Source organism: Mustelus asterias, chromosome 3 (genome assembly GCF_964213995.1).
Source record: "Mustelus asterias chromosome 3, sMusAst1.hap1.1, whole genome shotgun sequence".
NCBI classification, from domain to species: domain Eukaryota; kingdom Metazoa; phylum Chordata; class Chondrichthyes; order Carcharhiniformes; family Triakidae; genus Mustelus; species Mustelus asterias.
Genome location: NC_135803.1, coordinates 83,435,888 through 83,580,066, shown reverse-complemented (window position 1 = coordinate 83,580,066; position 144,179 = coordinate 83,435,888). Strand labels below are relative to the sequence as shown.

Genomic DNA, 144,179 nt, shown 5'->3' with positions numbered 1-144,179 from the left:
TTGAATGAAATGTAAGAGTTGTCTGGAAGGGGACTGGGCCGTCATTTCAATGTTGTGATCATTTCAGTAAGAAGTCTCACAACACCAGGTTAAAGTCCAGCAGGTTTATTTGGTAGCAAAAGCCACTAGCTTTCGGAGCGCTGCTCCTTAATCAGGTAAGTGGGATTTCTGTTCACAAACAGGGCATATAAAGACACAAACTCAATTTACAAAATAATAGTTGGAATGCGAGTCTTTACAGGTAATCAAGTCTTAAAGGTACAGACAATGTGAGTGGAGAGAGCGTTAAGCACAGGTTAAAGAGATGTGTATTGTCTCCAGACAGGACAGTTAGTGAGATTCTGCAAGCCCAGGCAAGTCGTGGGGGTTACAGATAGTGTGACATGAATCCAAGATCCCAGTTGAGGCCGTCCTCATGTGTGCGGAACTTGGCTATCAGTCTCTGCTCAGCGACTCTGCGCTGTCGTGTGTCGTGAAGGCCGCCTTGGCTTACCCAAAGATCAGAGGCCGAATGCCCGTGACCGCTGAAGTGTTCCCCAACAGGAAGAGAACGCTCTTGCTTGGTGATTGTCGAGCGGTGTTCATACATCCATTGTCATGGTGTCTGCATGTTCTCCCCAATGTACCATGCCTCGGGACATCCTTTCCTGCAGCGTATCAAATAGACAACGTTGGCCGAGTTGCAAGTGTATGTACTGTGCACCTGGTGGATGGTGTTCTCACGTGAGATGATGGCATCTGTGTCGATGATCCGGCTCGTCTTGCAGAGGTTGCTGTGGCAGGGTTGTGTGGTGTCGTGGTCACTGTTCTCCTGAAGGCTGGGTAGTTTGCTGCAGACAATGGTCTGTTTGAGGTTGTGCGGTTGTTTGAAGGCAAGAAGTGGTGGTGTGGGGATGGCCTTGGCGAGATGTTCGTCTTCATCAATGACATGTTGAAGGCTCCGGAGAAGATGTCGTAGGTTCTCCGCTCCGGGGAAGTACTGGACGACGAAGGGTACTCTGTCCGCCGTGTCCCGTGTTTGTCTTCTGAGGAGGTCGGTGCGGTTTTTCGCTGTGGTGCGTTGGAACTGTCGATCGATGAATCGAGCGCCATATCCTGTTCTTATGAGGGCATCTTTCAGCGTCTGGAGGTGTCTGTTGTGATCCTCCTCATCCGAGCAGATCCTGTGTACACAGGAGGAGGAAATCTGAGCACTTGGAGGAATCTCACGCAGACACAGGGAGAATGCCTTGCTATGACCAACACACTGAAACTACACATGCTTGCTTTTGTAACCATTTTGTGGCAAACTCGCTGTCATGAGGCTTCATACTCAAAATCCTGTCGGTGTATGTGTGATGTAGACAGAGGACAGTGTACACAGGATCTGCTCATATGAGGAGGATCGCAACAGACACCTCCAGGGGACAGGGGTTCAAATCCCATTAGGGTGGAATTTAAATGCAATTAATAATTCTGGAATATAGTAGTTGTGAGCATGAAACTACCATCAATTGTTGTAAAAACCCATTTGAATGCACTTCTCCCTCTCTCCAGTTCTAAAGATTCATGTGGACTCAAAATGTTAACTATTTCTCTCTTCACAGATGCTTCCAGACCTGGTAAGCTTTTCCAGCATTTCCTGCCTCACCGGAGTGTTACTAAACAAAATTTGACACAATCCACATAATCAGATAGACCATTTGAAGAAAGCTTGGTCAAAGAGGTAGATTTTGAGGAGTGTCTTAAAGGAGGAAATAGAGGTAGAGAGATAGAGAGGTGCAGGGAAGGTATTCCAGAATTTAGGGCCTAGGAACATGAAGGGGGCCTAGGGCCTAGGAACACTCACCAATGGTGGAGCAACTAAAATTGGGGAAGATTGCAGAGATCTCAGTGGATTGTGGGGCTGGAGGAGATGACAGAGATAAATGTAATGTTTATTTATTAGTCACAAATAGGCTCACATTAACACTGCAATGAAGTTACTGTGAAAATCCCCTAGTCGCTTCAGTCCGGCGCCTGTTCGGGTACACTGAGGGAGAATTTAGCATGGCTAGTGCACAAAACCAGCATGTCTTTCGGACTGTGGCAGGAAACTGGAGCACCCACGGAGAGACATGGGGAGAATGTACAGACTCCACACAGATAGTGACCCAAGTCGGGAATCAAACCTGGATCCTGTGGTTAGCAGCTGTGCTAACCACTGTGCCACCGTGCCACCCATAATATGGAGGAATTTGAAAAAAAAATGAGAATTTAAAATTAAGGTGTTTCCAAACTTGGAGCCAATGTGAGTTAGTGAGCACAGGCGTGATGTGTGAACAGGGCTTGATGTGAAATTGGTTGGGGGCAGCAGCATCTGTTTATGTATTGTGGAAGCAAGTCTAGAGATAGCAAAGGCCTGGCTAAGGGTTTCAGCCCCAGTTAATTTGAAGCAACGATGGAGTTCAGATGTGGAATAAACAGTCTTGATAATAGGCCAGATACATGGACGGAGTTCTTCGCAGGGGTACTTTGCTAGGACGTCCTGGGTCATGAACAGCCTTTATAAATGTAAATCCTTCTATGTTTACGTCAAGATCAAAGCTCGGTCATTTTGATATTCTTTGTGCAGCATTGCATTTTATTTATTTAGATCTGTAAAGTCTAAACAGGGCTGAACGATGTCTAATCTCAGAATGATCGGTCGTTTTATAAATAGGACTGAAATAGTTTCTGGGAAAAACAAAAATCTCCATTGCTATGGAGCTCCGCTTAAAGAAAAACATTTTTCAATTTTTTTCAACTTCTTATGGAATTCAAGCACTTTCAAAAATCTTGGCAATCGACACTGTAAAGGAAAGCTTGCACTTGAATTACATTTATGGAATGTTATTATCTTGAAGTTATCTCCATTTTGTGTGAAAGTTCAAGGTATTTTAAATAAACATGGTCTCAGAAGACCGACGCACCACCAGCAAGTAATTTTTCCTGAATTCATTTCATTTTTTCCTCCAGAGTTTCTTTCAGGTGGCTGCACCAGTGAGTGAGCCAAAGACCACCAGAGAGTTTGGATACAGTGTGCCAATTCTCTGCTCAGTTCACAGTAGAAATTTTCACTGCAGTCTGCTGTCAAAACTTGTCGACTAAAGACAAGGGTTGTATGCTCCCTATGAATGTCTGGCTAAATCCTGCATTTATATAGCATCTTTCACAAGCTCAGGGTGTTTGTATAGCCACTGATATATTTTTGATATGTAGTCACTGCTGTAATATAAAAACAGTAAGTAGTCTAACAACACCAGGTTAAAGTCCAACAGGTTTATTTGGTAGCACGAGCTTTTGGAGCACTGCCCCTTCATCAGGTGAGTGTAGGATTTGTTTCACAAACAGGGCATATATAGACACAAACTCAATTACAAGATAATGGTCCAACCAATGGTCATCAATGGGATCTTCCTGTCCTACCAAAGTCAATGGCTATTTGCCTTGCTCGCCGTCCACACCGCCTGGGAACCCGCCGTGGGGAAATCATCTTCAACAGGACCGGATGATCCCGCTGATGGAAAGGATAGGAAAATGTTGCTATTTGTTACTACAAGTTCCATAAGCAGCATTGTGATAATGACCTGATCATCTGCTGGAGAGATGTCGATCGGGGGATAAATATTGAATATGATCTGGGGAAGAACTCCCCTCCCTTCTTCGGATAATGGCCACATGATCTTTTATTTCCACCTAAGAGAGCAGCTGGGGACTTGGTTTCATACTTCATACAAAAGAGAGGAGAGAGGGGATGGAGGGGGAGGGGAGGAGGTGGGGAGGAGAGGTGGGAGGGGATGAGGGAGAGAAGGGGCAATGGATGGGGAACAGGGACAGAGGGGAGGGAGGAGGGAAGGGAGGGAGGAGGGAGGGAGGGGAGGGCAGGTGAAGAATGAAAGAATTCATAGTCTTGGAAATAAATCTGTCTTCAGGTGAAAACTGGTGTCAATTCTTTCCTCAATATACAGTTAATGGAATTAACATTGGAGATTAATCTCCAGTCTCTTTGTTTGTTATTTCAATTTCTCTTTCCTTCTGTTTATCTGATGTGACATTCTTAACTGGATTTTCTTCAGTTCATGTGTGGTGGTAATCATTCCCCAATCCTTCAAGAAAAGCAAAATACTGCGGATGCTGGAAATCTGAAACGAAAACAGAAAAAAGAGTTAATGTTTCAGAGTTAATTTTCTATAGAAGTATCATTTGGATCTGAAATATTGGGGGCAATTCTCCCATTGTGACCTGCAAATTTTCTGGCGGGTCTGGTCTGGAGAATCGCGTGTCGGCCATTTCGCGGGATTCGCGCATGCTTTCCTGATGCATGTGCGTCTCCCAGAGCCAGGAAATAGGCGCAGTTGGGACTGCGCTGGAAACCGGCGGGAAGAGAGGTAAGTGATTTTTAATCTGTTTTAAATATACTTTAAATATAGTTCACATGTCATTACTGGGTCCAACATGGAACTTGCCGGGCCCGATACCATCTCCCACCCTGCCAGGAGTACTTTATTCCGGCGGGGTTTACAGTAGCTCCCCACATTCGGGGAACACTCAAGCGGGACACCCTGCTGGAGTGAAGGGGGGCAATCAGGGCCCCCCAGGGAGTCGGACGGCAGGGATTGGTGCCCCCTGGACATGGGCACCCTGGCAGTGCCAGCCTGTGCCCCCTGGCACTGCCCAAAGGGCAACGTGCCCATGCCGAGCATGGGGCAGTACTAAGGGGGCGGGGCCTAGGGGGCGATTGGTGGGGGTGGGGGGTCCCTCTGCCGCTTTGCATGGGGATCGGTCTGGGCTGGAGAGAGGCCAGCAATTGGGGGGGGTCTGCCTTGGGGGGGGGGGGGGGGGTTGGTCTGCTGGGGGGGGTTTAAGTGGGGGGGGGTCTGAGGTGGTGGGGCGGGGGTGGGGGGATTGCCACTACTGGGAGGGGTGGGCTGGACATCGGGGCACTCCAGGACGGGGGGGGTTTCGGGGCTGACCAGGGAATTGTTGTGGGGGCTGCGATCATGCCGTAGCGGGGGGACGGGGGGGCTGGACGGGCAGCACTGTGGTGGAACTGGGCTGGCCAGTGACTGAGCTGGCCAGCAAACTGGGAGACTGACAGGTCGGGGCCACTGTGCATGTGCAGAGTTCCAGAGCTGTCAGCCTCTGGCGCGAATAGGCTCCGCCTCCCCGGGTTTTTAATGATATTCACGATTGTGACCTCTGCATTGCACAGAGTGCAGAGATTCGGGTCTGCAGCTGCACTGGAAAAACAGTCATGATCTAGATCAGTTTTCTCGCCAATTCAGCACTTTTGGGAGAATCACCCCCTTTAACTCTGTTTCTCTCTGCACAGAGAGTTTAAACTCCTGCTGAGTTTATCTGGTGTTTTCTGCTTTTTTATCCCGATCCTTGTTAAGGAGATATTGAGTTACTTTTTTTGTTCACTCTGGTCCTTGATAATTTGTAGAGGATGCCACACCATTTCTTTCTCTCTGCTTGCAACATGTCGCACAAACTATCATGGAGGCAAAAGGACCAAGACCATGGCACTGTTTATTGATTATTGTGGGACCATTCGGGCATCCACATGTGCGCGTACATACATACACACAAGCTATTGTCCAAAGCAAAATGTGAACCATTAAATGGCTTTATTCTGTTTTCTTCTTAAGCAGTCCCTCAGGATTGAGGAGGATTTGCTTTCACTCTGGTTCAATGGGTTCTGAGATGTCTGTTAAGTTCTGTGTGTGAGCTGCAGACACACCCATATGCAGTTAGGGTAGGTGTGCTTCACTGGTTGGTTAGATTGGTTGTTTGAAGGTGTGTGCACTCTCTCTGATCAGAGAATTTCCCACACCCCCTCCCTCGCCACAGAAATTGTAGGAAGTTGAGGGGGACCATGCAAAAGTTCATTGACCTCGGGGGAATTTTCTGGTTTTGGGGTGAGCGAGGCCAAAAAATCCCACCCATAGAACCCTTACAGTGCAGAAGGAAGCCATTCGGCCCATTGTTTCTGTACGGTTTCTCTGACAGAGCATCTTACCGAGGTCCACATCCCACCCGATCTCCGTAACCCCACGCATTTACCTCACTAATTCCCATAACCTACATATCTTGGGATACTAAGGGGCAATTTAGCATGACCAATCTACCATACCTGTACATCTTTGAACTGTGGGAGGAAACCCATGCAGACACGGGGAGAAAGTGCAAACTCCACACATGTGGAGTACCTCAACTTCACATCTGTACCTTCCTGCCAAAGTCTTTTGATGTGTTTTGTGCCTTCCCCATTTTGGTTGGTTACAAGCCAGGCTCTCCCTATGAGTTAGCAGCGATGTTTGATCTTTTCAGTAATGCTTTGACATTAAGGGGCAATTTAGCATGGCCAATCAACCTAACCAGCACATCTTTGGTGACCCTACATTAATCAGTGATGGACTCAGGCTAACCATTGAAAAATTCATACTAACCAGTGCTAAACCCACATTAACCATTAATATCTTCTACAACACTACAACATCATAACATTGAAAGATATGGGACAAGTGCTGAAAAATGGGGTTCGCACGACTTTAGTGGCAGTCGTTGTCGGTGTAGACTTGATGGGTCGAAGGGCCTTCGCTGTGCTATATGACTCTATGACTGGTTTGTGATCCACCCATTGACTTATTCTAGACAGCCTTGACGTGTGCTCCCCTCCCACTCTCTCCTTCAAGCACCTCAGCAACTGTAACTTTGCCTGAAGTTTGCTGGAATTGCTGTTCGTGTTAGTGGGTTTTCTGGAGATGCAAGTAGAAGTAGCTCCAAGGAAACAAATGGACTGGGTCTTCTGAGCAGTGGCAATGATTGTCAAATTCCCCTGACACAATGCTGCTACTCATTTCATTCAAAACCTTCCAAGCCTGGCTTCCAGTGTAGCATCCCTCAGGGAATTCCATCGGAGCAGTGTAGAGTTAGGGAAAGACAGTTCACACCCTTTTATTTTATTTCTTTATTAATTTGTGGGACATGGGCGTCGCTGGCTGGGCCAGCAGTTATTGCCCAGCCGTAGCTGCCCGTGGAGGGCAGTTGAGAGTCAACCACATTGCTGTGGCTCTGGAGTCACATGTAGGCCAGACCAGATAAGAATGTCAGATTTCCTTCCCTCAAGGACATTAGTGAGCCAGATGGGTTTTTCCGACAATCGACAATGGTTTCATGATCATCAGTAATTATCCAGTGTTAGCCTAGAGGCGGCATGGTGGCACATTGGTTAGCACTGCTGCCTCACAGCGCCAGGGACCCGGGTTCAATTCCAACTTCAGATGACTGGGTTTACTCTGCGTGCTTCAGTTTCTTCCCACAGTCCAAAGATATGTGGGTTAGGTTGATTGGCCATGCTAGATTGCCCCTTAGTGTCCCAAGATGTGTAGTTTAGGGGGACTAGCAGGGTAAATACGTGGGGTTACGGGGATAGGGGCTGGGTGGGATTGTTGTCAGTGCAGGCTCGATGGGCCAAATGGCCTCCTTCTGCACAGTAGGGATTCTATGATTTTAGTAGATTCTTAATTCCAGATATTTTTTATTGAATTCAAATTCCACTATCTGCCATGGTGGGATTCGAACTTGGGGTGCCCAGAACATTAATTGAGTTTCTGGGTTAATAGTCTAGCGATAACAGCACTAGGCCATCGCCTCCCCTTTATATAGTAATTGGGGGTAGTCGAGTAGTTGGGGCGTCGTCAGGTGAACTGGTGGTAGTCGGATTGGGTTGGGAGTGTAGTGGGGTCGGGGTGGTCAAGGGGTTGATGGTGGTTGGAGGGTCACGGGAGGTGATTGTTGGGGAGGTCAGTTCTATCATTACCCAGGTATTAGTTTAGGTTTTAATGTGCATAACAATTCCTGGTTAACTATCCAGCTAAATACCGTGGAGTTTCTGACTCTTAACTCAGGGTTGGAGATATTCATGGAGAGTCCCAGGGAGCAGGAAAATTGACCATTGCAAGTGAAACTTCCAACAATCTGGAGACCGGAATATTTAGCCCATTATTGATAAACCAGGCTGACACAGCACTGTCAGAGGCACCACCTTTAGGATGAGATGTTAAACTTGTTGTTTTTTTAAAGTTTACTTATTAGTGTCATAAGTAGGCTTACTTTAACACGGCAATGAAGTTACTATGAAAATCCCCTTGTTGCCACACTCTGGCGCCTGTTCGGGTAGAGTGAGGAAGAGTTTAGCATGGTCCAGCATGGTTCAGGTTGTTGTTTCAGGTTGATGTAAAAGCGCTATTGTATTAATCAACAACAACTTATATTTATATCGTGCATTTCACATAATAAACCATCCCAACATGTTTCACAGAATTCGAAAAACAATGACACCAAACCACTTACAAAGATATTAGATCAGATAAGCAAAGGTTTGACAAAGAGGTAGGATATAAGGAGTGTATGAAAAGAGGAGCTTGGAGCAACTGAAGCAAGACCAGCAGTAATGGTGCAATTAAAATCAAGAGTTCACACAAGGCCAGAGATGTTGGAGAGTAGATACCTTGGAGAGTTGTGGGGCTGGAGTATATTGCAGAGGAAGGGAGGGTCGAGGCATCGAGAGATTTGAAACAAGGATGAGAATTTTAAAATCAAGCTGTTGCTTGACCATGAGCCAATGGAGGTCAGCAAGCACAGTTGGTGATCAGGGAATGGGACTTTTGTGAGTTAGTGCACAGGCAGCTGAGTTTTGGATGAGCTCAAGTTTTCCTGAAGGTAGAATGTGACAGATCAGCCAGGAGTGTATTGGAATAGAGGTGTCTATCATTTATAGATTGTATCTATAATAGAGAATAGAGGTTGCAATCGAGGCTAGCGGTATTAAAGGCACAAAGGAGGTTTTCACCAATTAGTCAGCCGAGGTGAGGTGAAGTCAGACAATGTTACAGGGATGAAAATAGAGGCGCTTAGTGATGACATCAATACGAACTCATCTCAGGATCAAATGTGATGCAAAGATTGCAACCAAACTGCCTTAATCCCAGACTGTTCCCAGGGAGTGGGAGAGAGTTGGTAAGTAGGGAATGCAGTTTGAAGTGGAGAGAGTTTGAGGGAATTTCAGCTTATCCAGTACTGGATGTTAGATAAGCAGTCTGATACTTAGAGAGAGTGGCGGAGTGGAGAATGTGGTGGTGAGGTGTAGCTGAGCGTCATCAGTATCCATGTGAACACTAATGCTGTGCATTCAGATGATGTAACTGAGGGGCAGCAGGTAGATGCGAAGGGCCGCAGATTGATCCTTGGGGGACACCAGAGGTAACAGTGCAGGAGCAGAAAATGGCATAATTGCAGATGATTCTCGGGCTATGATTAGAAAGATAAGAATGGAAGCAGGTGAGAACAGTCGCATCCAGCTAGATGCCATTGGAGAGGTGTCGGAGGAGGACAGTGTGGTCACTTTGTCCAAGGAGGATCGTGTGGTCAGTGCGTCTGAGGAAGACAGTGTAGTCACTGTGTCGGAGGATGGTGTGGTCACCGTGTCGGCGGAGGACGGTGTGGTCACTGTGTCGGAGGAGCACAGTGTGGTCACCGTGTCCAGGGAGGACGGTGTAGTCATTGTGTCTGAGGAGGACGGTATGGTCACTGTGTCCAAGGAGGATGGCACGGTCACTGTGGGAGCAGGGTGGTGTGCTCACTGTGGGAGCAGGGCGGTGTGGTCACTGTGGGAGCAGGATGGTGTGGTCACTGTGGGGGCAGGGCGGTGTGGTCACTGTGGGAGCAGGGCAGTGTGGTCACTGTGGGAGCAGGGCGGTGTGGTCACTGTGGGAGCAGGGCGGTGTGGTCACTGTGGGAGCAGGGCGGTGTGGTCACTGTGGGAGCAGGGTGGTGTGGTCGCTGTGGGAGCAGGGCGGTGTGGTCACTGTGGGAGCAGGGCGGTGTGGTCACTGTGTCCGAGGAGGATGGTGTGGTCACTGTGGGAGCAGGGCGGTGTGGTCACTGTGGGAGCAGGGCGGTGTGGTCACGGTGGGAGCAGGGCGGTGTGGTCACTGTGGGAGCAGGGCGGTGTGGTCACTGTGTCAGAGGAGGATGGTGTGGTCACTGTGGGAGCAGGGCGGTGTGGTCACTGTGTCAGAGGAGGATGGTGTGGTCACTGTGGGAGCAGGGCGGTGTGGTCACTGTGGGAGCAGGGCGGTGTGGTCACTGTGTCAGAGGAGGATGGTGTGGTCACTGTGGGAGCAGGGCGGTGTGGTCACTGTGGGAGCAGGGCGGTGTGGTCACTGTGTCCGAGGAGGATGGTGTGGTCACTGTGGGAGCAGGGCGGTGTGGTCACTGTGGGAGCAGGGTGGTGTGGTCACTGTGGGAGCAGGGCGGTGTGGTCACTGTGTCCGAGGAGGATGGTGTGGTCACTGTGGGAGCAGGGCGGTGTGGTCACTGTGGGAGCAGGGCGGTGTGGTCACTGTGTCAGAGGAGGATGGTGTGGTCACTGTGGGAGCAGGGCGGTGTGGTCACTGTGGGAGCAGGGCGGTGTGGTCACTGTGGGAGCAGGGCGGTGTGGTCACTGTGTCCGAGGAGGATGGTGTGGTCACTGTGGGGGCAGGGCGGTGTGGTCACTGTGGGAGCAGGGCAGTGTGGTCACTGTGGGAGCAGGGCGGTGTGGTCACTGTGTCAGAGGAGGATGGTGTGGTCACTGTGGGAGCAGGGCGGTGTGGTCACTGTGGGAGCAGGGCGGTGTGGTCACTGTGTCAGAGGAGGATGGTGTGGTCACTGTGGGAGCAGGGCGGTGTGGTCACTGTGGGAGCAGGCTGGTGTGGTCACTGTATGGCAGGAGGATGGTGTGGTCACTGTGGGGGCAGGGCGGTGTGGTCACTGTGGGAGCAGGGCGGTGTGGTCACTGTGGGAGCAGGGCGGTGTGGTCACTGTGGGAGCAGGGCGGTGTGGTCACTGTGTCAGAGGAGGATGGTGTGGTCACTGTGGGAGCAGGGCGGTGTGGTCACTGTGGGAGCAGGGCGGTGTGGTCACTGTGTCAGAGGAGGATGGTGTGGTCACTGTGGGAGCAGGGCGGTGTGGTCACTGTGGGAGCAGGGTGGTGTGGTCACTGTATGGCAGGAGGATGGTGTGGTCACTGTGGGGGCAGGGCGGTGTGGTCACTGTGGGAGCAGGGCGGTGTGGTCACTGTGGGAGCAGGGCGGTGTGGTCACTGTGGGAGCAGGGCGGTGTGGTCACTGTGGGAGCAGGGCAGTGTGGTCACTGTGGGAGCAGGGCGGTGTGGTCACTGTGGGAGCAGGGCGGTGTGGTCACTGTGGGAGCAGGGCAGTGTGGTCACTGTGGGAGCAGGGCAGTGTGGTCACTGTGGGAGCAGGGCGGTGTGGTCACTGTGGGAGCAGGGCGGTGTGGTCACTGTGTCAGAGGAGGATGGTGTGGTCACTGTGTCAGAGGAGGACGGTGTGGTCACTGTGGGAGCAGGGTGGTGTGGTCACTGTGGGAGCAGGGCAGTGTGGTCACTGTGGGAGCAGGGCGGTGTGGTCACTGTGGGGGCAGGGCGGTGTGGTCACTGTGGGAGCAGGGCGGTGTGGTCACTGTGTCAGAGGAGGATGGTGTGGTCACTGTGGGAGCAGGGCGGTGTGGTCACTGTATGGCAGGAGGATGGTGTGGTCACTGTGGGGGCAGGGCGGTGTGGTCACTGTGGGAGCAGGGCGGTGTGGTCACTGTGGGAGCAGGGCGGTGTGGTCACTGTGGGGGCAGGGCGGTGTGGTCACTGTGGGAGCAGGGCGGTGTGGTCACTGTGGGAGCAGGGCAGTGTGGTCACTGTGGGAGCAGGGCAGTGTGGTCACTGTGGGAGCAGGGCGGTGTGGTCACTGTGGGAGCAGGGCAGTGTGGTCACTGTGGGAGCAGGGCAGTGTGGTCACTGTGGGAGCAGGGCGGTGTGGTCACTGTGGGAGCAGGGCGGTGTGGTCACTGTGGGAGCAGGGCGGTGTGGTCACTGTGGGAGCAGGGCGGTGTGGTCACTGTGTCAGAGGAGGATGGTGTGGTCACTGTGGGAGCAGGGCGGTGTGGTCACTGTGGGAGCAGGGCGGTGTGGTCACTGTGTCAGAGGAGGATGGTGTGGTCACTGTGGGAGCAGGGCGGTGTGGTCACTGTGGGAGCAGGGCGGTGTAGTCACTGTGGGAGCAGGGCAGTGTGGTCACTGTGGGAGCAGGGCGGTGTGGTCACTGTGGGAGCAGGGCGGTGTGGTCACTGTGTCAGAGGAGGATGGTGTGGTCACTGTGGGAGCAGGGCGGTGTGGTCACTGTGGGAGCAGGGCGGTGTAGTCACTGTGGGAGCAGGGCGGTGTGGTCACTGTGTCAGAGGAGGATGGTGTGGTCACTGTGGGAGCAGGGCGGTGTGGTCACTGTGGGAGCAGGGCGGTGTGGTCACTGTGGGAGCAGGGTGGTGTGGTCACTGTGGGAGCAGGGCGGTGTGGTCACTGTGGGAGCAGGGCAGTGTGGTCACTGTGGGAGCAGGGCGGTGTGGTCACTGTGGGAGCAGGGCGGTGTGGTCACTGTGTCAGAGGAGGATGGTGTGGTCACTGTGTCGAAGGCTGAGGAGGCAAAATTTACCTTTTCACAGTCAAACAGGATTTCATTGGTGACTGCCATGTTTTCTGGTTCCGTGGCAAGGGTGGAAACCTAATTGGAGGGATTTAAACTTGATCATAGAATCATAGAATCCCTACAGTACAGAAAGCGGCCATTTGGCCCATCGAGTCTGCACTGATCACAATCCCACCCAGGCCCTATCCCCTTATCCCTACACATTTACCCGCTAATCCCTCTAACCTATGCATCTCAGGACACTAAGGGGCAATTTTAGCACGGCCAATCAATCTAACCCGTGCCAATGTTGTGGGAAAGGTACAAGTGGGTTTAGAGAGGGGGCAACACCTGAAGGAGATGAAAGGGATGTTGAAGATGAAGCAGTACTTTGCAAGGATTGTGGGGGTCAAGGATTGGCTTTTTTGAGGAGAGGGTAATGATGGCAGATTTAAAGGAGAGGGATAACACCTGAAGATAGAAGTATTTCCAATAACAGCTGACATGGTGGCCAGGAGAGGAAATTGGATGGCCAGTTTCATTGGCGTGGGGTCGAGCAGGAAGGTCTCACAGGCAAGATGTGGGGAAAAATGATGGCAGATAGAAGAGAAACTAGAGAAAGGTGCAATTTCGATGCTATGGCTGAGGGACTGTTGGAGGAAGATGGTTCTGGAGAGCTAGACAAAGGAAGAGAAGCAGCAGTTGGGATGGTCTTGATCATCGTGAGAGAAATTCATTAACTCCAACAGTCATGAGGAGTCATCAGAAGTAACTCAGAGACTGAAGCACCTGGGCAGCCTGAGGATGTGAAAAGTCAAAAGGGGTAGTTATCTTCATGGAATTCCGCTTGACAAGCAAAATAAAGTATATTTATTAGTCACAAGTAAGGCTTGCATTAACACTTCAATGCAAGGAGCATCCGGAACAAGGTAGATGAACTTGGGGCATGGATTGGTACTTGGGACTACGATGTTGTGGCCATTACGGAGACGTGGGTAGAACAAGGACAGGAATGGTTGTTGGACGTTCCGGGGTATAGGTGTTTCAGTAAGTGTAGGGAAGCTGGTAAAAGAGGTGGAGGAGTAGCATTGTTAATCAGGAAAGTTTAACGGCTGCGGAAAGGCACTTCGATGGGGATCTGTACACTGAGGTAATATGGGCTGAGGTTAGAAATAGGAAAGGAGCGGTCACGTTGTTAGGAGTTTACTATAGGCCCCCAAATAGTAATAGAGATGTGGAGGAAGAAATTGCTAAGCAGATTATGGATATGTGTGGGGGTCACAGGGTAGTTGTCATAGGGGACTTTAACTTTCCAAATATTGATTGGAACCTTTGTAGTTCAAATAGTTCGGATGGGGCACTTTTTGTGCAGTGTGTGCAGGAGGGTTTCCTGACACAATATGTGGATAGGCCGACAAGAGGTGAGGCCACATTGGATTTGGTACTGGGAAATGAACCGGGCCAAGTGTTAGATTTGGTTGTGGGAGAGCACTTTGGAGATAGTGACCACAATTCGGTGTCTTTTGTGATTGCAATGGAGAGGGATAGGGCCGTACGGCAGGGCAAGGTTTACAATTGGGGGAGAGGTAATTATGATGCGATTAGGCAAGAATTAGGGGGCATAAATTGGGAACAGAAACTGTCAGGGAAAGGCACGAATGAAAAGTGGAACTTTTTCAAGGAACAAATACTGGGTGTCCTTGATAGGTATGTCCCTGTCAGGCAGGGAGGAAATGGCCGAGTGAGGGAACCATGGTTCACGAAAGAGGTGGAATGTCTTGTGAAAAGGAAGAGGGAAGCTTATGTAGGGATGAGGAAACAAGGTTCAGATGGCTCGATTGAGGGTTACAAGTTAGCAAGGAACGAGCTGAAAAAGGGGCTTAGGAGAGCTAGGAGGGGACATGAGAAGTCCTTGGCGGGTCGGATCAAGGAAAACCCCAGGGCTTTTTACTCTTATGTGAGGAATAAAAGAATGACCAGGGTGAGGTTAGGGCCGGTCAAGGACAGTAGTGGGAACTTGTGTATGGAGTCAGTAGAGATAGGCGAGGTGATGAATGAATACTTTTCTTCAGTGTTCACCAAGGAGAGGGGCCATGTTTTTGAGGAAGAGAAGATGTTAGGCTGGCTAACAGGCTAATAGGCTGGAGGAAATAGATGTCCGGAGGGAGGATGTCCTGGCAGTTTTGAATAAACTGAAGGTCAATAAGTCCCTTGGGCCTGATGAAATATATCCTAGGATTCTTTGGGAGGCAAGGGATGAGATTGCAGAGCCTTTGGCTTTGATCTTTGGGTCCTCACTGTCCACGGGGATGGTGCCAGAGGACTGGAGACTGGCGAATGTTGTTCCTCTGTTTAAGAAAGGGAATAGACATGACCCTGGTAATTATAGGCCTTTAATCCTACTTCGGTGGTTGGTAAATTGATGGAAAAGGTCCTTAGGGATGGGATTTACGACCATTTAGAAAGATGCGGATTAATCCGGGATAGTCAGCACGGATTCGTGAATGGCAAGTCGTGCCTCACAAATTTGATAGAATTTTTTGAGGAGGTAACTAAGTGTGTTGATGAAGGTAGGGCAGTTGATGTCACATACATGGATTTTAGTAAGGCGTTTGATAAGGTCCCCCATGGTCGGCTTATGATGAAAGTGAGGAGGTGTGGGATTGAGGGAAAGTTGGCCGATTGGATAGGTAACTGGCTGTCTGATCGAAGACAGAGGGTGGTGGTGGATGGAAAATTTTCGGATTGGAGGCAGGTTGCTAGCGGAGTGCCACAGGGATCAGTGCTTGGTCCTCTGCTCTTTGTGATTTTTATTAATGACTTAGAGGAGGGGGCTGAAGGGTGGATCAGTAAATTTGCTGATGACACCAAGATTGGTGGAGTAGTGGATGAGGTGGAGGGCTGTTGTAGGCTGCAAAGAGACACAGATAGGATGCAAAGCTGGGCTGAAAAATGACAAATGGAGTTTAACCCTGATAAATGTGAGGTGATTCATTTTGGTAGGACTAATTTAAATGTGGATTACAGGGTCAAAGGTAGGGTTCTGAAGACTGTGGAGGAACAGAGAGATCTTGGGGTCCATATCCACAGATCTCTAAAGGTTGCCACTCAAGTGGATAGAGCTGTGAAGAAGGCCTATAGTGTGTTAGCTTTTATTAACAGGGGGTTGGAGTTTAAGAGCCGTGGGGTTATGCTGCAACTGTACAGGACCTTGGTGAGACCACATTTGGAATATTGTGTGCAGTTCTGGTCACCTCACTATAAGAAGGATGTGGAAGCGCTGGAAAGAGTGCAGAGGGTTGGTCTTATGAGAAAAGGTTGAGGGAGCTCGGGCTGTTCTCTCCCTTGTTCTGCCCCCTTGTAATAGCTCCATCCACCCGAGGAAATAGTCTTTGAACGTTCACTCGATCTATCCCCTTCATCATTTTATAAACCTCTATTAAGTCTCCCCTCAGCCTCCTCCACTCCAGAGAGAACAGCCCTAGCTCCCGCAACCTTTCCTCATAAGACCTACCCTCCAAACCAGGCAGCATCCTGGTAAATCTCCTCTGCACTCTTTCCAGCGCTTCCACATCCTTCCTATAGTGAGGTGATCAGAACTGCACACAATACTCCAAATGTGGTCTCACCAAGGTCCTGTACAGTTGCAGCATAACCCCACGGCTCTTAAACTCCAACCCCCTGTTAATAAAAGCTAACACACTATAGGCCTTCTTCACAGCTCTATCCACTTGAGTGGCAACCTTTAGAGATCTGTGGATATGAACCCCAAGATCTCTCTGTTCCTCCACAGTCTTCAGAACCCTACCTTTGACCCTGTAATCCACATTTAAATTAGTCCTTTGCCCATTCTCTCCCCTCCTGACACGGCGCGGGCAGTATCGGGACCTCCACTTCATCCTCTTACTCCCGTGTATAGCTTGCCTGAGTCCAGGAGATTGTCGCCACCTCGAGGCTTGCCTGAGTCCAGGAGATTGTCGCCACCTCGAGGTCCACCCGTCCGTGAGGAACTGGAGGAGTCACTGGACACCACCTTGGAGAGAGGGTGACCAAGGTCACCAGAACCGGCGCTACCGCCAGTGCTGCGGAGGTCGCAGAGACGGTGCGGACCTCCGATACGACTGAACTTGTGAATATATGGACAGTTCGTACTGTTTTTTTTTTGCCCCACCGGCCTTCATTTTTAAAGGAGGGGTGAATGTGGTGAACCATAGATGGTTATCACTATGGGTACTGAACCATAGATGGTTATCACTATGGGTACTTGTACATATGTTACTCTTGTTACTGTTGGGGTTAGGGTTGGGGTGTTCCACCTGTTGGTATTGTTCTCTGGTACACTCCGGTTGGCTCCGCCTACCTATAGGAGTATAAAGGTCACTGCACTTCCTAGTGACCCTTTAGTCTGGGATTGTATTGTTAAGCAGTATGCTCTATTCTTAGAACATAGAACATAGAAAGCCACAGCACAAACAGGCCCTTCGGCCCACAAGTTGCGCCGATCACATCCCCACCTCTAGGCCTATCTATAGCCCTCAATCCCATTAAATCCCATGTACTCATCCAGAAGTCTCTTAAAAGACCCCAACGAGTTTGCCTCCACCACCACCGACGTCAGCCGATTCCACTCACCCACCACCCTCTGAGTGAAAAACTTACCCCTGACATCTCCTCTGTACCTACCCCCCAGCACCTTAAACCTGTGTTCTCTCGTAGCAACCATTTCAGCCCTTGGAAATAGCCTCTGAGAGTCTACCCTATCCAGACCTCTCAACATCTTGTAAACCTCTATCAGGTCACCTCTCATCCTTCGTCTCTCCAGGGAGAAGAGACCAAGCTCCCTCAACCTATCCTCATAAGGCATGCCCCCCAATCCAGGCAACATCCTTGTAAATCTCCTCTGCACCCTTTCAATGGCTTCAACATCTTTCCTGTAATGAGGTGACCAGAACTGCGCGCAGTACTCCAAGTGGGGTCTAACCAGGGTCCTATAAAGCTGCAGCATTATCTCCCGACTCCTAAACTCAATCCCTCGATTAATGAAGGCCAGTACGCCGTACGCCTTCTTGACCGCATCCTCCACCTGCGAGGCCGATTTAAGAGTCCTATGGACCCGGACCTCAAGGTCCTTCTGATCCTCTACACTGCTAAGAATGGTACCCTTCATATTATACTGCTGCTTCATCCCATTGGATCTGCCAAAATGGATCACCACACACTTATCCGGGTTGAAGTCCATCTGCCACTTCTCCGCCCAGTCTTGCATTCTATCTATGTCTCGCTGCAACTTCTGACATCCCTCCAAACTATCCACAACACCACCTACCTTGGTATCGTCAGCAAACTTACCAACCCATCCCTCCACTTCCTCATCCAGGTCATTTATGAAAATGACAAACAGCAAGGGTCCCAGAACAGATCCCTGGGGCACTCCACTGGTCACTGACCTCCATGCAGAGAAAGACCCCTCCACAGCCACTCTCTGCCTTCTGCAGGCAAGCCAGTTCTGGATCTTGTTGCTAATAAAAGCCTTTATTTCCCGGGTACGATCCAGCCTCCCGAGTGAATTAATCGCGCATCAGGGTGGAGCACCTTTCATAATGTGTGGGGGGGTAGAGCGCCGTTCATGTATGTGGGTGGGGGGTTGGGGTAGTTGTCTTCATGGAGTTCCGCTTGACAAGCAAAATAAAGTATATTTATTAGTCACAAGTGAGGCTTGCATTAACACTGCAATGAAGTTACTGTGAAATTCCCCCAGTCGCCATAGTCTGGCACCTATTCAGGTCAATGCATCTAATTGGTACGTCTTTCAGAATGTGGGAGGAAACTGGAGCACACGGAGAAAAGCCACGCAGACACGGGGAGAACTTGCAAACTCCACTCGGACAGTGACCCAAGCCGGGAATCAAACCCAGGTCCCTGGCACTGTGAAGCAGCAGTGCTACTGTGCTGCCCATATCTCTCAAACCTCACTCATTTCAATCTAAAAATGGAGCACAATTTCATGTAATTCACTGCTACTCTTCCATGTTTATCTTGTGTATTGTTTATCGGATATTAATTATATATAAATTAACTGTCATCACTGCCTGCATAAGTGAAAGTTATTTAAAAACAGCGGTAGCTGCGAAGGGCTGTCACACCTTTGTGACCAGTTCCTTAGTCCCAGTGTGGAAATTGATAAGTCCCATGACTTCCCCAATGTACTCTGGTTGCTATGCAGTTATTTTCGATAACTGGCCCTACACCTGCTCAAGTGTTGAAGTATATGTGAAGACAGTCACAGTATCTTCAGGTCAAGTCATTCAGCACCATCGTGTGGTACTGTGAAATAATGCACCTAAATATAATTTTCCTAGATTCGCTGGAGGCTATTATTTACATTGATATCAAAGTGAAAGCAGTGTCAAGCTATTACTCATATTGAAAGAATGCAAACACAACAAGGCGACTGCCCACCCTGCCAGTTCAACACCATTAAGTGTCCACTTAAGGACCTCAATTGGCAGCAGTTTGGGAACGCTGTGCATGAGCCTTCCTGTCCAAGACTTAGGTTAGAGACCGGAAGGTGTAGGATTCCTACTCCACACCCTCTAACTTGATGAAATTCCTCTCCTGCCACCGAGCATGCCTCATAGACAGGTATTGAACTTCATTGTTTGGAAGAATGAAGATTGCAACTTCTAGAGATGCACCATAGAAAGCAATCTTTCTGGTTGCATCACAGCTTGGTTTGGCTCCTGCTCTGCCCAAGACTGCAAGAAACTTCAAAGGGTCGTGAACGAAGCCCAGTCTATCACTCAAACCAGCCTCCCATCCATTGACTCCGTCTACAGTTCCCGCTGCCTCAGAAAAGCAGCCAGCATAATCAAGGACCCCACACACCACGGACATTCTCTCTTCCACCTTCTTCCGTCGGGAAAAAGATACCAAAGTCTGAGATCACGTACCAACCGACTCAAAAACAGCTTCTTTCCTGCTGTCTGGACCTATCTCGCATTAAGTTGATCTTTCTCTATACCCTAGCTATGACTGTCACACTATATTCTGCACTGTCTCCTTTCCTTCCCTATAGTTTGCAAGAAACAATTCTTTTCACTGTATACTAATACATGTGACAATAATAAATCAAATTAAAATCAAAATTGACAATGGTGAAGTTTAATACCCGTCTATGAGGCATGTTCGGTTGCGGGAGAGGAATTTAATCAAGTTAGAAGGTGTAGGGCAGGAATCCTACACCTTCCCACCTCTAAACTGATTAAGTCTGGGGCAGGTAGGCTCATGCGCAGCGTTCCCAAACTGCTGCCAATTGAGGTCCTTAAAGTGGATAATTCATGGTGTTCAACTGGCAGGGCGGGTCGTCGCCTTGTCGGGTTTGCTTGCTGGTTCCCAGAGTACAGTTACCAACTTGTGATGAATGTACTCCGGGCAGTTTCATCACATGACTCGCCCCCACATTCCAGGCATTAGTCATCCAACACATTCTTCCTTGTGACATACTGCCTTCTTACTCCAATCGGAAAATAAAAAGACTCTATCAAAAAGACCACTATTCACTGTCAACCAAATAGTCTTTTTCAATATTCTTGCAACTGGTAGAGATAAATGAGTAATAGAGGTTTACAACATGTAAACAGACCCTTCAGCCCAACTTGTCCATGCCGCCCTTTTTTTTAAACCACTAAGCTAGTCCCAATTGCCCCCATTTGGCCCATATCCTTCTATACGGCGGTAGATGTGGTTTATATATCCTTCTATACGGCGGTAGATGTGATTTATCTGGATTTTAGCAAGGCGTTCGATAAGGTCCCCCATGCAAGGCTTCTAGAAAAAGTGAGAGGGCATGGGACCCAAGGGGCTGCTGCCTGGTGGATCCAGAACTGGCTTGCCCAAAGGAGGCAGAGAGTGGGTATAGATGGGTCTTTTTCTAAATGGAGGTCGGTGTGCCCCAGGGATCTGTTCTGGGACCCTTACTGCTTGTCATTTTCATAAATGACCTGGATGAGGAAGCGGAGGGATGGGTTGGTAAGTTTGCTGACGACACGAAGGTTGGTGGGGTTGTGGATAGTCCGGAGGGACGTCAGAAGTTACAGAGGGACATAGATAGGATGCAAGATTGGGCGGAGAAGTGGCAGATGGACTTCAACCCAGATAAATGCGTTGTGGTCCATTTTGGTAGGACAAATGGGATGAAGGAGTACAATATAAAGGGAAAGACTCTTCATCCTGTAGAGGATCAGAAGGACCTTGGGGTCCGGGTCCATAGGACTCTAAAATCGGCCCCGCAGGTGGAGGAGGTGGTTAAGAAGGCGTAAGGTGTGCTGGCCTTTATCAACCGAGGGATTGAGTTTAGGAGTCCGGGGATAATGATGCAGCTATATAAGACCCTCGTCAGACCCCACTTGGAGTACTGTGCTCAGTTCTGGTCGCCTCACTATAGGAAGGATGTGGAAAAGATTGAAAGGGTGCAGAGGAGATTTACAAGGATGTTGCCTGGATTGAGTGGCATGCCTTATGAGGATAGGCTGAGGGAGCTCGGTCTTTTCTCCTTGGAGAGACGAAGGATGAGAGGAGACCTAATAGAAGTATATAAGATGTTGAGAGGCATAGATCGGGTGGACTCTCAGAGGCTTTTTCCCAGGGTGGAAATGTCTGCTACGAGAGGACACAGGTTTAAGGTGCTGGGGGGTAGGTACAGGGGAGATGTTAGGGGTACGTTTTTCACACAGAGGGTGGTGGGCGAGTGGAATCGGCTGCCGTCAGTGGTGGTGGAGGCGAACTCAATAGGGTCTTTTAAGAGACTCCTGGATGAGTACATGAAGCTTAATAGGATGGAGGGTTATAGGTAGGTCTGGAAGGTAGGGATGTGTTCGGCACAACTTGTGGGCCGAAGGGCCTGTTTGTGCTGTAGTTTTTCTATGTTTCTATACCCATCTTACTCATATAACTGTCTAAATGCTTTTCAAAAGACAAAATTGTACCCGCCTCTAGTACTACCTCTGGCAACTTGTTCCAGTCACTCACCACCCTCTGTGTGAAAAAATTGTCCCTCTGGACCCTTTTGTATCTCTCCCCTCTCACCTTAAACCTATGCCCTCTAGTTTTAGACTCCCCTACCTTTGGGAAAAGATGTTGACTATCTAGCTGATCTATGCCCCTCATTATTTTATAGACCTCTATAAGATCATCCCTCAGCCTCCTACGCTCCAGGGGAAAAAGTCCCAGTCTATCCAGCCTATCTCCTTATAACTCAAGTCATCAAGTCCCGTAGCATCCTAGTAAATCTTTGCTGCACTCTTTCTTGCTGAAGAATATCCTTTCTATTGTTCATGGCAATATTGCTATTATAGCTGATATTATTAATTTAATATTACTGTGATTACTGATATTGCTCATGGTAATCTTACTGTTATTAATAATATTGCTAATGTAATATTACCATTATTATTGATAATGCTCATGGTAATATTACCATTATTACTGATATTGCTAATGTATTATTACTGGTATTCCTAATATTGCTCATGGTAATATTACCATTATTTCTAATATTGCTAATGTAATATTACATTTAACCAAAGAATCCCTACAGTACAGAAGGAGGCCATTTGGCCCATCGAGTCTGTGCTGACCACAATCCTACCCAGGCCCAATTCCCTTAACCCCACACATTTACCCTGCTAATCCCCATGACACTAGGGTCAATTTAGCATGGCCATTCAACCTAACCCGCACATCTTTGGATTGTGGGAAGAAACCGGAGCACACGGAGGAAACCCACGCAGACACGGGGAGAACATGCAAACTCCACACAGTGACCCGAGGTGGGAATTGAACCTGGAACCCTAGCGCTGTGAGGCAGCAGTGCTAACCACTGTACCACCGTGCCACCCAAATTATTATTACTATTACTTATATTGCTCATGATAATATTACCATTATTACTGATATTGCTAATGTATTGTTATTGTTGTAACTGATGCATGTAAAAATGGTACAGCAATTATCATGGGGAATTTTAATCTACATATCAATTGGTCAAACCAGGTTGGTCAAGGCAGCCTTGAGAAGGAGTTCATAGAATATCCACGATAGCTTCCTTGAACAGTATGTAATGGAACCGACAAGGGAATAAGCTATCCTAAATCTGATCCTGTGTAGTGAGACGGGAATAATTAATGATCTTGCAGTTAGGGATCCTCTTGGAAGGAGCGATCACAGTATGGTTGAATTTAAAATAGAGATGGAGCATGAGAAGGTAAAATCCAATACCAGTGTCTTGTGCTTAAACAAAGGACTCTATAAAGGGATGAGGGAGGAGTTGGCTAAGGTCGACTGGGAGCAAAGACTTTATGGTGGAACAATTGAGAAACAGTGGAGGGTTTTCAAAGCGATCTTTCATAGTGCTCAGCAAAAGTATATACCAGTGATAAGGAAGGACTGTAGAAGAGATAATCAGTCATGGATATCTAAGAAAATAAAGGAGGGTATCAAATTGAAAGAAAATGCATACAAAGTGGCAAAGATTAGTGAGAACCTAGAGGATTGGGAAATCTTTAAAGGTCAGCAGAAAGCCACGAAAAAAGCTATAAAGAAAGGTAAAATGGATTACGAGAGTAAACTAGCTCAGAATATAAAAACAGATAGCAGAAGTTTCTACAAATATATAAAAAAAAGAGTGGCTAAAGTAAACATTGGTCCTTTCGAGGACAAGAAGGAGGATGTAATAACTGGAAATGAGAAAATGGCTGAGGCATTGAACAGGTATTTTGTGTCGGTCTTCACAGTGGAAAACACAAATAACATGCCAAAAATTGATGACAGGAAGGCTATGGCAGGTGAGAACCTAGAAACTACCATTATCACGAAAGAGGTAGTGTTGGGCAAGTTAATGGGGCTAAAGGTAGACAAGTCTCCTGGTCCTGATGGAATGCATCCCAGGGTACTAAAAGAGATGGCGGGAGAAATAGCAAATGCACTAGTGGTAATTTACCAAAATTCACTGGACTCTGGGGTGGTTCCTGCAGATTGGAAAACAGCAAATGTGACGCTACTGTTTAAAAAAGGAGGTAGACAAAAGGCAGGTAACTATAGGCCGGTTGGCTTAACTTCTGTAGTAGGGAAAATGCTTGAATCTATCATCAAGGAAGAAATAGCAAATCATCTGGATATAAATTGTCCCATTGGTAAGATGCAGCATGGGTTCATGAAGGGCAGGTCATGTTTGACTAATTTGGTGGAATTCTTTGAGAACATTACATGTGCAGTGGACAATGGGGAACCTGTGGATGTAGAGTATCTGGATCTCCAGAAGGCATTTGATAAGGTGCCGCACCAAAGACTGCTACATAAGATAAAGGTGCACAGTGTTACGGGTAATGTATTAGCATGGATAGAGGATTGGTTAACTAACAGAAAGCAAAGACTGGTGGTAAAGGGGTGTTTTTCTGGTTGGCGATCAGTGACTAGTGGTGTGCCTCAGGGATCAATGTTGAGACCGCAATTGTTTACGATTTACATAGATGATTTGGAGTTGGGGACCAAGTGTAGTGTGTCAAAATTCGCAGATGACACTAAGATGGGTGAAAGAGCAAATTGTGCAGAGGACACTGAAAGTCTGCAAAGGGATATAGATAATCTAAGTGAGTGAGCGAGGGTCTGGCAGATGGAGTACAAGGTTGGTAAATGTGAGGTCATCCATTTTGGTAGGAATAACAGCAAAATGGACTATTACTTAAATAGTAAAAAATTTCAGCATGCTGCTGTGCAGAGGGACCTGGGTGTCCTTATGCAGGAATCTCAAGGAGTTGGTTTGCAGGTGTAGCAGGTAATTAAGGCGGCAAATGGAATTTTGTCCTCATTGCCAGCGGGATGGAGTTTAAAAACAGCAAGATTATGTTGCAGCTGTATAAGGTGCTGGTGAGGCCACACCTGGAGTACTGTGTACAGTTTTGGTCTCCTTACTTGAGAAAGGATATACTGGCACTGGAGGGGGTGCAGAGGAGATTCACTAGGTTGATTCCGGAGTTGAGAGGGTTAGCTTATGAGGAGGGACTGAGTAGACTGAAGCTATACTCATTGGAATTCAGAAGAATGAGGGGAGATCTTATAGAAACATATAAGATTATGGAGGGAATAGATAAGATAGAAGCAGGGAAGTTGTTTCCACTAACGGGTGAAACTAGAACTAGGGGGCATGGCCTCAAAATAAGGGGAAGCAGATTTAGGACTGAGTTGAGGAAGAACTTCTTCACACAAAGGGTTATGAAACTGTGGAATTCCCTGCCCAGTTAAGCAGTTGAGGCTACCTCATTGAATGTTTTTAAGGCAAGGATAAATTTTTGAACAGTAAAGGAATTGAGGGTTATGGTGAGCGGGTGGGTAAGTGGAGCTGAGTCTACGAAAAGATCAGCCATGATCTTATTGAATGGCGGAGCAGGCTCAAGGGGCCGGATGGCCTACTCCTGTGCCTGGTTCTTATGTTCTTATATTGCTCATGGTAATTTCATCATTATTACTGATATTACTAATGTAATACCTTGATTACTGATATTGTTCATGGTAATACTGTTATTACTGTAAGAAAAGGGAGAACCAGCCGTGGATAACGAAGGAAATAAAGGAGACTATTAAAATAAAAACAGCTGCGTACAGAGTGGCCAAAAATAGTGGAGAAACAAGTGATTGGGAAAAATTTAAGAAACAACAAAGAGAGACTAAGAAAGCGATAAAGAAAGGAAGGATAGACTATGAAGCTAGGCTAGCAATTAATATAAAAAATGATAGTAAAAGTTTTTATAAATATATAAAAAGGAATAGAGTGGCTAGAGTGAATGTTGGACCCTTGGAGGACGAGAGGGGGGAGTTAATAGTGGGAAATGAGGATATGGCTGAGTCTTTAAATAAGTTTTTTGTGTCGGTCTTCACGGTGGAGGACACAAATAGTTTGCCAAATATTAACGATAGAGGGTTGGCAACAGGAGAAATACTTAATACAATTAATGTTACCAGAGAGGCAGTGCTGGGTAGACTAATGGGACTGAAGGTGGACAAGTCCCCGGGTCCGGATGGAATGCATCCCAGGGTATTGAAAGAAATGTCAGAGGTAATAGTGGATGCGTTAGTGATTATTTATCAAAACTCGTTGCATTCTGGGGTAGTGCCGGTTGATTGGAAAACGGCTAATGTTACGCCGCTGTTTAAAAAAGGAAGGAGACAAAAGGCGGGTAACTATAGGCCGGTCAGCTTAACGTCTGTAGTAGGGAAAATGCTGGAATCCATTATTAAAGAGGAGATAGCAGGGCATCTGCATAGAAATGGTTCGATCAATCAGACGCAGAATGGATTCATGAGGGGAAAGTCGTGCTTGACGAACATGTTGGATTTTTATGAAGATGTGACTAGGGCGGTTGATGGAGGAGAACCGGTGGATGCGGTGTTTTTGGATTTCCAAAAGGCGTTTGATAAGGTGCCCCATAAAAGGCTGCTGAAGAAGATTAGGGCACACGGAGTTGGGGGTAGTGTGTTAAAGTGGATTGGGGACTGGCTATCCGACAGGAAGCAAAGAGTCGGAATAAATGGGTGTTTTTCCGGTTGGAGGAAGGTAACTAGTGGCGTGCCGCAGGGATCGGTACTCGGGCCGCAACTGTTTACCATTTATATAGATGATCTGGAGGAGGGGGCGGAGTGTAGGGTAACGAAGTTTGCAGACGACACAAAGATAAGTGGAAAAGTGAATCGTGTGGAGGACGGAGAAGATCTGCAGAGAGATTTGGACAGGCTGAGTGTGTGGGCGAGGATATGGCAAATGGAGCATAACATTGATAAATGCGAGGTTATACACTTTGGAGGAAATAATAACAAATGGGATTACTATCTCAATGGAAACAAATTAAAACATGCTACCGTGCAAAGGGACCTGGGGGTCCTTGTGCATGAGACGCAAAAGCCCAGTCTGCAGGTACAACAGGTGATCAAGAAGGCAAATGGGATGTTGGCCTATATCGCGAGGGGGATAGAATATAAAAGCAGGGATGTCTTGATGCACCTGTACAGGGCATTGGTGAGGCCGCAGCTGGAATACTGTGTGCAGTATTGGTCCCCTTATATGAGGAAGGATATATTGGCATTGGAGGGAGTGCAGAGAAGGTTCACCAGGTTGATACCGGAGATGAGGGGTTTGGATTATGAGGAGAGGCTGAGGAGATTGGGTTTGTACTCGTTGGAGTTTAGAAGGATGAGGGGGGATCTTATGGAGACTTATAAGATAATGCGGGGGCTGGATAGGGTGGAGGCGGAGAGATTCTTTCCACTTAGTAAGGAAGTTAAAACTAGAGGACACAGCCTCAAAATAAAGGGGGGTCGGTTTACATAGAAACATAGAAACCCTACAGTGCAGAAGGAGGCCATTCGGCCCATCGAGTCTGCACCGACCACAATCCCACCCAGGCCCTACCCCCAGATATTTACCCACTAATCCCTCTAACCTACGCTTCCCAGGACACTAAGGGGCAATTCTAGCATGGCCAATCAACCTAACCTGCACATCTTTGGACTGTGGGAGGAAACCGGAGCACCCGGAGGAAACCCACGCAGACACGAGGAGAATGTGCAAACTCCACACAGACAGTGACCCGAGCCGGGAATCGAACCCGGGACCCTGGAGCTGTGAAGCAGCAGTGCTAACCACTGTGCTACCGTGCACAGAGTTGAGGAGGAACTTCTTCTCCCAGAGGGTGGTGAATCTCTGGAATTCTCTGCCCACTGAGGTGGTGGAGGCTACCTCGCTGAATATGTTTAAAGCGCGGATGGATGGATTCCTGATCGGTAAGGGAATTAAGGGTTATGGGGATCAGGCGGGTAAGTGGTACTGATCCACGTCAGATCAGCCATGATCTTATTGAATGGCGGGGCAGGCTCGAGGGGCTAGATGGCCTACTCCTGCTCCTATTTCTTATGTTCTTATGTTCTACTGATACTGCTCATGGTAATTTTGCTATTGTTACTCATGGTAATATTACCATTATTGCTGATATTGCTAATGTAATATTACATTTATTACTGATATTACTCATAGTAATATCAGTTATTTCTGATATTGTTAATGTAATATTACCATTATTACTGTTATGCTAATGTAATATTATTGTTATTACTGATAATTCTCAAGGCAATATTACTGTTACTGATATTGCTAATGTAATGTTACTGTTATTACTGATATTGCTAATGTAATATCACAGTTATTATGACATTGCTCTTGGTAATATTACTGTTATTACTAGGGCGGCGCGGTGGCACAGTGCTTAGCACTGCTGCCTCACAGTGTCAGGGAGCTGGATTCAATTCCGGCCTTGGATGACTGTCTGTGTGGACGTTACACGTTCTCCTCGTGTCTGCGTGAGTTTCCTCTCGTTGCTCAGGTTTCCTCTGGCTGCTCCAGTTTCCTCCCATGGTTCACAGATGTGCACGTTAGGTTGATTGGCCATGTTAAATTGCCCCTTAGTGTGAGGGGAATTAGTGGGGTAAATATGTGAGGTTACGAAGATAAGGCCAGGGTGGGATTGTTGTCGGTGCGGGCTCGATGGGCCGAATGGCCTCCTCCTGCACTGTAGGGATTCTATGATTACTTATGGTAATATTACCATTATTACTGATATTGCTCATGGCAATATTACTGTTGTTACTGATATTTTGGTTTTCAGACAATCATTGCATAAACAACAACAACTTACATTTATATAGCACCTTTAATGTAGTAATGACTCCAAGATGTTTCACAGGAGGGTTAACAGACAGAATTTGACTCTAGGCTACAGTTTAGGACAGATGGCAAAAATATTTTTTGAAATGGAAACTTTAAGGAACAGCATATAAATGGAGAGAGAACAAATTAGTGTATTATCAATAGGTTGTTTAATCTCATAGAAATCATAGAAACCCTACAGTGCAGAAGGAGACCATTCGGCCCATCGAGTCTGCATCGACCACAATCCCACCCCACATATTTTACCCACTAATCCCTCTAACCTACGCATCCCAGGACTCTAAGGGGCAATTTTTAACCTGGCCAATCAACCTAACCCGCACATCTTTGGACTGTGGGAGGAAACCGGAGCACCTGGAGGAAACCCACGCAGACACGAGGAGAATGTGCAAACTCCACACAATCTCTGTTTGATTATGTTTATTTTAAATGAGTTGAGGGTTTCTGCCCCTGTTACCCCTTCAGGCCGTGAGTTTAAGGTCCCCAAAACCCTCTGGACAGAAACATTTTTCCTCATCTCCCTTGAATCTTTCCACCAATCATTTTAAATCTATGCCCACTGGTCACTGACCACTCTGCTAAAATAACTATGCCTTTCCCATCTACTCTATCTAAGCCCCTCACAATTTTGTATGACTCATTTATGGGTGGCACAGAGGCACAATAGTTAGCACTGCCTCACAGTGCCAGGGACTGAGTTCAATTCTGGTCTTGGGTAAGTTTGCCTGTGTGGAGTTTGCACATTATCCCCGTGTCTGTGTGGGTTTCCTCCGGGTGCTCTGGTTTCCTCCCACAATCCAAAGATGCGTAGGTTAGGTGGATTGGCCATGTTAAATTGCCCCTTGGTGTCCCAAGATGTGTAGGTTAGAGGGATTAGCGAGGTAAATACGTGAGGTTACAGAGATAGGGCCTAAGTAAGATTTAAAAAAAGGTCGGTCGGTGAAGACTCGATGGGTTGAACGGCCTCCTTATGTACTGGAGGGGTTCTCAGGTTCAAGTAAATCTCCCCTCAGCCTCCTCTGTTCCAAGGAGAACAGCCTCAGCCTATCCAATCTTTCCTCATGGCTGCAATTTTCCAATCCTGGCCACATCCTCGTAAATCTTCTCTGTACCCTCTCTAATGCAATTACATCCTTTCTGTAATGAGATGACCAGAACTCAAGTCGTGGCCAAACGAATGTTTTATGTAATCCCAGCATAACCTCCCTACTCTTAAATCCATGAGGTGTGCAGGTCATCAAAGAATACAATTCCATTGGTTCAGTACGGGAAAGGGGGGCAGGGGGAGTCTCTTCCTATCAGTGAGGTATGTCATGTATATAACTCCACATGGTAAAGCAGCAGGTAATTTAAGGTTAAACCTTACAAATACAAACCTGGGGAAAAGAAGTTGCTCATTGAAATGTGCACAAGGACCACAAAAAACACACTTGGAAGAGAGACCATTCCGGTGTCAGACTTTGTTTCGGCCACAACTGGAGTATTGTGTCTAGCTCCAGTCACCACGCTTTGGGAAGAATGTGAGTGTCTGTGAGAGACTGCAGAGGAGATGAACCAAAATGGTTCCCAGAGCTGAGTGCGGGGTGGGTGCTTTATCTACAAGATTAGATAAAGGTTAGAAACTGGGGTTGTTCTCCTTGGAGTCAATTTGATTTGATTTATTATTGTCACATACAGTGAAAAGTATTGTTTCTTGCGCACTATCCAAAGCATACCGTTCATAGAGAAGAAAACGAGAGAGTGCAGAATGTAGTGTTACAGTCGTAGCTAGAGTGTAGAGAAAGATCAATTTAATGCGAGGTAGGTCCATTCAAAAGTCTGATTGCAGCAGGGAAGACACTGTTCTTGAGTCGTTTGGTACATGACCTCACACTTTTGTATCTTTTTCCCAAATGGAAGAAGGTGAAAGAGAGAATATCCGGGGTGCGCTGGGTCCTTAATTATGCTGACTGCTTTGCCGAGGCAGTGGGAAGTGTAGACAGAGTCAATGGATGGGAGGCTGGTTTGCGTGATGGATTGGGCTACATTCACGAATTTTGTAGTTTCTTGCGGTTTTGGACAGAGCAGGAGCCATACCAAGCTGTGATACAACCAGAAATAATGCTTTCTATGGTGTATCTGTAAAAGTTGGTGAGAGTCGTAGTTGACATGCCAAATTTCTTTAGTCTTTTGAGAAAGTGAGCTTTCTTAACTATAATGTCGGCATGGGGGGAATCAGGACACATTGTTGGTGATCTGGACACCTAAAAACTTGAAGCTCTTGAACCTTTCTACTTCGTCCCTGTTGATGTAGACAGGCATCTTCTCCACTACGTTTCCTGAAGTCGATCTCAATCTCCTTCGTTTTGGAGACATTGAGGGAGAGATTATTGTTGCCGCACCAGTTCACCAGGTTCTCTATCTCATTCCTGTACTCTGTCTCATCATTTTTTGAGATCCGCCCTGCTACAGTGGGGTCATCAGCAAACTTGAAAATCGAGTAAAGGAGATTGAGGGGAGATTTGATAGAAGTGAACATGATTATTATAGGATTTGATATGGTAGACAAGGGAACCCTGTTTCTGTTGACTGATGGTACAAGGCTTGGGGAAACAGATTGAAGGTAGATACAGAAGAGATACAGGAGAAAAGGGAGACAACGCATTTTACCTCGTGAATGGTATGCCCTTGAACCCATGGTCATGAGGATGGTGGAATTAGAAAAACAGTCAGTGATTTGGACTCCTCCGGAAGGCCGCTGCCCTCAACTTGACATGTATGCCCAAACCTGCAGAAGGTGCGTCAATGCCAGATTCATCAGTCGCACTCACAAGACAGCCCCGAACGTCACCCAAGCACAACGCAACGCTATCCGCACTCTCAAGGCCAACTGCAACATTGTCATCAAACCAGCAGACAAAGGAGGGGCCACCGTCACACTGAACAGAACGGATTAATGCAAAGAAGTGTACCAACAACTGAGCAGCGAGGAACACTACAGGCAATTATCCGCAGATCTGACCAAAGAACACACCCGTCAACTCAACAGACTGATCAAGACCTTTGATCTGGACCTTCAGAGCACCCTCCGTACTCTCATCCCACGTACTCCTCGTGTTGGAGATCTCTACTGCCTCCCGAAGATACACAAGGCCAACACACCCGGCCGTCCCATCGTATCAGGCAATGGGACCCTGTGTGACAATGTCTTTGGCTACATTGAGGGCATCCTGAAACCCATCGTACAAAGAACCCCCAGCTTCTGTCACGACACTATGGACTTCTTACAGAAACTCAGCACTCATGGAGCAGTTGAACCAGGAACACTCCTCGTCACAGTGGATGTCTTGGCACTCTACACCAGCATCCCCACGACAACGGCATTGCTGCAACTGCTTCAGTACTCAACGCCGACAACTGCCAATCTCCAGACGCAATTCTACAACTCATTCGCTTCATCCTGGACCACAATGTCTTCACCTTCAACACCAGTTCTAAATCCAGACACATGGAACAGCCATGGGCACCAAATTCACATCTCAATTTGCCAACATCTTCATGCACAGGTTCAAACAAGACTTCTTCACCACACAGGACCTTCAACCAATGCTATACACTCGATACATCGATGACATTTTGTTCCTTTGGACTCATGGCGAACAATCACTGAAACAACTATATGATGACATCAATAAGTTCCATCCCACCATCAGACTCAGCATGGACTACTCTCCAGAATCGGTTGCATTCTTGGACACACGCATCTCCATCAAAGACAGTCACCTCAGCACTTCATTGTACCGCAAGCCCACAGATAATCTCACAATGCTCCACTTCTCCAGCTTCCACCCTAAACATGTTAAAGAAGCCATCCCCTACGGACACAGGATCTGCTCAGATGAGGAGGATAACAACAGACACCTACAGTCGCTGAAAGACGCCCTCATAAGAATAGGATATGGTGCTCGATCGACAGTTTCGACGTGCCACAGTGAAAAACCGCACAGACCTCCTCGGAAGACAAACATGGGACACGGCGGACACAGTACCCTTCGTCGTCCAGTCCTACCCCGGAATGGAGAAGCTACGACATCTTTTCCGGAGCCTTCAACATGTCATCGATGAAGACGAACATCTTGCCAAGGCCATCCCACACCCCCACTACTTGTCTTCAAACAACCACGGAACCTCAAACAGAGCATTGTACGCAGCAAACTAACCAGCTTTCAGTGATCACGACACCACACAATCCTGCCACAGCAACCTCTGCAAGACGTGCCCGATCATTGACATGGATGCCATCATCTCACGTGAGAACATCATCCACCAGCTACATGGTACATACTTTTGTGACTCGGCCAACATTGTCTAGCTGATGCGCTGCAGGAAAGGAAGTCCCGAGGCATGGTACGTTGGCGAGAGCATGCAGATGCTACGACAACGGATGAATGGACACCGCTCGACAATCACCAGGCAGGAGTGTTCCCATTCTGTAGGGGAATACTTTAGCAGTCAAGGGCATTCAGCCTCTGATCTTCGCATAAGCGTTCTCCAAGGCGGCCTTCACGACACACAACAACGCAGAATCGCTGAACAGAGACTGATAGCCAAGTTCCGCACACATGAGGACGGCCTCAACCGGAAACTTGGGTTCATGTCACACTATCTGTAACCCCCACGACTTGCCTGGGTTTGCAAAATCTCACTAACTGTTCTGGCTGGAGACAATTCACACCTCTTTAACCTGTGCTTGGCCCTCTCTCCACTCACATTGTCTGCACCTGTAAAGACTTGATTACCTGTTAAGACTCGCATTCCAACCATTATCTTGTAATTGAGTTTGTGTCTGTATATGCCCTGTTTGTGAACTGAACTCTTCACTCACCTGATGAAGGGGCAATGCTCCGAAAGCTTGTGCTACCAAATAAACCTGTTGGACTTCAACCTAGTGTTGTGAGACTACTTACGATTTCAAAAGGATATTGGATGTGCACTTGAGGGAAATAAACTTTCAGAACTCCAGGGATCGAATGGGTGAATGGGGCTGAGTGTAAGAATGGGTGGATTGCTCTGGGGGGAACTCACAGAGACTCAGTTGTCCAAATAGTCTCTTGCAATTAATGACTCTATGACCCTTAAGTTGGAAGTCTTTCATAGAATCCCTACAGTGCAGAAGAGGCCATTCAGCCCATTGAGTCTGCACCGACTCTCTGACAGAGTATCTTATCCAGGCCCTCTCCTCCGCTCTAAGACCATAACCCCACACATTTCCCATGGCTAATTCATCTAACCTCGACATCTTTTGACACTAAGGTGCAATTTAGCATGGCCAATCCACCTAATCTGCGCACCTTTGGAGTGTGGGAGGAAACTGGAGCACCCAGAGAAGATAGGCAGAGAGGATTATTGAAGAGGATTCTTTGAGACAGGATTTACTCCCACTTAGAAATAACTGGACATACTAGCGAGAGGCAACATGATTTTGTGAAGGGGAGGTCATGGCTCACTAACTTGATCGAGTTTTTTGAGGAAGTTAGACAGTTACATGGGTAAGATGGGTATAGAGGGATATGGGCCAAATGCAGGCAATTGGGATTATCTTAGGGGTTTAAAAAAAAGGGCGGCATGGACAAGTTGGGCTGAAGGGCCTGATTCCATGCTGTAAACCTCTATGACTCTAAGTGATGAAGATGATTGATGAGATAGGGCAGAGAATGTTGTCTACATGGAATTCAGTAAGGCCTTTGACAAGGCCCCTCATGGCAGACTGGTGCAGAAGGTGAAGTTGCAGGGGATCAGAAGTGAGCTGGCAAGGTGGATAAAGAACTGGCTCGGTCATAGAAGTGGAGATGCCGGCGTTGGACTGGGGTAAACACAGTAAGAAGTCTCACAACACCAGGTTAAAGTCCAACAGATTTATTTGGTAGCAAAAGCCACTAGCTTTCGGAGCACTGCTCCTTCGTCAGGTAAGTGGGAGTTCTGTTCACAAACAGGGCATATAAAGACACAAACTCAATTTACAAAATAATGGTTGGAATGCGAGTCTTTACAGGTAATCAAGTCTTAAAGGTACAGACAATGTTTAATAGAGAGAGCGTAAAGCACAGGTTAAAGAGATGTGTATTGTCTCCAGACAGGACAGTTAGTGAGATTCAAAATCTGGGTGGTGGTAGGGGGACGGGAGGCCCCTCCGTCCCCCCACCACCATCCTAACAGACACATCGAGGAGGCATAAGTGCCAAGACATGGGAAGACAAGGAGCCACCCTTCAACCCACAACCTACCCACCAATATCCCTATCAGGAAACCCCCAGGACCTTTTTCCCCCACCTTTTTCCCCCAGTAGCCCACGTGCTCCCCCCCACCGAAAAAAAGAGTCTAACTGAGCTACCGATACAAAATCTCCCCAGCCAGGAAACCCCCAAAGAAAACTCTCCAACACACACTTTGACATCCACCCCATAAACACATAAATCCCCAACCTAACAGCCTCCTCCTCCTAACACACACCACCTCAACAACCACCTCCTCCCAACCACCTAAAATGTGGCACAACCAGACCATCACCCTATTTTCCTCTTCACCCCACCCCCACAACCCCTGCTTTTTTCCCCCCCACATGAGGGTAACACCCCATTCATCACCCCGCACAAGAAAAACTAACAGGAGCAATGATATATTTAAAAAAAGGAAAAGGTCCAGGAGACAAGAAGACAACAAGCCAAACTATAAGGGCAAGGCATCACAGGGGGCAACAAGGGTTGATCATGAGCCGAAAGAAAAGTGATAGAGCACAAAGAAAAGGAGACTTGTCCTCTCTCTATCCGACTGCTAAAAGCTAAGTACAAGCTGTTTTAAAGTGATTTTTACACAATCCTGAGTGCTGCTTGCTGTTTATTCTCATCAGTATGCACTGGATCATTGATCAATTTGGTTTTTGAATTGTGCAGACAGAAATTGAGTGGCTGCAACTCCCAGCAAGAGGATCAAACCCATGTGAGGTTGGCAGCATGGAAAGCAGTCTGCATCTTATATACACACTGCTCTAATACAGGCTGCTTGAGGTGCTGGAACTTGTGACAGCAGAAACTCTGCAGAAGTAAGAGTGGAATATCACAACAAGCCAGAAAGCTTCTCCGCTGTAACACTGGAGGCCTTGGTCTAAAAGGTAAAAATAAGTTGCCAGGGGATCAGCAGGCCCTCCAGACAGACAGCGAGAAGGCAGTAGAAGCAGGTAGCCATCATGTTCAAGGCCAGCAGAGGTCCCAAGGACCTAGATGCAGTGTAGGAAAAAGTTTAATGATCTCGCACGAGTGGTCAAGATCAGTGAATGAATTTTTAAATGCATATTCTTAAAAATGAACCATTAGTTTCACACACTGCTCTAATCACTGTGCCCCCTTCATTCAAAAACCAAAGATATCCATCATCCAGGACTCAAACCTCACATTCATAGATTTACTTCACCCTCACACAGTTAGCCTCACACCCACATCTCACAGCTTGCACACACTGCCAGCTATTCAACTATGACAGGAACATTATTTAAACAAATAGTTTTGACATGTTTCCCTCTATTGCATGATGGTCCATAACAGGAGGCATGGCAACTAGCCAGCAGGGAACAGGCAGGACTGCACGTCCGCATCCTCAAAGAGTTCATCGTCATTGGAGTGGCCACGACTGAAGCCATGACCAGTGGCAGAACTGCAATGATTGGGGGTGATTATGTACTCAAACCTAACCCTTCTTCATTCTCCCTGTGTTGGCGTGGAATTCCTCTGGGTGCACCGGTTTCCTCCCACAGTCCAAAGATGTGCGGGTTAGGTGGATTAGCCTTACTAAAATTGACCCTTAGTGTCAGGTGAATTAGCCAGGTAAATACGTGGGGTTACAAGTATAAGGTCTGGGTAGGATTGTTGTCAGTGCAGACTCAATGGGCCAAATGGCCTCCTTTTGCACCATAGGGATTCTGTGATTCTTTTCACATCACACTTCCTCATAACCTACAGTCTGCTCTGAGCTTCCATATGATCAAACTATTGCATCGGCAGTAAGTGTAAGAGGAGCAAGAGCTTGATGAAGTAACACTGTCAATTGACACACAGTAGAAGCAAATAGCTCAAATACTTTGATGGCATGAACTCAGAGCGCAAAACAGAGATAGGATACTCCCGTGATGAGTCACTGGTTATGAATGGTGTCCATGCTAAGCTATTGCAGAAAATACGGACGCATGGGATTGAGGGTGATTTAGTGGTTTGGATCAGGAATTGGCGAGCTGTAAGAAAACAGAGGGTGGTGGTTGATGGGAAATATTCATCCTGGAGTTCAGTTACTAGTGGTGTACAGCAAGGATCTGTTTTGGGGCCACTGCTGTTTGTCATTTTTATAAATGACCTGGATGAGTGCGTAGAAGGCTGGGTTTGTAAATTTGCGGATGACACTAAAGTCGGTGGAGTTGTAGACAGTGCGGAGGGAAGTGGCAGGTTACAGAGGGACATAGATAAGCCGCAGAGCTGGGCTGAGAGGTGGCAAATGGAGTTTAATGCAGAAAAGTGTGAGGTGATTCACTTTGGAAGGAGTAACAGGAATACAGAGTACTGGGCAATTGGTAAGATACTTGGTAGTGTGGATGAACAGAGGGATCTGGGTGTCCATGTGCATAGATCCCTGAAAGTTGGCACCCAGGTTGATAGGGTTGTTAAGAAGGCGTACGGTGTGTTAGCTTTTATTGGTAGAGGGATTGAGTTTCGGAGCCATGAGGTCATGCTGCAACTGTACAAAACTCTGGTGCGGCCACATTTGGAGTATTGCGTGTAGTTCTGGTCGCCGCATTATAGGAAAGATGTGGAAGTGTTGGAAAGGGTGCAGAGGAGATTTACCAGGATGTTGCCTGGTATGGTGGGAAGATCGTATGAGGAAAGGCTGAGGGACTTGAGGTTGTTTTCGTTAGAGAGAAGAAGGTTAAGAGGTGACTTAATAGAGGCATACAAGATGATCAGAGGATTAGATAGGGTGGATAGTGAGAGCCTTTTTCCTCAGATGGTGATGGCTAACACAAGGGGACATCGCTTTAAATTGAGGGGTGAGAGATATGGGACAGATGTTAGAGGTAGGTTCTTTACTCAGAGAGTAGTAAGGGCATGGAATGCCCTGCCTGCAGCAGTAGTGGACTCGTCAACATTAAGAGCATTCAAATGGTTATTGGATAAACATATGGATGATATTGGAATAGTGTAGATTAGATGGGCTTTAGATTGGTTTCACTGGTCAGCGCAACATCGAGGGCCGAAGGGCCTGTACTGCGCTGTAAAGTTCTATGTTCTATGTTCAGTCTGGGCTGAAGATAAGGAGTAAAGCAAGTGCCAGTGTCTGAGACTGTGAGGTCACTTGAGTTCTGCTTTGTAGGAATCAGATAAGGACTTTTATAAATCATAGAATCCCTACAGTGCAGAAGAGGCCATTCAGCCCATCAAGTCTGAAACCAACTTTCTGATAAGAGTATCTTAGTAAGAAGTTTAACAACACCAGGTTAAAGTCCAACAGGTTTATTTGGTAGCAAAAGCCACACAAGCCTTCGAGGCTCTAAGCCCCTTCTTCAGGTGAGCTTTTGCTTTTGGTAGCTTTTGCTACCAAATAAACCTGTTGGACTTTAACCTGGTGTTGTTAAACTTCTTACTGTGTTTACCCCAGTCCAACGCCGGCATCTCCACATCAAGAGTATCTTACCCAGGCCCTCTCCCCCGCCCTATCCTCATAACCCTACACATTTACTATGGCAAATTCATGTAACCGACACATGCTAAAACACTTAAGGGGCAGTTTAACATGGCCAATCCACCCAACCTGCACAACTTTGGACTGTGGGAGGAAACCAGAGCACCTGGAGGAAACCCACACAGGCACGGGAAGAATGTGAAAACTCCACAGTCACCCTAAGCCTCAAGTGAAACCAGGTCCCTGGCACTGTGAGACAGCAGTGCTAACCACTGTGCCAAAAGTGGCTGGTGAGCATGTAAAAAGAAACCATCATCCGAGAGGACATTCTGTACCCTTGCTGCCTTTGTGTTGAAGAAACACTGATTCATTAGTTAAGAGGAGCAGTAGGTGATAATCAACAGAAGGTTTCCTTACCTTGTGTGTGTGACTTGATGCCATGAGATGCCATGGAATCCAGAATCAATGTTGAGGACTCCCAGGGCCACTCCCTCCTGACTGTATACCACTATGTAGGTACGTCTTTGTTGTTTCTGACACCTCGATCAATGTGAGTGGTTGGGTTTTTTATTTGCCTAAATCTTTCGGTCTCCAGGTCTTGGGAATCCCTTAGAAGTCCCCATATGCTGACTCTGTGGGAATTGTCTGGGAAGTTTGAATTCTGATGCTCAATTCCCCCGCACCGTGGGACCCTTTAAAAAGTCTCAAACTCTGAGTTAGAGTCAGAGTGAAAGGGTTAATAATCACACAAGTTTAAAAATCACATAAGCAGCAATGAGAGAAAAAAGGTCTTTATAAAAGTCTTTACAGATAAGCACCAAGGCATTGTCTGAGAGAATTCATTAAATCAGACATCTGGAACTGGAAGAAAGGAGTAATATCCACAGACACAGACAATAGCTGGGACATCAATGATAACTTGTAAGAATTATGAATTGGATCAGCTAACATGATTACGTCTTCACGCTGATTGGATATCATAATTAAGCAAGCATGAGACGATTGTGATTGGTTTTAATATCTGTACCTTATGATGTAACCTTAATCAATAGTGGATAGAGAAAACTCATACCTTGGCTGGTATATGCTAATTACTTGTAATCAAATTTGAAACTATAACTGCTTGTGTTTCCTGAATTCTGGGCTCTGGCTACTTACTGGCACTGACCTGTGACTTTCCAGGGACTTCGCTATATGCTTGCATTAATACAACTATTTACGAGAACTCTGTGACTTGGTCTGGTTACTTGAAGGATAAAGTTATGATCAATTAAAAGGCTGACATCAAAGCCCGCAACACAGAAGCTTTGGACAGTTCCAACTTATCGACCTGGATAGTTACTTAGGAAATATTATTTAGAAAAATCCTAGTCTAATTCCTGCGTATCTATATACCACCCAGCCCCGCCCTCAACATCCCCCTGATCCAGCAAGACCCAATCTCACCATCTGCATTCCCCCTGACTCTCCCTCCCAGTCCCCATTCTGGAGAAAATTCATATTGGAGTTGAAATGTTAACTCTGTTTCTCTCTCCACGCATGCTGCCAGACCTGCTGAGTTTCTCCAGCATTTTCTGTTTTTATTCCTGAGTTCTATGTAGACATTCAAAATCAGAGTATATAGGGTGATACCATTACTATTGGTGGGAGGATTGAAAACCAATGGGCAAAGATTTTAATGTGATTGACAAAAGAAGCAATGGCAACATGAGGACAAACTTTCACCCAGCGAGCGGTTAGGATCAGGAATGTGCTGTCTGAGTGTGTGGTGGACATGATGTGGAGATGCCAGCATTGGACTGGGGTAAGAACAGTAAGAAGTCTCATAACACCAGGTTAAAGTCCAACAGGTTTATTTGGCAGCACAAGCTTTCGGAGCGCTGCTCCTTCATCAGGTAAGACTTCATCAGACTTACCTGATGAAGGAGCAGCGCTCCGAAAGCTTGTGCTGCCAAATAAACCTGTTGGACTTTAACCTGGTGTTGTGAGACTTCTTACTGTGTGGTGGAGGCAGGGTTGATGGGAGCTTTCAAAAGAGACTTAGATCATTATTTGAAGAGGAAGAATGTTCAGTGCTACAGGGAGAAGACAGGGGAATGGAATAAGGTGAATTGTTCCTTCAGAGAGACAGCATAGAAATGATGAGCCAAATGGCCTCCTGCTGCAACCATTCTATGATTAAGGGATGATATCAGGAAGTATTTTTCCTTCAAAATGTAGTAGAAAAAAATGGAACACTCTCCCTCAAAATGCTGTTGCAGTTATTTGAAAATGTCAAAACTGAGGCTGATAAATTTTTAATGTTAAATATTATGGAAACTGAGGCTGGAAGATGGAGTTAAGATAATCAACCTTCGTAGAAATAGAAACCCTACAGTGCAGAAGGAGGCCATTCAGCCCATCGAGTCTGCACCGACCACAATCCCACCCAGGCCCTACCCCTACATATTTACCCGCTAATCCCTCTAACCTACGCATCTCAGGATTCTAAGGGGCAATTTTTAACCTGGCCAATCAACCTAACCCACGCATCTTTGGACTGTGGGAGGAAACCGGAGCACCCGGAGGAAACCCACGCAGACACGAGGAGAATGTGCAAACTCCACACAGGCAGTGACCCGAGCCGGGAATCGAACCCGGGACCCTGGAGCTGTGAAGCAGCAGTGCTAACCACTGCGCTACCGTACCTTGACTGTGTTAAATGGTGGAAGAGTGTTGAGGGTCCTTATCCTGTTCCTATTCCTATGTATAGTACTATCCACACATTTAAGAATGTTCTTTTCTCTATCCACAATATCAGAATATCACCATTAACACCTGAAGAAGGAGCGACATTCTGAAAGCTTGTGCTACCAAATAAACCTGTTGGACTTTAACCTGGTGTTGTGAGACTTCTTACTGTGCTCCATTATGTGGCCAGATATTGAATATCAACACCAGAGCTTGAGATTTCACAATGTTAATCATATGCTTCTGAAGTGGCTGGGGGATACCTAGAGACTGCTGAACAGTAAACAATGAATACAACCTTGTTCAAAAGAGGGGAGCTTTATTAAAATAAATCAAATTGCTACATAATTAAACTCAAGATAAAAATAATCAAAATACAGCTTCAGCTGAAACCAATCTCCCCAAACCCATGACAAGAAGGAGATCCTGTTGAGCAATCCTGTCTATATGAAATGGAGAATGATTAAAAGTATCACTGCCAAACATGCACAAAATGATGGTGTGGTACCGTGGTTCCTTTAAGGGGATGATCCCAGAGGGCCACATGATCAGGTCAGCCCCTATGGAGAGGCTACATTGGAAGCTGAGCCAATCGGGTGTAAGACCCCGCAACCTGGGTCAGAGAGGAACCTCAATTGGAGCCAGGGAGGAGGAGAGTGGATCTATACTGTAGTTTTGTAGACCATCACTTGTACATATATAAATATTGTTGGTAATATACCAGTTTTAACTTGAAGCCATAACTTGAAGCCGGCTTCAAAGTTATTTGATTTGATTTATTATTGTCATATATATTAGTATCCAGTGAAAAGTATTATTTCTTGCAAGCTATACAAAGCATACCGTTCAGAGAGAAGGGAACGAAAGAGTGCAGAATGTAGTGTTACAGTCATAGCTAGAGTGTAAAGAAAGATCAACTTAATGTAAGGTAGGTCCATACAAAAGTTTGAGTGCAGCAGGGAAGAAGCTGTTCTCGAGTTGGTTGGGATGTGACCTCACACTTTTGTATCTTTTTCCCGACGGAAGAAGATGGAAGACAGAATGTCCGGGTTGCATGGGGTCCTTAGTTATGCTGGCTGCTTTGCGAAGATAGCGGAAGTGGAGACACTGTCAGTGGATGGGAGACTGGTTTGCATGATGGATTGGGCTACATTCACGACTTTTGTAGTTTCTTGTGGTCTTGGACAGAGCAGGAGCTGTGCCAAGCTGTGATACAACCAGAAAGGATGCTTTCTATGGTGTGTCTGTAAAAGTTGGAGAGAGTTGTAGCTGATATGCCAAATTTCCTTAGTCTTCTGAGAAAGTAGAGGCATTGGTGGGCTTTCTTAACTATAGTGTCAGCATGGAGAGACCAGGACAGATTGTTGGTGATCTGGACACCTAAAAACCTGAAGCTCTCGACCCTTTCTACTTTGTCCACGTTGATGTAGACAGGGGTATGTTCTCCACTACGCTTCCTGAAGTCGATGACAATCTCCTTCCTTTTGTTGACATTGAGGAAGAGATTGTCACTGCATCAGTTCACCAAATTCTCCATCTCATTTCTGTACTCTGTCTCGTCATTGAACAAAGAACAAAGAACAATACAGCACAGGAACAGGCCCTTCGGCCCTCCAAGCCCGCGCCGCTCCCTGGTCCAAACTAGACCATTCTTTTGTATCCCTCCATTCCCACTCCGTTCATGTGGCTATCTAGATAAGTCTTAAACGTTCCCAGTGTGTCCGCCTCCACCACCCTGTCTGGCAGCGCATTCCAAGCCCCCACCACCCTCTGTGTAAAATACATCCTTCTGATATCAGTGTTAAACCTATCCCCCCTCACCTTGAACCTATGACCCCTCGTGAGCGTCACCACCGACCTGGGAAAAAGCTTCCCTCCTTTCACCCTGTCTATGCCTTTCATAATTTTATACACCTCTATTAGGTCACCCCTCATTCTCCGTCTTTCCAGTGAGAACAACCCCAGTTTACCCAATCTCTCCTCATAACTAAGCCCTTCCATACCAGGCAACATCCTGGTAAACCTCCTCTACATTCTCTCTAAAGCCTCCACGTCCTTCTGGTAGTGTGGCGACCTGAACTGGGTGCAGTATTCCAAATGCGGCCGAACCAACGTTCTATATAACTGCAACATCAGACCCCAACTTTTATACTCTATGCCCCGTCCTATAAAGGCAAGCATGCCATATGCCTTATTCACTACCTTCTCCACCTGTGATGTCACCTTCAAGGATCTGTGGACTTGCACACCCAGGTCCCTCTGCGTATCTACACCCTTTACGGTTCTGCCATTTATCATATAGCTCCCCCCTACGTTAGTTCTACCAAAATGCATCACTTCGCATTTATCTGGATTGAACTCCATCTACCATTTCTTTGCCCAAATTTCCAGCCTATCTATATCCTTCTGTAGCTTCTGACAATGTTCCTCACTATCTGCAAGTCCAGCCATTTTCGTGTCATCCGCAAACTTACAGATCACCCCAGTTACACCTTCTTCCAGATCGTTTATATAAATCACAAACAGCAGAGGTCCCAATACAGAGCCCTGCGGAACACACAGGCATCCAGCTGGAAAAAGACCCTTCCACTACCACCCTCTGTCTTTTGTTTGAGAGCTGACCCACTACATTGGTGTCGTCAGCAAACTTGAAAATCGAGATGGAGGGGAATTTGGCCAGTCATAGATGTATATGGAGTAAAGTACAGGGCTGAGAACACAGCCTTGTGGGGCACTGGTGCTGAGGATGATCGTGGAGGAGGTGTTGTTGCCTATCCTTAGTGATCGTGGTCTGTGGGTTAGGAGGTTCAGGATCGAGTTGCAAAGGGAGGTGCTGAGGCCCAGGCCATGGAGTTTTGAATGTTGACATAGAATTCAAGGAAACTTGGTATTGTGGTTGTCATGTCATGTTTCAGGTCAGGACGTCTCGACAAGTGTGTGGTGGGGTGGGGGGGGGGGGGGCTGTTGCTCAGCATGGTGTCTGATGTCCGATTTGCAGCATGGACTGGAGTCTCAGCACTGACCTCGGGTTTTGGGGATGCTGCTGGGTCCTAGTGCACGCAACACTCTTCCAGGTGGGGGTGTGCTGGAAGCCCTTTGAAATGGCAGTGCCTGAGGACTTTTCAAGCAACAGTGTCTGTGGTCACTACTGCATGAATTCTGGGTATGTGTTTCTTGGGGAAGGATGGGGGGAGTGCTGTGTTGCTGGTAGGCCTGTGGGGAGAATGGGGGGGGGGCTGTCTTGTTGAGGAACCTGTTGGGGGGGGGGGGTGGGCAGGCTGTGTTGCTGGGGGGCCTATAGATGGAGATGGGGGGGTCTGTGTTGCTGGGGGGCCCTATGGGAGGGGGCTGTGCTGCTGGGGGGCCTGTGGAGGGGGATGGTCAGAATGGGCAGTGTGTGTTGCTGGGCTAGGGGCAATCAACGTTCCTTAACCTCTCCATCTGTCTCTCCCCTTCTCCAAATCGCACTCCCCCACCCGCCCCCCCGCCCTTCAGATTGACGAGATGGCTTTTGCGATGCAACTGATCGATCTTCCTGTTCATTTGGTTGCTGCTGGAGCTGAGGAGGAGGAGCAGGAGGATGAATTGTGGGCAGAGAAGGCCCAGGCCTTACCACTCACAGGAGTAGAGGGAGACAGCCACCAGAGGCAGGACCTGGCCACCATTCATCCAGAAGTGGGGCGCAGGAGAAGGAGGAAGTGGAGAGCCCGGCAGTCCCGCACACAAGTGTCGCTTGAACAAATGTTGGACACCATGTGCCGCCGATGGCTTCGATTCCGAAGAGAGACAGTGCAACACCTGTGCCATTTGTTGCAGGGCCTGGCACCTCAGGGCAGGGGGGCGGGGGGCACCCACTCCCGGTAGCTATCAAATTGACGGCCAATTTATACTTTTATGCCCACTGGCTCCTTCCTGACCCTCAGTGGAGATGTATGTGGCATTTCCCAGTCAGCTGTCCACACCTGTGTCAAGGAGGTCACGGCTCCCTGTATGCCCGCAGTGGCCAGTCTATCAAATTTGACATGGACCACACCCAGCAGGAAGCCCAGGCTGCAGGATTCGCAGCCATTGCGGGGATACCTAATGTGCAGGGGGCTACAGACTGCACCCAGGTCACCCTTAAGGCCCCGCTTCAAAATCCACGACGATTCATCAATTGAAAGGGGTTCCACTCCCTAAATGTGCAATTGGTGTGTGACCACAAGATGAGCATCTTGCACATCTGTGCCAGACACCGTGGCAGCGTGCATGACAGTTTTATTCTGAGGAGCTCAGACATACCGGAGGCTTTTGAGGAGGAGCCCAGGGTGCAGGGATGGCTCGTTGGTGATATGGGATACCTGCTTCGGACTTGGCTGATGACGCCTGTGCGAAGGCCTGTGACTGAGACGGAGACCTGAGACTGATGCAAAGTCCTGGTATGAGGCCCATGTTGCCACCCGCTCGAGAGTGAAGAGGTGCACAGGGCTCCTGAAAATGCGGGTGGACCGCTCTGGCGGGGCCCTACAATAAGAAGTCTCACAACACCAGGTTAAAGTCCAACAGGTTTATTTGGCAGCACAAGCTTTCGAAGCACTGCCCCTTCATCAGGTGAGTGATGAAGTCGGGGCCCTACAATACAGCCCCCTGATTTCTTTCCGCATTGTGGTGGTGTGCTGTGCCCTTCACAACCTGGCGCAGCAGAGCGGAGACCTTTTGGAGGAGGAGAAGGACATGGAGGCTGAGCAGCCGAGCTTTGCTGGGGAGGAGTCCGCCCAGCAGGAGGAGGAGGAAGAAGAGAAGGACAACGCCGAGCGACACCACCGAGGCGCTAGAGGGCTGGCAGCAAGGATCAGGCATGCGACAGCAGCGAGGGAGGCCCTGATCACCAGGAGCTTTGCTCATTAAGGTCCTGTGTTTCTGCACATGGGTTCCATTCCACCCCCTCCCCCCAAAGTCCTACTATCGCCTGCAACATTGTAACACCAGAGTTGTGGGCCTGGGTACGCTGTGTTAGCGAGTTTCTTTGGCAGGCAGGAGGGTGATGACAACTTGCAAAGCGCTATTATGATGATGCCTTGGTGCAAATTAGTCTGACTCCTACCTGAGCTTCGCATGCATGCTGTACCTGGGCCCATGTCTGTGTAGTGGGGGGGAAGGGATCTGTAAACCACCATACAGGGCCCCGGGGCGGATGGGGAATCGCTAGTGAGTTCTGGGGAACCAATGGCTTCATTTTCTCAGTGACACAGCATTGAGGGACCTCCTCAACGGGCATCAACATGAAGGATCCCTCTGGCGACCATCAGGGTAACAGCATTCCTGTTCCAGGCAAATCTGAGACAAATTAGTCACTGGTGGGTAGTGAAAAAACATTTATTGTTTACAATAAAAGTGCTAAATATAAGTGCTAACATGTGGACAGAAAACATTATGGTGCTTAAAAATCTATCTAACTAGTGCAACCCTTCACCCGTGCCATCTTAGTGCAACTACAACTTCCTATCCTCATGTAGCCTACCACTACGCCTTGGTGTCTCCCCAGAATGTACATCAGACGTGGAGGGGGCCAGCTGCCTACTTCGCTCCAAGGCCTGTGATGCGCTTGGCCGGCGTCCTCTGGAGGACCTGGACCTTGAGGACCCTGGCCGGCTTCCAGGTGTCTGGGATGTATCGATCACACCCTCTTCATCCCACTGCCCCTGAGATGCCCTGGTGTCAGGAAGGGGATAGTAAGAAGCTGTAGCCACAGCCACGGTCTCCTGGCTGGAAGGCCCCAGCATGGGCTTGAGCCCTTCCTCCTCTGTTGGGGTTCCTGTGGGCCCCTAGGTCACTCTATGATACAGCAGTGCTTCTGCAGTGAGTTCCAGAAGTTCCGGCGTCATCTGGCCCTGCCAGTCCTGGAGGACCATCTGCATTCTACCCATGATGGTCAAGCCCTCTGTGGGCTGATTCAGATCACCACCTGTGTCATTGGCTGCCTGTCAATGGCAGCAGCAAGTGCCATCTGAGACTGGGCCACGCTCTGCAGCCCCTCAGCCATGACCCTCGATGACTGCTGTAGCCCGCTATGTCTCAGCGCTGTACCGCTGGGTCTCATGCAAACTCTCGAGCCTCTCAGCCAGGGCCGCAGAATCTCAAGAAGCCTGTTCAGTCCCTCAGCTGTGGCCCGCTGTGACTCAGCCACGGCCATCTGGGACTCAGCTGTGGTCTGCTGGACCTTGCCACTCGTGCTGAGGATTTTCTGCCCCAGGCTTTCCACCGTGGACACCACCCTTGCAGTGTTGGTCTGGTAACCATGCAAGACAAGTAATAGCTAGCCCGCCTGAAAGCTTTGCAATTCCTCCCAACAGCCTCATAGTCCAGTGTGGCCATCAGCCCCTCCTGCATTCCCTGGCTCTGTTGCAGAATCTCAAGCAGCTGAGGGAGAAGTGATCTCGGAGGCCCAGCATGTAGTCTGGGACCAGCTGAGACCTCACCTCTGGCAGGCCCCCCCTGCCAGGGGCCTCAGACGTTCCCTCCCCTACCTGATGTACATTATCAGATGTGTTGTGCTCACCAGAGAGTGACCCAGAAGCCTCACCACTAACTGGACCCACCGATGTGGGAGTATCTGGGATGGTAAGTTCTGAGGTGGAAGCTGGCGCCATAAAGGTGCCACCCTTGGAGGTCTCTTCATCCGCTTCCTCCGTGGAGTCTTCGGAGCCGTCAGTCACAGGATGGACGGGGGCTGCAGTAGGGGCCTCAATTCCAGATGGCCCTGCTGCGTCCGGATCTGCTCCTGCAACACAGGACACAAGGTTAAGTGCAAGGGAGGGAGAGGAATCTGGGATGCCAGAAAGTTGCTTGACAACTTTTGAATATAGGATCCTATTGAATACAGGAGTTGGGACATTTTGTTGAAGTTGTACAAGACATTGGTAAGGCCACACTTGGAATACCGTGTGCAGTTCTGGTCACCCTGTTATAGAAAGGCTATTATTAAACTAGAAAGAGTGCAGAAAAGATTTACTAGGATGCTACTGGGACTTGATGGTTTGAGTTATAAGGAGAGGCTGGATAGATTGGGACTTTTTTCTCTGGAGCGTCGGAGACTGAGGGGTGATCTTATAGAGGTCTATAAAATAATGAGGGGCACAGATCAGCTTAGATAGTCAATATCTTTTCTCAAAGGTAGGGGAGTCTAAAACTAGAGGGCATAGGTTAAAGGTGAGAGGGAAGAGATACAAAAGTGTCCAGAGGGGCAATTTCTTCACACAGAGGTTGGTGAGTGTCTGGAACAAGCTGCCAGAGGCAGTAGTAGATGCGGGTACAATTTTGTCTTTTAAAAAGCATTTAGATAGTTACATGGGTAAGATGTGTATAGAGGGACATGGGCCAAATGCGGGCAATTGGGATTAATTAGGGGTTTAAAAAAAAGGACGGCATGGACAAGTTGGGCCGAAGGGCCTGTTTCTATGCCACAAACCTCTATGACTCTATTTCTCCATTGAGCATAAAACAAAGCACAAAGAAAATTACATCACAGGAACAGGCCCTTCAGCCCTCCAACCCTGCAACAACCATGCTGCCCCTCTGAATTGTAACCCCCTACCCTTCCGGGGACCATATCCCTCTATTACCATCCCATTCATGTATTCGTCAGGACGCCCCTTAAAAATCACTATTGTATCTGCTTCCATGACCTCCCCGGGCAGCGACTTCCAGGCATCCACCACCCTCTGTATAAATAAACATGCCTCATTCATCTGCTTTAAATCTTGCACCTTAAACCTATGCCCCCTAATAATTGACTCAAATTGAGTGGAGGATTGACAGATGCTCACTTCTCAACTCCAACCCGGCTATGCTGTTGCTAACAGCTCGGATGTCCCCTTCTCTGGACAGCTCCAGCACCCAGTCCTCAAAGGGGATGAGGACCCCCTGTTTTCGCCCTCTCTCAAGTGTAATGCCAGGCAAGGTGGTGGAGGCGGACACACTGGGAACATTTAAGACTTATCTAGACAGCCATATGAACGGAGTGGGAATGGAGGGATACAAAAGAATGGTCTAGTTTGGACCAGGGAGCGGCGCGGGCTTGGAGGGCCGAAGGGCCTGTTCCTGTGCTGTATTGTTCTTTGTTTGTTCTTTGTAATGGGCATTTTTCTCCTGTGGGGACAGAAGGAGCCATGAAAGAAATGATGGCGTGACTCCTGCAGAGTATGAGGGGGTGGCCCTTAGTGGGCAAGCACAGTGATATTCTTGGAGAGGGGGAGGAGGGGGTGCTTGGGCAGGGGCTGGAAGCATGCAGGGTGCAGGGGGTGGTGGCATCTGGGGGTGATTTGGGGGAAGATGCTAGATGGGTTTAAGCACTCAGCCTTGCTGCCTGGATGAGGTCATTGACCCTTTTGCGACTGATTCACTGTTCCAGCAGCCAGTGCCATGGCACCAACCAAAGCGGCAACTGCCTCCCAGGCCGCTTTGCTGTCACCTCCTCTGGGTCTGCGTCCTGCTGGAAGAGAAGAGGATGCCCCGCTTTGCCTCTACAGCATCTAGCAACCTGCTGAGGTCCACCTCTGTGAATCTGGGCGCTGACTTCTTTGTCATTTTTTCCTGCACTGCCTGCCTACCTGTCCATTCTTGGGGTTTTTATGGAGCTGCCCCTTGTTAGGGCAGATCAGCTGCAGGCAGTTTGGGAGAGCATTCCAGCAAGTTAAATGCAGTTTGCTTGTTAGCATTGAGGGAAGGTAAGAGAGCACTTGCAGGTGTGCTGACAGGGGGTGGGGTATTCTGTGCCTCTCTGATGATGGAGGGCAAGGGAGAGGGAAGTGTCATACAGCCATCGGAGTCAGGGGGAGATGGGGGCCATGTGTAAGTGGGTCCAGAGTAGGGGGGGCTGCTATCACTCTGCCTGCGATCGGAGGGGGTGGCCGCTGCCACTCTGCCTGCGATCAGTGCGGGGGGGGACACACGATTGGTCTGGGTGGCGGGGAGGGGGGATAAGGGGGTCAATAATGTTGAGGGTGGGTCTAATGTCCGTGGGAGCCAGGGGGAGGCATTATCCGGCCCACGAGGGATCTAGCAGGGGAGCTGCATTTTTTTTGCGTATGCCTAGTTGGAGGCTCTGATCAGAGGTACAGGGTTTTGAGTGTGTTAAGCCCTGCCCACAGGCTACTGCAGCGAGAATCGGACTCGCTCAACATTTTACAGGCAGCGTGCGTATGGGGGAGGGGGGCGCTGGTGGTGGGGTGGCTAAAAACACGCCCAAAAGACGGATCTGAAACTCAGTTTCAAGTCAGCCCAGGACTTAGACAAAAAATGGTAAAATACCGCCCAAACTGTCATGGTAGAAGGCTATTCCAAGTAACTGGAGGCCGGTGTCCAGTGGCATTCCATAAGGTTCAATGCTGGGTCTTTTATTGTTTGTTATATCGATGATAATGTGGGGGAATAATAAGCAAGTTTGTAGATGACAGTTAGGGACCAGACCGGAAACTCCAAGGTACATTATGAAGTTAGCCTAGACTCTAATTTTAATATTTGATTGTGGCATTGGGGTGAGCATAAAGTGTTTCACTCCAGGTATGATTCAAGTAACCCAGTAGGAAGCTTTTATCAAAACAAACCATTTGTAGCAAAAAGAATCAGCGGAACTTTTACCAATTAAAATACACAAACATGACAAAGTATAATTCTTAACAACTAGTAATCTCTATGGTTGCAATTTATAGCCTTCTTCAGAATTAAGTCATCACAAAAAAACAAGTATGCTCACGTGGTGCTAGATTTCCAGCCTTTTAACACTTCTGGACAGAGATCCAGACAGAGGTTTCCAGAGAAGGATAGATATCCTCAAAAAGCAACTCTGAGAAACAAACGCTCTCATACAGCAGAATCTCAGAGACAGAGACTTATCTCCTCGCAGATTCCAATCTCCAACTTCGGAGGGGGAAAAAGAGGGACACTGCTCTCTCTCTCTCAACTCCAAACAGCATCTAACAAGCAACTAACCTTAAATTCACTGTGTAAATCGAACTTCACCCGTGGTCACTATTAACCTAGATACTGAGCTAGTCCATAGTTAGTATTAACCCAGCTACTGAGCTAGTCCATGGTCAGTATTAACTCAGCTACTGAGCTAGTCCATGGTCAATATTAACCCAGATACTGAGTAGTCTATAGTCAGTATTAATCCAGTTACTGTGCTTGTCCATGTCCAGTATTAACCCAGTTAATGAGGTAGTCCACGGTCAGTATTAACTCGGTTACTGAGCTAGTTCATGCTCATTAACTCAGTTAGTGAGCCAGTCCATGGTCAGTATTAACCCAGTTACTGAGCTAGTCCATGATCATTATGAATCCAGTTACTGAGCCAGTCCATAGTCAGTATTAACCCAGTTACTGAGCTAGTCCATGGTCAGTATTAACCCAGTTACTGAGCCAGTCCATAGTCAGTATTAACCCAGTTACTGAGCTAGTCCATGGTCAGTATTAACCCAGTTACTGAGCTAGTCCATAGTCAGTATTAACCCAGTTACTGAGCTAGTCCATGGTCAGTATTAACCCAGTTACTGAGCTAGTCCATAGTCAGTATTAACCCAGTTACAGAGCTAGTCCATGGTCAGTATTAACCCAGTTACTGAGCTAGTCTATGGTCAGTATTAACACAGTTAGTGAGCCAGTCCCTAGTCAGTATTAACCCAGTAAGGGTTAAAGTCCAACAGGGTTATTTGGTAGCATGAACTTTCAGAGTACTGCTCCTTCATGAGGTGAGCAGGTAACTGAAGGAGCAGCGCTCCGAAAGCTCGTGCTACCAAATAAACCTGTTGAACTTTAAGCTGGTGTTGTGAGACTTCTTACTGTACCTACCCCAGGCCAACGCCGGCATTTCCACATCAGTACTAACCCAGATATTGAGCTAGTCCATGGTCAGTATTAACCCAGTTACTGAGCTAGTCTTTGGTCAGTATTAACCCAGATACTGAGTTAGTCTATAGTCAGTATTAATCCAGTTACTGTGCTTGTCCATTTTCAGTATTAACGCAGTTACTGAGGTAGTCCATGGTCAGTATTAGCCCAGTTACTGAGCTAGTTCATGCTCATTAACTCAGTTAGTGAGCCAGACCATGGTCAGTATTAGCCCAGTTACTGAGCTAGTTCATGCTCATTAACTCAGTTACTGAGCCAGTCCATGGTCATTATTAACCCAGTTACTGAGCTAGTCCATGCTCATTATTAACCCAAGTTACTGAGCTAGTCCATGGTCAGTATTAACCCAGTTACTGAGCTAGTCCATGGTCATTATTAACCCAGTTACTGAGCTAGTCCATGGTCATTATTAACCCAAGTTACTGAGCTAGTCCATGGTCAGTATTAACCCAGTTACTGAGCTAGTCCATGGTCATTATTAACCCAGTTACTGAGCTTGTCCATGCTCATTATTAACCCAGTTACTGAGCTAGTCCATGGTCATTATTAACCCAGTTACTGAGCTTGTCCATGCTCATTATTAACCCAGTTACTGAGCTAGTCCATGGTCAGTATTAACCCAGTTACTGAGCTAGTCCATGCTCATTATTAACCCAGTTACTGAGCTAGTCCATGGTCAGTATTAACCCAGTTACTGAGCCAGTCCATGGTCAGTATTAACCCAGTTACTGAGCTAGTCCATGATCATAATGAATCCAGTTACTGAGCTAGTCCATGGTCAGTATTAACACAGTTGCTGAGCTAGTCCATAGTCACTATTAACCCAGTTACTGAGCTAGTCCATAGTCAGTATTAACCCAGTTACTGAGCTAATCCATGGTCAGTATTAACCCAGTTACAGAGCTAGTCCATGGTCACTATTAACCCAGATACTGAGCTAGTCAATGCTCGTTATTATGCCAGTTGCCGAGCTAGTCCATGGTCACTATTAACCCAGTTACTGAGCTAGTCCATGCTCATTATTAACCCAGTTACTGAGCCAGTCCATGCTCATTATGAACCCAGTTACTGAGCTAGTCCATGCTCATTATTAACCCAGTTACTGAGCCAGTCCATGCTCATTATGAACCCAGTTACTGAGCTAGTCCAGTTAGTGAGCCAGTCCATAGTCAGTTTTAACCCAGTAAGAAGACTCACAACACCATGTTAAAGTCCAACAGGGTTATATTGTAGCACGAACTTTCAGAGTACTGCTCCTTCATGAGGTGAGCAGATAACTGAAGGAGCAGCGCTCCGAAAGCTCGTGCTACCAAATAAACCTGTTGGACTTTAAGCTGGTGTTGTGAGACTTCTTACTGTACCTACCCCAGGCCAACGCCGGCATTTCCACATCAGTACTAACCCAGATATTGAGCTAGTCCGTGGTCAGTATTAACCCAGTTACTGAGCTAGTCTTTGGTCAGTATTAACCCAGATACTGAGTAGTCTATAGTCAGTATTAATCCAGTTACTGTGCTTGTCCATGTTCAGTATTAACCCAGTTACTGAGGTAGTCCACGGTCAGTATTAACCCAGTTACTGAGCCAGTTCACGCTCATTAACTCAGTTAGTGAGCCAGTCCATGGTCAGTATTAACCCAGTTACTGAGCTAGTCCATGATCATAATGAATCCAGTTACTGAGCTAGTCCATGGTCAGTATTAACCCAGATACTGAGCTAGTCAATGCTTGTTATTATGCCAGTTGCCGAGCTAGGCCATGGTCACTATTAACCCAGTTACTGAGCTAGTCCATGGTCATTATTAATCCAGTTACTGAGCTAGTCCATGCTCATTATGAACCCAGTTATGGAGCTAGTCCATGCTCATTATTAACCCAAGTTACTGAGCTAGTCCATGCTCGCTATTAACACAATTACTGAGCTAGTCCATGGTCAGTATTAACACAGTTAGTGAGCCAGTCCATGGTCAGTATTAACCCAGTAAGAAATCTCACAACACCAGGTTAAAGTCCAACAGGTTTATCTGGTAGCACGAGCTTTCGGAGCGCTGCTCCTTCATCAGGTGAGTGCAGGATTTGTTTCACAAACAGGGCATATATAGACACAAACTCAATTACAAGATAATGGTTGGAATGCGAGTCTTAACAGTAATCAAGTCTTTACAGGTGCAGACAATGCTAGTGGAGAGAGGCTTAAGCACAGGTTAAAGAGGTGTGAATTGTCCCGAGCCAGGACAGTTAGTGAGATTTTGCAAGCCCAGGCAAGTCGTGGAGTTACAGATAGTGTGACATGAACCCAAGATTCCGGTTGAGGCTGTCCTCATGTGTGCGGAACTTGGCTATCAGTTTCTGCTCGGTGATTCTGCGTTGTCGTGTATCTTGAAGGCCGCTTTGGAGAACGCTTACCCAAAGGTCAGAAGCCGAATGCCCTTGACTGCTGAAGTGTTCCCCGACAGGAAGGGAACACTCCTGCCTGGTGATTGTCGAGCGGTGTCCATTCATCCGTTGTTGTAGTGTCTGCATGGTCTCGCCAATGTACCATGCCTCGGGACATCCTTTCCTGCAGCGTATTGACTCATCGATCGACAGTTCCGACGCGCCACAGCGAGAAACCACACCGACCTCCTCAGAAGAAAAACACAGGACACAGCGGACAGTATATCCTTTGTCATCCAGTACTTCTCTGGAGCGGAGAAGCTACGACATCTTCTCCGGAGCCTTCAATATGTCATTGATGAAGGCGAACATCTTGCCGGGGCCATCCCCACACTCCCACTTCTTGCCTTCAAACAATCGCGCAACCTCAAACAGACCATTGTCCGCGGCAAACTACCCAGCCTTCAGGAGAACAGTGACCAAGACACCACACAACCCTGCCACAGCAACCTCTGCAAGACGTGCTGGATCATCGACACGGATGCCATCATCTCACGTGAGAACACCATCTACCAGGTACACGGTACATACTCTTGCGACTCGGCCAACATTGTCTCACCTGATGAAGGAGCAGCGCTCCGAAAGCTCGTGCAATCCAGATAAAGCTGTTGGACTTTAACCTGGTGTTGTGAGACTATTTACTGTACCTACCCTATTCCAACTGCGGCAACTCCACATCATTATTAACCTAGTTACTGAGCTAGTCCGTGGTCGGTATTAACCCAGATTTAGTTTTCCCTCCCTGGCATTGGAGCGACTGCAGAAGAACCGGTTTTGCTCCACAGCGTCACATCTGGCTAGTGCTGGTTATGATGTGGAGATGCCGGCGTTGAATTGGGGTAAACACAGTAAGAAGTAAGCACTTCTTCCTAGTGCTGGTTGCCCAGCCCGTGCCTGCCGTGACCGCGGCTGCGCCCTCTGTGCGGCTGCGGCCTCTGTGCGGCTGCGCAGTGTTGACCTGACGTCACTGATGCGGCACATGACGTGGTTGTATTGAGTTGGCGCGGAGGGGAAGGGGACTACAACTCCCAGGAGGCTGTGCAGTGTGATGTGCGCGGGCGCAGTGAAGCCTGTTCGGCTGGTGCCAGTGGCGGCGATTCTGAGGTAACCGAGAGCGCGATTGTCGGGGGACTGCATTACTGGCATCCCGCCATAAATGTCGGGTTCCGTTATTTGCTCGTTTGATGTCTGGGAGTCAGTGGGAAAACAGTGTTTGTTGCCCAAGTTGAGCTGGTGATGGTTAGGCACATTCAATGAGAAGAGGCCATTCGGCCCTGGAGCCTCTTCTATCATTCAGTAAGGTCATGCCTCATCTGGTTGTGACCTCAGATGCATATTTCCATCTGTCCCCCAAAACCCTGCACTTCTTGCTAGTCTATAATCTAACACCTTTGAATATATTCAGTGACGCAGTCTCCACAGCTGTCTGGGGAAGAGGATCCAACAGACGAATGACCCAGGGGATTTTCACAGTAAATTCATCGCAGTGTTAGTGTAAGTCTACTTGTGAGGCTAATAAATAATCTTTAATCTCTCAGAGCCAAGATTCCTCCTTGACTCCATCTTTCATGGAGAGACATTATTCTTGAACTGTGCCCCTGAGTTCCAGATTCCTCCACGAGGGGCAGACTTTTAGCATCTACCCTCTCAAAATCTTATGTGCTTCAATAAGATCTCCTCCCATTCTTCTTAAACTCCAATGAGTAAAGGTGCAACCGGCTCAAACTTTCTTTACAAGAAAAACACCTTCACCCCATAAGTGGAATTCTCTTTCCCAGAGAGCTGTGGAGACTGGGTCACTGAATATATTCAAGGGTGTTATATTATAGACTAGCAAGAAGTGCAGGGTTTTGGGGGACAGGTGGAAATGTGCTGGAAATACCCAGCAGGCCTGGCAGCGTTCCGTGGAGTGAGAAATGGACTTGACATTTTGAGTCAAATATGACTTTCTTCTTTTAAACTGTGCAGAGTACTCAAGCTGCAGTTCTGCCAATATCAAGATGTCCCCTACTTTTATACATCACCTCTCCCCACTTTGCAATAGATATCACCTGTAAATTTGGTTACAATAGTCAGTCCCTTCATCCAAGACATGAATATAGATCGTGAATAACAGAAGCCTGCGGTACACCACTAGTTATAGTTTGCCAACCTGAAAATTACTCATTTACCTCGATTTGGTTTCCTGTTCGTTAGCTAGTTCTCTATCTATGCCATTATATCACCTCCAACATCATGAGCTCCTATGTTGTAGTCTTTCAGGAGGAACCCTTTCAAAATTTCTTTTGCCTGCGTTTGGTCCATATCCCTCTAAACCTCTTCCATCTATTTACCTGTCCAAATGTGTTTTGAATGTTGTAATTACACTCTACCACCTCTTCTTGCAGCTCATTCACACACCACTCTCTGTGGGAAAAAGTTGCCCCTCATATTCCTTTTAAACCTTTACCCTCTCACCTTAAATCAGTGCCCTCTAGTTTTTGGACTTCCCTACTCTGGGGAAAAGACCTTGGCTATTCACCGTATCTATGCCCCTCATGATTTTATAAACTGCTATAAGGTCACCCTCATACTCCAACAATCCAGGGAAAGAAGTCCCAACCTATCCAACTTCTCCTTATAATTCAACCCTTTCAGTCCTGGTAACATCCTTGTAAATCTTTTTTGCACCCTTTCCAGTTTAATATCCTTCCTCTTGCAGGTCGACCAGAGTTGCACTCCAAATGCTCCTGTGACAAGCCCTTTGGGATAGAGTCATAGAGGTTTACAGCATGGAAACAGGCCCTTCGGCCCAACTTGTCCATGCCGCCCTTATTTTTTTTAAAAACCCCTAAACTAATCCCAATTGCCCACATTTGGCCCATAACCCTCTATACCCATCGTACCCATGTAACTATCTAAATGCTTTTTAAAAGATAAAATTGTACCCGCCTCTACTACTACCTCTGGCAGCTTGTTCCAGACACTCACCACCCTCTGTGTGAAACAATTGCCCCTCTGGACACTTTTGTATCTCTCCCCCCTCACCTTAAACCTATGCCCTCTAGTTTTAGACTCCCCTACCTTTGGGAAAAGCTATTGACTATCTACCTTGTCTATGCCCTTCATTATTTTATAGACCTTTATAAGGTCACCCCTCAGCCTCCTACGCTCCAGAGAAAAAAGTCCCAGTCTATCCAGCCTCTCTTTATAACTCAATCCATCAAGTCCCGGCAGCATCCTAATAAATCTTTTCTGCACTCTTTCTAGTTTAATAATATCCTTTCTATAATAGGGTGACCAGAATTGCACACAGTATTCCAAGTGTGGCCTTACCAATGTCTTGTACAACTTCAACAAGACGTCCCAACTCCTTCTATGTTCTGACCGATGAAACCAAGCATGCTGAATGCCTTCTTCACCACTCTGTCCACCTGTGACTCCACTTTCAAGGAGCTATGAACATGTACCCCGAGATCTCTTTGTTCTATAACTCTCCCCAACGCCCTACCATTAACTGAGTAAGTCCTGCCCTGGTTCAATCTACCAAAATGCATTCCCTCGCACTTGTCTAAATTAAACACCATCTGCCATTCGTCAGTCCACTGGCCCAATTGATCAAGATCCTGCTGCAATTGGAGATAACCTCCCTCACTCTCCACTATGCCACCAATCTTGGTGCCATCTGCAAACCATGCCCCCTCATCCAAATCATTAATATAAATGACAAATAACAGTGGGCCCAGCACTGATCCCTGAGGCACATCACTGGTCACAGGCCTCCAGTTTGAAAAACAACTCTCGACAACCACCCTTTTGTATTCATTTAGATACCTCACCCTGGATCCCGTGAGATTTAACTTTATGCAACAACCTACCATGCGGTACCTTGTCAAAGGCCTTGCTAAAGTCCATGTAGACAACATCAACTGCACTGCCCTTATCTAACTTCTTGGTTACCCCTTCAAAAAACTCAATTAAATTTGTGAGACATGATTTTCCACTCACAAAACCATGCTGACTGTCCCTAATCAGTCCTTGCATCTCTAAATGCCTGTAGATCCTGTCTCTCAAAGTACCTTCCAACAATTTACCCACCACAGATGTGAGGCTAACTGGCCTGTAGTTCCCAGGCTTTTCCCTGCAGCCCTTTTTAAACAAAGGCACAACATTTGCCACTCTCCAATCTTCAGGCACCTCACCCATGACTATCGATGATTCAAATATCTCGGCTAGGGGACCCGCAATTTCCTCCCTAGCCTCCCACAGCATCCTGGGATATACCCCATCAGGTCCCGCAGATTTATCTACCTTGATGCGCTTTAAGACTTCCAGCACCTCCTTCTCTGTAATATGTACACTCCTCAAGACATCAATATTTAATTCTCCAAGTTCCCTAACATCCATGCTTTTCTCAACAGTAAATACTGATGAAAAATATTCATTTAGGATCTCACCCAACTCTTGTGGATCCGCACATAGATTACCTTGTTGATTCTTAAGAGGCCCTACTCTCTCCCTTGTTACTCTTTTGCCCTTTATGTATTTGTAGAAGCTCTTTGGATTCTCCTTTGCCTTATCTGCCAAAACAATTTTGTGTCCCCATTTTGCCCTCCTGATTTCTCTCTTAACTCTACTCCTACACCCCCTATACTCTTCAAGAGATTCACTTGATCCCAGCTGCCTCTGCACGTCATGTGCCTCTTTCTTCTTCTTGACCAGGACCTCAATATCCCGAGTCATCCAGGGTTCCTGACTTCTGCCAGCCTTACCCTTCACTCTCAGAAGAATGTGTTTACCCTGAACCCTGGTTAACACACTTTTGAAAGCATGCCACTTGCCAGACGTCCCTTTTCCTTCCCACAGACTCCCCCAATTAACTTTTGAAAGTTCCTGCCTGATACCATCAAAATTGGCCTTGCCCCAATTTAGAATATTAACTTTTGGGACAGACCTCTCATTATTTTTTTATTTTAGAATCCCTACAGTACAGAAAGAGGCCATTTGGCCCATCGAGTCTGCACCGACCACAATCCCACCCAGGCCCTACCCCCATATCCCAACATATTTACCCACTAATCCCTCTAACCTACGCATCCCAGGACACTAAGGGCAATTTTAGCACGGCCAATCAACCTAACCGCACATCTTTGGACTGTGGGAGGAAACCGGAGCACCCGGAGGAAACCCACGCAGACACAAGGAGAACGTGCAGACTCCGCACAGACAGTGACCCAAGCTGGGAATCGAACCCAGGTCCCTGGAGCTGTGAAGCAGCAGTGCTAACCACTGTGCTACCGTGCCGCCCCATTCTCCATAGCTATCTTAAAACTAATAGAATTATGGTCACTGGTCCCAAAGTGATCCCTCACTAACGCTTCTGTCACCTGCCCTTCCTTATTTCCCAAGAGGAGGTTTCCCAAGTTTGCCCCCTCTCTAGTCGGGCCATCCACATACTGAATGAGAAATTCCTCTTGAATACACTCAACAAATTTCTTTCCATCCAACCCTCTAATACTCTGGCTGTCCCAGTCAATGTTGGGAAAATTAAAATCTCTGACTATTACCACCCTATTTTTCTTGGAGCTAGCTGTAATCTCCTTCCATATTTGCTCCTCAATTTCCCGCTGACTATTTGGGGGCCTATAGTGCAACCCTATCAAAGTAATTTTCCCCCTTCTTATTTCTCAGTTCTACCTATATAGACTCAGTGGCCGAACCCTCGGATATATTCCCTCTCAGTACGGCCGTGATGCTTTCCCTAATCAAAAGTGCAACTCCCCCTCCTCTCTTACCTCCTGTTCTATCTTTCTTATAGCATCTGTACCCTGGAACATTAAGCTGCCAGTCCTGTCCCTCCCTTAGCCATGTTTCAGTAATTGCTATAATATGTTTTATTAAATATAATTTGTTGAATGTCAAATGGAGATGGTTAGTTTCTGTCTTATCGGGGATGATCATTGCCTGGCCTTTGTGTGGCATGTATGTTCCTTGCCATTTATCAGACTAAGCATGAATGTTACCCATGTGGATACTGATCTGAGGAGTCATAAACCGTTCTCAACACTGTGCAATCATCAATGAACATAATCATAGACATTGATAGGATGCAGAGCTGGGCCGAAAAATGGCAGATGGAGTTTAACCCTGATAAGTGCGAGGTGATTCATTTTGGTAGGACAAATTTGAATGCGGATTACAGGGTCAACGGCAGGGTTCTGAGGAATGTGGAGGAACAGAGAGATCTTGGGTTTCATATCCACAGATCTCTGAAGGTTGCCACTCAAGTGGATAGAGCCGTGAAGAAGGCTTATAGTGTGTTAGCATTTATTAACAGGGGGTTTCAGTTTAAGAGCCGTGGGGTTATGCTGCAACTGTACAGGACCTTGGTGAGACCACATTTGGAATATTGTGTGCAGTTCTGGTCACCTCACTATAAGAAGGATGTGGAAGCATTGGAGAGAGTGCAGAGGAGATTTACCAGGATGCTGCCTGGTTTGGAGGGTAGGTCTTATGAGGAAAGGTTGAGGGAGCTAGGGCTGTTCTCTCTGGAGCGGAGGAGGATGAGAGGCGACTTAATAGAGGTTTATAAGATGATGGGGGGGGGATAGATAGAGTGGACGTTCAGAGACTCTTTCCTTGGGTGGATGTAGCTGTTACTAGGGGGCATAACTATAAGGTTCATGGTGGAAGATATAGGAGGGATGTCCGAGGTAGGTTCTTTACTCAGAGAGTGGTTGGGGTGTGGAACGGACTGCCTGCTGTGATAGTGGAGTCGGACACTTTAGGAACTTTCAAGCGGTTATTGGATAAGCACATGGAGCACACCAGGATGATAGGGAGTGGGATAGCTTGATCTTGGTTTCAGATAAAGCTCGACACAACATCGAGGGCTGAAGGGCCTGTTCTGTGCTGTACTGTTCTATGTTCTATGTTTAATCATCGGTTGGAGCAGCAGTCTGGTCTTATGACAATACCCTGAGGAGCTCCTGCAATGAATCATAGAATGATAGAATCTCCACAGTGTAGAAGGAGGCCATTCAGCCCGTCAAGTCTGCACTAACTTTGACCGAGCATCTTACCCAGGCCCACCTCCTCCACCTAATCAACACATCTTGGGACACTAAGGGGCAATTTAGCATGGCTAATTTGCCTAACCTGCAGAACTTTGGACCGTGGTAGGAAACTGGAGGAAAAAACACGTGGAGAATGTGCAGACTCCACACACAGTTACCTGAGGCTGGAATTGATTCTGGAGGTCCCTGGTGCTGTGAGGCATTATGTGGAGATATTGGTGTTGGACTGGGGTAAGCACAGTAAGACGTCTCACAACACCAGGCTTTGAGGCAGCAGTGCTAACCATTGTGTCACCCTGTTCTGCGACTGAGATCATTGACCTTTAACAAATGCAACCAGTGAAGAATTTTCCCTGAGATTCCCATTAACATCAATTTTATCTGGGTTCCCTTACAATATGCTTGATTAAATAGAGACTGGCATTGTTTTAATGCTATTGGACTAATAATCTAGATGGCAAGGCTTTTGGTGTGGGACCATGAGTTCAAATCTCACCGTGGCAGCTGGTGGAATTTAAATTCAATTCAAATTCAAATCTGGAATATAAGGCTAGTCTCAGTAATGGTAACTATGGCACTAAATATTGATTGTCGCAAACCCCCATCTGGTTCACTAATGTCCTTTTGAGAAGGAAATCTGCCATCCTTATCTGGTCTGGCCTACATGTGACTCCAGTCCTAGAACAATGTGGTTGACTTTAACTGCTCTCTGAAATTGCCAAACAAGCCACTCAGTTCAAAGTTACATTCGGGATGGGCAACATAGCTGGCCTTAGCAGTGATGCCCAAATCCCATCAAACAATAAAGAAAATACGAAATGGAAGTCATTCCCACCACTGCTTCTGAATTCAGCTCTTTTGACCATGTTTGAAATAAGGCTGTAATAATGTTTAGAGCCAAGCGGCTCTGACAGATTCAACTGAGCATGTCTTGCTGCGTAAGTGCCGCTTGATAGCACTATAAATGGCGCCTTCCATCACTTTGATGGTGATAAAGACTAGAATGATGGGATGCGATTGGCTCGATTGAATTTGTCTTGCTTTTTATGTACAGGACATACCTGGGCAATTTTCCACATTGCCGATTAGATGCCAATGTTATACCTGTACTGGGACAATTTGGCTCGAGGCACAGTTAATCTTGGAGCACAAGTCTTCAGTATTATTGCCAGAATGTCATTAGGACCCATAGTCTTTGCAGTATGTGCCTTCAGCCATTTCTTGAAATCATGTGGAGTGAATCAAATTGGCCGATGCTTGGTATCTGCAATGCCGGGGACTTTGGGAGGAGGTTGAGATGGTACTTTTGGCTGAATTTGACCTCAACGATATCTTTTCCACTGATGTGCTCGGCTCCCCCATCATTGAGGCTTGTGATATTTTTACAGCTTTGTCCACTGTTTAGCTGCCCACCACCATTCACGATTAGATATGGCAGAATTGCAGAGCAATGAACTGATTCATGGGAGTGGGCTCCCTCAGCTCTGTCTGTCGCATGTTGCTTATGCTGTTTAACAGAAGCAGTCCTGTGTTGTAACCTCCACCAAGGTTGACACATCATTTTTTAGGTATGCCTGGTGCTGCTCCTTTTGCATTCTTCATTGAACCAGGGTTGATAGTAATGGTAGAGTGAGGAAAATGCACAGAGGTTACAGATTGTGGTTGTGTACAATTCTGCTGCTGTCGATGGCCCACAGCGCCTCATGGATGCTAGCCAGCTGCACCTGAGACTGCAAGCTGCAAACTGAGATCATGGGGAGTTGGGTGGGGGGGGATGGTTAAACTGGAATCTGAAATTCAAGGATATGGTGGGAGTTTGGGTGTTTGTTAAACTGAACTCTGAAAATGGGGGAGTGTGGGGGAAGAAGTTAAACTCCACTCAGATTGAGGTGGGTAGAGGGTGACAGCCTGCAGCAAATTTGCTCTTTTTGCCTGTCCTACTATTCTGTTTATTTCCTTCCTGTTCTAATGAATCCTTCTGATGGTGATTCCTGATATTCCCTGGTATCCCAGCGAATCATTAATCTGCACATTTTTAGGATTTGAATTTATAAAATAAAGCTCGAATTTTCTTCTGTCTTCAGTTCAGTGCACTGAAGGTGTGAGGGTGGAGTGATGTCGTTGAAATTGAAACAAAGCTGATTGTGACCATTGACCTGAAAGTATAACTTCACTTTTCAAACAATTTATCGCAAATGATTTTTTTCATTATTTTTGTGACTTTCCTTTGCTTTCTGTCTTTCTTTTTACTCTGTGCTTGTATCCTGTGTGCGATATTGCTTTATCCTTTGTTTCGTTCTGTGTCTCACCGTATGCACCTGGGAATGGTTGAATGATCTATTTAGTACGTATTGAGGTAACAAACGACAGATATTTAAGCAAACCAGTAGAGATGAAAACCATGTGGATCACCATTCCCCTTACAGGGGGCTGGATCACTAATTTCATCGAATGTGTTTATTTTATGATTTGTTTACTTGTGGGCATTTTAAAATATGACCAACATTTGCCCTCCTTTACCATAATGCAGCGATTGCATTCAAGTGATGGAAGTACTGCAGTTTGTAATTGGTCCAAATGTTGGTGGCAGAAGCAGAGACGATGATTACCAAAAGACACCAGTGGCTTGTGAATCTGCTGGAGCTGACTTCGAGGCTTATGAACAGTTTTGGAGAAATGTTGGTTTTATTTTTTTTGCGTATTTATAAAAGGAATCCTATTATAGGCGAACTCCAAGTGACTAGCAGCATTAATGTAAGCACGTTAATGTAGCGTGTCTCACTGAGAAGCTAATTTGAAGGGTCACAGCTGATTGTGATGGTCCCAAAGCCCACCATGCAGGAAAATTTGGAAGTTGAAATGAATAATAGAGACATTAAGTAAATCAGAACATAGTGATTATTTTTTTTAATTTGTTCTTGGAGTGTCTGTACTCCAGTATTTGTTATGCAGTGCTGATTGCCCTTGAAAAAGTGGTGGTGAACCACCTTCCTGAACTGCTGCAGTCCATGTGGTGTAGGTACATCCACAGTGTTGTTAGGGGAGGGGGTTCCAGGATTTTGACCAAGAAGTGGTGAAGGAACGGTGATATATTTCCAGGTCAGGATGGGTGTGACTTTGAAGGAAATTTGCAGACTGTCATGTTCCCATGCATTTACTGCCCTTGACCTTCTAGATGGTAGAGGCCACAGGTTTGGCAAGTGTCAGTGATAAAGCCTTGGTGAACTACTACGCTGATTGTGTGTGATTATTATTATTATTACAACACATGTGTCAGTAGTAGAGGGAGTGAATGTTTAAGGTGGTAGTGGATGGGTTGCCAGTCAAGCGGGCTACTTTGTTCTGGATGGTGTCAAGCATCTTGAGTGTTGTTGGAGATACCCTCATCCAGGTAAACCCTATTCCAGCAAACTCCTGACTTGCACCTAGTAGATGGTGGACAGGTTTTTGGAGTCAGGAGATGAGTTACACAGTGCAGAACTTCTAGCCTTTGACCAGCTCTCGTGGGCACAGTACATTTATATGGATGGTCCAATTCAATTTCTGGTCAATGGTAACTCCAATGATGCTGTTAGTGGGAGATTTAATAATGGTGATTCCATGGAATGTCAAGGGGTGGTTGCTAAATTTTCTCTTGTTGAGATAGTCAATGCCTGGCACTTGTGTAGCACAAATGTTACTTGCCGCTTTGCAGCCCAAGCCTGGATATTGTCCAGGTTTTGTTGCATTTGGCATGGACTGCTTCAATATCTGAGAAATCACGAATGGTGCTGAACATTGTGCAGTCATCAGTGAACTGACCCTATGGTGGAGGGAAGGTCATTGATGAAGCAGCTGGAGATAAATAGGCCTAGGACACTATCCTGAGGAACTCCTCCAATGATCATAGAATCCTACAGTGAAGAAGGAGGCCATTCGGCCCATAGAGTCTGCACCGACAACAATTCCACCAGGCCCTATCCCCATAACCCCATGCATTTACCCTAGCTAGTACCCCTGACACTAAGGGGCAATTTAACATAGCCAATCCACCTACCTTTTCACATCTTTGGAAAGTGGGAGGATAGCGGAGGAAACAGCCCCCCCACCCCCGTCCGATGTCCTGGAACTGAGATGACTGAGTTGGCGGCACGGTAGCACTGCTGCTTCACAGCTCCAGGGACCTGGGTTCGATTCCCGGCTTGGGTCACTGTCTGTGTGGAGTTTGCACATTCTCCTCGTGTCTGCGTGGGTTTCCTCCGGGTGCTCCGGTTTCCTCCCACAGTCCAAAGATGTGCGGGTTAGGTTGATTGGCCATGCTAAAATTGCTCCTTAGTGTCCTGGGATGCGGAGATTAGAGGGATTAGTGGGTAAAATATGTAGGGATATGGGGGTAGGGCCTGGGTGGGATTGTGGTCGGTGCAGAATCGATGGGCCTAATGGCCTCTCTCTGTACTGTAGGGTTTCTATGATTTCTATGACTGACCACCAACAACCTTAACCATCCTTTGCTAAGTATGACTCCAAACAGCGGAGAATTTCCCCCGATTCCCATCGAATCATGTTTTGCTAGGGCTCCTTGATGCCATACTTGCTGTTTTGATGTCAAGAGCAGTCACTCTCACCTCACCTCTGCTATTCAGCTCTTTTCATAGAACTCATAGAATCCCTACAGTGCAGAAAGAGGCCATTTGGCCCATCGAGCCTGCACTGACCACAATCTCACCCAGGTCCTATTCCCATAATCCACATAGTTACCCTGCTAATCCCCCTGATGTTAAGGGACAACTTACCACAGCCAATCCACCTAACCGTTTGGAGAGCTGGTGAAGACACAATGAGCCAAATGGGCTCCTTTTGTTCTGTAACAATTCCGTGATTCTACAACAGATATTAGAGGAGATGATCAAAAGTTTAGTCACTGGTAAATTTTAAGCAACATCCAAAAAAGGGTATGGAGAAATGGACTGGAAATTCCAGAAGGTCCATGCAGCTGAAAGCACAGCCATTAATGTTGCAGCAATGAAATCAGGGATGTTCAAGATGCCATAACTGGAGGAGTGCAGAAATGAGGATTGTAGGGCTGGAGGAGCTAGCAGAGAAAGAGAAGGGGGAGGCCATGAAGGATTTGAACACAAGAATGAAAATAATTAAACTTGAGATATTGCCAGACCAGGAGCCAACATAGGTCGATGATAGAGGTGGTGAGTAAACAGGATCAGGTGTGGACTGTGGGAAGAAACTGGAGCACCCGGAGGAAACCCACACAGACACGGGAAGAACGTGCAAATTCCACACAGACAGTCACCCAAGGCCGGAATTGAACCCGCGTCCCTGGCGCTGTGAGGCAGCAGTGGTAACCATTGTGCCACCATGCCGTCTAATTTGTCTATGTTTGAACCAAAGCTGTAATGAGGTCAGGAGCTGAGTGACCCTGGCATAATCTAAACAAACTGAATGTCTCTCAATAGGTTATGGCTGAATAAGTGCTGATTGATAGCGCTCTTGACTGCACCTCTTGTTACTTTACTGATGATCAAAAATAGACTGATGGATTGATAGTTTGTCAGATTGAGTTAATCTTTTTTATAGACAGGGGACATACTGGGGCATGGCCAGTGCTGGAGCACAAGTTTTCAGTACTATTGCCGGAATATTGTCAGGGCCCGTGGCCTTTGCAATATCCAGTGCCTTCAGCCATTTATCACATGGAGTGAATTCGCCACTGGCTGAAGACTGGCATGTGTGATGCTGGGGACCTCAGGAGGAGACAGCACTGAAAGCTGAATGAAATGGAACTGGCTTACAGAGCCACAAATTCCACACAGACAGTCACCCAAGGCCGGAATTGAACCTGGGTCCCTGGGGTTGTGAGGCAGCAGTGCTAACCACTCTGCCACCATGCCGCCCCATTATTTTCTTTCTACTGACTCCATTCCTCTCCTCCATGGCCACTGTCTGAAGCTGGACTAGATCATTTGAAATCTATTTTATCCTGAGATGAGTTTCTGACTACACATCTGCTCTATCAGCTGACTTCGCCCTTGTCTCGTTATATCATCTGAAATCATCATCCATTCCATTGTAAAATTTGACTATTCCATTGTTGTCCTTTATAGTTACCTGTTTCTCACCCTACATAAAAGTGACCTCTTCCAAACCTCTGCTGCTAGTATCCTAAGTCACACCTGATCCTGTTTACTCACCACCTCTATCATCGACCTATGTTGGCTCCTGGTCTGGCAATATCTCAAGTTTAATTATTTTCATTCTTGTGTTCAAATCCTTCATGGCCTCCCCCTTCTCTTTCTCTGCTAGCTCCTCCAGCCCTACAATCCTCATTTCTGCACTCCTCCAGTTATGGCATCTTGAACATCCCTGATTTCATTGCTGCAACATTAATGGCTGTGCTTTCAGCTGCATGGACCTTCTGGAATTTCCAGTCCATTTCTCCATACCCTTTTTTGGATGTTGCTTAAAATTTACCAGTGACTAAACTTTTGATCATCTCCTCTAATATCTGTTGTAGAATCACGGAATTGTTACAGAACAAAAGGAGCCCATTTGGCTCATTGTGTCTTCACCAGCTCTCCAAACGAGCATTATGACTTAGTGCCATTCCCCATAATCCTGCACATTGTTTCTATTCAAATAATCATCTAATGCCCTCTTGAATGCCTTGGTTGAGCCTGTCTCCACCACACTTCCAGCCAGTGTATTTCAGATCCAAACTACGTGTGTGAAGAAGCTTTTTCTCACATTGTATTTGCTTCTTTTACAGACCATTTTATGTGACATTTTATTTAATTTAATGTAATAACATTCCAGCAAAGTGCCTCGAGATTTTTTACTACGTTATTGGTTCTACATAAATGCAAGTTGTTGCTGTCAAGCAAGATGGGACTGAATTGCAGGGAATGAACTTCATGTACTGAACGAAAGATAATTAATCTGGATCACAGGGAATAAACCTCAGCGCTGAACGAGAGGGAATGAGACTGGATTACGGATTGAGTTTTGTTGCAAGCTATCCTGTGAATGTGAGATATGGGATACTGGTCAGAAGTATCTGGAATTTGGAGCAGGACAGTTGGGGTATGGGGAGTCATTCATGATCTTTCTTCAGAAAGGGGATTTGCATTAGTGCTAAATTGATTTGCAAGGACAGGCAGAATTAATTAAGTTGCTAATAAGTGATTCAATAATGAAGAGTTGTATCCACTTCATCTTTAAAAAAAGTCAGACACCCTGTCCTCTTTGAGGATTTATCAAACAAAGCAGAATGATTTAATCTGAATCAAGGAATTAAGGATTATTGTGACTGGCTGGGTAAGTGGAGCTGAGTCCACAAAAAGATCAGCCATGATCTTCTTGAATGACAGAGCAGGTTCAAGGGGTTAGATGGCCTACTCCTGCTCCTAGTTCTCATGTTCTTATGAACCAGGGAATTCTTACAGTCAGAGAGTCCACTGTGTCTACATTGGTTCCCTGTAGAGCAGTTTATCTAGTGACACTCCTTCATCTTCTCCCCCTGCACCTACCCATTCTTCCTTTTTGAATAACTACTCAGAGGCCAGTGTCCCTTTATCAGATTCCCTTTAAAAGTCTATTCCATCCCTAGAGTGCTTCAGGTTCAAAGTCAGAATCAGGAGTGCCAGTGTACCTGACACTACCATATTTATATACAGGTGATGTTCCCTGATTGGGCAGGAAATTATGACCTCAATCAGGGAGCTCATACTTCAAGAGGCCAACCTCATGGGCCTCATTGAAGTCATTACACTTTTCGCTAATAATCCAATTCCCTTTTAAATACCTCAATTGAATCTGCCTCCAGCACACACTTGGGCAGCGTATTTCAGAACCTAGCCCTCGTTGTGTGGAAAGGTTTTTCTTCATGTAACTATTATTTCTTTTGCCAATTACCTTAAATCTCTGCCCTCTTGTTCTTAATCCTTCCGCGCCAAAGGAAACAGTTTCTCCCTATCTACTCTATTCAGACCCATCATGATTTTGAACAGCTCTATCAAGTCTCTTCTCAATCGTCTCTTCCGCAGTCAATTTATGTAACTGCAATTCCTCATCTTCGAGTCTAATGAAATGAGAGAATGATTTCCAGTTACTGAGTAATGTAACACCACTATGCTAGTTATGGATATGCTGACTGTTTGAAAGATCTTTCTAATTACTCCCACTCCATACCTTTTATCCAGCCACCTGCACCTAAACCAGATGATTTGAAAGAGCTAAGGTAAGTGATAGAATAGAAGAGTGAATTGAACACATGTTCTTCCTTTAAGAATAGGAGTGTTTTGTAGAAATTAGCAAGGATGAAGAGTCAAAGAACAAAATAAATTACAGCACAGGAGCAGGCCCTTCGGCCCTCCAAGCCTGCACCAACCATGCTGCCTGACTGAACTAAAACCCCCTACTCTTCCGGGGACCATATCCCTCTATTCCCATCCTATTCATGTATTTGTCAAGATCCCCTTTTAAAAGTCACTATCGTATCTGCTTCCACGACCTACCCCAGCAGTGGGTTCCAGGCACCCACCACCTTCTGTGTAAAAAAAACTTTCCTCTTACTTTAAACCTTGCCCCTCGCACATTAAACCTATGGCCCCTAGCAATTGACTCTCCCACCCTGGTAAAAACCTTCTGACTACCAACTCTGTCTGTGCCCCTCATAATCTTGTAGACTTCTATCAGGTCGCCCCTCAACCTCCGTTGTTCCATTGAGAACAAACTAAGTTTCTCCAACCTCCCCTCATAGCTAATGCCCTCCATACCAGGCAACATCCTGGTAAATCTTTTCTGTACCCTCTCCAAAGCCTCCACATCCTTCTGATAGTGTGGCGATCAGAATTGAACACTATATTCCAAGTGCGGCCTAACTAAGGTTCTATAAAGCTGCAACATGACTTGCCAATTTTTAAACTCAATGCCCCAGCCGATGAAGACAAGCCATATGCCTTCTTGACAACCTTCTCCACCTGCATTGCCACTTTCAGTGACCTGTGTACCTGTACACCCAGATCCCTCTGCCTTGAGTATTGATATACTCTTAAGGGTTCTGCCATCTACATATATATTTCCCATCTGTATTAGACCTTCCAAAATGCATTACCTCACATTTGTCCGGATTAAACTCCATCTGCAATCTCTCCGCCCAAATCTCCAACCGATCTTTATCCTGCAGTATCCCCTGACGGTCCTCATCACAATCCACAATTCCACCAACCCTTGTGTCGTTTGCAAACTTACTAATCAAACCAGTTACATTTTCCTCCAAATCATTTATGTATATTACAAACAGCAAAGCACTGATCCGAGGAACGCCACTTGTCACACCCCTCCATTCAGAATCGCACCGTTCCACTGCTATCCTCTGTCTTCTATGACCGAGCCAGTTCTGTATCCATCTTGCCAGCTCACCTCTGATCCCATGCGATTTCACCTTCTGCACCCTCTGTCATGAGGGACCTTGTCAAAGGCCTTACTTCAGTCCATGTAGACAACATTCACTTCCCTACTTTCATCAATCATCTTCGTCACTTCCTCGAAAAGCCTGATCAAGTTAGTGAGACAAGACCTCTCCTTTACAAAACCATGTTTCCTTTCGCTAATATGCCCACTTATTTCCAAGTGGGAGTAAATCCTGTCTCAAAGAAGCCTCTCCAATAATTTCCCGACCAGACGTGATGCTCACTGGCCTGTAGTTACCTGGATTATCCTTGCTACCCTTCTTAAACAAAGGAACAACATTGGCTGTTCTCCAATCCTCTGGGACCTCCCCTGTAGCTAGTCAGGATACAAAGATTTCTCTCAAGTCCTGGAGATGAAAATGATTTCATTGTGAAAGAAAAGGGTGAGATTACTCCAAATTTGAGAAGTGCGATTAAAGTGGAGCAGCAAATTTAATTGATGGGAGATTGTGACAGATAAATTTTTGAAACATTTCTTTTCAGTTAAATTTACTAGCTTTTCCTGTCATTGTCCATCTGAAGGTGGGAGGATAGAAGAAATGGAGGCTTTACTGGAAGCAGTGCAAAACTTTGGCCAAGACGGGTGAGTAGAGTATCTCATTCTAATGGGTAGAGTGTTATTGTGCTTTGAATATCTGATGTTTAGGGGCTTAATCATAATCTCTCTCTTGTTTTTCCTACTGTGGTGGGCAGCTTCTAAATTGTAATATAATCATACTTCAGATTTCCCATAAGCCTAGTTTAACTCCATGTTAGATTTTTCTTTCAATTTCTTTGACCTTAAAAGAAGACTCAGAAATGGCTATGGGGCAAGAAGAGGGGAGTGGGACTAATTGGACCGTTCTTTCAAAAAACTGGCACAGACCCCGTCGGTTTTCTGATTGCATCCAGTATTGTAAATTTCTATGATAAAATGAAGGGGAAAATGTCAATTTTTTGGAGGGTTAGGTAGTGAGAAAAGAGACGAGAAGCTGCAGGAGTGCAAGAGGAATAATGAGCAAAGATATGGTTTTCACCCCTCGATAATCTCAGGAATGGTGCAGTGGTCTTAATGTCTTTGAGCTGAAGAATAGGTTATGGGTATCTGTGATGATAGTAGTACAGTTGAGATGGAAAGACTTTTTTTGTGTTTAAGGGGAATTTTAAAGATTCAACTTTGTTCTACTGGTAGTCGGTATGTGTCGAAGGAATGCAACTCAGATGCTGGGAGAGCAGGGTAATTCATTTTAGCCTTGCAAATGTTTATATTGAGTTGAGTTGGTGGACTTTTGTATACTTAAGTTCCCCTGAGATTTCTGATTAGAGTGATTGACAGGATCATGTGATGATGTGGTTATATACACGGTCCTGGGTCTGTATCAGAGAAAAATCTTTTGCAGAAAGCAATTTCGTTTGCAGCTGAAACCTGGTTGAAGTTAGAAGGATTTTGAGGGCATCTGGAACTCTATCTGAAAGCTTCAAGACTGTCTACACTCAATATAGCAAGTATATTTATGATTGATAACTGTATTTAAGAAGAATGAGGGGAGATTTGATAGAGGTGTACAAGATTTTGATGGGTATAGATAGAGTGAATGCAAGCAGGTTTTTCCCACTGAGGCTAGGGGAGAAAAAAACCAGAGGGCATGGGTTAAGGGTGAAAGGAGAAAAGTTTAAAGGGAATATTAGGGGGGGCTTCTTCACGCAGAGAGTGGTGGGAGTGTGGAATGAGCTACCGGATAAAGTGGTAAATGCTTTTAACATTTAAGAAAAACTTGGACGGGTTCATGGATGAGAGGGGTGTGGAGGGATATGGTCCAAGTGCAGGTCAGTGGGACTAGGCAGAAAAATGGTTCAGCTCAGACAAGAAGGGCCAAAAGGCCTGTTTCTGAGCTGTAATTTTCTATGGTTCTATTTAAAGTGGCATTCAAGTGTGTAAGAGGAATGTTGCTTATTTGGAACTGAAACAGTGATAAATTAGGAATTAAAGTTGTTTCCTTTTCATTTTTAAGTATTGTTCAACTGTTAATAGATAATTTAAGTTTATTTATTAGTGTCACAAGTTGGCTTACATTAACATTGCAATGAAATTAATGTGAAAATCCCCTAGTCGCCACACTCCAGCACCTGTTCGGGTACCCTGAGGGAGAATTTAGCATGGCCAATGCACCTAACCAGCATATCTTTCGGACTGTGGGAGGAAACCGGGGCACCCGGAGGAAACCCACGCAAGACACGGGGAGAACGTGCAGACTCCGCGCAGACAGTGACTCAAGTCAGGAATCGAACCTGGATCCCTGCCGCTGTGAGGCAGCAGTGCTAACCACTGTGCCGCCCAATTTACCTCATTTGTTAGAGTTATATGTAAACTGTTATTAAATTTTGTTTTACTATAAAAGATCCCTACTTTGACAGTGGAATTACTCCTGGAGCGAAACATCCTATCCTCACATTTATGCCAAAATAGTCTGGCATCCTAATGTAACTTCGGGTTCTGGGTCTGAGTCCCTAACAACCTTCTCACTAATTTGTTTTGGAGTGCATGGGTGAGCTATTTAAGTTAAAAACTTAAGTTTAACTTTTTGTGCAGTTGTACACACATGGTAATTTAAAGTAGCTGGTTTTTGTGTGGCATGGGGCGGGGGGGGAGGGGGCGCTTTCAGGTAACCACATGACTGTGGAATTTACAATGGTTATAGAATTATCTTTCTAGTAAATCCACCTCAGCTGAAATTATGCTCAAGTGGACAATGCTCTTTTTTAATCAGTTCTTGAGAAATGTGTGATGCTGACAAGGCAGCATTTGGTATCTGTTCCTAGTTGTTCTGAGGGTTTTGGGAACATCAGAAGGTGTGGAGAGGCAACTATTTAACGCAGACTGGAGTCACAGCCCAGGTTAGAATGGTAATTGTGAACCATGTTTCATGGTCACGCCTTCTGGTGCTTGCCCAGAAACTCATGAGTTCAATGGGCTGATTGGTCAGCTTCTGTGCCACGATGACTCTGTGGCCCGAATTTTCATGCTTCAGTCTGTGTCAGAACGGGGGCAGGGATTTAAAAACTTTTTCAATTGTGGAAGATATCATAATTAAACCAGGGCTGTTCTTATGTCCTTTAGAAACAGGGACCTGGGCTGATTGATTGCTCTATTCTTTCTTGGCTAAGGGCTACGGGGATTTTTGTAATTTCCATAATGGATTGGTACAGATTGAAAGTGAATATCGCCATTCTAGATTTTATGTCTCATTGCTTTTTAAAATGTCTTTCATGGCATATGGCTAGCAAGGGCTCTGACAAAGGGTCATCCAGACTCGAAATGTTAGCTCTATTCTCTCCCCACAGATGCTGTCAGACCTGCTGAGATTTTCCAGCAATTTCTGTTTTTGTTTCAGATTTCAGCATCTACACTATTTTGCCTTTTTGTTAAGGAAAGGAGTTAGTTTTTTTAATTTCTGAATTTGTCTCTCTCTCCCTGATTTCATTGGCTTTGGATGAATTAAGTTGCAGCAGTGTCCTGACCACCTGTGAGGCTGAATTACAAGAACTGATGAAGCAGATCGATATTATGGTGGCTCAGAAAAAATCTGAATGGGAGGCTCAATTCCAGTCAGTGGAAACCAGGCTGAAGGTCCGAGAAGAGGAGCTCAGTGCCTTTCGACTATTGCTTGATCAGAAACACACAGAGGTAAGAGCAAAACTTCCCCCAATACCACAACTGAAAGTGGTCTTGCAGACTTTGGAGTTACCTGCCTGTTACTAGTTCAGTGTAAGTGGAGGATATAACAATTTCTGTGTGACTGTGGTTAAAAATTGACTGGAGAGGTGAGTACATAAGGAGTTATTTTGAAGTAGACAATAACCTAGGGAGTATGTGGATGTGGTGGCGAACTGATCTTCGGGTGAGTGGGAGGGAGGGTGGCTACGATGGCAGGGAGAGGTAGGATGGGCATACCTGCCAGCGATCTCCCCATCAAGAGTACATAGAACATAGAACATTACAGCGCAGTACAGGCCCTTCGGCCCTCGATGTTGCGCCGACCAGCGGAACCAATCTAAAGCCCCTCTAATCTACACTATTCCAATATCATCCATATGTTTATCCAATAACCATTTGAATGCTCTTAATGTTGACGAGTCCACTACTGCTGCAGGCAGGGCATTCCACACCCTTACTACTCTGAGTAAAGAACCTACCTCTAACATCTGTCCTATATCTCTCACCCCTCAATTTAAAGCTATGTCCCCTCGTGCTAGCCAACACTGCCTGTGCAGTGGTGGGATCAGCACACGCACAGGGAAGAGAGACACAGGAGTGATGGCATGCGTGGCAAAGGAAAAGGGGGAAAAGGTCAGGCATGGATGGGCTCTGGAGTGCAAGTTGTAAGAGACGGGGCCTGGCAGGGAGGGACACTGAAGATAGCTGAAAAGGTTATGGAGCTATTGCTTGGGGAGGGACTCTGGGATTGACTCTGAATTGGGAAGACAGTGAATCAGAAAGTGACACTTGCCCCCGTGGAATAATCCGGGGCTGTCTTTGTGCTCTGTGATTGCATTCGGGGAATAACTTAGGGAATGACTGTGCTAGGGACACATTTCATCTTTGCAGAGTGACAGTGACATGTAGATTGACTCCAGACCGAATAGCTCTGAGGAAATGAAATTAAGGACATTTTGACCGTGGAACCGGTGCTGCTGAGAGCGGGGCTAGTGAGGGAAGGAGAGTGGGGGTGGTGAAGTGGGTAGGTGGTGGTCAGGGGATGGTGGGTAGATCAATTCACAAGAGCGGTGGAGCAATCTTTGAACAAAGGTGGCGGTCTCGGCTTAAAGAGCTGTCTGCCTTGCTGAGTATTTCCAGCAATTTTTGTTTTGATTCTAGTTTTTAAAATCCCAAAACGTCCATTGGGCCCATCCACTTTCTACTGTTGCTTATGCTCCATATGAGCTTTCTCATACCTATTTTATCTCAACCTATCAGCAGATCCTTCTATTCATTTCACCTCATCTACTGACTTGGCTTCCCATCAAAAACATTAAAACTTATTTCCCTTAACCGGGAGCAAGTTCCACATTCTAACTATTCTCTTGGGAAAGAAGTTTCTCCTGAATTCCTTATTGGGTTTATGATTGACCATTTTATATTTTTGGATCCTAGTAAAAGAAAAAAATTGAAGGTGTGGGTAGATGGAAGCATTGTGACGTTCGCATGAATCTAATTCAAAGCTTTCCAACGAATGTCGCTGAAAGCCAGTCTCCTCCGAGTCTTGCGTGGTAATTGGGACATTATCAATGCTGCAGGTATAGATGGATTGCTGAGGTTTGTGGGTTTTCATTTGGATTGCTGATGGGACATGTAATTGATTGACACCCTGGGTGAAGCTCAGAACTGAAATGGTGGCTCACTCCAATTTCATAGAAATCAAAGAAATTCACAGAAGGAGGCCATTTGGTCCAAAAGGAACATAAGAACATAAGAAATAGGAGCAGGAGTAGGCCATCCAACCCCTCAAGCCTGCTCCGCCATTCAATAAGATCATGGCTGATCTGATGGTGTGTTCAGTTCCACTTACCCGCCCACTCCCCATAACTCTTAATTCCCTTAATGGTTAAAAATCTATCTATCTGTGACTTAAACACATTTAACGAGGTAGCCTCTACTGCTTCATTGGGCAGAGAATTCCAAAGATTCACTACCCTCTGGGAGAGGAAGTTCCTCCTCAACTCTGTTCTAAATTGACTCCCCCGTATTTTGAGGCTATGCCCTCTAGTTCTTGTTTCCATTGTAAGTGGAAATAACCTCGTTGCTTCTACCTGTCTAGCCCCTTTATTATCTTATATGTCTCTATAAGATCTCCCTTCAACCTTCTAAACTCCAATGAGTACAGGCCCAGTCTACTCAATCTCTCCTCATAAGCTAACCCCCTCATCTCTGGAAATAACCTGATGAACCTTCTCTGTACCCCCTCCAAAGCTAATGTATCCTTTCTTAAATAAGGGGACCAAAATTGTACACAGTACTCTAGGTGCGGCCTCACCAGTACCCTGTACAGTTGCAGCATGACCTCCCTGCTTTTATACTCCATCCCTCTCGCGATAAGGCCAACATTCCATTTGCCTTCTTGATTACCTGCTGCACCTGCAAACTGAGTTTTTGTGATTCATGCACATTGTGTTCATGTCAGTCATATCTATCCAGCCTAATCCCACCTTCCTGCACTAGGCCCAGAGCCCAGCCAGTCAACAATCTTCAAGTAGACTATTTTCTAAATGTGGTGGAAGAGCCTTTTGGGCAGTGAGTTTCAGGTGTTAATCACCCTCTGGATTCAAAAATGTTTCTTCATTTCCCTGCTAATCCTTTGACCAATTATTTGACAAATCTATGCCCATGGCTTTTGACTCTTCTGCTAAAATGAGTAGGTTGTGTCTATTTGCTTTATTTAAGCCCCTCATCATTTTGTACATCTCAGTTAAGTCAGCACCCTTTTTAATCAAAGAAAACAAACTCTTTAATCTTTCCTCTCAGCTAGATCTTTTCGATCTACACAACATCCTTGTAAACCTCCTGTGCATCCTGTCCAGTGCAATCTCACCTTTCTTGTAGTGTGGCCAGAATTGCACTCAGTTCTCAATTTGTTGTCTGACCAATGCTGTAATAGTGTTGTGTACAGATCTGGCATAACCTTGTACCTAATACTTCAGCTTTGTCCTCAATTAGGCTGTCATCATCAGCCCCTCTTATGAAGGCAGGTGTAAAGAATTCTTTAAGAACCTTACCCATATCCTCTCTCCAATTTTTGCAGAAAATGCGGACGCATGGGATTGAGGGTGATTTAGTGGTTTGGATCAGGAATTGGCTAGCTGTAAGAACAGTAAGAAGTTTAACAACACCAGGTTAAAGTCCAACAGGTTTATTTGGTAGCTTTTGCTACCAAATAAACCTGTTGGACTTTAACCTGGTGTTGTTAAACTTCTTACTGTGTTTACCCCAGTCCAACGCCGGCATCTCCACATCATAGCTGTAAGAAAACAGAGGGTGGTGGTTGATGGGAAATATTCATCCTGGAGTTCAGTTACTAGTGGTGTACAACAAGGATCTGTTTTGGGGCCACTGCTGTTTGTCATTTTTATTAATGACCTGGATGAGGGCGTGGAAGGATGGATTAGTAAATTTGCGGATGACATTAAAGTTGGTGGAGTTGTAGACAGTGCGGAGGGAAGTGGCAGGTTACAGAGGGACATAGATAAGCTGCAGAGCTGGGCTGAGAGGTGGCAAATGGAGTTTAATGCAGAAAAGTGTGAGGTGATTCACTTTGGAAGGAGTAACAGGAATACAGAGTACTGGGCTAATGGTAAGATACTTGGTAGTGTGGATGAACAGAGGGATCTGGGTGTCCATGTGCATAGATCCCTGAAAGTTGGCACCCAGGTTGATAGGGTTGTTAAGAAGGCGTACGGTGTGTTAGCTTTTATTGGTAGAGGGATTGAGTTTCGGAGCCAGGAGGTCATGCTGCAACTGTACAAAACTCTGGTGCGGCCGCATTTGGAGTATTGCGTGCAGTTCTGGTCGCCGCATTATAGGAAAGATGTGGAAGTGTTGGAAAGGGTGCAGAAGAGATTTACCAGGATGTTGCCTGGTATGGTGGGAAAATCGTATGGGGAAAGGCTGAGGGGCTTGAGGTTGTTTTCGTTAGAGAGAAGAAGGTTAAGCGGTGACTTAATAGAGGCATACAAGATGATCAGAGGATTAGATAGGGTGGATAGTGAGAGCATTTTTCCTCGGATGGTGATGGCTAACACGAGGGGACATAGCTTTAAATTGAGGGGTGAGAGATATAGGACAGATGCTAGAGGTAGGTTCTTTACTCAGAGAGTAGTAAGGGCGTGGAATGCCCTGCCTGCAGCAGTAGTGGACTCGTCAACATTAAGAGCATTCAAATGGTTATTGGATAAACATATGGATGATATTGGAATAGTGTAGATTAGAGGGGCTTTAGATTGGTTCCACTGGTCGGTGCAACATCGAGGGCCGAAGGGCCTGTACTGCGCTGTAATGTTCTATGTTCTATGCCCCCCTCCCTCCGTCACATTGCCTCCACAAACCAGTTACCCTAAACCAGGTCCCTAAAGGCCCTACTCTTTCCCTGGGTTTCCTCATAGGATCATAGAATCCTGTGATGCAGAAGGAGGCCATTCGGCCCATCGCGTCTGCACCGACCATAATCCCACCCAGGCCCTATCCCCATAATCCCATGTATTTACCCTAGTCCCCCTGACATATTTTACACAGAGGGTCGTGGGGGCCTGGAATGGGTTGCCGGGCAAGGTGGTGGAGGCGGACACACTGGGAACGTTCAAGACTTATCTAGACAGCTATATGAACGGAGTGGGAATGGAGGGATACAAAAGAGTGGTCTAGTTTGGACCAGGGAGCGGCGCGGGCTAATTGTTCTTTGTTTCTCGTTTCAAGGCTTCATTCTATGATCATCTTGCTGGTGCCAGTACAGAGCAAGACTGTGGATAGTTGGGAACCTGTCTCGGGGGCAGGGAATTCATATGGTGTTCGTGGAAGTGGAAATGAATAGGGTTGGGAAGCATTTTCCGATCAGGGCCAGTGTGATCTCCTGGACTCGTTTTGATCGCCTCAGGGGGTCGGAGAGGAATTTCCCAGATTTTTTTTCCCCATATTGGCCCTTGGGTTTTCACTCTGGGTTTTCGCCTCTCCCTGGAGATCACATGGTCTGGAATGGGGGGGTGGGGGTGAGTCAATAGGTTGTGATGAACAAAGCATCGTAGCTGTGAGGGACAGCTCGGTGGATAGGATATTAGTATGTAGATAGGCTGGAAAATTGGGCGGGGATCCTGGATTCAGGATTCAATCCTGGACCGGGGAGCGGCGCGGGCTTGGAGGGCCGAAGGGCCTGTTCCTGTGCTGTATTGTTCTTTGTTGTTCTTTGACACTAAGGGGCAATTTATCTTGGCCAACGTACTTTGCAAATGACCATCAAAAGGCTCCACCTGTCCCCGTAACCTCATGCATTTACCATGGCTAATCCACCTAACCCGCACATCTTTGGACAGTGGGAGGAAACCAGAGCACCCGGAGGAAACCCACGCAGACAAAGGGAGAATGTGAAAACTCCACACAGACAGTGCCCCAAGCCTGGAATTGAACCCGGGTCCCTGGCGCTGTGAGGCAGCAGTGCTTACCACTGTCCCACCATGCCACCTCTTGCTCTTTATGTAGTTGCAAAATATCTTTGGGTTTTCCATGATTTTATGGAGCATTTCACCTCTGCATTTTTTATATTTGAGGCTTTTTGTGATAATAAACTCAATATCGATAGAATTTTCCTTCTTTTTGTCTCACCAGCCTCTATGCACCTTGTCATTCAGGGGACTTCATATTTGACCCCCTCCCTTTTTTTCTTTGTGGAAATGTGTTGACTTTGAACCCCTTGAATCTCCCACTTGAATGCCTTCCGTTGCGCACTCTAGCTTCAAGTAGCTGCTGCCAGTCAACATTTGCTAAGTCACTCCTTGGCCAAGTGAAATTAGCCTCATCCAACTTTAAAGAAAGAACAAAGAAAATTTCCGAGGACTGTTTAGGGTTTAGAATAAACTCCCAGCAGAGCAATTATCTCTGCTTTGTTCCTTAGTTCAACCATATAACCTTATTTGATGATCCTGCTTGATGATCTCTTTCCTCCACCCCTCATCTCAAATGCAAATCCTTCAGTAAGAGCATTAAGCTGCCAATCCTGGTCCTCTCTAAATTATGGCCTAGATTTTTTTCTCACTCGATGATTCTGTCCATGCCTTCTGGGCTCTTCCAATCCTGGCTGAAGCAGAAATGGGCAGTGCAGGCACTGCAGGGAAAGTCCAGTGTAGGAGAGTCTTGAGGGAGGAGGGGGGGGTGATGGGGAGGAGAGGATGTTCCCTTTTTATGGCAGTAGCTGCCATATTCAGTTAAGTTTTTTTTTTAAAGGTCTTGAGCCTTTCAATGCATGAATGAGTGGGTGCGGTGGGTGAGGGGGTCAGTTTGGGGTGGGGAGGGGTGGGTGTTATGTTCAGTTGAATTACACAGCTGTTGACTAAGTACTAAACTGGGAACTAAACCAGTTAGTACTAAACTAAGTACTAACAACTGGTATGCTAGTTAGTCTCACTTACCGGCCCAGGTTTCTGCCCTGAGCTTGGAGCTGGAGCCATTTATGGAGGGCTCCAGGCAGCAGGGAGTCAGTCTTAGAAACATAGAAAAACTACAGCACAAACAGGCCCTTCGGCCCCACAAGTTGTGCCGAACATATCCCTACCTTTTAGGCCTACCTATAACCCTCCATCCTATTAAGTCCCATGTACTCATCCAGGAGTCTCTTAAAAGTCCCTATTGAGTTTGCCTCCACCACCACTGACGGCAGCCGATTCCACTCGCCCACCACCCTCTGTGTGAAAAATTTCCCCTGTACCTACCCCCCAGCACCTTAAACCTGTGTCCTCTTGTAGCAGCCATTTCCATCCTGGGAAAAAGCCTCTGAGAGTCCACCCAATCTATGCCTCTCAACATCTTGTATACCTCTATTAGGTCTCCTCTCATCCTACGTCTCTCCAGGGAGAAAAGACCGAGCTCGCTCAGCCTATCCTCATAAGGCATGCCACTCAATCCAGGCAACATCCTTGTAAATCTCCTCTGCACCCTTTCAATCTTTTCCACATGCTTCCTGTAATGAGGTGACCAGAACTGAGCACCGTACTCCAAGTGGGGTCTGACGAGGGTCTTATATAGCTGCATCATTATCCCCGGACTCCTAAACTCAATCCCTCGATTGATAAAGGCCAGCACACCATACGCCTTCTTAACCACCTCCTCCACCTGCGGGGCCGATTTTAGAGTCCTATGGACCCGGACCCCAAGGTCCTTCTGATCCTCTACAGTACTAAGAGTCTTTCCCTTTATATTGTACTGACCTGCCAAAATGGACCACTAGGCATTTATCTCGGTTGAAGTCCATCTGCCACTTCTCCGCCCAGTCTTGCATCCTATCTATGTCACCTCTGTAACTTCTGACATCCCTCCAGACTATCCACAACCCCACCAACCTTCATGCCGTCGGCAAACTTACCAACCCATCCCTCCGCTTCCTCATCCAGGTCATTTATGAAAATGACAAACAGCAAGGGTCCCAGAACAGATCCCTGGGGCACACCATTGGTGACCGACCTCCATTTAGAAAAAGATCCATCTATACACACTCTCTGCCTCCTTTGGGCAAGCCAGTTCTGGATCCACAGCAGCACCTTGGATCCCATGCCCTCTCACTTTTTGTAGAAGCCTTGCATGGGGGACCTTATCGAACGCCTTGCTAAAATCCATATAAACCACATCTACCGCTTTCCCTTCGTCAATGTGTTTAGTCACATTTTCGAATAACTTCACTAGGCTCATAAGGCACAATCTGCCTTTGACAAAGCCGTGCTGAGTATTCTTGAGCCTACTAAACCTCTCTAAATGCTCATAAATCCTGTCCCTCAGGATCTTCTCCATCAGCTTACCAACCACTGAGGTTAGACTCACGGGTCGGTAATTTCCTGGGCTATCCCTATTCCCCTTCTTGAAAATAGGAACCACATCCGCAATCCTCCAATCCTCCAGCACATCTCCTGTCTCCATCGACGACGCAAAGATCATCGCCAGAGGCCCTGCAGTCTCTTCCCTCGCCTCCCACAGTAACCTGGGGTACATCCCATCCGGACCCGGCGACTTATCTATCTTGATGCCATTCAAAGATTCCAGCACAACCTCTTTCTTAAAATTCACATACTCAATCTTTTCAGTCCACCGCAAGCCTGCAGTACATCCACCCAGGTCCTTTTCCTCTGTGAAAACCAAGACAAAATACTCATTAAGCACCTCTGCCATTTCTACTGGTTCCGTACAGACTTTCCCACCTTCACCTTTTATAGGCCCTATTCCTTCACATCTCATCCTTTTACTTTTCACATATTTATAGAACGCCTTAGGGTTCTCCTTAATCCTACCTGCCAAGGCCTTCTCGTGACCCCTTCTGGCTCTCCTAATTTCCTTCTTTAGTCCCTTCCTACAAGCCGTATCCTCATCTAGATCCCTATCTTCGCCAAGCTCTCTGAACCTTTTGTACGCTTTCCTTTTCTTCGCGACTAGGTCCCGCACAGCTTTCGTGCACCACGGTTCCTTTAACCTACCAACACCTCCCTGTCTGCTCGGAACGTTGTCCTGTAGAACTCTAGACAGACATTCCTTGAAAAACTGCCACCTCTCTTTTAGAAGATAAAATTCTCAGGCAATTACCGTGTATGTGTGTCAGGTAATTTGTAGGATCCTGATGTGCATCTCCCAATGTACATCCCAAATCTGGCAATCCAGAGACCCATGTTTCAGTGACAACTAAAAACCCATACCTCCAGATGTCAGCTTGTGCCCTTATTATTCATGATACTCCTCGTAATTAGGTACATGCCATTAAGCACAACCAGATTTTTTCTTTGTCTATTTTCCAATTTTTGATCCCTCTGCCTTTCCAACTTTCTACCAATTTTTTTTGTCTTCCATTTTCGGCTCTGCCTTTCTCTCTTCTTAATCTCTGCTCCACTTCCCTCTCCTTGGCTAGCTAGTTTGAATTTTCCAAAACACAAGCAAAGCAAAGTGCGGTCCTTAACTCTGAAAATCAATCCTGCCAGGCTTTCTTTTCATATAGATCATGCAGCAGAAGGTTGGTTTATGTCTCCTGGCTTATTGCGCTTAAATGTGCCTGTAGGAGGCATTAGCGCTTTATATTGTAATTGATTCTTTACTGCAAAGGTTTACGAACTACTGTACAAATTGCAGTTAGAAGGCTCAAATTGCGTTCAAGTCAGGAGGTATAATGAGGATTAAAAATACAACATGCTGAAAATACTCCAACAGGTCCAAAGATGTGTGGGTTAGGTTGATTGGCCATGCTAAATTCTCCCTTATGTCAGGGGGATTAGCTGGGTAAATATGTAGGGTTACAGGAATAAGGCCTGGGTGAGATTGTGGTCGGTGCTGACCCGATGGGCCGAACGGCCTCCTTCTGCACTTTAGGGATTCGATGATTCTATGGCGGTCAGACAGCATCTGCGGATAGAGGTTCAGAGTTAACAAGTTATGTTGATGACCTTTTATCGGGACCCCTCATTTGATAAAAGCTGAGCCTGAAAAGCTAACACCCATTCTCTCTCTCCACAGTTACTGCATGACCTGCTGAGTATTTTCAGTATTTTCTGTTTTTGTTTCCAATTTTCAGCATCCAAGTATTAATGGTCCAGATCTTCAGGTCAGTGATTTAGATGGAGTTCATGCCGCCTATCCCTTTCCAGGCTCCAACTTGCATTTTTTATGCAAGGCAGTGCTCGTTTCAATGTATGACTCCTAGTTCTGGGCTCGGCCATCATCAGAAACACTCTTTTTCTGAATCTACCCTCTCTAATCCTGTTAGAATTTTTAAAGTTTCTATGAGATCCCTTCTAAACACCAGTGAATATAATCCTAACCAATTTAGTGTCTCCTAATATGACAGACCGCCACCCAGGAATAAGCTTGGTAAACCTTTGCTGTACTCCCTCTATAGCAAGGGCAACCTTTCTCATATAAGGACACCAAAACTGCACACAATACTCCAGGTGTGGCCTCACCAATGCCCTGTACAATTGCAGTAAAACATCCCTATTCCTATATTCAATCCTCTTGCTAACATACCAGTTGCCGCCTTTGCTGCCCTTTGTACCTGCACATTTACTTTCAGCAACTGGTGCACAAGGACATCCAAGTCTCGTTGAGTAGTCAGCTCTCTCAATTTACTTGCATTCAAATAATAATCTGACTTCCTATTTTTGCTACCAAAGTGGACAACCTCACATTTATCCACATTATACTGCATCTGCCATGCACTCAGCCTGTCCAAATCACACTGAAGCATTTCTGCATTCTCCTGACAACTCACCCTCCCACCCAACTTCGTATCATCTGAAAATTGAGATAATAAATTTAGTTCCCTCTTTCAAATCATTAATATATAATGTGAACATTTGGGGTCCTAGCACAGATTCCTGCGGAACCCTGTTAGCCACAGCCTGCCAATCGGATAAAGACCCATTTATACCAACTCTTGGCTTCCTATCTGCTGACCAGCTTTCGATCCATCTCTAGACGTGGATGGCACAGTAGCACGGTGGATAGCACTGCTGCCTCACAGTGCCAGGGATCCGGGCTCAATTTTGGCCTCGGGTCACTGTCTGTGAGGAGTTTGCACGTTCCCCTGTGTCTGCGTGGGTTTCCTTCAGGTGCTCAGGTTTTCTCTCACACTCCAAAGATGTGCGGGTTAGGTTGATTGGCCATGTTAAATTGACCCTTAGTGTCAGGCGGACTAGCAGGGTAAATATGTGTGGTTACAGGGATATGCCCTGTGTGGGATTGTTGTTGGTGCAGATTCGATAGGGCGAATGGCATCCTTCTGCATTGTAGGGATTCTATGAAGACATTACCCGCAATCCCATGTGCTTTAACCTTACATAGCAGTCTGCTATGTGAGACCTTGTCAAAAGCCTTCTGAAAGTCTAAATAAACAGCATCCACCGGTTCTCCTTGGTCAACTCCACTAGTTACATCCTCAAAGAATTTCAACAGATTCGCCAAGCATGATTTCTCCTTTGTAAATCCGCATTGACTTTGTATGATTATACCGCTGCTTTCCAAATGCTGAGCTATGAAATCCTTGATAATACACTCTAGCAATTTCCCCAGTACTGACATTAGACTCACTGGTCTACAGTTCTCTGTTTTCTCATTACCTCCCTTTTTGAATAGCAATTACATTAGCGACCCACCAATCTGTAGGAACCAGTTCAGAGTCGAAAGAAATTTAGAAAATGACCGCCAATTGATCCACTATTTCCAGGGCCACCTCCTCAAATACTCTGAGATGCAGATTATCAGGCCCTGGAGATTTATCCACCTTCACTCCCATTAATTTCCCCAAAACCATTTTTGTACTAATACTTATTTCCTCACTAAAACCTTGTTTATCTCAGAACTTCTGGTACATTATTCATGTCCTCCTTTGTGAAGACAGAAACAAAATATGAGTTTAGTTCCTCAACCATTTCTTTGTTTCCTGTTATAAATTCTCCTGTTTCTGACTGTAAGGAGCTAACATTAGTTTTTGTAAATCTTTTTCTTTTTACATATCTACAGAAACGTTTACAGTCAGTTTTTATGTTCCCCGCTATCTTACTTTCATACTCTATTTTCCCTTCTTAACCAATCCCTTGGTCCTCCTTTGCTGAATTTTAAACTGCTTCCAGTCCTCAGATCTATTGCCTTTTCTTGCCGATTTGTATGCTTCTTCTTTGAATCTAATGCTATCCCTAAATTCCCTTGTAATCCATTGTTTGGCCACAGTTTCCTCACCACTCTTGCGCCAACTGGAATAAACAATTTCTGGAGTTCAGCTATTTGTCCCGTAAATGCCTGCCATTCCCTGTCCACTGTCCTTTATTTCAATAATGTTTCCCAGTCCATCATAGCCAATTCATGCCTCATACCATCATTGTTGCCTTTATTCAGATTCTGGTCAGACACTGTTCTCAGAATCAACTACCTCACTATCCACTTTGACAGAGAATTCTATCATATTACGGTTACTCATCCCCAAGGGTTCTCACAACTAGATTGCCAACTAATCTCTTCTCATTGTACAATACCCAGTCCAGGATGGCCAGTTGCCTTGTTGGTTCCTCATCGTATTGGTCCAGAAAACTGTCCCATATACTCTCCAGAAATTCCTCCTCTATTGTACTGTGACTAATCTATCTCTCCCAATCTATATGCAGATTAAAGTCATCCATAATCACAGATATTCCTTCAACAAATGCATCTCTGATTTCCTGTCAAATGCTAGTCTCAACATTACCATTACAGTTTGGTGGTCATCACCACAAATGTTTTTTGCCCCTTGGTGTTTCTTAACTCGACCCATACGGATTCCACATCATGTGTGTTAGTATCTTTCCTCAATATCATATCAATATCTTCTTTAATCAACAATGCAATTCCACTACCTTTACCTTTGTCTGTCCTTCCTAAACACTGCATTGCCCTCTATGTTTAGGTCACCTTTTAGCCATGTCTCTGTAATGTCAACTATATCATACCCCTTCACATCTATCTGCGCAAACTATGTCATACCCTTTTACATCTATCTGTGCAACTATTTCATCCATTTTTTTCAAATGCTCCGATTGTTCAGGTACAAAACCTTAAGGTGAGCCCTTTTAACGTTTCTTGTCCTGTTCCTACTATTTTTTTACTGAGTCCTTATCTGACTCTGGTTCGTGATTTCTCTGCTTGTCATTTTTCTTATTCTCCTTGCTGTCTTTTCCCCCTTGATTTCCCCTGCTCTGAATCCTTACATAGGTTCACAATTTACTGCCATACTAGTTAAACCCTCCCCAACCATTCGAGTAAATCCCATCATCACACCCCCCTCCCCAACCCCAGCCAAGTACATCAGTCCTGGTGTCCCAAGAATCTGAAACTCTCCCCCTCACACCATCTTTTCAGCCACATATTCATCCCATATATCCTGCTTGTCTCTACTCTGACCAGCACATGGCACAGGAAGTAATCCTGAGATACCTACCTTTGAGGTCCTACTTTTCAGCTTGCTTCCAAGCTCCCTATATTCTGCTTTCAGGACCTCGTCTCTTTTTTTTAACCTATGTCATTTGTACCAATGCAGCTGTTCACACTCCCCTTTCATAATGTCCTGCACCCGCTCTGAGACATCCAGCACCAGAGAGGCAACATACCATCTTGGAGTCACAGAAACGCCCTGTCTGTCCCCCTTACAATTGAATCCCCTATAACTATTGCATTCTCTCACTTTTTACTCCTCCCCTCTGCAGCAGAACCAACCATGGTGCAACAAATTTGGCTGTTGCTGCTTTCCTCTGAGAGAATAAGAAGTCTCGCAACACCAGGTTAAAGTCCAACAGGTTTATTTGGTAGCACAAGCCACTAGCTTTTGGAGCGCTGCTTCATCAGGTAAGTGGGAGTTCTGTTCACAAACAGGGCATATAAAGACACAAACTCAATTTACAAAATAATGGTTGGAATGCGAGTCTTTACAGGTAATCAAGTCTTAAAGGTACAGACAATGTGAGTGGAGAGAGGGTCAGGTAATTGGGAGTTCTGTTCACAAACAGGGCATATAAAGACACAGACTCAATGAAGGAGCAGCGCTCTGAAAGCTAGTGGCTTGTGCTACCAAATAAACCTGTTGGACTTTAACCTGGTGTTGTGAGACTTCTTACTGTGTTTACCCCAATCCAACGCCATAAATCTTAGTTCAAATAAATCAAAGTTCTTACAAATGGAATGCTATCCTTTATTATGAGAGAAATTGAACATAGAAGTAAAGATGTTCTGCTTCAGTTATGCAGGGCGTTGCTGAGACTGCATCTTGAACACTGGGTGCAGCTTTATCTCTTATTTAAGAAATGATACAAATGCACTGAAAGTGGTTCAGAGGAGGTTTAATAATTGTTTCCCAATTCTTGACCCTCGCAGGATAAAATTTGTCAGATTTTCCTTGTCTTCACCTCTGACAAAGAGTAATCCTGACTCAAAATGTTGCCTCTATTCTCTCTTTACAGATGCTGTCAGACTTGCTGAGATTGCCCCTCTGGACACTTTTGTATATCTCCCCTCTCACCTTAAACCTATGCCCTCTAATTTTAGACTCCCCTACCTTTGGGAAAAGATATTGACTATCTAGCTGATCTGTGCCCCTCATTATTTTGTAGACCTCTATAAGATCACCCCTCGGCCTCCTACGCTCCAGAGAAAAAAGTCCCAGTCTATCCAGCCTCTCCTTATAACTCAATCCATCAAGTCCCGGTAGTATCCTAGTAAATTTTTTCTGCACTCTTTCTAGTTTAATAATATCCTTTCTATAATAGGGTGACCAGAATTGCACACAGTATTCCAAATGTGGCCTTACCAATGTCTTATACAACTTCAACAAGACATTCCAACTCCTGTATTCAATGTTCTGACCAATGAAACCAAGCATGCTGAATGCCGCCTTCACCACTCTGTCCACCTGTGACTCCACTTTCAAGGAGCTATGAACATGTACCCCTAGATCTCTTTGTTCTGTAACTCTCCCCAACGCCCTAGCATTAACTGAGTAAGTCCTGCCCCGGTTCAATCTACCAAAATGCATCACCTCGCATTTGTCTACATTAAACTCCATCTGCCATTCATCAGCCTACTGGCTCGATTGATCAAGATCCCGTTGCAATTGGAGATAACTTTCTTCACTGTCCACTATGCCACCAATCTTAGTGTCATCTGCAAACTTACTAACCATGCCTCCTATATTCTCATCCAAATCATTAATATAAATGACATCTCTTTAACCTGTGCTTAATCCTCTCTCCACTCACATTGTCTGTACCTTGAAGACTTGATTACCTGTAAAGAGTCGCATTCCACCCATTATCTTGTAAATTGAGTTTGTGCCTTTATATGCCCTGTTTGTGAATACGAGTCCTCACTCACCTGAAGAAGGGGCTTTGGGCTCCAAAAGCTAGTGCTGCCAAATAAACCTGTTGGACTTTAACCTGGTGTTGTGAGACTTCTGACTGTGCTTACCCCAGTCCAACGCCGGCATCTCCACATTCTGTCAAGAAGCTAATTTTGTATCCATTTAGATACCTCACCCTGGATCCTGAGAGATCTAACCTTATGCAACAACCTACCATGCGGTACCTTGTCAAAGGCCTTGGTAAAGTCCATGTAGACAACATCAACTGCATTGCCCTCATCTACCTTCTTGGTTACCCCTTCAAAAAACTCAATCAAATTTGTGAGACATGATTTTCCACTCATAAAGCCATGCTGACTGTCCATGTATTTGTCAAGACACCACTTAAAAGTCACTATTGTATCAGCTTCCGCTACCTCCAGCAATGAGTTCCAGGCACCCACCACCCTCTATGTAAAAAGAACTTGCCACGTACATCTCCTTTAAACCTTGCCCCTCACACCTTAAACCTATGCCCTCTAGTAATTGACTCTTCCATCCTGGAAAAAAGCTTCTGACTATCCACTCTGTCCATGCCTCTCAATCTTGTAGACTTCTATCAGATCCCCTCAATCTTCGTCGTTCCAGTGAGAACAAACCAAGTTTCTCCAACCTCTCCTCATAGCTAATGCCCTCCATACCAGGCAACATCCTGGTAAATCTTTTCTGTACCTTTTTCCGGTAGTGTGGCGACCAGAATTGAACACTATATTCCAAGTGCGGCCTAACTAAGGTTCTATAAAGCTGCAACATAACTTGCCAATTTTTAAACTCATTACCCAGCCAATGAAGGCAAACATGCCATATGCCTTCTTGATGACCTTCTCCACCTGCATTGCCACTTTCAGTGACCTGTGTACCTGAGATCCCTCTGCCTATCAATACTCTTAAGGGTTCTGCCATTTATTGTATATTTCCTATCTGTATTCGACCTTCCAAAATGCATTACCTCACATTTGTCCGAATTAAACTCCATCTGCCATCTCTCTGCCCAAGTCTCCAATCGATCTATGACCTGCTGTATCCTCTGACGGTCCTCATTGCTATCGCAATTCCATCAACCTTTATGTTATCTGCAAACTTACTAATCAAACCAGTTACATTTTCCTCCAAATCATTTATTTATATTTATATATATATATATATATATATATATATATATATATATATAATATAAGGTCCCAGCACTGATCCCTGAGGAATGCCACTTATCACAGCCCTCCATTCAGAAATGCTCTCTTCCACTATGATCCTCTGTCTTCTATGACCAAGATGTGGAAATGCTGGCGTTGGACTGGGGTAAACACAGTAAACACAAAACTGGCAGGACTTGCAGATAGTGAGGAACATTGTCAGGGGCTACAGAAGGATATAGATAGGCTGGAAATTTGGGCAAAGAAATGGCAGATGGAGTTCAATCCTGATAAATGCGAAGTGATGCATTTTGGTGGGAATAATGTAGGGAGGAGCTACACGATAAATGGAAGAACCATAAAGGGTGTAGAGACGCAGAGGGACCTGGGTGTGCAAGTCCACAGATCTTTGAAGGTGACGTCACAGGTGGAGAAGGTGGTGAAGAAGGCATATGGCATGCTTGCCTTTATAGGACGGGGCATAGAGTATAAAAGTTGGGGTCTGATGTTGCAGATGTATAGAACGTTGGTTCGGCCGCATTTGGAATACTGCGTCCAGTTCTGGTCGCCACACTACCAGAAGGACGTGGAGGCTTTGGAGAGAGTACAGAGGAGGTTTACCAGGCTGTTGCCTGGTATGGAGGGGCTTGGTTATGAGGAGAGATTGGGGAAACTGGGGTTGTTCTCCTTGGAAAGACGGAGGATGAGGGGAGACTTAATAGAGGTGTATAAAATTATGAAAGGCATAGATAGGGTGAACGGTGGGAAGCTTTTCCCCGGGTCGGTGGTGACGTTCACGAAGGGTCATAGGTTCAAGGTGAAGGGGGGGAGGTTTAACACAGATATCAGAAGGACATATTTTACACAGAGGGTCGTGGGGGCCTGGAATGTGTTGCCGGGCAAGGTGGTGGAGGCGGACACACTGGGAACGTTTAAGATGTATCTAGACAGCTATATGAACGGAGTGGGAATGGAGGGATACAAAAGAGTGGTCTAGTTTGGACCAGGGAGCGGCGCGGGCTAATTGTTCTTTGTTTCTCGTTTCAAGGCTTCATTCTATGATCATCTTGCTGGTGCCAGTACAGAGCGAGACTGCGGATAGTTGGGAACCTGTCTCGGGGGCAGGGAATTCAGATGGTGTTCGTAAAGCAGAAGTGGAAATGAATAGGGTTGGGAAGCATTTTCTGATCAGGGCCAGTGTGATCTCCTGGACCCGTTTCGATCGCCACAGGGGGTCGGAGAGGAATTTCCCAGATTTTCTTTCCCCATATTGGCCCTGGGGTTTTCACTCTGGGTTTTCGCCTCTCCCTGGAGATCACATGGTCTGGAATGAGGGGGTGGGGGTGAGTTAATAGGTTGTGATGAACAAAGCATCGTAGCTGTGAGGGACAGCTCGGTGGATAGGATATTAGTATGTAGATAGGCTGGAAAATTGGGCAGGGATCCTGGATTCAGGATTCAATCCTGGACCGGGGAGCGGCGCGGGCTTGGAGGGCCGAAGGGCCTGTTCCTGTGCTGTATTGTTCTTTGTTCTTTGAGTCTAACAACACCAGGTTAAAGTCCAACAGGTTTATTTGGTAGCAAACGCCACTAGCTTTCGGAGCGCTGCTCCTTCGTCAGATGGATTTCCACTCCATCTGATGAAGGAGCAGCGCTCCGAACGCTAGTGGCGTTTGCTACCAAATAAACCTGTTGGACTTTAACCTGGTGTTGTTAGACTCCTTACTGTGTTCTATGACCAAGCCAGTTCTGTATCCATCTTGCCAGCTCACCTGTGATCCCGTGCGACTTCACCTTCTGTACCAGTCTGCCATGAGGGACCAATGTTAATATGTTAATGAGCCTAGCAATACTGCAAACAATTGTTTATGGCAATCTAGTAAGAATGAGTTCAGAACAGAAATAGATTTGAATTGGTTGTTAGGATTCAAAGGATAAGATATGCAAATGTGCAAGAAGATTGATCAAAAGAGTTCATGTTTGTTTTAGACTTTACAAGCTAAAATAAACGGATGAAGTTAACCAATTCTGGGAACGAGCTGTTCTAAAGAAATTGAGTAAGATACGGGAGAGACCAAAGGGACAAATGTATTTAAGGAGATTCTGAAATTTATGCAGGGTGCTGCTTTAGATAGAATCATAGAATCCCTACCATGCCGAAAGAGGCCATTCGGTCCATCGAACCTGCACCGACAACAATCCCACCCAGGCCCTATTTCTATAACCTCATGTATTTACCTTGCTAATTGACGAGGGGCAATTTATCATGGTCAATCAACCTAACCCACACATCTTTGGACTGTGGGAGAAAACTGGAGCACCCAGAGGAAACCCATATAGACATGGGGAGAATGTGTAAACTCCACATAGTCACCCAAAATCTTAGCCAACAGCAGGAAAGCTATTTAACTCCCTGCAAGCAGTATGAAGGAAACCAGATTCAGAAAGCAAACTGCTGGTTAACTTCAGAAGCAACCCCATGAGATATAAAAACACGGTGTGGTAAAAGTTACTGGATCTTAAAATCTATACGGTGTTATGAAACAGATGAGGGAGAGTTAGCTCGGGAGTTAAATTAAGATTATTTGGATCTCTTTAAAGTATTGATACTGTTTAAAGCAATTGTCTTATTTAAGTGTGCTTCTACTTTAATTTAGTGTTTTTTTTCTAGTTTTTAATAAACATTTACTTGGTGTTTCAATCATCACAAGTATTCGGGGACATCATTTCTGGTTTTCACATCTCTCGTTATATTATATAAATTGCAAATACAGATGAGGCTATTGTTTCAAGTTTCCCTTCTGGGATTTGAACAATGTGGCACTTAGCATCAGCCATGCCCTTAACACCTACTTTTAATCCATATTTGAATAGTTAATTTACTAACATGTAGTGACGAGCACACTCTGTGGGTAATAACTGAACTGCGCTCTTTGGATTGTATATCAACATTGCCTTGTTCTTGAGTGCGATTTCTCTCACAAATAACAAAGGAATGATTTTTTTTCTATTTTTCAGGTGGGAATATTGCGGCAGCAGTTACAGGACAATGAAAAGGTTCAACATGATATGGTGGTGCAATATGAAGCACAACTGAACATATTTAGGGAAGAGGTAAGAGATGGTAGCAAAACATCACAATTTCTTTTTGAAAGAAAAACTGTGTAAATTGTACAATAATATAATTATTTTATTGACAGCCAGTCCCCCCACCCTCCTTTTTCCCGAGTCTGTCTAAGTACTATTGCAGGGTTACAGGTCTATAGGCACCTTGTTCACACAGTTAGCCTTCCTACATATGTGTGATCCTGAACTCTCGCTGCTGGGGGGAACATCAAAACCAAGCCCAATCCTGTCCTCTTCCTGGTGCCCACACATTACTGCTGCCATATTGATTTCCTGCACAGCATCAGGAGACTGAACTGATATTTCCTTTCTTCATCTCACTCTAAATCTGGCTGAAATGCAATTGCTATCTGTACCCACCATTACGCCAGCCGAGATTGAAGCATTTTATCAGTTACCTTTCCGGGGGAAGGAGTTTCACATTAAAGTATCGTGTCTTGACTTAGTCTGGAAATTCCCATGGCTCAGTAGCTCGTTGCACTGTTCGCCAGAGCAATTAACCGCCCATTGCAGGCTCCAAAAGTGGGGAATGTAGGTTCGCAATGCGAAAGTACAATCACTTTTTAGCTTCCATTCAAACTTTCATACTTTCAAACTCTTTATTTCATATTTTCAGATTGGGAAACTGAAGAAAAGCTACGAGAAGTTGCAGAGACGACAGTTGAAGGACAGGAGGGATGATGTGAAGGACAGACAAGAGAAGAAGGGTGTCCCTGAACTTAACAGGCTGAATAAGAAGGTTGAGGTAAACAACCTCATGTGAAATTTAATTTGTTTTGGACATTTAGATTGTTCCATATTTCTCAGAATTATTTTTCAGCTGCCAGATTCACGGAGTACACTGAAAACACAGTTTTGTTTTGTTCTTGCCTGACTTTTCTCCTGCAAGATGGAACTCAAGGTTTAACAGCATGGGTTATTGAGAAGTGGCACAAGTGTGGCATATAGCATGAGATAAATACATGGAATTCTGTACAGTTTTACCACCATTCAACCCAGCCGTTCTGAGACAGTGCTCCACACCCGCCTTTATCTCTGGCTGTTTCAGCATATTCTCCTCCCTATCTCCCTCATATGTTTATCGAGCTTCCCTTTAAATGTATTAATATGATTCCTGAGCTACTCTCTCTTATCGTGAGTTCCCCATTCTCACCACCCTCAGGGTAAATCAATTTTTTCTGAATTCCTTATTGGATTTATCAATGACTATTTAGTATTTTACATTCCTGTAAATGGAAATATGTCTAAATGTACCCCATTGAACCGTGTTATAAAGACTGCTATGAGGTTGCTTTTGGTCTTCTGAGCCCCACTCTGTTCAGCCTTTCCTGATGGTTATTGCCTCTCCGTTCCAGTGTTATCCTTTGTAATCCTTTTTTTTCACTTTCTCCAGTGCTTCATTTTACAATATGGAGATCAGAATTTCTCACTGTCCTCTGAGTAGTGTGAACATTGTAAGGCCATGAAGTAGCAGATGTTTGAACTGCCATTAGAAGTAACTCTTTGAAGGTGAATTTCCTCCCCATGAATAGGCATTTGGCCTGCCTCAGGTTCTATATAGAGAGGAGTACAATTTATATTCTGCCAAAATTAAATTTGCTGGGTTTGGAGTTGTGGCGGCTTCCAAAACTGTCACCACATTGCCTTGGCAACCTTAAAATGGTCACCTGGCTAACAACTTAATATCTGGTATTAATGTGACCTCAGTTTATGTGATATTTATATGACTATATCAGTTGAGTAGTTGTTAACAGCAGGTTGGCATTTGTCTCCGAAGTCTGGAACGCCTGAATAAATTAATGTGAGGAAATGCTGACTACAGTTCTTTGAAAGGTATTGGAAAGGGTTTCTGGTGCTGTGTTGCAGCACAGGCTGATGATTCAGGAATAGATCCAAATGAATAAAAAATCTGTTTCTTAGATTTTCAATTGCTGGACAATATGGATGTGATGGCTATGACTTAGCCCAATATTTTAATATGTTTTCTTTCAATTGCTATGTCATATGATGCCTATATTGGAGGTTTTGTGGCATAGCAGGTAGCATTTCTACCTCAGAGCTCGAAGCTCTGGGTTCAAGTCCCACTCCAGGACTTGATGACCAATGAAGATGTTTTCATAATGTGGCCAAATAGGTTGATTATTGTTGTGGGACAAAATTAGCTGTCCAGCTGCTTTCCAACTTTGTCCCCTTTAAGTCACCAGACGAAGAATTTTGGAGTTTTAAAATCAGCCTTTATTTTTGTGCTGTAGCAAGGGATCATCAGCTGGTGGCTCATTGGAAGGCCTGAATAAAGCATCACACCAGCAGTTACATTTTCAGGTTCAGTTACAAGTGGTTAGCATATTCTAATCAAGGGTTTGCATTTTCTCAGAAATCTAATCCACTAACAACCAACAGTCAGGATTACATAAAGGTATAGTTGTCCAATTACAACTTGTGCATGTCTACCTAATTATAATATCACCAAGAACCTATTTCTTTCTATTTATCTATTACCTTCTATACACAATTAGTGATAACTTTATTTCTAACCAGTGGTATTTCAACCCTTTATGTCCTCCTATGTTCATTGCCCTTTGTTAGAACAGATATTAACAAGCTGCAGTTGTGCATATTCAATGGAGGCCTTGTATGTAGGTTGTGTGACCGAGGCCTCCCTTGTAACGCTTATCTGGATCTGCTTAGAATCAAGGTCTCTGGTTTTCCTGTGTGACTGAGTTTAACAGCAAACAGTTTATGTGATTTTTAAATTGGTGTCATTATTGACCCTTTTAATGATCCAGTTGTGAACCCTTTCAATATCCACCAATGGTAGGCTGTAGGAGTGGGAGAGATTCCTGGTCAGCCATGTGATGTAAAGAAATTGGTACATCAGTCAATACTATCCATAGATGTAGGCTACAACATGCTTGTAAAATTATCTGTTGCAAATGCAACCTGGACTCCTTGGAGAGCTGGTTGGCTCAGTTAGTTGGACGGTCAGTGTGGATCAGATTGGTGCTAACAGCATGGGATTTGATCAGGGTGTGTTCAAGACCTGCCTCCCTTTGTGTGATTGAAATACTTTTGAAACATTATAAAGTTCTGCTGTAAATAAACTGTTGCAATATAGGAAATTCAGCAGCTGATTTACACACAGGAAGATCCCACAAACAGCAATGTGATGATGGTCATAAAATTATGTTTTTATGATATTGGTCAAAACATATTAGTGAAAACCAAGTCAGATAATGCCAAGGGATTTATTGTTTCCTTTTGAGACATGGGTCCTTGATTTAACATCACATTCTAAAGATGGCACCTCCAAGCATGCCAAAATTGAACATTTCAAGTTTTATCAACGATTTAGTAATGCTTCAAAAATGTTGAAGAAATAATATTTTCAGGTCTAGTATATTGTTTTGGGCAAAATTTTTCTGTTTCAAAAAGGTCATCCTGATCTAACAGAATAAAAAGTAAAATAAAACATCCCTCCCGCAGCCACCCCCTCCCCCCACCCCCACACCATTGTTTCTGTGGGTTCTTTACATTCTGGGGTTCTTTTTCTCATTTACTGGATCTCACGAAAGCTATTTATGATTTTAGGAGTTTCGAGAAAAGTCACTGGACTGGGAGAAACAGCGGCTCTATTATCAACAGCACGTGGCATCGCTGGATGCAGAGAGAAAGCTGTTGGCAGAGCAGTGTAAAGCCATTCAGGTACAACACTTGATCAGGAAATGCTCCAAGCATCCAATATATCTCATACACATGCAACATAAATTTGGACATTTTATATTCTGTTGTTTGCTGGATTTGCTGCTCATTTGTTGGTGATGGGTATCACAGTATTGGTAACCATTGAGGTGCCCTACAACACTGCACAATAATACGCAGATTGAGGGACTGTTACAAATTTTTGGTCAGCATGAGATACACTCTTGAGTTCATTGTCACGGACCTTTCCAATAATTGGACCCCACATCTCTTTTGATCGGGAGTTACATTTACTCCTGATTGTCAAGTGATATGATAGTGCATTTTATAACACTTGTTATAATACTTGTTATAAAAGGTGAGTACGTTAACCTATGTGTGTCTTCTCCGATGTTCTGAAAAGTGGTCAATTTAATACTTTAACATAGAAACATAAAAGCTCGGAATAGGCCATTTGGTGCTTCGAGCTTGCTGTGCTATTCAACATTACCTTGACTAATCCTCTATCTCATTGCCATACTCGCACACTTTCCTCATACCCCTTGACACCTTCGGAGTTGAGTTCCTTCTTAAATGTATTCAGTGTCTTGGCCTCCACAGCCTTCTGCAGTAGAGAATTCCACAGGTTCACTGTTTGTTCTCCCAGCCAGAGGAAACATCATCCTTGCCTTGTCAGAATTATATATGTTTCTATGAGATGCCCTCTCATTCTTCTAAACTCCAGTGAATACAGGCCTAGTCAAACCAATCTCTCCACATACACCAATCCTGTTGTTCCAGGAATCAGTCTTTGTTGTACTTCCTCGATGGCAACCATATCCTTTCTTGGATAAGGAGATCAAAACTGCAACACAGTACTCCAGGTGTGATCTCGCCATGGCCCAGTACAACTGCAGTAAGAGATCCTTGCTTCTGTACTCAAGCCTTCTTGCAACAAATGCCAACATAGCATTGGCCTTTGTAACTGTTTGTTGCACCTGCATGCTTGCTTTCAGTGATTGGTGTGTAAGGACACCGAGGTTTCTTTTGTATGTCAACATTTCCTGATTTAAATAATACTCTGCCATTCTGTTTTTTCTATTGAAGTGGGTAACTTCATATTTATCCATATTACTGCATCTGCCATGTATTTGCCCACTCAATTAACTTGTTTAAATCGCCTTGAAGTGCCTTAACATCCTCCTCACCACTCACATTCCCACCAAGTTTTGAATCAGTGGCAAATTTGAAAATATTACATCTGGTTTCCTCATTCAAATCATTGATGTATATTGTGAATAGCTGGGGCCCAAGCACTGATCCTTGTGGTACCCCACTAGTCACCCACCGCCTGTGACTCTGAAAAAGGCCCATTTATTCCTATTTTCTATTTCCTGTTTGCTAACCAATTCTCAGTCCATGCCAATATATTACCCCCAATCCCATGTGCTTTAATTTTGCACACTAACCTCTTATGTCGTTCTTTATCAAAACCTTTCTGAAAATCCAAATACATAGAGCATAAACCAGTACAGCACAGGAACAAGCCCTTTGGCCCACGATGTTGTGCCAAATTAAACCAATCCCTTCTGCCTGCCCTTTGTCCAGATCCCTCTATTCCTTGCATATTCGTGTGCACATCTAAAAGCCCCTTATACGCACCTACTGTATCCATCCGCACCACCAGCCCTCGCAGCGCGTTCCAGACACCCACCAATCTGTGTAAAAAAACTTGTTCCTCACATCTCCTTTGAACATTTCTCCCTCTCGTCTTAAGTGCATTCCCCCTAGTATTCAACCTTTCAACTCCAGGAAAAATATTTTGACTGACAACCCTATCTATGCCTCTCATAATTTTATAGACCTGTATCAAGTACCCTCTAATCCAGGCAGGATCCTGGTAAACCTCTTCGGCACCCTTTCCAATGCCTCCATATTCTTCCTATAATGTGGCGACCGGAATTGAATGCAACATTCGAAGTGCGGCCGAACCAAAATTTTATAAAGCTGCAACATGAAATCCTAACTCTTGTACTCCATACCCAGACCAACAAAGAGAAGTATATCATATTCTTTCTTTACCACGCTATCTACTTGTGTGGCCACTTTCAGGGAGCTATGGACTTGAATCTCAGGATCCCTCTGTACATCAATGCTGTTCAGGGTCCTGCCATTAATTGTATACTTACCCTTAACATTTAATCTCCAAAAATGCAGCACCTCACACTTGCCCGGATTAAACTCCATCTGCCAGTTCTTTGCCCGTATCTGCAACTAATCTTTATCCTGCTGTATCTTTTGACAATCTTTTACACTATTCACAATTCCATCTATCTTTGTGTTGCGAAGTTGAGTAGAGTAGATTGATGTTTGTAAAATTGTAAAATGCTAGGGAAAAGCATTACGTGGTCCCTTTAAAAGGTGGTACTTTTTCTGTGCTTAGAAAGTTAAAAAAAATGCAAGTACATAAAGAGTGCTCAAAATGAAGCACTTGTATCAGAAGGCCAAGTAGCAGGGTTACCAAGGCAATAGGCTTTCAAGCTTTTGAATTATTTGAATTCAGGCTATCAATTTTAATTAGGCACTTAGATACCAAGAACCTATTAAATTTAAATCCAATGGTTTTGGCAACCTGGGACCAACCCTATTCTGGGGGACATTGATATGTCATCACAGGTATAAAAGGGGGCAGTGCGACAGATGGGGACAGCAACTGCCACCTATCACAGCTCATAGCTTTTAACTCAAAGCCTCATCTAGAAAAGCAAAGAAGAATCAACAGAGAAGGCCCAGAATATTCCGGAAGACACAAAACCTGGTTGTAATTTAGAGAGTGACTAAAATTCTATTCTTTTTGTTAATGAGTGGGAATTGTTTTTATCTGAACAGCACTCCATTAGAATCGTGTTTTATTCGGTTTGTTAATAGTAGTTAACTTGTTCACTATTGGGTAGATAAATAAATTGTTACTTGTTGACTTTAGAGAGAGTGTCAGGGAGTTATTTTGATTTAACCACTAAAAGTTGCTGAAGAACAGATCGTGCCACTTCACACTCACTTTTATAGGGGTACTCCTCTTTGAGTGGTTAGGTGTTAGTTCTCAAAGAGGGGAATCTACCCCTACTTTATAACATTTGTGTCATCTTCAAACCTACTAACCTACCATTTATGGTTTCATCTAAGTCGTTTATATGTATCACAAACAGTAGAGGTCCCAGTACGGATCCCTATGGAACACCGCTAGTCACGGACCTCCAGCCAGAAAAACACCCTTCCACCACTACTCTCTGACTTCTGTGGACATGATGTGGAGATGCCGGCGTTGGACTGGGGTAAACACAGTAAGAGTTTTAACAACACCAGGATAAAGTCCAACAGGTTTATTTGGTAGCAAATACCATTAGCTTTCGGAGCGCTGCTCCTTCGTCAGATGGAGTGGAAATGTGCTCTCAAACAGTGCACAGAGACACAAAATCAAGTTACAGAATACTGATTAGAATGCTAATCTCTACAGCCAACCAGGTCTTAAAGATACAGACAATGCTCCCTCCACTCACATTGGACTTTAACCTGGTGTTGTTAAAACTCTTACTGTGTTCTATGGACATGCCAACTCTGAATTCAAGCGGCCAAGTCATGGATCCCATGCTGCATAATCTTCTGGATGAGCCTACCATGAGGGACCTTGTTGAAAGCCTTACTAAAATCTATGTAGACCACATCCACTGTTCTACCCTCATTGAGTACCTTCGTCACCTCCTTGAAAAAAATCAATCAAGTTAGTAAGGCATGACCTGCCCTGAACAAAGCCATGCTGACTTCTCCTAATTAGACCATGCTTTTCCAAATGCGCATAAATCCTATTCCTAAGAATCCTCTCCAATAGCTTCCCAACCACCTATGTGAGACTCAGAATGTGAGTCTATAATTTCCTGGATTATCCCTTTTTACTTTCTTGCACAGAGGAACAATATTAGCTACTCGCCAATCCTCTGGGACCTCTCCAGTCGCTAGCGAGGCTACAAAGTTCTTTGTCACGGCCCCAGCAATCTCCTCTCTTGCCTATCTCAATAACCTGGGGTAGATTCCATTGGACCCTGGGGACTTATCCACCTTAATGATGTTCAAGAGACCCAACACCACTTCTTTCTTGATCTCAAAATGCCCTAGCATATTAGCATGTTCCACACTAACTTCACTCTCTTCCATGTCCTTCTTGGTGAATACTGACGCAAAGTACTCATTTAGGATCTCGCCCACATCTTTTGCCTCCAAGCACAAGGAATAGAACATAGAACAGTACAGCACAGAACAGGCCCTTCGGCCCACGATGTTGTGCCGAGCTTTATCTGAAACCAAGATCAAGCTATCCCACTCCCTATCATCCTGGTGTGCTCCATGTGCCTATCCAATAACCGCTTAAATGTTCCTAAAGTGTCTGACTCCATTAAGTCTCCCCTCAGCCTCCTCCGCGCCAGAGAGAACAGCCCTAGCTCCCTCAACCTTTCCTCATAAGACCTACCCTCCAAACCAGGCAGCATCCTGTTAAATCTCCTCTGCACTCTTTCCAGCGCTTCCACATCCTTCTTCTAGTGAGGTGACCAGAACTGCACACAATATTCCAAATGTGGTCTCACCAAGGTCCTGTACAGTTGCAGCATAACCCCACGGCTCTTAAACTCCAACCCCCTGTTAATAAAAGCTAACACACTATAGGCCTTCTTCACAGCTCTATCCACTTGAGTGGCAACCTTTAGAGATCTGTGGATATGGACCCCAAGATCTCTCTGTTCCTCCACAGTCTTCAGACCCTACCTTTGACCCTGTAATCCACATTTAAATTTGTCCTACCCAAATGAATCACCTCACATTTATCAGGGTTAAACTCCTTTTGCCAGCCCAGCTTTGCATCCTATCTATGTCTCTTTGCAGCCTACAACAGCCCTCCACCTCATCCACTACTCCACCAATCTTGGTGTCATCAGCAAATTTGCTGATCCACCCTTCAGCCCCCTCCTCTAAGTCATTAATAAAAATCACAAAGAGCAGAGGACCAAGCACTGATCCCTGTGGCACTCCGCTAGCAACCTGCCTCCAATCTGAAAATTTTCCATCCACCACCACCCTCTGTCTTCGATCAGATAGCCGGTTACCTATCCAATCGTCCAACTTTCCCTCTATCCCACACCTCCTCACTTTCATCATAAGCCGACCATGGGGGACCTTATCAAACACCTTACTAAAATCCATGTATATGACATCAACCGCCCTACCTTCATCAACACACTTAGTTACCTCCTCAAAAAATTCTATCAAATTTGTGAGGCACGACTTGCCCTTCACGAATCTGTGCTGACTAGTTCCCTCCTTTAGCCTCGAGTCGTCCTATCCCCTCCCTAGTTATCCTCTTGCTTTTAATGTATGTATAAAATGCCTTGGGATTCTCTTTAACCCTACTTGCCAAGATCATTTTCATGGTCCCTCCTTGCTTTCCTAATTTCCTGCTTGAGTTCTTTCCTGCTTTCTTTATATTCTTCACGGACCCTGTTCGATTTTAGCTTCCGACACCTGACATATGCTTCTTTTTTCCTTTTGACTAAATCTACAATCTCCGTCGTTATCCAAGGGTCCCATACATAAAGATCCTTGCCTTCCATCTTACTGGAACATGCCGGTCTTGGACACTGATCAGTACGTCTTTAAACAACTTCCACATGTCAAATGTGGAGTTAGAACCTAAGAACATGAGAACTAGGAGCAGGAGTAGGCCATCTGGCCCCTCGAGCCTGCTCCGCCATTCAATAAGATCATGGCTGATCTTTTTGTGGACTCAGCTCCACTTACCCGCCCGCTCGCCATAACCCTTAATTCCTTTACTGTTCAAAAATGTATCTATCCTTGCCTTAAAAGCATTCAATGAGGTAGCCTCAACTGTTTCACTGGGGAGGGAATTCCACAGATTCACAACCCTTTGTGTGAAGAAGTTCCTCCTCAACTCAGTCCTAAATCTGCTTCCCTTATTTTGAGGCCATGCCCCCTAGTTCTAGTTTCACCTGCCAGTGGAAACAACTTCCCTGCTTCTATCTTATCTATTCCCTTCATAATCTTATGTTTCTGTAAGTTCTCCCCTCATTCTTCTGAATTCCAATGAGTATAGCCCCAGTCTGCTCAGCCTCTCATCAAAGCCAGCCCTCTCAACTCCGGAATCAACCTAGTGAATCTCCTCTGCACCTCCTCCAGTGCCAGTATATCCTTTCTCAAGTAAGGAAACCAAAACTGTATACAGTACTCCAGGTGTGGCCTCACCAGCACCTTATACAGCTGCAACGTAACCTCGCTGTTTTTAAACTCCATCCCTCTAGCAATGAAGGACAAAATTCCATTTGCCGCCTTAATGACTTGCTGCACCTGCAAACTAACTCCTTGTGATTCTAGCACAAGGACACCCAGGTCCCTCTATACAGCAGCATGCTGCAATTTTTTACCATTGAAATAATAGTCCATTTTGCTGCTGTTCCTACCAAAATGGATGACCTCACATTTACCAACATTGTACGCCATCTGCCAGACCCTCGCCCACTCACTTGGACGATCTATATCCATTTGCAGACTTTCAGCGTCCTCTGCACACTTTGCTCTGCCACTCATCTTAGTGTCATCTGCGAATTTTGACACACTACACTTGGTCCCCAACTCCAAATCATCTATGTAAATTGTAAACAGTTGCGGTCCCAACACTGATCCCTGAGGCATACCACTAGTCACTGATCGCCAACCAGAAAAACACCCATTTACCCCCACTCTTTGCTTTCTGTTAGTTAACCAATCCTCTATCCATGCTAATACATTACCCGTAACACCGTGCACCTTTATCTTATGTATCAGTCTTTGGTGCGGCACCTTGTCAAATGTCTTCTGGAAATCCAGATACACCATATCTACAGGTTCCCCATTGTCCACTGCACATGTAATGTTCTCAAAGAATTCCACCAAATTAGTCAAACGTGACCTTCCCTTCATGAACCCATGCTGCGTCTTACCAATGGGACAATTTATATCCAGATGCCTCACTATTTCTTCCTTGATGATAGATTCAAGCATTTTCCCTACTACAGAAGTTAAGCTAACCGACCTATAGTTACCTGCCTTTTGTCTGTCTCCTTTTTTAAACAATATGCCCAATATCAGCTGCTCCCAATTAACTCTCCCTAGCTCCTGCCTAATACTGTCACGATTTGCCTTCCTCCAATTTAGTACCTTCCCTGACTTATCCTTATTCGTAGCTATCTTAAAACTTAAGGAGTTGTGATCAGTGTTTCCAAAATGCTCTCGCAGTGAAAGGTCAGTCACCTGGCTCGTCTCATTTGCCAATACAAGATTCAGTATGGCCTCTACTTTGGTTAGACTATCCACATTCTGTTTCAAGAAACCCTTTTGTACGCACCCAAAAAAGTCTAAGCCTCTTGCTCTAATATACTGAATCTACTGGTTTTCTCTTATCTATTCTGCTACTTGCATCCTCAAACACTCCAGTAAGTTTTTCAAACATGATTTCCTGTTCATAAATCTGTGTTGAATTTCTAATCCCTTTGATATTTTCTAAATGTCCTGTTAGCACATCCTTCATAATAGACTCTAGCATTTTCCCTACTGCGGATATTAGGCTAACTGGTCTGTAATTCTATTTTCTCCTTCCCTTCTTTATTAAATAACGAATTACATTTGCCATCGTCCGATCTGCTGGGACTGTTCTAGAATCTACAGAATTTTGGAAAATGATAACCAATGCATCTATTATTTACAAACCTGGAATATAGATTATCAGGCCCTGGAGATTTAACAAAGAACAGTACAGCACAGGAAACCGGTCCTTTGGCCCTCCAAGCCTGTGCCGCTCATTGGTCCAACTAGACCATTCGTTTGTATCCCTCCATTCCCAGACTGCTCATGTGACTATCCAGGTAAGTCTTAAACGATGCCAGCGTGTCTGCCTCCACCACCCTACTTGGCAGCGCATTCCAGGCCCCCACCACTCTGTGTAAAAAACGTCCCTCTGATATCTGAGTTATACCTCACTCCTCTCACCTTGAGCCCGTGACCCCTCGTGATCGTCACCTCCGACCTGGGAAAAAGCTTCCCACTGTTCACCCTATCTATACCCTTCATAATTTTGTACACCTCTATTAGGTCTCCCCTCATTCTCCGTCTTTCCAGGGAGAACAAGCCCAGTTTACCCAATCTCTCCTCATAGCTAAGACCCTCCATACCAGGCAACATCCTGGTAAACCTTCTCTGCACTCTCTCCAAAGCCTCCATGTCCTTTTGGTAGTGCTGCGACCAGAACTGGACGCAGAACTCCAAATGTGGCCTAACCAGCGTTCTATATAGCTGCATCATCAGACTTCAGCTTTTATACTCTATACCCCGTCCTATAAAGGCAAGCATACCATATGCCTTCTTCACCACCTTCTCCACCTGTGCTGCCACCTTCAAGGATTTGTGGACTTGCACACCTAAGTCCCTCTGTGTTTCTATACTCTTGATGGCTCTGCCATTTATTGTATAACTCCCCCTTACATTAGTTCTTCCAAAATGCATTACTTCACATTTGTCTGGATTAAATTCCATCTGCCATTTCTCCGCTCAATTTTCCAGCCTATCTATATCCTGCTGTATTGTCCGACAATGTTCATCGCTATCTGCAAGTCCAGCCATCTTCGTGTCATCCGCAAAGTTGCTGATAACACCAGTTACACCTTCTTCCAAATCATTTATATATATCACAAATAGCAGAGGTCCCAGTACAGAGCCCTGCGGAACACCACTGGTCACAGAACTCCAGCCGGAAAAAGACCCTTCGACTGCTACCCTCTGTGTCCTGTGGTCAAGATGTGGAGATGCCGGCGTTGGACTGGGGTAAACACAGTAACAGTTTTAACAACACCAGGTTAAAGTCCAACAGGTTTATTTGGTAGCAAGTACCATTAGCTTTCGGAGCGCTGCTCCTTCGTCAGAAGGAGTGGAAATCTGACGAAGGAGCAGCGCTCCGAAAGCTAATGGTACTTGCTACCAAATAAACCTGTTGGACTTTAACCTGGTGTTGTTAAAACTGTTCCTGTGGCCAAGCCAGTTTTCTACCCATCTAGCCACCTCTCCTTGTATCCCATGAGCCTTAACCTTCTTAACCGACCTGCCATGAGGGACTTTGTCAAATGCCTTACTGAAATCCATATAGACGACATCCACGGCCCTTCCTTCGTCAACCGTTTTTGTCACTTTATCGGCTTTCAGTCCATTAGTTTCTCCAGCAGTATTTTTCTAGCAATACTAATTTTCTTCCTCACTAGACTCATGACTCTTCAGCATTTCTGGGAAGTTAATCGTGTCTTCTTCAATGAAGGTAGAACTAAAGTTCTGCTATCCTTGTTCTCGATTATAAATTCTTCTGTTTTGGACTATAAGGGATATATATTTGTCTTAACTAATTTTTTTCCATACCTATAGAAGCTTTTACACTCCGTTTTTATATTTCTTGCAACATCATGCTCATACTCTATTTTTCCCCTCTTAATCAATATCTTGGTCCTCCTTTGATGAATCCTAAACTGCTCCCAATCCTCAGGCTTACCACTTTTTCTAGGAACTTATATGACTCCTCTTTGGATGTAATACTATCCTTAATTCTTTTTGTTAGTCACGGTCGGTCCATTTTTATACTTTGTGTTTTTGTGCCAGAAATGAATGCATAACTGTTGCATTGCGTACATTGGATCCTTAAATGTTAGCCATTGCGTATCTACCGTGATGGATCTTAATGAAGTTCCCCAATCTATCTTAACCAGCTCTTTCCTCATACCTTTGTAGTTTCCTTTATTTAGATTCAGGTTCCTAGTTTCGGATTGCACGACTTCACTTTACATCCTAATGAAGAATTCTGTCATGTTATTGTCACTCTTTCGTAAGATTATTAATGAACCCCTTCTCATTATGCAATTCCAAATCTAGGATAGCACGTTCCCTAGATGATTTTTTCACTTACTGGTCTAAAAACCATCAAATCATAAGAGTCTGCAGCGCAGAAAACGTTCTTTGGCCCATTGAGTCTACACTAACAAAAACTGCCACTAAAGTTGTGCTAATCCCATTTCCTAGCACTTGTTCCATATCTTTGAATGTTATGATATTTCAAGTGCTCATCCAAATACTTAGTAAAGGCTGAAAGGTTTCCGGCCTTCACCGCTTTCCCAGGCAGTGTATCCTGGATTCTCACCACCCTCTGAGTGAAAAAACTTTTTCTCAAATCCCCCCTGAATCTCCTGCCCCATACTCTATAAAGCTATGCCCCCTTTTGATTGATCCCTCAATCAAGGAGAACAGCTGCTTCCTATTCATCCTGTCTATACCTCTCATAATCCTATACACCTCAATCATGTACTCTCTCAGTCTTCTCTGCTCTAGAGAAAACAATCCGAGCTTGTCCTGTCTCTCCTTATAGCTCAAATGCTCCACTGCAGGCAACATCTGGTGAATCTCCTCTGTACCCCCTCTAATGCAATCACATCCTTCCTGTAGTGAGGTAATGGGATCTTGATCAATTGGGCCAGTGTGCTGACGGATGGCAGATGGAGTTTAATTTAAATAAATGCGAGGTGATGCATTTTGGTAGATTGAACCAGGGCAGGATTTACTCAGTTAATGGTAGGGCATTGAGGAGAGTTACAGAACAGAGAGATCCAGGGGTACAGGTCCATATTTCCTTGAAAGTGGAGTCACAGGTGGACAAAGAAGGCATTCAGCATGCTTGATTTCATTGGTCAGAGCATTGAATACAGGAGTTGGGTTGGGTGGGAAGCCTGGTGCGAGTGGAAGATGTGGCGGGGCCGGTGCGAGGAAGGGCACGGGCGAAGGGTGGGAGGTGCGGGGAGGGGCCAGGTGTGAGTGAAGGGGGCGGTCAGCTGGTGTGAGTGAAGGGCACGGGCGGCCCCGGTGCACGTGAAGGGTGTGTGGGAGGGGGCGCACGGGGGAGCTGTTGCAGGGAAAGGGCATGGGAAGGCCTGGTGCGCCTGAAGGGCAGGAGGATGAGGGGGAAGGTTCGAGTGAAGTGCATGGGGGAGACTGTTGCCAATGAAGGGGGCCCTGGTGCGAGTGAAGGGTCGGGGGGGACCCAAGGGGGATGCGGAGGGTGCGGTGCGAGTGAAGGGAGTGGGAGGGGCCCAGTGCGAGTGAAGGGGGTGATGTGGGGAGGGGCCAGGTGCTAGTGAATGGTGTGGGGGGCCCTGGTGCAAGTGAATGGTGTGGGAGGAAGGGACCTGGTGCGAGTGAAGGGTGTGGGGGGGGCCTGGTGCGAGTGAAGGGTGTGGTGGGGGGGGGGGTGCCTGGTGCACGTGAAACATAGAAAAACTACAGCACAAACAGGCCCTTCGGCCCCATAAGTTGTGCCGAATGTATCCCTACTTTCTAGGCCAGTCCCATGTACTCATCCAGGAGTCTCTTAAAAGACCCTATTGAGTTTGCCTCCACCACCACTGACGGCAGCTGATTCCACTCGCCCACCACCCTCTGTGTGAAAAACTTCCCCCTAACATTTCCCCTGTACCTACCCCCAGCACCTTAAACCTGTGTTCTCTTGTAGCAGACATTTCCACCCTGGAAAAAGCCTCTGAGAGTCCACCCGACTTATGCCTCTCAACATCTTATATGTCTCTATTAGGTCTCCTCTCATCCTACGTCTCTCCAAGGAGAAAAGACCGAGCTCCCTCAGCCTATTCCTCATAAGGCATGCCACTCAATCCAGGTAACATCCTTGCAAATCTCCTCTGCACCCTTTCAATCTTTTCCACATCCTTCCTGTAATGAGGTGACCAGAACTGAGCACAGTACTCCAAGTGGGGTCTGACGAGGGTCTTGTATAGCTGCATCATTATCCCCGGACTCCTAAACTCAATCCCTCGATTGATAAAGGCCAGCACACCATACGCCTTCTTAACCACCACCTCCACCTGTGGGGCCGATTTTAGAGTCCTATGGACCCGGACCCCAAGGTCCTTCTGATCCTCTACAGCACTAAGAGTCTTTCCCTTTATATTGTTCTCCTTCATCCCATTTGACCTGCCAAAATGGACCACTAGGCATTGATCTGGGTTGAAGTCCATCTGCCACTTCTCCGCCCAGTCTTGCATCCTATCGATGTCCCTCTGTAACTTCTGACATCCCTCCAGACTATCCACAACCCCACCAACCTTTGTGTCGTCGGCAAACTTACCAACCCATCCCTCCACTTCCTCATCCAGGTCATTTATGAAAATGACAAACAGCAAGGGTCCCAGAACAGATCCCTGGGGCACACCACTGGTGACCGACCTCCATTTAGAAAAAGACCCATCTATCCACACTCTCTGCCTCCTTTGGGCAAGCCAGTGCTGCATCCACAGGGCAGCAGCACCTTGGATCCCATGCCCTCTCACTTTTTCTAGAAGCCTTGCATGGGGGACCTTATCGAACGCCTTGCTAAAATCCATATAAACCACATCTACCGCTTTCCCTTCGTCAATGTGTTTAGTCACATTTTCAAAGAACTCCACCAGGCTCGTAAGGCACGATCTGCCTTTGACAAAGCCGTGCTGAGTATTCTTGAGCATACTAAACCTCTCTAAATGCTCATAAATCCTGTCCCTCAGGATCTTCTCCACCAACCACGGAGGTTAGACTCACGGGTCGGTAATTTCCTGGGCTATCCCTATTCCCCTTCTTGAAAATAGGAACCACATCCGCAATCCTCCAATCCTCTGGCACCTCTCCCGTCTCCATCGACGACGCAAAGATCATCGCCAGAGGCTCTGCAATCTCTTCCCTCGCCTCCCACAGTAACCTGGGGTACATCCCATCCGGACCCGGCGACTTATCTATCTTGATGCCATTCAAAGATTCCAGCACAACCTCTTTCTTAAAGTTCACATACTCAATCTTTTCAGTCCACCGCAAGCCCGCAGTACATCCACCCAGGTCCTTTTCCTCTGTGAAAACCGAGGCAAAATACTCATTAAGCACCTCTGCCATTTCTACTGAAGGGTGTGGGGAGGGGCCCTGGTGCGGGTGAAGGATGCGGGGGGGGGGGGGCCTGGTGCGTGTGAAGGGTGTGGGCGGTGGGGTTTGAGGGGTGCGAGGGTATGGCACGGGGGGCCTGATGCGCCTGAGGGGAATAGGGGGGTCCGGTGCGAGTGAAGGGCTTGGGGGGTGTTCGAGTGAAGGCCGCGGGGGAGCCATATGTAATGAAGGGCTTGGCCTGACCTGGCATTGTAAGCTTATAACTGACATTGTAAATTTGAAACAATATCAATTTTTAAACATAGTAAGTATAGTTCCTGTAACTTGAGTGTCATAAACTCTCAGATTGCCTGTACAGACTGAGGAGCAGGGAGGTACAAAACTGAGGGTCTACATCACCACCACTGACAGTTTGATTTACAATTCGATTCGTTAGTATCACTGAATCATACAGCAGGAAGGAGACCATTCTTTGAGACAGCTGGCCAATTGGTCCCACTCGCTGATTTTTCAAAAATTTATTTCCCCACTTCCCTGCAACCCTTCAAGTGACTATCCAATTCCCTTTTGAAAATTACTATTGAATCTGTTCCCACCACCATTTCAAGTAGTGCATTCCAGATCATCGTGGAAAAAAACCTCATCTCACTTCTGGTTCTTTGGCCAATCAATTTTAATCTGGCCACCAGTCTGCTCGGAAAATATTTCTCCCTGCTTATCAAAACAGTTCAATGGGGATTCAAGCCTTGGATGGCAGCAAGAGATTAGGGAGACATGGGAACTGGTGGTGGACTTGGCTAAGGATTAGGGTGGCAAATTACCGACAAAGGAAAAAATGAAGACTGGCATGACTGGATGAGAAGAATGAGGTTAAAGGAGAAGGACTTGAACAGGACCAAGAAGGAAAAAAACAGACGTAACTGGTACTGTGTGAAATGAAAAACGCGATGCATCAAAATGTAGCCACATACAATATTAAGCCAGAAGATCAGAAGAGGTAGGTTTTAAGGAGCGTCTTAACAGAGGAAAGAGTGGCACCAAGGCAGAGATTTCCAAAGCTTTAGAGCCCAGGCAACTGAAACCATGGGAGTGAATAAAACTGAGGATGCTCAAGGTCAGAGGTGGAGGAACACAGATGTTTTGAAGAGTTATAGACTGGTGCACGAGGGACATGTGAAGAAGTGGAGGCATTTGAAAACAAAGATAAGGGTTTTAAAATCGAGGCTTGGCTTCATGAACATGGGTGCAGTTGAAGAAGCTGGTCTCAGGAGAATCTATAAGGAGATGAATCAGCAGTAACAGTTGGAACTTAAGGAGCTTATTCAACCCAGAAAGGTGATAGATAAAGGGTGAATGGAGTAAGCAAGCAGCCACAGGAGACAGAAAGCAGCAATACAGAAACAAATCAATTAAGGGAGCAGAATCGAGAACAGATCTAATTCGAGTGAAAAGTTCCCTGCACAAAAGCAGGTCAGATATTGGAATAGAAGCAGGGAGTAGAAAGCAATAGCGCAGGTGGATGTCACAGTGAAGCTCAGAAACAAATGGAGAAATTAACTTCCTGTGAAAAAACAGACTTCTTTCCAGGACAAAACACTGCACCTGCGTACAACTGAGAACAGTAACAGTTTTAACAACACCAGGTTAAAGTCCAACAGGTTTATTTGGTAGCAAATGGTATTTAAATGGTATTTGCTACCAAATAAACCTGTTGGACTTTAACCTGGTGTTGTTAAAACTGTTACTGTGTTCATCCCAGTCCAACGCCGGCATCTCCACATCATGACTACAACTGAGAAGCCAGCCCTGCAGTCATGACACTTAGCAAGTAACAGCATTAGGAAGTCAACTGGACACTGTAGACTGCAACAGATTACCTTAAATAGCAATAAATTGAGTGCAGAGAATTTCAGCAGCCAAGGTATGAATTGTAGTGCAGCAACAGTCCAAATGACAAGACGAGTCCAGGGAGATGAAAGTGAGCAGAGTTCCACACAATGAAAAGGGCAAAGACTAGGAGCTTAAAGTTGTTGGAGTATAAGCATTCAGAGATGTTTCTTGTGCTCAGCCCTACAAACTACTTGGGTCACCAACACCTTATTCCCATCTGTCAATGTAGGAATCTTGGAAAGTCAAATGAAAATCTGTGTTATATTCAGCTATTCTATGGAACCCCTTCTGATCGAAACAAGTAGTATCACTACTTGTATTTGCACCAATTTTGTGAGGGACGCTTGTAAATGATCAGTATTGCTTTATTTAAATTAAATTAAATTAAATTCACAGCGCCAGGACCCAGGTTCAATTCCAGCCTCGAGTCACTGTTTGTGTGTAGTTTGCACGTGTGTAGTGTGCCCCAGGGATCTGTTCTGGGACCCTTGCTGTTTGTCATTTTCATAAATGACCTGGATGAGGAAGCGGAGGGATGGGTTGGTAAGTTTGCCGACGACACGAAGGTTGGTGGGGTTGTGGATAGTCTGGAGGGATGTCAGAAGTTACAGAGGGACATAGATAGGATGCAAGACTGGGCGGACAAGTGGCAGATGGACTTCAACCCAGATAAATGCGTCGTGGTCCATTTTGGTAGGACAAATGGGATGAAGGAATACAATATAAAGGGAAAGACTCTTAGTACGGTAGAGGATCAGAAGGACCTTGGGGTCCGGGTCCATAGGACTCTAAAATCGGCCCCGCAGGTGGAGGAGGTGGTTAAGAAGGCATATGGTGTGCTGGCCTTTATCAATCGAGGGATTGAGTTTAGGAGTCCGGGGATAATGATGCAGCTATATAAGATCCTCATCAGACCCCACTTGGAGTACTGTGCTCAGTTCTGGTCGCCTCACTATAGGAAGGATGTGGAAAAGATTGAAAGGGTGCAGAGGAGATTTACGAGAATGTTGCCTGGATTGAGTGGCATGCCTTATGAGGATAGGCTGAGGGAGCTCGGTCTTTTCTCCTTGGAGAGACGAAGGATGAGAGGAGACCTAATAGAGGTGTATAAGATGTTGAGAGGCATAGATCGGGTGGACTCTCAGAGGCTTTTTCCCAGGGTGGAAATGTCTGCTACGAGAGGACACAGGTTTAAGGTGCTGGGGGGTAGGTACAGGGGAGATGTTAGGGGTAAGTTTTTCACACAGAGGGTGGTGGGCAAGTGGAATCGGCTACCGTCAGTGGTGGTGGAGGCGAATTCAATAGGGTCTTTTAAGAGACTCCTGGATGAGTACATGGAGCTTAATAGGATGGAGGGTTATAGGTAGGTCTAGAAGGTAGGGATGTGTTCGGCACAACTTGTGGGCCGAAGGGCCTGTTTGTGCTGTAGTTTTTCTATGTTTCTATTTCCTTCTTTCTTGGAGATAGATTCTCAGCCCATTATTCCCAGTTTTGTTTAATGGATTCTCGCTGCAGGACTTTCCCAGGGTGAACATTCTAAATGAAGTGGGCTGGCTGACTGTATGGAACACTCTGCTGTGATTTGACCTGAATATAGTAATTATTCTAATTACCCAGCTAGTTTAGTTTCAGTTCCATATGTACATTCGCTCTTGCCTGCGTTTTTCTGAAGATTCGTCGTTTCTGTGTTTGTGCCCTTCGTCAGCAACAGACTGTAAAATATCAGATTCAGCTCAGTGGTCGGAAACAGCTCATTGAACAGACTGAGCTAATCAACCAATCAGAAATACAGCATCTGAGGAGCCAGTTGGAGAAAGCCAATGACACAATCTGTGCAAATGACATGACCATGGAGCGGCTGAACATGACAGTGGATGAACTAAAAGGTGCTAACCAGCAGTTTAAAGAGGGACAACGATTCTTGCAGGAAGAATTGCAGCAACTCATACAGGTTGGAGGATTAAGCTTTAATAGTGGGAAAGGTTATTTCCCCTTGTGAAAAATTGGTGTTTTAAATACTTAATTGCAAATTGACACAGGCCTCCCTCTGTGCAGAAATCTTTGTGTGTTTCTGTATGGGTTTAAGACAGGCGAAGGGTTCAACGGATAGAATGGAATGAACAGCCATTTTTTTCTGTTGCAGAAATGCCCATTGTGTAGCATTAGGATGTGAATCTAGGAATTGCAGTAGTATATGGTGATGATCATCAAGTTGGCAAATGGATTGAAGGTTTGAGTCCATGCAAACGCTATAGGACACTGCAGTTTCAGCACTGGATGCAATAATACAGGGAATGGTTTTCTTTCTGGTTTGACAAGTTAAGAATAGGCTACATCTGCAATGCTATTGTACTGGAGCAGCTAAGGAAGCTCCATCAAAAATTATCTGTTGTGATCTGGACAAGAGCTAAGGAAAAGTACGTTCCAAATCTTTGGAGTTGTAGGAGAACCATTTCAGTCAGATGAATATGGACAATCCTTGCAGATGAATTTAGAGGATGGGATTATTACTAAAGGTAACTTGATGTAATGACAGTTTGAACAGTAACTACTGTACCTTCATACTTGGAGCTTGTGCAGTGGCTGGCAACTGTTATGATTCCCTTTTTAGAACATAGAACATTACAGCGCAATACAGGCCCTTCGGCCCTCGATGTTGCGCCGACCAGTGAAACCAATCTAAAGCCCATCTAACCTACACTATTCCAATATCATCCATATGTTTATCCAATTACCATTTAAATGCCCTTAATGTTGGCGAGTCCACTACTGCTGCAGGCAGGGCATTCCACGCCCTTACTACTCTCTGAGTGAAGAACCTACCTCTAACATCTGTCCTATATCTATCACCCCTCAATTTAAGAGCAGGAGCCATACCAAATTGTGATACAATGAGAAAGAATGCTTTCTATGGTGCATCTGTACAAGTTGGTGAGGGTTTTAGCTGTCATGCTTTATTTCCTTAGTCTTCTGAGAAAGTAGAGGCGTTGGTGGACTTTCTTAACTATAGTGTCAGCATGGGGGGACCAGGACAAGTTGTTGATGATCTGGACACCTAAAAACGTGAAGCTCTCGACCTTTTCTACTTCATCCCCTTTGATGTAGACAGGGGCATGTTCTCCACTACGCTTCTTGAAGTTGATGTGGTAACAAGAGGCATGGCCAACATGGTTTTATGAAAGCTAAGTTTGATAATCCACAATTTTTAAAAAAAGATATGACTAGCAGTGTATATTTGAAATAGTATTAGATTTTCAAAAGGCATTCAATAAGGTGCCACATAAAAGGTTGCACAAGATAAGGGCTCAGGCAGTTGAAGGGAATATCTGAATGAACAGCACGGTGCACAGTGGTTTGCACTGCTGCCTCACAGCGCCAGGAACCTGGGTTCAATTCCAGCCTTGGTTGACTGTCTATGTGCAGTTTGCAGAATCTCCCCATGTCTACGTAGGTTTCCTCCCACAATCTGAAGATGTGCAGGTTAGGTGGATTGGCCATGCTAAATTGCCCCTTAATGTCCAAAGATGTGTAGGTTCGGTGGTTTAGTCATGATAAATGCACAGGGTTATAAGAGGCAGGGAGGAGTACTGGGTGAGTTATGGGGAGAATACAGAGATCATGCAGAAGACAATAAATGGGACAAGAAGGGAAAATATGAGGTTATTCACTTCGTTAGGAAGGATATAAAAAATGATCATCTTCAAGCTTCAGAAGGATTTATACAAGAAACAGAAAGTTAACATGCAGGTATAGCAAGAAGTTAGGAAGGAAAATGGCATATTCATGGAATCGTACAGTGCAGAAGAGGCCCTTCAGCCCATCAAGTCGACAACAGCACACAAGAAACATCTGACCATCCACCGAATCCCATTTACCAGCACTTGACCCATAGCCTTCAATGTTATGATGTGCGTGTGCTCATCCAGGTACTTTTTAAAGGATGTGAGGCAACATGCCACTACCACCCTCTCAGGCAGCGCATTCCAGATCATCATCACCCTCTGGATAAAAAAAAAATTCCTCACACCTGCCCCCCAAACTTCCTGCCCCTCACCTTGAATTTGTGTCCCTTTGTGATTGACCCTTCAACCAAGGGAAACAGCTGCTCCTTAAACACTGTCCAAGCCCATCAATCTTGTACACCTTGATCAGGTTGCCCCTCAGTCTTCTCTGCTCCAATGAAAACAACCTAACCCTATCCAACCTCTCTTCATAACTTAAATATTTCTATCCCAGGCAGCAACCTGGTGAATCTCCTCTGCACCCCCTCCAGTGCAATCACATTCTTCCTATAATGTGGCGACCAGAACTGCACACAGTACTCTAGCTGTGGCCTCACTGACATTCTATACAACTCCAACACAACTTCCCTGCTTTTGTAATCTATGCTTTGACTGATGAAGGCAAGTGCCCCATATGCCTTTTTGACTGCCTCACTAACATGCCCTTGTGCCTTCAGAAATCTGTGGACAAATCTTTATTGACGTTTAATGCAAGAGTTTCTTTATAAGAGTAAAGAAGTCAAAGAACAAAGAAAATTACAGCACGGGAACAGATCCTTCCGCCCTACAAGCCTGCACCGACCATGCTGCCCGATTGAACTAAAATCCCTACCCTTCCGGGGACCATATCCTTCTATTCCCATCCTATTCATGTATTTGTCCAGATGCCTCTTAAAAGTCACTATCGTATCTGCTTCCACTACCTCCCCCGGCAACGAGTTCCAGGCACCCACCACCTTCTGTAAAAAAAAAACTTACCCTCTTACATCTCCTTTAAACCTTGCTCCTCGCACCTTAAACTTATGCCCCCTAGTAATTGACTCTTCCACTCTGGGAAAAAGATTCTGACTATCCACTCTGTCCACGCCCCTCATAATCTCGTAGACTTCTATCAGGTCGCCCCTCGACCTCCGTCGTTCCACTGAGAACAAACCAAGTTTCTCCAACCTCCCCTCATAGCTAATGCCCTCCATACCAGGCAACATCCTGGTAAATCTTTTCTGTACCCTTTCCAAAGCCTCTACATCTTTCTGGTAGTGTGGCAACCACAATTGAACACTATATTCTAAGAGTGCCTAACTAAGGTTCTGTAAAGCTGCAACATGACTTACCAATTTTTAAACTCAATGCCCTGACAGATGAAGGCAAGCATGCTGTATGCCTTCTTGACTACCTTCACCACCTGCCTTGCCACTTTCAGTGATCTGTGTACCTGTACACCCAGATCCCTCTGCCTATCAATACACTTAAGGGTTCTGCCATTTACTGTACATTTCCCATCGGTTGAGGACTCTGGGTGTACTCATTGGAGTTTAGAAGGATGAGGGGGGGGGATCTTATTGAAACTTACAGGATACTGCGAGGCATTGATAGAGTGGACGTGGAGAGGATGTTTTCACTAGTAGGAAAAACTAGAACCAGAGGGCACAACCTCAGGCTAAAGGGACAATCCTTTAAAACAGAGATGAGGAGGAATTTCTTCTGCCAGAGAGTGGTAAATCTTTGGAACTCTTTGTCGCAGAAGGCAAATTTTTTTATATTTGTATATAAATCATATATATATCTGTAAGTATATAAATCACTATTTCCTCGGGTGAATGGAGTGGTAACTGGGGGGCATAACTATAGGGTTCATGGTGGGAGATATAGGAAGGATGTCCGAGGTAGGTTTTTTACTCAGAGAGTGGTTGGGGTGTGGAATGGACTGCCTGCAGTGATAGTGGAGTCAGAAACTTTAGGAACATTTAAGAAGCTATTGGATAGGCACATGGAGTACTTCGGGATGATAGGGAGGAAATAGCTTGATCTGGGTTTCAGACAAAGCTCGGCACAACAACATGGGCCGAAGGGCCTGTACTGTGCTGTACTGTTCTATGTTCTATATTGGAATAGTGTAGATTAGAGGGGCTTTAGATTGGTTTCACTGGTCGGCGCAACATCGAGGGCCGAAGGACCTGTACTGCGCTGTAATGTCCTATGTTCTATGTTCCTATGTTCTAAGGCTGTGGAGGCCAGGTCATTGAGTGTCTTCAAGACAGAGATAGATAAGTACTTGATTAATAAGGGGATCAGGGGTTATGGGGAAAAGGCAGGAGAGTGGGGATAAGAAAAATATCAGCCATGATTCGATGGCGGAGCAGACTCGATGGGCCGAGTGGCCTAATTCTGCTCCTGTGTCTTATGGTCTTATGTATTAGACCTTCCAAAATGCATTATCTCACATTTGTCTGGATTAAATTCCATCTGCCATCTCTCCACCCAAGTCTCCAACCAATCTGTATCCTCTGATGGTCCTCGCCACTCTCCGCAAATCCACCAACCTTTGTGTTGTCCGCAAACTTAGTAATCAAACCAATTACATTTTCCTCCAAATCATTTATATATATATATATATAAAGGTCCCAGCACTGATCCCTGAGAAAAGCCACTTGTCACAGCCCTCTATTCAGAAATGCACCCTTCCACTGCTACCCTCAGTCTTCTATGACCGATGTCGATGGTGGTCATCTATGACTACCATCTATGACTCCACATCTATGACCGAGCCAGTTCTATATCCATTTTGCCAGCTCACCTCTGATCCCATGCGACTTCACCTTCTGTACCAGTCTGCCATGAGGGACCTTGTCAAAGGCTTTATTGAAATCCATGTAGACGACATCCACTGCCCTATCCTCATCAATCATCTTTGTCACTTCCTTGAAAAACTCGATCAAGTTAGTGAGACATGACCTCCCCTTCACAAAACCTTGTTGCCTCTCGCTAATACGTCCACTTATTTTCAAGTGGGAGTAAGTCCTGTCTCGAAGAATCCTCTCCAATAATTTCCCTACCACTGACGTAAGGCTCACCGGCCTGTAATTACTTGGATTATCCTTGCTACCCTTCTTAAACAAAGGAAAAACATTGGCTATTCTCCAATCTTCTGGGACCTGCCCTGTAGCCAAGTGAGGATACAAAGATTTCTCTCAAGGCCCCATCAATTTCTTCCCTTGCCTCTCTCAGTATTCTGGGGAATGTCCCATCAGGCCCTGGGGACCTGTCTACCTTAATATTTCTCAAGACCCTTAATACCTCCTTTTTGATCTCACCAAGACTCAAACTATCTATGCACCCTTTACCAGACTCATCATCCACCATGTCCTCCTTTTTGGTGAATATTGGCGCAAAGTACTCATTTAATACCTCGCCCATTTCCTCTGGCTCCATGCATAGATTCTCTCCCCTTCCTTGAGTGGGCCAACCCTCTTCCTGGCTACCCTCTTGCTCTTTATATATGTATAAAAAGCCTTGGGATTTTCCTTAATCCTGCTGGCCAATGACTTTTTGTGACCCCTTTTAGCCCTCCTTACTCCTTGCTTAAGTTTCTTTCTACTTTCCTTGTATTCCACACTTGCTTCGTGTGTTCTCAGCCTCCTAGTGTTGACAAATGTTTCCTTTTTCTGTTTGACTAGGCTCACAATATCTCTCGTTATCCAAGTTCCTCACAGGAATGTGCTGGTCCTTAATTCCTATCAACTTGCACTTGAATGCCTCCCACATGCCAGATGTTGATTTGCCCTCAAACATCTGCCCCCAATCTACATTCTTCAGTTCCTGCCTAATATTGTTGTAATTAGCCTTTCCCCAGGACCACACTTATCTTTATCCATCAGTACCTTAAAGCTTACTGAATTGTGGTCACTGTTCCTGAATCCCTCCCCTACTGAAACGTCGACCACCTGGCCGGGCTCATTCCCCAATACCAGGTCCAGTACGGCCCCTTCCCTAGTTGGGACTATCTACATACTGCTTCAAGAAACCCTCCTGAATGGTCCTTACAAACTGCCTCATTCATGCCCCGAGCACTGAGTGTGCCCCAGTCAATATAAGGGAAGTTAAAATCTCCCACCACAACAACCCTGTTTCTTTTACACCTTGCCAAAATCTGCCTATGTATCTGTTCCTCTATCTCCCACTGGCAGTTGCGCGGTCTATAGTAAACCCCCAACATTGTGATTATTCCTGAGCTCGACCCATGTTGTCTCGCTGTATGAGATTTCCGAGGTTTCCTCCCGCAGTGCAGCTGTGATATTCTCCTTAACCAGTCATGCAACTCCCCCACTCCTTTTACATCCCCCTCTACCCTGCCTGAAACATTTGTATCCTGGAACGTTAAGCTGCCAATCCTGTCCTCCCCTTAACCAAGTCTCTGTAATAGCAACAACATCATTTTCCAAGTACTAATCCAATCTCTAAGTTGATCTCCCTTACCTGTTACGCTTCTTGTATTGAAACAAATGCACTTCAATTCACCAGACCCTCTGATTAGCAACCACACCCTCCCTGCTCTTTCTCGGAGTCTTACTGGTCTTACTCTCTAGTTCCCCTTCAGTTAATTCACCTTTGCTTTGGTTACCACCCCCCTGCTAAACTAATTTAAATTCTCCTGTGTGACACTAGCAAACCTTCCGGCCAGAATATTTATGCCTGTCCAGTTTACATGCAACCCGTCCTTCTTGTACAGGTCCCACCCATCTAAAACCCTCCCTCCTACACCAGCTGTTTAGCCATGTGTTGAGCTGTCCTATCTGCTTAAATTAAGTCTTGCTTAAATTGTGCAGAATGTTGATAAGCCTACAACTGAAGTATTGGGAATAATTTTCTTCCCATACCCAAGAAAGAATATGCCTGCTTTGGAGTGGGTAGATTGACTTGTGTGAGGAGAACATTTTTCACTTTAAGGATTGTGCATCTTTAAAATTCTCTACCCCAGAAGGCTGTCAGTCATGTCAAGAGTGAGATTCTTGAACTCTAAAGGAATCGGGGAATATGGGAATCAGACAGGAAGTGGAGCTGAGGTCAAGCATCAGATTTTATTTTATTTCATGATCGAACAGGCTCAAGAAATGAGATCTCCTATTCCGGCTCCTCTTTCTCAAATTCTTATCTGGAAATGCAATGGCATTTTAAGTGTGAAATCCAACTTTCAGGCAATATTTCTGACTTTTCATATCATTTTTAATTTGGTAAAGAGTTCAGTTATGATTTTATTTGAACTTTGCAATTTCTTTAATTCCTAGAAATCAGTGGAGGAAAATGAGGATCTGAAGAGTAGGCTCCAAGCACATGAGGATATCATTCAAAGTAAAGATCTTCAGCAAAAACAACTGTACAAGGAGTTAGCCCAGTGTAATGAATTACTGCAGGCCAGGGAGAAAACTACCAGGTAAACCAGCCCTTACTTTCAAGGGTGACACTGTCAAATAAAGTGAGTTTGACAGTGTGATACTACTAACATAATAAGAATAATGGACACGAAAAGACCTATTGCTTTGTCCAGTGTGTCCCAAATATTGTAACTCATGTATATTTGAAGACAGATACTCCTTACCTTCACCTGCTAGTCTTGTGATCTCCTGGGAAAGGGGTTAAACAGATTGAAAATCCAGACTGATTATGAGATAAAAATGTCTGGAAAATTCCTCTCCAATCTCCTTGGGTGATTGCAGCCAGCCATGTAGATCATGCTGGTTCTGGTAATTCCTTGCAGCTCATACCTCTTATACAAGATGATGTAACCCAGCCAGAGATAAGCCCTATTGTCGCTAGAAGAAGCTCAGTAAATTGGCAATGAGCAGCAGACATGTATCTGGATAAACGGATCACATACTGATGTCGAACCTGGATCTGTCCATGCAAATCTTGAAATTGTGTCTGTGGTCCTACAAGCCTGTTTAGTTGGTGCAAATTTTTTATCCTAACCCCATCTAGTGTTATCAACATCTTGTAAACCTCAATTCCATAAAGTGCAGAGTCCCAGCTCTTTGACCCTATCTTTAAGATGCTTTGAATTGTGAATCCATATTTTTTTTAATTTTATGGGATGTGGACATCACTGGTTAGGCCAGCATTAATTGCCATCCCTAGTTGCCCTTGAGAAAGTGGTGGTGAGCCACCTTCTTGAGCCGCACAGTCCCTGAGGCTATTAAAGAGGGAGTTCCAGGATTTTGACCCAGCGACAGTTAAGGAATGACTATATATTTCTAAGTCAGGATAGTGAATGGCTTGGAGGGGAACCTGTAGGTGGTAGTGTTGTAAGAAGTCTCACAACACCAGGTTAAAGTCCAACAGGTTTATTTGGTAGCAAATACCATAAGCTTTCGGAGCACAGCTCCTTCGTCAGATGGGGTGGATATCCTATGGAGTGGTAGTGTTCCCAGGTATCTGCTGCCCTTGTCTTTCTAGATGGTGAGTATGAAAGGAATCTTGGTGAATTCCTGCAGTGCATCTTTTAGATGGCACACATGGCTGCCACTGTGTGTTGGGGGTGGGATTGTATGTTTGTAGATGCAATAGTAATCAAGCGGGCTGCTTTGTCCTGGATGGTGTAGAGCTTCTTGAGTGTTGTTGGAGCTGCACTCATGCAGGCAAGTGGAGAGTATTCCATCACACTCCTGACTTGCTTTGGTGGACTAGCTTTGGGGAGTCATGAGGTGAGTTACTCGTTGTAGAATTCCCAGCCTCTGCCCTGCTCTTATAGCCACAGTATTTATGTAGCTAGTCCAGTTCAGTTTCTGGTCAATGGTAACCCCCAGGATGTTGATAAGTGAGGAAATCAGCGATGGTAATGCCATTGAATATCATGGGGTGATGGTTAGTTCTTGTCCCATTGGAGATGATCATTGTCTGGCACTTGTGTGGCACTCTTCCCAAAGCCTCAATATCATCTACCATGTGAGCAGATGAAAACTGCAATTTAGCATGACCGATCCACCTAACTTGCACATCTTTGGACTCTGCGAGGAAACCGGAGCACCTGGAGGAAACCCACATAATATTCTGTCAAGATCACAACTATGGTCTTTTCCAAAGACAAAATAGTATGTTTTATTTTGTAATGAATTGTTCTATGAATGCATCCTATTCATCCTAACTCTTCTCTCAACATTAGTCATCAAGCTTTAGAGATATATTCATTCGTTGGTTTTTTGCTGTCCCAGTCATTACAGTGTAACTGAATAGGCTAAGTTGACATTTCCTGGGGAAACCAACATAGTCACAATGAGCTCACAGAGTTTATTACTATTGGAATTGCTTTGTCCACTTGCCAATCATGGATCAGTGGTAGCACTTTCATATCTGAGTCAGAGGTTGTGGGTTCAAGCCCCATACCAGAGACTTGAAAGCAAAATCTAGGAGCTGAGGATGCTGTACTGTTGGCGGTGTCCTCCTTTGGGTGAAACCTTAAACCAAGATCTCGAATCACTATTTCAAAGAAGGGGAGTGAAGTTCGCCCTCATGTCCTGGCCAACGTTTTGCCCTCAACCAGCATCACTAAAATGAATTAATTGGGCATGATCACATTGCTGTTATGGGATCTTGTTGTCCATAAATTGATTACTGTATTTTCTACATTACATACTTCAGAAACAACTTTGTAAAGTTCTGAGATCTCGACATGCTCAATATAAATGCAACTCTTTCCTATTATTTCTTTATTAAAGTGAAATCACTTGGGTGACCAAAAGAATCACAAAATACTGGAACGGACCTTGTAAGCATAGTTTTAAAATTGTTGATGGCGAGGATACTCAAAATGCAGCAGGTGCCCAATGTGTAGGTTTCCATTCACACATTGCATTTTGAATATCCTTGCCATTGAGATTCAGCACTAATCAATTTAACACCACGTTTTCGAGCTCCGTTCCAATATTCTCACCTCTCAATCAGGCTGGTAGTTCAGTGCAATGGAGAAAGATCCCTTTCATTATTTGAATGAAAGTTTTTTTTTCCTTATTAGCTCAGCATTCGTAGGATTTTTCAAACTTTTTATGCTGCAGTCCCTTCCTGGTCTGACTTTTTTAATGGAATCTCTACAGTGCAGAAGGAGGCCATTTGGCCCATTGAGTCTGCACAGACTCTCCGAAAGAGCATCTTACCCAGACCCACCTCTCCAATCCATTCCCATAACCCCACGCATTTCATAGAATCCTACAGTGCAGAAGGAGGCCACTTGGCCCATCAAGTCTGCACCGACCACAATCAAACCCAAGCCCCATCCCGACAACCCCATGCATTTACCCAAGCTAGTCCCCCTGACACTAAGGGGCAATTTTTAGCATGGCCAGTCTACCTAACCCACCCATCTTTGGACTGTGGGAGGAAACCAGAGCACCCGGAGGAAACCCATGGGGAGAATGTGCAAACTCCACACAGACAGTGACCCAAGCTGGGAATTAAACCCAGGTCCCTGGCGCTGTGAGGCAGCAGTGCTAACCACTGTGCCACCCATGTGCAAGTGGTTCACTTTTCACCCAGGTCCATACTTCGTTGTCGTGGCTGCACTATTTCAAGCATCAAATTTCTTTCAAGAATAACTCATTATTTGAAAACTTATTGGAAGAAAAATCAATTGAACTGGGAGTTCTTTCTTGATGAAATGTTTTTAAAAAGTCATAAAAATTATGAACCACTGCAAATCGGTGAGATTTGCCAAGCCATTTCAATATACCTTTGTCTTTCCATTGTACTCAAGCCAAGAAGAAACATGGGTGCATTAAATAGAGCTAAAGATGTTAACCGTTAAATCAAAAAATTGTATGTTGAAATCTTTGCCCAGGAGAGAATGCACCATCTAAGTTGGCACTTCATAATTCTTGAATAATATTTCATTGGATATTAAAAGAAATGAAAAAATGGATTAGTCAGCATTTAAAGAACAAAGAACAGTACAGCACAGGAAACAGGCCCTTCGGCCCTCCAAGCCTGTGCCGCTCCTTGGTCCAACTAGACCAATCGTTTGTATCCCTCCATTCCCAGGCTGCTCATGTGACTATCCAGGTAAGTCTTAAACGATGTCAGCGTGCCTGCCTCCACCACCCTACTTGGCAGCGCATTCCAGGCCCCCACCACCCTCTGTGTAAAAAACATCCCTCTAATATCTGAGTTATACTTCGCCCCTCTCACCTTGAGCCCGTGACCCCTCGTGAACGTCACTTCTGATCTGGGAAAAAGTTTCCCACCGTTCACCCTATCTATCCCCTTCATAATCTTGTACACCTCTATTAGATCTCCCCTCATTCTCCGTCTTTCCAGAGAGAACAACCCCAGTTTACCCAATCTTTCCTCATAGCTAAGACCCTCCATACCAGGCAACATCCTGGTAAACCTTCTCTGCACTCTCTCTAACGCCTCCACGTCCTTCTGGTAGTGCGGCGACCAGAATTGGACGCAGTACTCCAAATGTGGCCTAACCAGCGTTCTACACAGCTGCATCATCAGACTCCAGCTGTTTGTTGACGATCCTTGAACTGAGTGTCTCACTAGGCCATTTCAGAGGGCAGTTAAGTGTCAACCACATTGTCGTGGATCTGGAATCATATTTAGACCAGACCAGGTAAGGACACCAGATTTCCTTCCCTAAAGGACATTAGTGAAGCAGATGGGTTTTTAACAATAATGGCCAATGGTTTCATGGTCATCATTAGATTTTTAATTCCAGATTTTTATTGAAATCAAATTCTGATTCAAACCTGGGTCCTCAGAGCATTATCTTGGGTTTCAGGTTTATGAGTCCATTGGCAATGCCACTACCTAACATAGAACATAGAACAGTACAGCACAGAACAGGCCCTTCGGCCCACGATGTTGTGCCGAGCTTTATCTGAAACCAAGATCAAGCTATCCCATTCCCTGTCATCCTGGTGTGCTCCATGTGCCTATCCTTAGTTACCTCCTCAAAAAATTCAATCAAATTTGTGAGGCATGACTTGCCCTTCACAAATCCGTGCTGACTATCCCGGATTAATCCGCATCTTTCTAAATGGTCGTAAATCCCATCCCTAAGGATCTTTTCCATCAATTTCCAACCACCGAAGTAAGACTAACCGGTCTATAATTACCAGGGTCATTTCTATTCCCTTTCTTAAACAGAGGAACAACATTCGCCACTCTCCAGTCCTCTGGCACCATCCCCGTGGACAGTGAGGACCCAAAGATCAAAGCCAAAGGCTCTGCAATCTCATGCCTTGCCTCTCAATGAATCCTAGGATACATTTCATCAGGCCCAGGGGACTTATCAACCTTCAGTTTATTCAAAACTGCCAGTACAGCCTCCCTCCGAACAACTATTTCCACCAGCCTATTAGCATGTAACACCTTCTCTTCCTTAAAAACATGGCCCCTCTCCTTGGTGAACACTGAAGAAAAGTATTCATTCATCACCTCGCCTATCTCTACTAACTCCATACACAAGTTCCCACTACTGTCCTTGACTGGCCCTAACCTCACCCTGGTCATTCTTTTATTCCTCACATAAGAGTAAAAAGCCTTGGGGTTTTCCTTGATCCGACCCGCCAAGGACTTCTCATGTCCCCTCCTAGCTCTCCTAAGCCCCTTTTTCAGCTCATTCCTTGCTAACTTGTAACCCTCAATCGAGCCATCTGAACCTTGTTTCCTCATCCCTACATAAGCTTCCCTCTTCCTTTTCACAAGACATTCCACCTCTTTCGTGAACCATGGTTCCCTCACTCGGCCATTTCCTCCCTGCCTGACAGGGACATACCTATCAAGGACACCCAGTATTTGTTCCTTGAAAAAGTTCCACTTTTCATTAGTGCCTTTCCCTGACAGTTTCTGTTCCCATCTTATGCCCCCTAATTCTTGCCTAATCGCATCATAATTACCTCTCCCCCAATTGTAAACCTTGCCCTGCCGTACGGCCCTATCCCTCTCCATTGCAATAACAAAAGACACCGAATTGTGGTCACTATCTCCAAAGTGCTCTCCCACAACCAAATCTAACACTTGGCCCGGTTCATTTCCCAGTACCAAATCCAATGTGGCCTCACCTCTTGTCGGCCTATCCATATATTGTGTCAGGAAACCCTCCTGCACACACTGCACAAAAACTGCCCCATCCGAACTATTTGACCTACAAAGGTTCCAATCAATATTTGGAAAGTTAAAGTCCCCCATGACAACTACCCTGTGACCCCCACACATATCCATAATCTGCTTAGCAATTTCTTCCTCCACATCTCTATTACTATTTGGGGGCCTATAGTAAACTCCTAACAACGTGACCGCTCCTTTCCTATTTCTAACTTCAGCCCATATTACCTCAGTGTGCAGATCCCCCTCGAAGTGCCTTTCCGCAGCCGTTAGACTATCCTTGATTAACAATGCCACTCCTCCACCTCTTTTACCAGCTTCCCTACACTTACTGAAACATCTATACCCCGGAACGTCCAACAACCATTCCTGTCCTTGTTCTACCCACGTCTCCGTAATGGCCACAACATCGTAGTCCCAAGTACCAATCCACGCCCCAAGTTCATCTACTTTGTTCCGGATGCTCCTTGCATTGAAGTAGACACACTTCAACCCACCTTCCTGTCTACCGGTACCCACCCTTGACCTTGATACCTTCCCCAATACCTCACCACTCTCAACACTGACTTCTGGACTACAACTCCTTTTCCCACTCCCCTGACAAATTAGTTTAAACCCCCCTGAAGAGCCGTAGCCAATTTCCCTCCCAGGATATTGGTGCCCCTCTGGTTCAGGTGCACCCCGTCCTGTTTGTACAGGTCCCATCTTCCCCAGAATGTGTTCCAATTATCCACGTATCTGAAACCCTCCTACACCATCCCTGCAACCACATGTTTAACTGCACTCTCTCCCTGTTCCTCAACTCGCTATCACGTGGCACCGGTAACGTACCAGAGATGACCATATGTTTTGTCTTGGCTCTCAGCTTCCAGCCCAGCTCCCGAAATTCCTGTTTTAAATCCCCGTCCCTTCTCTTACCTATGTCGTTGGTACCAATGTGTACCACGACTTGTGACTGTTTCCCCTCCCCCTTAAGAATCTGGAAGACACGGTCCGAGACGTCACGGACCCTGGCATCCTGTAGGCAACATACCATCCTCGAGTCTCTTTTGCTGCCACAGAACCTCCTATCTATCCCTCTAACTAACGAGTCCCCAATAACTATTGCCCTAAGGTAGTTACAAGTTCATTGTGGGAAGAGTGAGGTGATAAAGTTTGGATTAACAAAGACAAACTGGTATATTGTCTTACTGGGTACAGATTAAAATCTATGGAGGAACAAAGGGGCTTGCTACTCCATAGCACAGATCACTGGTGAACAGATATAACAAGGTTAATGGAATATTGACCTTCACCTCAAAGTTAGTGTAACATCAAGAGACGGAAATGATGGGAGAATGAAATTAACTGGATTGCTCTACAGAGAGCCAGTGTGGACTCTGAGTGGAATGGCCTCCTTTTAACCTATAATGACTCTGACTTTGGCTTTTACCAACCTTGGTCAGACCTCCTATGGACTACTGCTTTCATATTCGGACATCATACCTTTATTGGAAGGATGTTTTGGTCTTGGAAAGTTACAGGAAGGTACAGATTCATCAGAATGATAGCAGGGCATGTATTCCCTTAAATTTAGATGGTTTACATCTTCAAACTGGTAAAGAGATTTGATAGGGTGGGTGCTGAGAAACTATTCCCCCAGATGGATTGCAGAACAAGAAGCCCTAATCTTAAAATTACTGCAAGACCTATAAGGAATTAAATCAGTTTTACCTTAGGAAGGAATGGTGGAATCTGAAACTCAGAAGGCCAACTGAAATTTTCAAGACTGAAATTGATAGATTTTTGTTAAGTAAGGGTATAATGAGGGTTATGGAGAAAAGGTGAATAAATGACACTGTGGTATACAGTCATCTAATTGAATGTCCTACTCCTATTCCTATGTAAGAGGTGCTACAATACAGATTAAATGCTAAACTGAGGCCCTGTCTACCTGTTCAGATAGAAATTTGTAAATCTATGACACAACGTACCAACAAGATCTCCTGATATCATGTCCAGCATTTATTGTTTCGCCGGCAACATCAGAACAGTTTAACTAGTCTTTCATGTCTGCTGCTTCTGGAATCTTGCTGTTCACAAAGCTTTCCTTTTGAACTCCATTATTTCATTACAATATATTTGGAAAATTACATTCCATTCTAGCAACGTATGTGAAACTTAAATGGGTGCTAGTTATTTGATGTTTTCCTTAATCCTACAATCAGAAACTGTGGAGTGTTGTGTACAGTTTTGGTCTCTTTAAGGAAATATATATATTTGCCATAGAGGGAGTACAACAGAGGTTCACCAGACTATTCCTGAGGATGGTTAGATTATCCTATGAAGAGAGATTGAGAAACTGTGCCTGTATTCTCTTGGGTTTCAAAGAATTAGAGATGATCTCATTGAAACTTAGAGTTCTTACAGGGCATAACAGGGTAAATATAGATAGTGTTAAGGTACCAGATCAGAAACCGAAGGTATATTGGGTGTGTTTCTTCGGCTGGTCATGTCAGCTGGATTCTCTAGTCCCGCTGCAGTGAGCAGAAATTTGGCTGAGTGCCAATTGGCTGGCAGCCGCGGCAGGGCATGAATGGCTGGAGAATTTTGGCCAATAGACTCCAACAATTTGCTATTTTTGGCATTAATGTGAGGAAAAGGTGTTTCATTCTAGATGTGATTTTATTGACACACTCGGAAGCTTTTTATCAAAACAAACTTTATTTAACAATACAATTTAACTGTTAAAAAATGAATTAGCTTAACAGTTACTGATTGAAGAATACTTAAACATGACGAGATACAGTTTTTAACTATTAATTTATCTCTGTTATCCAATTCAAGCAATATTCCTCTTAGAATTTAAAATTAAGAAATTGAGCCAAGTAAAGATATGTAGTGACAAAAAGAAGGAGGGATTTGTTGTAATATAAATAAAGGATGGAAGAATCTGCACAAAAGCTGGCTCTGTTCATATGGTAATGAATGTTGTACCTGCTGCACAGTCTGTTTTAACCCTTATACGGTGGACAAATAACTGCGAGTAGACGTCTTGTTAGTACAACAATATTTATTTAATCACACAATCAATAATCACCCACCCAACCAACAATAAGTTATCTTACAGAAAATACTACAGTTCAAGTCCAATACGAGACCTTGATTTAACTTTGCGTGACTGACAAGTACCCAAGCAGATATTGTCCTTTATCTGTGCATTGGTCTCGGTCTCACTCTGTGTGGTCTGGTCTGACACTCTGGCACTGGTCTTCCTTCCTTCTCGGGTGTGGTGGCTCTCCTCGTGCTGGTCGTCGCTGGCGACGGTCACCATTGTTGTAGCTCGTTCGTGGGGTCAGAGAGAGAGAGAGATTCTTGGTTGCGCAGCACCCTCTATACCCCGTTGGGTTTCGCGCCCCTTTTGGCCATTGCCAATTAATCGATCAGGACTTGATCACCCTGATCGATAAAGTCCAATCGGGTGCTGCCACACCAATCTCTGGGTGTGTCCCAAACGGCCATGTCTGTAGGTGCTGGGGGCACGTAGAATACACACCTCCCTCCCAAATAAGGGGTTACGGCGCCCCTATGTCTGGTAAACAACCCAGTTTGACCAGAAAGTTCCTTTTGTCCTGGAGATGACCCATATCCTGTGTATTCACTCGTCTGGGTTGCAGCCTGTTTATCTCTGTCTTTTAGGTTGTAGCCTGTCGTTTTAGTTCTTGATGTGGAGATGCCGGCGTTGGACTGGGGTAAACACAGTAAGAAGTTTAACAACACCAGGTTAAAGTCCAACAGGTTTATTTGGTAGCAAAAGCCACACAAGCTTTCGAGGCTCTGAGCCCCTTCTTCAGGTGAGTGGGAATTCTGTTCACAAACAGAACTTATAAGACACAGACTCAATTTACATGAATAATGGTTGGAATGCGAATACTTACAACTAATCCAGTCTTTAAGAAACAAAACAATGGGAGTGGAGAGAGCATCAAGACAGGCTAAAAAGATGTGTATTGTCTCCAGACAAGACAGCCAGTGAAACTCTGCAGGTCCACGCAACTGTGGGAGTTACAAATAGTGTGACATAAATTCTGATTCTAGGATCGCATGATAAAGACTCAGGAGGAAAAAAGCAGAAATATTTATGTGAAATAGTGTGACATAAACCCAATATCCCGGTTGAGGCCGTCCTTGTGTGTGCGGAACCTGGCTATCAGTTTCTGCTCCGCGACTCTGCGCTGTCGTGTGTCGCGAAGGCCGCCTTGGAGAACGCTTACCCGAATATCAGAGGCCGGGCATTCGGCCTCTGATATTCGGGTAAGCGTTCTCCAAGGCGGCCTTCGCGACACACGACAGCGCAGAGTCGCGGAGCAGAAACTGATAGCCAGGTTCCGCACACACAAGGACGGCCTCAACCGGGATATTGGGTTTATGTCACACTATTTCACATAAATATTTCTGCTTTTTTCCTCCTGAGTCTTTATCATGCGATCCTAGAATCAGAATTTATGTCACACTATTTGTAACTCCCACAGTTGCGTGGACCTGGAGAGTTTCACTGGCTGTCTTGTCTGGAGACAATACACATCTTTTTAGCCTGTCTTGATGCTCTCTCCACTCCCATTGTTTTGTTTCTTAAAGACTGGATTAGTTGTAAGTATTCGCATTCCAACCATTATTCATGTAAATTGAGTCTGTGTCTTATAAGTTCTGTTTGTGAACAGAATTCCCACTCACCTGAAGAAGGGGCTCAGAGCCTCGAAAGCTTGTGTGGCTTTTGCTACCAAATAAACCTGTTGGACTTTAACCTGGTATTGTTAAACTTCTTACTGTGTTTTAGTTCTTGCCCAGTTGTCCCAGGGTGCTTTACAAATCACCATCTTAGATGGCCTGTTTGGCCACAGTCCCCCCCCCCTTTGATCCTGAACGCGAAGCGTGATGGATCACAAACTCAGGACCAGTATCTGTCAGGAATTCCCCAGTCACTCAACAGTCAAGTAAGGCCCAGGCAATGCCATGCACAGTAATAATACATTCCTACAACATATTGACATTCCAGAAGCTACAGGTAACAGCACTCCACAAATACAAACAACCACATATTCTAAACCCCATTATTGCAATAAGCTAATTATAAACCAACATTCAAACAAACATTACAATAAAGTATTCGCAGATCTGAGGCACATTTTGGTAGTAGGATTTCCAACGGCTCATTAGTACAAATCGCAAAATGGCAGGCTTCCTGTAAACATTACTTTACTGATTTAGAGGGGACCATGGTTCAAGGGCAGACCCTACATCCTGCCTCCGGATGATCCTCTTTTTCCATCGGCTGAATTGGACTGTGAGGATGATTAGATATACCAGGGTGAACAAAATCAGTAATACTGCCAGATGTGACATTATGCGAACAAATGGATGGATTTGGATGTTTGAGCCCCAGTTCCAAAGGTCATCCCACCAAGAGGTGACTTTAATTTCTTTAATTCTCCTTTTCACCTCTTGGGTCTGCTGTACTACTTTGGTGAAGGTTCTGTGGGCTGTAGCCAATTTTGCCCGAATCAGGTTCAATTCCTTCGGCTGGAATTTTAGGCTTGTCATATTTCTCATGGTACTCCCCTAGAGTCTGTCGGAGCTCGTCAGTGGCGTTCAAATCTACCCTCTCCCTCTTATGGATGTTTATTAGTTGAATGAGGCCCACTCTGGCTGGTATGTCTGGTTTGATGCAGAATGTAGTGTTAGTAATGTTACAATGTGTCGTGCCATACTGATACTGTCTCACCACCTCCCTGAAATAATATCCCCCTGCTCCCTTGTAAGCTACCCGAGTTATGTCTGTGTCCAGGCTACGAGCTTCTGCTGAGCAATTTAGGCGAGTGTTTGTTCTGAAGCCACACAGTGCATGCTCGTTTAAGTAAACTGGGTAGAGGCATGCGATTATTTCATCAGTTTGCTGACATCTGTCCAGAGTAGTGCCTATGAGTCTCCCTTCTTTCTCCACTGCGTATGGTAAAGTGCCGTCGTGGCATATCCAGATAACCTCATGGATAGTCCCTATATTCTCCACTTCAAAGACCTAAAGTGGCTGTATTGGTTTGGCAAATGGTCACAGCGTTTACCCGTTCTCCTACAGGTGGCTGCCAAAATTGTCCTGTACGAGCACCGGCCTTGGCTCGTGCATCAGCCTTACAGTTACCAGGTGGGGAGGTCCTGTGGTGGCTTCTAACCTTAATAATCACACATGTGCACCCTTCGGTGGCCCGCAGAACATATTTTAATAAGGGGGCTGATGGTAGGGGCTTTCCGTCCGCAGATACGAAGCCTCTGGCTTCCCATAACGGTAGGAACTCAGTCAGGCTGTTGCACACGTACATACTATCGGAGTGTGTGTTGGCAGGGGTTGGAAATAGGTCTGGGTGACTCACTACGTAGGCGACTGCTGCTAGTTCGGCAGCTTGAGCACTCAAATGGCTGGGTAGTTTGAGAGTGAGTTCTATTTGTGGCTGTCCCTGTTGATTTTCCACATAAATGCCACATCCTGTGATTCTGGTCCCATTCTCTATGGTGGATGAACCGTCTACATAAATTCTCATGGCTGAGTCTGTCCGTTGGGTGGCTGTCTGTTTTGTCCCTGATCGTCTCTCCTGTTGTTTCGGGATAAACGGACCTGTGGGGTCCTTTGTGGCTATAACCTGACATTCCTGCAGATCTCCCCCATAATTTAAATTATCTGCCAGGAAAGTGGGAACTTTGGTTCGCTTTACAGTGATGTCCCTACCCTGCAGTAGTCGTGTCCAACGGGCAGCGCGGACCTGGCTTACTGAGCCGTCTTTAAGGTGGCCATCCAGCAGAAGCTGGGTTGGGGTGTGTTCAGTGAGGATGGTTATTGGGTTCAGTCCGGTGATATCGGCAAAATGCTGCACGGCCCAAAATACCGCAAGCAGATGTCGTTCACACCCGGAGAAGCCTTGTTCGACTGGGTCCAATACTCGTGAGGCGTAGGCTACTAGGCCTGGTCTACCATGTCTTTCTTGTAATAATACTGCTGAAAGTGTGTGGTTAGTGGCTGCAACCTCTAAGGTGTATGGTAGATCTGGGTCAGGGACTAGTAAGGCTGGCGCTGTGGCGAGGGCGCGCTTTAAATCGGTTACTGCAGCTGTGTGCTGCGCAGTGCACTTCCAGGTTGCGTTTTTCTTCAGCAATTCGGACAGTGGGGCTGCCTTGGTGGCGAAGCCGTCTCTGGTTCCGACAGTACCCTACTAGACCTAGGAAAGATCGGAGGGCACTCACATCCCGGGGCAGTGGGAGGTGCACTATGGAGTCTATCCTTTTCTGTTCGATCTCCCTCTTCCCATGGGTAATCACTGTACCTCGGTATGTACAGTAAGAAGTCTCACAACACCAGGTTAAAGTCCAACAGGTTTATTTGGTAGCAAATACCTTGAGCTTTCGGAGCACTGCTCCTTCGTCAGATGGAGTGGAAATGTGCTCTCAAACAGGGCACAGAGACACAAAATAAAGTTGCAGAATACTGATTAGAATGCAAATCTCTACAGCCAGCCAGGTCTTAAAGGTACAGACAATGTGGGTGGAGGGAACATTCAACACAGGTTAAAGAGAAGTGTATTGTCTCCAGACAGAACAGCTAGTGAGATTCTGCAAGACCAGGGGGCAAGCTGTGGGGGTTACTGATAATGTGACATAAATCCAACATCCCGGTTTAGGCCGTCCTCATGTGTGCGGAACTTGGCTATCAGTTTCTGCTCAGAGACTCTGCGCTGTCGTGTGTCGTGAAGGCCGCCTTGAAGAACGCTTACCTGAAGATCCAAGGCTGAATGCCCGTGACTGCTGAAGTGCTCCCCCACAGGAAGAGAACAGTCTATGTCACATTATCAGTAACCCCCACAGCTTGCCCCCTGGTCTTGCAAAATCTCGCTAGCTGTTCTGTCTGGAGACAATACACATCTCTTTAACCTGTGTTGAATGCTCCCTTCACCCACATTGTCTGTACCTTTAAGACCTGGCTGGCTGTAGAGATTTGCATTCTAATTAGTATTCTGTAACTTGATTTCTGTGTCTGTGCACTGTTTGAGAGCACATTTCCACTCCATCTGACGAAGGAGCAGTGCTCCGAAAGCTTATGGTATTTGCTACCAAATAAACCTGTTGGACTTTAACCTGGTGTTGTGAGACTTCTTACTGTGTTTACCCCAGTCCAACGCCGGCATCTCCACATCCTAGGTATGTAACCATGGATCGCAAAATTTGGGTCTTTTTTGGGTTGACTTTGCAGCCTAATGAGTGGAGCAGTGCGAGTAATTCATCCAGTAATGTTATATGCTCCTCTTTGGTATTAGTCTGTAACAATAAATCATCTACATATTGGACCAAACACTCGGGCCGGGAAAACTTTTCTAGTCCGGTAGCTAGTCGCCTGTGAAAGATGGACGGGGAATTATGGAAACCCTGTGGTAGGCAAGTCCAAGTGTATTGCTGTCCTTGGAAGGTAAAGGCAAACTTGTACTGGCAAGACCGATTTAAAGGGATGGACCAGAAGGTAATATCTAGCACTGTGAAAAACTTTGCCTGGGCTCCCTATCTCATCATGGTGACGGGGCTTGTGGCTACTGTGGGGGCCGTGAGTGGGGTAACCTTATTTAATTCGACCGTTAACCTCCATGATCCATCTATCTTCTTCACTGGCCATATCGGCACATTATTTGTGGATGCTACTTGTCTCAACACCCCCTGCTGTCATAGACTATCAATTCCTTTGGCAACCTCTCCCTCTGCCTGTCTGGGGAAACCGTACTGTCTCTGGTTTCGACTCCCGCCCTTCAATTAACACCTCCCAGGTCTCTGGCCACAATCATGTTTATGCCGCACCAACACCCCATTGTTTCTTTGAAGCACCTCCCTGATGGCTGGATCACTGCTAATCGCTAAGGGATCAAACCAGAATTCCCCTATTGTGCTAACTCTATTAGCATATGTCCCGACTGGAATGATTGATGGCGCTCTGCTAATCGTAGCCATCTGCCAAATGCATCGATTAGCTGGATCGAATGAACGATTACATTTATTTATATAATTAGACCCCAGGATGTGTTCAGCGTTTGGGGAAGGTCAACTATCACCACTGGATGGTCTCACAATGTTACCTAGGCGGACCTGTACAGGGGCTGTAATGCGTCCCTCCTGCATGTATCGTGTGAATCCACCAAGTGTAATTGTGCCCAAAGTTGGCCAAGGGATGTCTGTTTTTAATTTTGATACATTCAGGGTAGTTCGGGAGCCTCCGGCATCCCAAAGGAATTCTATGAGGTGGCCTCTTACCTCGCCGTTAACTAGGGGTCTCCCTACGCTATCCCACTGGTGCTTCAGATCCAGGTTGGGGAGGCTGGGCACCGTCAATCTAGGGTTCCATAGGCAGGGACAGTTGGATACAGTGATGGGCTCGTGCTTACGGTATGCATGGGGTGACTGGGACCTTCCATCGCTGGTGGGCAGTGTTCTCTCTCGTACCTAGGAGCTGCCCTAACTGGTGGAGTTGGTGGTCCTGGTGGTCTCGGGGACCGTGTATATGGTGGCGGGGGTCTCCTACAATCTCGGGCGAAGTGTCCTGGCTGCCTGCAATTAAAACATATCCCTCTATCTCTCCCTGGGGCTGCTGTGTAAGGTGGAGCTGTACCTCTCTGGTGTTGGTGATCCCCTCTACCCTCGTTCCTCCATACTGGACCCTGGCTAGCCCTCATCGGAAGCATTCTCGCTTCCCTTTCTGACCGTGACATTGGGGCTCCCTGAACTTCCTGTTCCCAGACTTGAGCTAAGCGTCTCGGTACTGGAGGTGAATCTGGGGCCTCGGTGGATATGACTTCCCCTGGGAAAGATGGTGGTGGACCCCAATCCTCGGTTTGCGTAACGTAAAGTCAAGCATTCCCTTTTAACTCTCCCCAATCCACATTCTCTATCTCCTCTTCCTCTACTGTCCCGAAGGTTCACATAAATCCGTTTTGAACCGATAATAGGGATTCCAGCCATGAAATTTCTCACTGGCATTTGGAGTGGTCAGCGGTTGCCTGTCTCTGTTCTTTACTGACTTGATGTAGCCCTTTTATTGCCACCTGCAGATCAGTGCACTTGGCTTCCAATTGTGCTACTGCCTGCACGGCTTCACCTTTGGCCAAGACAGCGCGCTGGGCGTCTTGAAAGGCTCTTTCATACTGGGTTTGAAAATTGCCCAGATGTAATAAGTTTGCCTGGTTGGTTCTCCTTAATTCATCTACCTCTCTGTCCTTTTCGGCTCTTATCTGCTCTATCCTCTCCTGCTGTTGTTCCTTTAGTTTCTTAATCTCCTCCTCCTTTTCCTCCTGTGCCCGCTTCGATTCCTCCAGTTCCTTACAAACTGTGTTTAACTCCTCTTCTGTTCCTAGCAGCTGTCTTAAGCAGCTCACCCTGGCAGTCGCTTTCTCACATTTGCCTGCCTGTTTTCCCTGAACTTTCCTCAGATTGTCCCAATACTTCTGCCCTAGGGATCCCGGTCCCGTCTCAGTATTGGCACAAAATTCTACCCATAGGGGCCACCCTTTCTTCTTAATAAATTCCCTGATTTTTGTTTCCCATATGGGACACTTCTCTGTCTCTGTGCTGTTTCCTGCCATTCTATATTCAACGACAAGGGGTAGGGAGTTGATTGGACTGCGGGTACGGCATTGGACCATGTTCCGGTCCTAATCCCTCCGGATTCTAATGCAAACCAATGGAGTTTACCCTATCCTCCTTGTTAGTAACTATGCATGCACAATAAACAATTTCCCGAAAGCAGTTATTTGTCCAATAAGGAGTTTACACCTGTTGGCTCTGAGTTTTAAATAATTGTTCAATATAGATTCTGTGGGATTCGATATCAGAGCAACAAAGTTATTTCTTGTTGATGTCCCGGTGGAGTCGCCAATTGTTGTGCCTGCCGCACAGTCTGTTTTAACCCTTATACGGTGGACAAATAACTGCGAGTAGACATCTGGTTAGTACAACCAATATTTATTTAAAACACACAATCAATAATCACCCACCCAACCAACAATAAGTTATCTTACAGAAAATACTAGAGTTCAAGTCCAATACAAGACCTTAACTTAACTTTGCATGACTGGCAAGTACCCAAGCAGATATTGGCCTTTATCTGTGCGCTGGTCTCTGTCGTCCTCTGCGTAGTCTGGTCCTTTGACCAGAGCACTCTGGCTCTGGTCTTCCTTCCTTCTCGGGTGTGGTGGCTCTCCGTGCTGGTTGTCGCTGGCGACAGTCACCGTTGTTGTAGCTCGTTCGTGGGGTCAGAGAGAGAGAGAGATTCTTGGTTGCGCAGCACCCTTTATACCATGTTGATTTTCGTGCCCCTTTTGGCCATTGCCAATCAATCGATCAGGACTTGATCACCCTGATCGATAAAGTCCAATTGGGTGCTGCCACACCAATCTCTGGGTGTTTCCCCAACAGCCATGTCTGTCGGTGCTGGGGGCACGTAGAATACACACCACCCTCCCAAATAAGGGGTTACGGCGCCCCTATGTCTGGTAAACAACCCAGTTTGACCAGAAAGTTCCTTTTGTCCTGGAGATGACCCATATCCTGTGTATTCACTTGTCTGGGTTGTAGCCTGTTTATCTCTGTCTTTTAGGCTGCGGCCTGTCGTTTTAGTTCTTGCCCAATTGTCCCAGAGTGCTTTACAAATCGCCATTTTAGATGGCCCGTTTGGCCACAATGTACACAATGTGCTCAGTAATAATATATTCAGGTGAGTTTGTGATCTCAGTTACAGCTGGTTATAGCAGCTGAGTTGCATCAGTCTCGTATGTATTGCATTGAACATTTTATATCCTAAACAAAGAAATTCAAAGACTTATATTTCAGAATTTTATATTTTTGATAACTATTTCAATTAAGCTTTTTGTGGATTGTTGCCTTGCTCCCTCATCATGTAATCAATCCCTCATTCACCAGCTGAAAGAATGAAGTTATTACAAATTCAAATAAATATGTGAAGTCAGATATTTGTTTAATCTACAAGTGAATTGCGTACTTTTCTGTCAGATCCCTTTTGAAAACAATTCTTTGTTACTCTGAATTCTAGCAGATCACGAGAAGAGAGCTTGCTGGAGCAGCAGTGTAGTGACATTTCCCACTGGCAGACTGAGCTACAACAAACACCTGTGGAATTCCAAACAAACCTGCAAGGTGAAATGGGTCTCAAGGAAGATGTCACACTCCTTCAGCACAGGTAAGCACCAAGAGATTTGTAAAGAAAGCAATGGCATAAATACAGGTTTACCCCAGTCCAACACCGGCATCTCCACATCATAAACACAGGTTAACAGTGAAATGTTACTCTTTGTTTTTTGCTACAGTTAAGATTCTTTCAGTATATCAATCACAAATCACAAAGAGAGCCATTTGACCCATCATGTCTATTCTGACCTTTTGAAAGAATTCAATTTATCCCATGTTGCTACTATTTCCCAAATCCTTGTAAATTTTTGCTTTTTAAGTATATTGTGTTTTGATATTGAATAGCTTAACCTCTTTGTTTGAAGGAAGCACTGTTACAGAGTTATATGTGCATGAATGGATACTTGACATCATGGGTTGGAATAGGGGCTAGCATGACTTCATTCAATTGTCAAATAACCATCCCTCATCCTTTAATAGCCCAGTTCATTTAAAATAAGTGCTTTTTAAAATCAGGAACATGATGTGATTCAAATGCATACAGTAAAAATCCATTTTTTTTGATAAATTACATAAGATGATCCAATGAAGAAAACTCAGAAATGCTCCTGATGAGATGGTTTGAAGAAGGCTTTGCTATTGAGCTACCTCTCAGCTAAATGATTTTAAGCTAATCCAATTGCATATTCTCTTCACATCTCGCACCGGAAACAAGACCGTTGTTTCACAATCTTAACCACTTGTACATCCCATGCCAAAGCAAGATCGAGGTGAAAATGCCATAGGCCATATTGTTCCTGAGGCTTTTGGGGTCAAGCGCCTAACCATCCACTGCCTCCACAACCACTTAGAATCTGTGGGGCATTACAGATGGTCGCCCCAGAATCCATTAGTTTGATTTGATTTGATCTGATTTATTATTGTCACATGTATTAGTATACAGTGAAAAATATTGTTTCTTGCACGCTGTACAGACCAGGCATACCGTTTATAGAGAAGGAAAGGAGAGAGTGCAGAATGTAGTCGTAACCAAGGTGTAGAAAAAGATTAAATTAGTGCGAAGTAGGTCCATTCAAAAATCTGATGGCAACAGAGGAGAAACTGTTCTTGAGTCGGTTGGTACGTGACCTCACACTTTTGTATCATTTTTACGACGGAAGAAGGTGGAAGATATTTCATAGAATATTTCATAGAAACCCTACAGTGCAGAAGGAGGCCATTCGGCCCATCGAGTCTGCACCGACCACAATCCCACCCAGGCCCTACCCCCACATATTTACCCACTAATCCCTCTAACCTACGCATTTTAGGATTCTAAGGGGCAATTTTTAACCTGGCCAATCAACCTAACCCGCACATCTTTGGACTGTGGGAGGAAACCCACGCAGACACGAGGAGAACGTGCAAACTCCACACAGACAGTGACCCGAGCCGGGAATCGAACCCGGGACCCTGGAGCTGTGAAGCAGCAGTGCTAACCACTGTGCTACCGTGCCGCCATACGAGAGTATGTCCAGGGTGCATGGGGTCCTTGATTATGCTGGCTGCTTTTCTGAGGCAGCGGGAAGTGTAGACAGAGTCAATGGATGGGAGGCTGGTTTGCGTGATGGATTGGGCTACATTCGTGACCTTTTGTAGTTTCTTGCGGTCTTGGGCAAAGCAGGAGCCATACCAAGCTGTGATACAACCAATAAGAATGCTTTCTATGGTACATTTGTAAACATTGGTGAGAGTCGTAGCTGACATGCCAAATTTCCTTAGTCTTCTGAGAAAGTAGAGGCGTTGGTGGGCTTTCTTAACTATAGTATTGGCATGGGGGGACCAGGGCAGGTTATTGGTGATCTGGACACCTAAAAACTTGAAACTCTCGACCCTTTCTACTTCGTCCCCATTGATGTAGACAGGGGCATGTTCTCCCCTACACTTACTGAATTCTATGACAATCTCTTTTGTTTTGTTGACATTGAGGGAGCGATTATTGTCGCACCAGTTCACCAGATTTTCTACCTCATTCCTGTACTTCCTGTCTGGTCATTGTTTGAGATCCGACCCCCTACAGAGGTGTCATTAGCAAACTTGAAAATCAAACTGATGGGAAATTTGGCCACACAGTCATAGGTGTATAAGGAGTATAGTAAGGGGCTGAGGACACAGCCTTGTGGGGCACCAGTGTTGAGGATGATCATGGAGGAGGGTCATGTTGCCTACCTTTACTGATTACAGTCTGTGGGTTAGAAAGTTCTGAGTTAGGAAGTGGGGCGGCAAGGTGGCACAATTGGTTAGCACTGCTGCCTCACAGTACCAGGGACCCGGGTTTGATCCCCGGCTTGATTCACTGTCTGTAGAGTTTGCACGATCTCTCCGTGTCTTCGTGGGTTGCCTCCCACAGTACAAAGATGTGCAGGTTAGGTGAATTAGCCATGATAAATTGACCCTTAGTGTCAGGGGGATTAGCTAGGGTAAATGGGGATAGGACCTGGGTGGGATTGTGGTCGGTGCAGACTTGGGCTGAATGGCCTTCTGCACTGTAGAATTCTATTCCATGATTCTAATTTCAGGATCCAGTCGCAGAGGGAGGAGCCGAGCCCCAGGCCACGGAATTTGGAGATGAGTTTCATAGGAATAATGGTGTTGAAGGCTGAGCTGTAGTCAATAAATAGGAGTCTGACATAGGTGTCTTTGTTATCTAGGTGTTCCAGGGTTGAGTGCAGGGCCAGGGAGATGGCGTCTGCTATGGACCTGTTGCGGCAGTAGGCGAACTGTGTAGTGGATCCAGGCAATCCGGGAGGCTGGAATTGATTTGTGCTACAACTAACCCTTCAAAGCATTTCATAATGATGGATGTCAGAGCCACTGGACGATAGCCATTAAGGCACGCTGCTTAGCATTTCTTTAGTACCAGGATGATCGTCGTCGTCTTGAAGCAGATAGGGACCTCAGATTGTTGTAAAGAGACATTGAAGATGTCTGCAAATACTCCCGCCAGTTGGTCCACACAGGATCTGAGTGCGCATCCGGGTACTTAATCCAGGCCAATCACTTTCCGTGAGTTGACTTTCACTCAGGGTCCACAGTCAGAGATTTGGTCTCTTTCTAAAGTGGTGCTTGAGAACCACATGGCCCTTTATTTCTTATCCTGGCATCTGCAATGGTGACCTCAGATACAGGTTCATCTGGGGCTCCCAGGGTGGAGGGCATGCTCTCGCTGACCTCTTGCTCAAAACGGACATAGAATGCATTGAGCTCACAAGGGAGGGGCGTGTTGGTGCTGGCGATTTTACATGCCTTCGTCTTAGAACATAAAACATTACAGCGCAGTACAGGCCCTTCGGCCCTCGATGTTGCGCCGACCTGTGAAACCAATCTAAAGCCCATCTAACCTACAATTTAACCTACACTATTCCAATATTATCCATATGTTTATGCTGTTGTAATCTTGTAGCCTGTTATGTCTTGCAGACCTTGCCATAGTCGGCTCTAGCTTTGTCACCCATAATGCCACTTTCCACCAGTTTGTCCGAGCCCTCCTCCCAGGTCTTGGTGCCTCAGAATTAGAAAAGGCCATTATTAATATTTCTGCTATCATGGAGCTAATTGAAAATAGGCCTGTGGAAGTCATTCAGAGTCCATAGTCAGAGATTTGGTCTCTTTCTAAGGTGGTGCTTGAGAACCACATGGCCCTTTATTTCTTATTAGCGGCGGAAGGGGGAGTTTGTGCAGCTGTCGATGAGACATGCTGCTTTCACGTCAATGAGGGTAATAGGATTGAGACAAATATGCACACCATTCAGGAGCAGGTGCATCTCCTGCACTCAGGTGCTCAGGAAAAGCCTTTTGACTGGTGGGGTTCGCTTCCAAACATTGGCGGGTGGTTTGGAGTCTTTTTCAAAACCCATCTCAAATACCTTGTGGGCCTTGCTTGCTCATTGTCCAGTATGTTGTTATCCAACTTTCCTTTGCTGCACCTTCTCTATTTGCCACCCTCGTGGTTCTACCTACAGCCAAGCTCCCCATCTCCTCCCGGTCTACAAATCAGCTGAGGAAGAAGTTGAGAAACTAATGCGCATTGAGCACATGGAGGGCCCATTGGATTGTCCTTAAAGGGCAAAAGCGGGGGAAGTGTGGGAGTTGGAGTCAGCCGTTAGCAGATGAAAGGTGTGGGTCTGCTTAATCACAGTAAGAAGTCGAACAACACCAGGTTAAAGTCCAACAGGTTTATTTGGTAGCAAAAGCCACTAGCTTTCGGAGTGCTGCTCCTTCATCAGGTAAGTGGGAGTTCTGTTCACAAACAGGGCATATAAAGGCACAAACTCAATTTACAAAATAATGGTTGGAATGCGAGTCTTTACAGGTAATCAAGTCTTAAAGGTACAGACAATGTGAGTGGAGAGAGGGTTAAACACAGGTTAAAGAGATGTGTATTGTCTCCAGCCAGGACAGTTAGTGAGATTTTGCAAGCCCAGGCAAGTCGTGGGGGTTACAGATAGTGTGACATCAACCCAAGATCCCGGTTGAGGCCGTTCTCATATGTGCGGAACCTGGCTATCAGTCTCTGCTCAGCGACTCTGCATTGTCGTGTGTCATGAAGGTTGCCTTGGAGAACACTTACCCGAAGATCAGAGGCCGAATGCCCATGACCGCTGAAGTGTTCCTTAACCGGAAGAGAACACTCTTGCTTGGTGATTGTCCAGCGGTGTTCATTCATCCATTGTCGTAGCGTCTGCATGGTCTCCCCAATGTGTTTTCTTGCTGTGTTTACCCCAGTCCAACGCCAGCATCTCCACATCATCTGCTTAATCAAACATAAGTAAGTATTGAGACCCACTTCTGGGTGTGTTTGTGGTTAGGGAAGATAAGGATGTTTACTGAACATTTTATGCTAAAATGTCAAGGACTCTCTACATCTGTGTGTATTAGCAATAAACACACAAACTAAGGATTGAAAAGATACTGAATTGTATTGGTTGAAAGTGCACACCAAACTGTAATGTTATTGGTATTTTAACTGGCGTGTGTGGCTGCAGAATACTATAATTGAAACTGTTTTACAG

At 45.6% G+C, this 144,179-nt stretch overlaps 1 protein-coding gene across 1 annotated transcript; it reads left to right on the top strand.

Annotated features, from left to right (window-relative positions):
- The first annotated feature begins 55,049 nt into the window (after positions 1–55,049).
- On the top strand, positions 55,050–142,760 carry cep63 (centrosomal protein 63). Its single transcript, XM_078210135.1, has 10 exons — positions 55,050–55,145; positions 71,044–71,143; positions 74,041–74,224; positions 93,332–93,427; positions 94,056–94,184; positions 97,028–97,141; positions 113,757–114,002; positions 121,116–121,261; positions 139,034–139,180; positions 142,571–142,760. Exons 2-10 carry the CDS (start codon positions 71,100–71,102, stop codon positions 142,758–142,760), a joined length of 1,296 nt encoding a protein of 431 aa, XP_078066261.1. The 5' UTR covers positions 55,050–55,145; positions 71,044–71,099.
- Positions 142,761–144,179: the final 1,419 nt, after the last annotated feature.

Coding starts and splice junctions, on each gene's coding strand:
- cep63 (XM_078210135.1), top strand. CDS start 71,100: ATGGAGGCTTTACTGGAAGCAGTGCAAAACTTTGGCCAAGACGG. Junction 94,185..97,027: donor GGCTGAATAAGAAGGTTGAG/GTAAACAACCTC, acceptor TTATGATTTTAG/GAGTTTCGAGAAAAGTCACT. Junction 97,142..113,756: donor AGCAGTGTAAAGCCATTCAG/GTACAACACTTG, acceptor GCCCTTCGTCAG/CAACAGACTGTAAAATATCA.